The sequence below is a fragment of the Catharus ustulatus genome, chromosome 12 (genome assembly GCF_009819885.2).
Source record: "Catharus ustulatus isolate bCatUst1 chromosome 12, bCatUst1.pri.v2, whole genome shotgun sequence".
Classification (NCBI taxonomy): domain Eukaryota; kingdom Metazoa; phylum Chordata; class Aves; order Passeriformes; family Turdidae; genus Catharus; species Catharus ustulatus.
The window spans coordinates 20,786,126-20,928,614 of NC_046232.1; the positions used below are offsets into that span (position 1 = coordinate 20,786,126).

At 55.1% G+C, this 142,489-nt stretch overlaps 1 protein-coding gene and 2 long non-coding RNA genes across 9 annotated transcripts; 1 reads left to right on the top strand and 2 right to left on the bottom strand.

Moving 5' to 3' along the window:
* Window positions 1–13,949: 13,949 nt before the first annotated feature.
* On the bottom strand, window positions 13,950–14,492 carry LOC117002024. The gene is made up of 2 exons (XR_004419199.1): window positions 14,409–14,492; window positions 13,950–14,356 (listed from the first exon to the last, which is right to left on the bottom strand). It is a non-coding gene; the product is annotated as an uncharacterized LOC117002024 (long non-coding RNA).
* Window positions 14,493–15,693: 1,201 nt separating this feature from the next.
* On the bottom strand, window positions 15,694–52,767 carry TLE3 (TLE family member 3, transcriptional corepressor). 7 transcript variants are annotated; one of them, XM_033070826.1, is made up of 21 exons: window positions 52,567–52,767; window positions 51,956–52,098; window positions 51,761–51,861; window positions 51,604–51,667; window positions 50,693–50,737; window positions 41,609–41,671; window positions 40,268–40,342; window positions 31,266–31,467; window positions 29,970–29,986; window positions 27,595–27,714; window positions 27,169–27,219; window positions 26,902–27,057; window positions 26,683–26,815; window positions 25,101–25,282; window positions 23,965–24,041; window positions 22,360–22,609; window positions 21,315–21,562; window positions 20,332–20,479; window positions 19,222–19,372; window positions 18,118–18,194; window positions 15,694–16,953 (listed from the first exon to the last, which is right to left on the bottom strand). In XM_033070826.1, the coding sequence occupies exons 2-21, from the start codon at window positions 51,977–51,979 to the stop codon at window positions 16,846–16,848; spliced, it is 2,292 nt and encodes a 763-aa protein (XP_032926717.1). In that variant the 5' UTR covers window positions 51,980–52,098; window positions 52,567–52,767; the 3' UTR covers window positions 15,694–16,845. The 7 variants fall into 7 exon arrangements, with proteins under 7 accessions (XP_032926717.1, XP_032926715.1, XP_032926716.1 ...); XM_033070824.1 differs by having other exon boundaries at window positions 25,086–25,282; XM_033070825.1 differs by having other exon boundaries at window positions 31,266–31,470.
* Window positions 52,768–120,178: 67,411 nt separating this feature from the next.
* LOC117001977 lies at window positions 120,179–121,500 on the top strand. Its single transcript, XR_004419197.2, has 2 exons — window positions 120,179–120,334; window positions 120,693–121,500. It is a non-coding gene; the product is annotated as an uncharacterized LOC117001977 (long non-coding RNA).
* Window positions 121,501–142,489: the final 20,989 nt, after the last annotated feature.

Sequence of the window (142,489 nt, forward strand, 5' to 3'; positions counted from 1 at the left end):
GGAGCTGGATTTTCCTGCAGGGAGCTGGGAATGTTCTGGGCCATTTTGGGGTGGGAACCAGGTGATCACCACCGAGTTGGTCCCATTCTGGCCACCAGAGTTTCCCTGGGAGCTGCGCTGCCCTGGGAGCTCCTCTGGCTGCTGGCAGTGCTGCAGGTGGCCATGGAAAGTCCCAGTTCCCAGTGGAAGGTTCTGGTTCCAAATAAAAACTCCCAGTTCCTGATGGAAGGTCCCGGTTCCCAATGGAAACTTCCAATTCACAATGGATGCTCCCAGTTCCCAATGGAATCTCCCAGTTTACAATGGATGCTCCCAGTTCCCAATAAAAGCTCCCAGTTCACAATGGAAGCTCCCAGTTCCCAACGGAAGCTCCCAGTTTCCAATAAAAGCTCCCAATTCCCAATAAAAGCTTACAGTTCCCATTGGAAGCTCCCAGTTCCTGATGGAAGCTCCTGGCTCCCAATAGAAGGACCCAATTTCCAATAAAATCTTCCAGTTCCCAATAAAAAGTCCCATTTCCCAATAAAAACTCCCAATACCCAATGGAAGCTTCTAATTCCCAATAAAATCTCCCAGTCCCCAATGGAAGCTCCCAGTTCTCAATAGAAGGACCCAATTCCCAATAAAATCTCCCAGTTCCCGATGGAAGCTCCCAGTTCTCAATAGAAGGACCCAATTCCCAATAAAATCTTCCAGTTCCCAATGGAAGCTCCCAGTTCCCAATAAAATCTCCCAGTTCCCAATGGAAGCTCCCAGTTCCCAATAAAATCTCCCAGTTCCTGATAAAAGCTCCCAATTTCCAATAAAATCTCCCAGTTCCCAATAAAATCTCCCAGTCTCCAATGGAAGCTCCCAGTTCCCAATAAAATCTCCCAGTTCCCGATGGAAGCCCCCGGCTCCCGGCGCTGCTGTCACCAGGAATCACGGCCCAGCCCTAATCTGTCATTAACGCATTCAGCACTAATTGCTGGCAGGGTGCCACGCGCCTATTTTCCCGTTTTAACAAAACATTTATGCATGGAAGATTTAATGCCAGGTATCAAGCATATCATTGTAAATTTACCACTAATTAAGCCTAATTAAAATAATTAAATGGCTGCAGAGTCACAATGTGAATGAAAATCACATTTCCTCTCGTGCGCTCGCCCCTCTCCTCGCTGGCCTCACTCCGGCTTCCCAACACAAATATTTTCCCATTTGGATGCGGGAAGAGAAGAATTTCATCCCAAACATAATGCTGGGATTTAGGGGAAGTTCTGCAATTCCAGGACCTCTGGAAATTCTGCTTTCTGGGGATGAAGGATGGACAAGCTGACAAATCTGTTCCTCGGAGCTTTTGCATATTCATCACTGCTCGGATTTTTAATCAAAATCCGGGCCGTGAATAATGGATGGGATGGGATGGGATGGGATGGGATGGGATGGGATGGGATGGGATGGGATCCAGGAGCTCCAGGGAATGGTCTGGCTGGAGGCTTCATGAAATCCAGGGATTCCAGGAGCTCCAAGGGAGGGAGAGGGAGGGAGGGAAGGAGGAGCCCTCCGTCAGGCCAGTCCCCGTTCCCCGCTGTCGCAGTTCCCTGTGTGGTCCCAGCCCAGGCTCACAATGGGCTCAAAGCCCCTTTGTGCTCCGGTTGCGGCCGCGCCGCGTTTTAGGCTCGGCTCATTCAAGGCCAGCCTGGCAAAGCTCTGATTAACCTTTGCTTTCCCAGGCACGGCCTCATTCTCCCTCGCGGCAGGGTCCCGGCACTCTCAGCCTGCCGTGAAGGGCCAGGAAGGGGCTGGGATGGAGCTGGGATGGGGTTCAGCAGATTGGCCCTATTCCTGTGCCCTCTAATCCCAAATAAAGTTGTCACAGCTCTTGGGCAGGGCACTGGGATGAGCAGGACTGGGATGTCCCAGGATACAGCGCGGCAGGAAGAGCCACAGTTTGACCCTGGGACAGTGGGGACAGGTGGGACAGTGGGGACATGGGGTGACAGGGGGGACAGGTGACCTGCAGGGTTTGGGGAGAGGCACAAACCTGTGCTCTTGGGAATGAACATCATCCTCCTGCCATGGTGTCATCATCATCCTGCTGTGGTGTCATCATCATCATCACTGTCATCATCATCATCATCATAATCATCATCATGACTGTCATTTATCATCATCATCATCATCATCATCATTATCATCATTATCATCACAATCATCATCATTCTGCTGTGATGTCATCATCATTACTGTGATCATCATCATCATCATCTCATCATCATCATGACTGTCATTATCATCATCATCCTGCTGTGACATCATCATCATAATTGCCATCATCATCATCATCCTAATCATCATCCTCATCACCGTCATCATCATCCTGCTGTGATGTCATCGTCATCATCATCATCATCCTCATCATCATCATGATTCTGTTGTGATGTCATCATCACCATCATCATCATCTTCATCACTGTTCTCATAATCTTGCTGTGACATCATCATAACCCTGCCATGACATCATCATCCTGCTGTGACATCATCCTCCGGCCATTACATCATCCTCCCATGATGTCATCCTTGTGTGACATCATCCTCCTGCCATTACATCATCCTCCCATGACGTCATCCTCCTGCCATGACATCACTGATTTCCCACCCTCCATTTTCTGGGAATCACGTCCTTCCCTAAGGGACACCAGTACAGAGCCTCTGCCCAGATGTGCCCAGATGTGCCCAGGTGTGCCCAGATGTGCACAAATGTGTCCAGGCATGCCCAGCTGTGCCCTCTCCCCTTTTTGTCCTTGTGCCCCCCGTGCTGCTCCAGCTCCTCCCCCCGGATCAAACATTGTTTTTTCCCTGGATTCCCATTTTTTTTTTTTGCTGGGAATTGACCCCTTTGGCATTCCCAGCTCCGTGGGCAAACAGAGTCGTTTGTCTCCGTGTTTGCTCAGCTCATCCCAAATATTTGCCTGCCAAGCGAACGCCGTCTCCCGGGACGTGCTATTAATGGGATAATTAGGCAGCCGCTAATGAAAAGGATTCCTGGGAGTTATGGCAGGATTTGTTTTGGCATTTGGAGGCTGGAGTGCTCCAATCTACCTGAGAGTTAATTAGTTAATTAGCGCTGGTGGAACACACCTGGAAAAATAGGGCAGCCAAGGAACGCTGCGGTTGATTTTCCACGGGAACGCGTTTTTCCATGGGATTTTTGGGAAGAAAACAAAATCGTCTTTCTTGCAGCTCTCAGGGCTGGGATCTTGAGGACAGGCACAAACCCTGGTGATTTAGGGTGTCCTGATCCTTTTGGGGTTTCTCTGGTGTGGCTTTGGGAACGGCCGTGGGTTTTCCGGATCTTTCCCGGTTACGTAACCGCGGCCTGGCTCCCGCCGAGCTCCGGGTGCCGCCGCTGGTGACAAACCCCGCGTGGGGCTGGCCCCGCGCTGATTAATTAGGAAATTACATTTATATAACCCCTAATCCCCGGCTGGGCCTCGGGAATTACATCCAGATTAGCTCCGAGCCCGAGAAAACCCCGGGCTGGAATTATTGCCCGGGCACACGTCGGCAAATTGGACTGATCTGGAGGAAAACGGCCAAAATTCTGCTTTTTTGGGGTTTTATTTCCCTTAATTCCCTCCTCCCACGGGGCCTCCGAGGGGTGAGAGCTCCGTGCAGCCAGAGCTGATTCCGGCTGAGCCTGGCCTTCGGTTTTCCCAACAAAATTGCTTTTATCCTTCCCAACATGTGTTCCCAAAGATTACAGGGCTGTAATCCCACAGGGCTTAACCCGGGGAGGGGGCTTTGGGAACGGAGCCGGGTCGGGATTGGGAATCCTGGTTATTGAATTAGAAAGAACCTTAAGGGATAAAGGATGGGGAAGGGGGGATTGGAATACTTGGGGGGATTTGGGGGAGCCGGGCGGTCACAACAAATCATTTTTGAAGTGTTTTTGTGGATTTGGTTGTTTGGGTTGGTGGTTTTTATTTTTTTTTTGTTGTGAAGGGTTGATTGGGAAATAGGCCGTGGCTCTGGACTGATCCAGATCCGATGGTTTTAAAGGGCCTGGAATCATAGGGACACATCCAGGTTTGGGATTTGTTCCAGGTTTGGGATTTGCTGCAGTGGGGGGTTGGAGATCCTGAGGATCCTGTTGTCTGGGAGAGCTTCTGCTGGTCTGGGATAATTCCTGCTGTCCTGGGACAATTCTTGTTGTCCCAGGATAATTCCTGTTGTCCCAGGATAATTCCCGCTGTCCCATTCCCTAAGAGGACTGTGGGGATTCAATGAAATCACAAATTCCAGCCTAGATCTGATTTCCCCTGGGAATCAGGGTTAAAACTTTGGGAATTGGAAACTTTTCCCTTGGCCAATCCCAAGGGTGCGTTCCCATCAGCCAGGCCCATCCCGAGCAGTTTTGGGAAACCAAACACCAACGGGATCAACAAATCCCCTGGGATTCCCTGATCCCAGCAGAGCACTCACATGGAGATGGGGCTGGATTCAGGGCTGGTTTCACCCTGCCAGGACCCAAATCCTTTCAGATTTCTGATAAAATGAGGCAGGTTGGGATCTGCCCGTGGATGCAGGGAAGCTCCAGCCCGGACCCAGACGTTTCCAGGGAATCTCTGGGAATTCCATCCCAGTTATCCCTCCCCACCCTTCCCAAAATCCCGGCTGTCCCTGCCCTCTGGGAATTCAGAGCACCCACCATTCCCCTTTAACCTCCAGGATTTTCCCCTCCAGCCCTGGAAAATGTCATTTTTGGGGCCCATATTCCACAGCAGTGTCAAGCAGAGAAAGGAGATTATCCCGCTGCAAACCTGATGGAAAAGATTCCCTTTAAAGTCACCCACAGAGCTCAATTAATAACGGGGCTGCTTCCTGGAGATATCAGAACATCAAAAAAATATTCCAATGGTTGTTATTTAAAGGGGGAAATCACCCCAAACAACTCTGCTGAGAAAAACTTGAGGTTCTGGGGCAGAACCTGAATTGTGAGGGAAGGTTTGTCCTTCTCCTCCTGAGGGGGGAGAGAAAATAAACAGGTTTTAGGGAGACTAGGGGGGATTTGTTGGAAGAGGAGGAAGAGGAGGAGGACGAAGATTTGGAATAGGAAGAGGAAAAGGAAGAGGAGGAAAACAAGGAGGAAGAGGAGAAGAAGAAGAACAAAAGAAGAAGAAAAAGAAGAAGAACAGCAACAAGAACAACAACGAGGAGGAGAAGGAAGAAGAAGAAGAAGAAGAAGAAGAAGAAGAAGAAGAAGAAGAAGAAGAAGAAGAAGAAGAAGAAGGAGAAGAAGAAGAAGAAATAGAAGAAGAAGAACAACAACAAAAACAACAAGGAGGAGGAGGAGGGGGAGGAGGAAGAAGAAGAAGAAGAAGAAGAAGAAGAAGAAGAAGAAGAAGAAGAAGAAGAGGGACAAGAGGAACAAGAAGAAGAGGAAGAAGAAGAAGACAAAGAAGAGGAACAAGAACAAGAACAACGAGGAGGAGGAGAAGAAAATGAGAAAAGGAGAAAAAGAGAAAGAGGAGAAGAAGAAGAAGAAGAGACGAGAAGGAGAAGGAAAAGAAGAAGGAGAAGGAGAAGGAGAAGGAGAAGGAGAAGGAGAAGGAGAAGGAGAAGGAGAAGGAGAAGGAGAAGGAGAAGGAGAAGGAGAAGGAGAAGGAGAAGGAGAAGGAGAAGGAGAAGGAGAAGAAAAGGAAAAGGAAAAAAAAGGAAAAAAAGGGAAAAAAAACAAAGAGGAGGAGGAGCAGCCAGGCCGCAGGGGCTCAGCAGAATTTGGGATCCTGGCCCGAGCAGGAATCTCCGCTCGGACACCGCGGGTCCGGGGCCACCCAGCTCGGGGCTGTGGCGATCTCCGCTCTCCTCCCTCCCTCCCTCCGAGCACACGGGGCTTTGGGGACGCTTTTCCCTTTGTTTTTGCTTTTCCTTTCCCGGCGCTGCAGCTCCATTGGAAGCCCCAGGGATTTATGGCCTCTCCAGTTTATTGTTGATACAGATCTTTATCTGCCCCGGGCTTATAACTGACATTTAAATTACACTGCAAACAATGAATCAATATTTATGGATTAGCGCGCCAATACGAGTTGTCCCGGGATTCTGGCTCCCGGCGAACGGGACAATGAGGTCAAGGTCAAGGCTTTGTCTAATGAGGGATCGGCACAGACAGGAGCTGCCAGCCGGGTATTGACTTCCTAATAGGAATGCATTTATGGCCGGCATTTAGCCCCTGGACGGAGCTCCCGCCCCCATTTCCCATTCCTGCCATTTTCCCGCTGATCGTTGGGATCAGGTCAAGCCCCGAGCCCGGAGTGGTTCCCGTGCCTGGAAAAACCCGGGACAAACACCTGGATCCTCACAGCCCCGGATTTTCCATGGGGAAAGACCCCGAGTTCCCTGGAGGGAAATCAGAGGTTGGGAAATTCATCCCAGAGCAGTCGGGATCAGTCCTGCACTCCTTAAAAATTCCTAGGTTGGAGTCAGGATCATCCCTGCACCCCTTAAAAATTCCATGAGTTGAATTTGAGATCATCTCTGCACCCCTTAAACCCTTCCTGGGTTGGATTTGGGTTTGGGATCATTCCTGGACCCCTTAAACCCTTCCTGGACTGGATTTGGGATCATTGGGATCATTCCTGCACCCCTTAAAAATTTCGTAAGTTGGATTTGAGATCATCCCTGCACCCCTTAAACCCTTCCTGGGTTGGGTTTGGGATCATCCCTGCACCCCTTAAACGTTTCCTGGCTTGAGATCATTCCTGCATCCCTTAAAAACTTCCTGGACTGGATTTGGGATCATTCCCGCACCCCTTAAAAATTTCATGAGTTGGATTTGAGATCATCCCTGCACCCCTTAAAGCCTTCCTGGACTGGATTTGGGATCATTGGGATCATTCCTGCACCCCTTAAATATTTCATGAGTTGGATTTGAGATCATCCCAGTATCCCTTAAACCCTTCCTGGCTTGAGGTCATTCCTGTATCCCTTAAAAACTTCCTGGACTGGATTTGGGATCATTCCTGTACCCCTTAAAAATTCCATGAGTTGGATTTGGGATCATCCCTACACCCCTTTAACCCTTTCTGGGTTGAGTTTGGGATCATTGGGATCATCCCTGCACCCCTTAAACCTTTCCTGGGTTGGATTTGGGATCATCCCTGCACCCCTTAAAAATTCCATGAGTTGGATTTGGGATCATTCCTGCACCCCTCAAACCCTTCCTGACTTCCAGCTTCCATTGGGAACTCGTTCCCTTTTCCTACCTGAAACTGAAATCAAAGAAAAGAGATTTTAAAATAATTACTGTTTCTATTTTAGGGGTTTTCCCTGCCCTGTTCCCGTCCCATCCCAGTGTGGATGTGGCACTTGGGAACGCGCCCCTTGACCCTGCAGGGGGAACGTTGGGATCAGGGATCTCAGGGAGCTTTTCCTGGAGAAATAACTCCCGAATTCCAGGATTTTAATGATTCTTTATGGCCAGGTACCTGCTGCTGGCTGCCGGTCACAATTCCCAGGGATTTCACTCCTCTCCAATCCCTGAAGAGCTGCAGCCCGAGCGGGAATTGGGGTAAAAATGAGAGAATTGGGGTAAAAAGGAGGGATTTGGGGTGAAAAGGAGGGATTTGGGGTGAAAAGGAGGGATTTGGGGGATTTTTTTTGATCCCCCTCGTTAAAACCCCGCCGAAAACTCGCCGGGCTGAGCGAGCCCCGCGTTTATTTACATTACAATCATCCCGAGCCTGCGAATTGTGTCAATTATTCTTTCCTCGGGGCGAGCCGAGCGCTCTTTGTTCCTCGCTGGTTTACAAAAGTGAAATATAGGTGAGGTTTCGGACCTTTTAATCCCCCGATGTAATTACTGCTCCCCGCAGGCTCGGCCGCGTTTCGGCGGCGCTGCCGGGCTCAGATTAGACACACAAAGTCCCTGCTCTCCATCAAAGGCTTCCTTATCTGCCCGAGACAGCCAAACAACAAACCGGCCCCAAATCTCGCCGGCCCCGCTGTTTATTTGAGCAGGCCCGAAATAAATAAATTTTCTGCAGCCAAACAGGCGCTTTTCCCTGAGAACGGGCGCCGGGCTGGGAATTTCCAGGAGCGTGAAGAGGGCCCGGGACTACAGTGAGGCTTTTGAAGTGCTTTTCTCCACGTTTTAGGAGCCCAAAATGAGGATGAAACTAAAATGACACGAAGAAATAATCCCCCATTCAGCCCTGAAAGGATTATTCTAATTACTTTGATTATTAAAGATCAGACAGATTTTTTTTTTCTCTCTCTCTCTTTCTTTCTTTCCCCCTCCTCCTTTTATTTTTTTTTCTTTTTCTTTTTTTTTTTTTTTCCCTTTCCCTGCCAGCAGAAAGTAAACCAAGCCCCGAAATCCAAATCCTCGCTGGGAATTGAGGAACGTCTTAAGTAAACAGCGGGAACAAACGGGCAGTGTGAGGAGCCGCAGGGTCCGGCAGCCGGCCCGGGGGGGTCCCTTTGTGATTCCTCAATGGGGTTAAACGCCCCCCGACCCCCCCCGAGCCCCCCGAGCCCCCCGAGCCCCCCGAGCCGGGGCCGCGTCTCGCCCCTTTCAGATGCAAATGCGGGGGGTTCGCCTTTATCCCCGCTCCGAGATGCCGGAGTCAAGCTGCGCCCGCCTGAATAAACCCGGGAATCGCCGCTTTGCTGGGATCGCCCTGCGTTTTTTTGGGGTTTTTTTTTCAGCGCAGATGGTGCCGACCCCCCCTCGGCACCGCGATTCGTTTAAGGAGGCTGTTTGTTTCTGCTGATGAGGGCTGGTAATTTGCACAGCGGTCTCATTAGGCCTAAACCACCAATTAATTTCTTTTGTTCTCATTAAACGGCTGATTCCGAAACATTTTCGGCAGCCACAATGGATGGCTCGGAGCCGCAGCCCCGGCATCCTCCCCGCCAGGGCTGGCGGCGTTCCTGGAGCCCCGGCAGCCGGCCCGGCAGCAACGGCGTGCTGCCCGCAAGCTGGCACGGGCCCCGGGGCTGCCGGGGACCTCAGCATCCTCCCTGGTACCTCAGCATCCTCCCTGGTACCTCAGCATCCTCCCTGGTACCTCAGCATCCTCCTCGGGCCTGCCGGGGACCTCAGCATCCTCCCCAGATATGTCCTGGGTACCCCAAATGTGTCCTGGGAACCTCAGCATCCTCCCCCAGTACCTCAGCATCCTCCCCCAGTACCTCAGCATCCTCCCCCAGTACCTCAGCATCCTCCCTGGTACCTCAGCATCCTCCCCCGGGACCTCAGCATCCTTCCCTGGATCTGTCCTGGGAACCTCAGCATCCTTCCCCGGTACCTCAGCATCCTTCCCCGGTACCTCAGCATCCTCCCCAAATCTCCTCGGGTATCTCAGCATCCTCCCCAAATGTGTCCTGGGAACCTCAGCATCCTCCCTGGTACCTCAGCATCCTCCCTGGTACCTCAGCATCCTCCCCCGGTACCTCAGCATCCTCCCTAAATCTGTCCTGGGTACCTCAGCATCCTCCCCAGATCTGCCCAGATACCTCAGCATCCTCCCCAGATATGTCCTGGGTACCCCAAATGTGTCCTGAGTACCTCAGCATCCTCCTCTAGTACCTCAGCATCCTCCCTGGTACCTCAGCATCCTCCCTGGTACCTCAGCATCCTCCCCCGGTACCTCAGCATCCTCCCTAGATCTCCCTGGGTACCTCAGCATCCTCCCCAGATATATCCTAGGTACCCCAAATCTGTCCTGGGAACTTCAGCATCCTCTCCTGGTACCTCAGCATCCTCCCCAAATCTGCCCCAGTACCTCAGCATTCTCTCCAGATCTGTCCTGGGTACCCCAAATGTGCCCTGGGTATCTCAGCATCCTCCCCAGATCTGTCCTGGGTACCCCAAATGTGCCCTGGGTATCTCAGTATCCTCCCCAAATGTGTCCTGGGAACCTCAGCATCCTCTCTGGGTACCTCAACATCCTCCCCAGATCCACCCCAGATACCCCAAATCCTCCCTGGGTACCTCAGCATCCTCCCTAAATCTGTCCTGGGTACCCCAAATGTGTCCTGGGTACCTCAGCATCCTCTCCAGATCCTCCCCTGGGTACCCCAAATCTGCCCCGGGTACCTCAACCTCCACCCTGGCTGCTTCACATCATCATCATCAGCCTCAGGATCTTCTCCAGGCACCCCAGCACCCTCCTGGCATCTTCCCCTGACATCGTTTCCAGCCCTGGCACCCAGAGCCTGGCCCTGGTACCCGGGCATTGTCCCCTGGCACATCCCCGGGGTGCCCTGGCCTCTGTTCCGCCTATCCCAGCATCTCTTCCAGCCATCCCAGCATCTCCAGCATCCTCCCGACACCTCTGGCATCATCCCCGGCAGCGCTGGTACATCCCCAGCATCATCCCTGGCAATCCTGGCAAATCCCCGGCAATCCTGGCGTCCCCCCACGGCAATCCTGGCACATCCCTGGCAATCCTGGCACATCCCTGACAATCCTGCCATCCCCCCTGGCAATCCTGGCAATCCTGGCACATCCTCGGCAGTCCTGGCACATCCCCGGCAATTCTGGCACATCCCTGGCGATCCTGTCACATCCCTGGCAATCCTGGCATCTCCCCTGACAATCCTGGCACATCCCTGGCACATCCCTGACAATCCTGGCACATCCCTGACAATCCTGGCATTCCCCCCGGCATCGCCCCCGGTAATCCCGGTGCATCCCCGGCAATCCTGGCACAACTCTGACAATCCTGGCGCATCTCTGACAATCCTGGCGTCCCCCTGGTAATCCTGGCACATCCCCTGCAATTCTGGCACATTCCTGGCAGATCCCTGGCATCATCCCCGGCAATCCTGGTGTCCCCCCCCGGCCTCAGCGGTGCCTCTCCCGCATCCCGGGTGCTCTCCCTGCCCCTCCAGGCTCATCCCAGCCCCGCAATCCGGGCACGGTCCCGCCCCAGCAGCCACAGGAGCTGCAGAAGGAGATCCCTGCATCCGCACCAAACCCCCGAGCCCCCCAGTTCATTTCCCCACACCAAAAATAAGATTTGGGGTGGGTTTTTTGGTTATTTTTGCTCTCTGCTCCATCCTTTTCCTGCGCCTTGTGTTTCCCACCTCGGCCACACAATTCGGAGTCCTTGAGTGTCCCTGAGCGATTTAATGTTCCCAAGTGTCGCCTTTTGTCCGGCAGTGCCGCTGGGCGAGCCCTTAGCCCCGCTTGACATTCCTGCGGCTTTTGGGAATTAAATCAGGCCGGGGAAACTCCGGGTCGGGTCAGAAATTCCCAATCCAAACCCCACAGGGATAACCGGGATTGGGATTTTGGTTTTATAGTCAGGGCTGCGGTTTGGGATGTTCTGAAATGGGAAACCAGGGATGGGGAAACAATAAACGGGGATTTGGGGAGGGGACAGGCAGGGATTTGGGAAATAATGGGAATTTGGGGAAAACACGGATTTGGGAGAAATGGGGATTTGGGGAGGGGACAGGCAGGGATCTGGGAAATGGGAATTTAGGGAAAATCGGGATTTGGGGATATTTGGGAGCAGGCAGGGATTTGGGAAATGGGGATTTGGGGTGTTTGGGGTGGGGACAGGCAGGGACTGGCTCATCCCAGCCTGGAGCTGCTCTGTCCCCACGTGTCCCCAAACCTGGGCTGGCTCTGGGGGCTCCTGGACACTCCTGGATATTCCTCGTGCCCCTGCTGAGGAATGGGAACGCTGCTGCTGCGATTCCGAGCCTCAGGCAGGTTCTAAAAGCGTCCCTGGCGCCGTCAGCTTCTGCTGGTGTTTTGTAAATTCCATGAAAAATTTATGGTCAGGACAGAAAGGAAAAAGGGGGAAGGAAAAAAAAAAAAAACAACAACAAAAAACCCCACCAGGGCTGTTCTCAGCTGAGCCTCTCCATAAATTATCGGGATTTGCTTCCCAGGGTGGTCCGGGGAGTGCGTGCCAGGCTCGCCGCGTTCCAAGGGGGAGGATCCGGGGTTAAGTGCTGGGGAAAGGGAGGGGAGAGCCGATCGTGGAAGGAAGTGCTGGAGAAAGCAGGGCCAGGTCCCTGCGGCTGCCAGGCTGCTCCAGGATCGGGAATTCCGGGCTGGGATTGTGCTTAATCCCAGGGCCCCCATTGGCGTGCAAAGCTGGGAAAGGCTCTGAGGAAATTTTGGGGATTGTGGTGAGTCAGGTCAGGGGATGGAGCTGGAGAGGGATCCAGGAGCTGTGGGATGGGGCCGGTCCAAACACAGCTCTGAACATTCCAGGGATCCAGGGGCAGCCACAGCTGCTCTGGGAATTCCAGCCTAGTCAGGAATTCCTGCCCAATATCCCATTCATCCATGATCCATCCATCCATGATCCATCCATGATCCATCCATGATCCATCAATCCATCATCCATCCATCCATCCATGATCCATCCATCCATCCATGATCCATCCATGATCCATCCATGATCCATCATCCATCCATCCATCCATCCATCCATCATCCATCCATCCATCCATCCATCCATCCATCCATCATCCATCCATCCATCCATCCATCTGTCATCCATCCATCCTCATCCATCATCCATCCATCCATCCATCGTCCATCATCCATCCATCCATCCATCCATCATCCATCCATCATCCATCCATCCATCCATCCTCATCCATCCATCCATCATCCATCCATCCATCGTCCATCATCCATCCATCCATCATCCATCCATCCATCCTCCATCCATCATCCATCCATCCATCCATCCATCCATCATCCATCATCCATCCATCCATCCATCCATCCATCATCCATCATCCATCATCCATCCATCCATCCATCATCCATCAATCCATCCATCCCGGTTATCCCTCAGCCTTCTCCTCCTCCAGCATTCCATGGAGAGCTCCTGGCATGGCAGGAGGCCCTGCAGTGTCCCTGTCCCCATCCCAGCTCAGTCCTGCCCAGCTTTACCAAGGGATTTGTTTGGGATTCCCACACCAGGAGGGCCTGGAGTGATCCCAGAGGCTCTGGGAATGTTCACCTGGAGAAGGGAAGGATCCAGGGAGAGCTTCCAGGGCCTGGAGGGGCTCCAGGAGAGCTGGGCTGGGATTCTCTGTTCCCTCCTGGTCCTTCCCTCCATCCCTGCACCCCCAAACCCACGGATCCACTGCTGCCAGCCTGGAATGTTCCCTGCCCACCCAAGCAGAGGGGACACCTCTGCCACCAGCACCTCTGGGTGCTGTCCCAGCCAGGAAATGCACAAAAAGTTTGATTAAAACATTTAAAAATCTCCCAAATCTCACCGCGGCCCGCTTTATTTTTTTCTCTATTCTATTTATATTTTTTTCTCTCTTCTGCTCAGCCCTGGGACTCCCCACACCAGGGACACCCACGGGGTTGGGTTTTCCAGGCAGGCCCTGGTGCTGCTCGGTTTCCTGAGGATAACAAGGCTCCTGTGTGCTCCCAGTGTCTGTCTGGGGCTGGAGCTGGCTCCGGAGGGAAGTGTTGTGTGAGGGTGTTGTGGAAAAGCCCTGGCTCCATCTGGGAGCTGTCAGGAAAAGGCTGAGCTCAATCACACGTTGTTATGAATAGCAGCATTTGAGCCTTTCAAACCTTCGCTTTTTTTCCTGCTCTTTTTATATTTTTTCTCCCTTTTTTCTTCCTTTTTTTTTTTTAATATTTTTCCCCCCCACCCCGAGGTAAATTCCAGCTGGGATCAACACTCCCCAGGAATTCCCCTGGAGGAAGTTGGCTGTTCACCAACTCATCTTGTAAAAAACAAAAAATAAAAAAAAATAATAATAAAAACAAAAATAAAAAGATTCGTTATTCCTGTTGCGCCGAGATGAAACAATTCCCTGGAATTAACGAGGCTCCTGAGGGGAGCCCAGGGCTGGGACCTCTCCCTTCAATCCTGGCTCCATCCCAGCTCAGGGGGGTCCTGTGCCCCCAACCCGCCCTGCTCCCTGAATCCCACGGCTCACAGCCTGCAGAGACACTTTGCTTGCGGTTCAGCTTCAGTACATTGACTTTTTATTCTTTTTTTTTTTCTCTTTTTGGCCCTTTTTTACAAAAACCAGTGGTAGTTATTAACAGCTGTACAGATTCTGCTACATTGCTTTGGTGTGAAGTTGAGAGCCTGGCTCTGGGAGGCTCCTGAACACGCAATTCCTGCATCCCAGCCCTGGCATTTTGGGGGGAAAAGCTGAGCTGGGAGCTCGGGGGACACGAGCTGGGGGGACCCTGGGGACAGGGCAGGGCCCAGACCCATCCATGGTGCTCAAAGGTCACGGAGCTGGGAATGCTCAGGGGGGCACAAAGGGGCAGGGTTGACCCACAGATCCCAAACTTGATCCCAAAACAGCCCTGGGACAGCCCAGACCCCAAACCAGCCCTGGGACAGCCCAGACCCCAAACCTGACCCCAAATCAGCCCTGGGACAGCCCAGACCCCAAAACTGACCCCAAACCTGACCCCAAACCAGCCCTGGGACAGCCCCAAGGCTCTGCTGGGGGCAGAGCCACTGATGGAGTCAAACCAGCCTAAAACCTTTCCCTAAGAGCAGCTTTAGGGAACTTCCCTTCCCTGGATCATCCCAAACTGATCCCGTCCTCCCCCGGAGCCACCCCGTGCTGGGAACATCCCTCAGTGCAGCTCAGAACCCTGGAACAGCAGAATTCCCAAAGAATTCCCAAAGGTCTGCTCACCCTCCTAACCCTGGAACAGCAGAATTCCCAAAGTTCTGCTCACTCTCCTGTCCCTGGAACAGCAGAATTCCCAAAGAATTCCCAAAGCTCTGCTGACCCTCCTGTCCATGGAACAGCAGAATTCCCAAAGTTCTGCTCAGCCTCCTGTCCACAGAACAGCAGAATTCCCAAAGAATTCCCAAAGCTCTGCTCCTGCCCAGCCCCTGTGTGCTCCCTGGGATGGGACAAGGGGATAATGGGACAATGGGATGGGACAATCAATGGGATGAGACAAGGGGATAATGGGAGGGGATAATGGAACAATGAGTTGGGACAAGAGGAAAATGGGACAATCAATGGGATGAGACAATGGGACAATGGGATGGGACAATAGGATAATGGGATAGGACAATGGGACAATCAATGGGATGGGACAATGGGACAATGGGATGGGACAATGGGATTTCTGACAATGGGACAATGGGATGGGACTACAGGATAATGGGATAATGGACAATGGGACAATGCGATGGGACAACGGGAAAATGGGACAATCAATGGGATGGGACAATAGGATAATGGGATGGGACAATGGGATAATGGGATGGGACAATGGGACTACAGGATAATGGGATAATGGGATGAGACAATGGGATAATGGACAATGGGATAATGGGACAATGGGACAATGGAATGTGACAATGGGATAATGGACAATGGGATAATCAATGGGATGAGACAATGGGATAACAGGATGGGACAATGGAACGATGGGATAATGGAACAATGGGTTGGGACAATGGGACAATCAATGGGATAATGGACAATGGGATCATGGACAATGGGATCATGGACAATGGGATCATGGACAATGGGATGGAGGCTCCTGGCAGGGCTGCAGTTCCAGGTCTCACCTCTCCAAACTCCTCTCTCCATCCTCCTCTCCTCTCCAAACCGTTCTCCCCTCAACCATAAACATTTTATTATTTTTTTTTTTCCTTTTGGACCAGATCCAACTCGCCAAAAATAATCCATAAAAATGCTGTATAAAAATCCTCTGCCGTGTGCTACGATACAGGTGAGCACTTCTGCTACACAAATACTTTTATTTTCCCGTTAGGTCTTCGGGTTTGTCTTTTTTTTTTTTTTGTCTTTTTTTTTTTTAATGTCCTTTTTGGAACCCTTTAGTACAAAAGGCCTGTGGGGGGAGGGAGTTGCTCCATAAAACCAGAAGACACAAGACCATAAAGCCCACAAGGACCACAAGCAGCCCCCCCACCACACACAAACCCTACTTGTTAGTAAACTTTTTTTCGCTTTTTAAAAAAAAAAAAAAAAAAAATCCTGTATATTTTTTTTGTCTTTTTTTTTTTTTTTTCTCCAAGGTTATCAATTCTAATTCTTTACTTTCATTTGAATACAAAACACATAAGTTTGCTATTATCTTTCGTGGCTCCCTGAGCTGAATTTTCTAAGCTTTCTTTGAAATCACTCCTCATTTGCTTCTGTCCGAAGACCAAGAAGGGCTTGCGTGGGCTTCCCCTTTTCTTCAAACATCCAAGCACGGAAAAAAAAACCAAAAAAAAAAAAAAAAAAAAAAGGATAAATCCATAAATCCATCTATAAAAAACAACCCCAAGGTGGTTGGATTGTGTGGATGTCCCGTCAGTAGCTGAGGATTCCCCACCAGCACGAACACACCACGCACGACAGGAGGAACAAACTTTTCACCAGAGGACATCTCTGCTCAGCCTGCATGGCAAAGTCCCCACGGGGAGGGAAAAAGGGAAAAAAAAAAACAAACAAAAAAAATAAAAAATAAAAACCAACCAAAAAAAAAAATAACCCCAGAATAAAATTGCCACCACCAAAAACCATCAGTGGAATACAATTACAGCAGACAAAAATACACAGCTAAGTGTACTGGGAGGGTCCCCCCTTCCCACGCTATTTCCTAGTCCAGTATTTACATTTTTCACAAGTCTTATGCGGGATGCACAAAAAAAAGTCCCAATAAAAAAGGAGTCCTTTATAGTGCCACCAAAGCCAGACGGAAAGAACCGGAAAAACAAAAAAAAAATTCAAAAGAAACCCCAAAACCTCTTTGAAAAACCAAATAAAAATCCGTTTAGGGCTTCCACGTGTGCCAGAGCTGCAGATCTGCAGTAAATCCGGGCGGGGTCGGCGCTCCCGGGGTGGTCCAGGCTGGAAATGCCAACTTCAGTAGATGACCTCGTAGACTGTGGCCTTCTTGTCCCCAGAGCCCGTGACGATGTACTTGTCATCTGCAGAGATGTCACAGCTCAGCACCGACGAGGATTCCTTGGACTGGGGAGAGCAGGAGGGGAGAGGAGGCGTCAGCACGGGAGAGAATCCATTGGGATGGGAGAGAATCCATCAGCATGGGAGAGAATCAATCAGCATGGGAGAAAAATTCATCAGGATCGGAGGGAATCCATCAGGATGGGAGAAAAATCCATCAGGATGGGAGGAAATCCATCAAGATGGGAGAAAAATCCATCAGCATGGGAGAAAAATTCATCAGGTTGGAAAAAAAAAAAAATCAAGGTGGGAGGGAATCCATGAGGATGGGAAGAAAATCCATCAGGATGGGATTAAAACGATCAGGATGGGAGGGAATCCATCAGCATGGGAGAAAAATTCATCAGGATGAGAGAGAACTCATCAGGATGGGAGAGAACTCATCAGGATGGGATTAAAATCCATCAGGATGGGAGAGAATCCATCAGCATGGGAGAAAAATTCATCAGGATGGGAGAAAAATTCATCAGGATGGGATGGAATCCATCAGGATGGGAGAAAAATTCATCAGGTTGGAAAAAAAACCATCAAGGTGGGAGGGAATCCATCAGGATGGGAAAAAAAACCATCAGGATGGGATTAAAACCATCAGGATGGGAGGGAATCCATCAGTATGGGATTAAAATCCATCAGGATGGGAGAGAATCCATCAGGATGGGAGAAAAATCCATTGGGATGGGAGAAAAATTCATCAGGTTGGGAAAAAAACCATCAAGGTGGGAGGGAATCCATGAGGATGGGAAAAAAAATCCATTAGGATGGGAGAGAATGCATCAGGTTGGGAGAAAAATCCGTGACATTGGGATGGAATCCATGAGGATGGGAGGGAATCCATCATGATGAGAGAAGAGCCCATCAGGATGGGAGAAAATTCCATTGGGATGGAAGGGAACCCATCAGGTTGGGATAGAATCCATCAGGATGGGATTAAATCACATCAGGTTGGGATTCCAGAACTAAAACCCATCAGGTTGGGATAGAATCCATCAGGATGGGATTAAAACCCATCAGGTTGGGATTAAATCACATCAGGTTGGGATTCCAGGATCTCCCTCCATGCCAGGGCCACCCCCCCTTCCTGTCACCCCCCTGGCCACTCCAAGGGATGTCCCCTGACCCAGAGTGGGGCCCTGGGGCTGCCCCAGCCCTGTCCCCCCCAGCCCAGCCCACCTGGAAGATGCTGGCTCCGTAGGGCGTCCTCCAGGCGTTGAGCAGGTTGTCCTTGCCAGTGCTCACAAACCACTTCCCTGCAAGCCAGGATTTGGGGATTTGGGATCAGCAGCTGGGCTGTGGTGCCACCTCCCCAACCCTTCCTGTCCCCAGCTCTGCCTGAGCCCAGAGGTTTGGGAGAAATGGGAAACCTGCAGGTGTCCTGGGGAGTCAATGCAAGGGCTGCTCCCAACGCCCACGGTGCTCTGTGGCTGTTTGCAGCCAAAACCAGGATGGGGTTATGGGAATAAACCCTGCCAAAAGCAGGATGGGTTATGGGAATAAACCCTGCCAAAACCAGGATGGGTTACGGAAATAGACCCTGCCAAAACCAGGAACAAACCCTGCCAAAATCAGGATGGGTTATGGGAATAACCACAGCCAAAACCAGGATGGGTTATGGGAACAAACCCTGCCAAAACCAGGAACAAACCCTGCCAAAAGCAGCATGGGTTATGGGAACAAACCCTGCCAAAACCACGATGAGGTTATGGGGATAACCAAAGCCAAAATCAGGATGGTTTTATGGGAATAACCACAGCCAAAATCAGGATGGGTTATGGGATTAAACCCTGCCAAAACCAGGATGGGGTTATGAGAATAAACCCTGCCAAAACTAGGAACAAAGCCTGCCAAAACCAGGATGGTTTTCTGGGGATAAATATCACCACAGCCAGGATGGTTCTACGGGGATAAACACCACAGCCAGGATGGATTTATGGGAATAAACACCACAGCAGGATGGTTCCATGGGGATAAACCCCAAGTGCATGGAATGGATCCTGCTGGAAACATCCATGCTCAGCCCCCATTATTGTGCTGAGCACTGTCCCCCCCTGCAGCTCATGGACATCCATGGCCATGAGCTGCAGGGACAGGGCTGGAGCACCCTGGGATAGTGGGGGATGTCCCAGTTCAAGGTTCCTTCCAACCCCAAATATTCCATGAGTTCACATCCCCATCCATGAGCGAGGCGGAGGTGCCCCAGGGATGAGCTCTGGGGTGTCTCCCAAGCCAAGCCACCCCCAGCTGCAGGATCCCCTCCCTGCCCAGCACCCTGCTCACCACAGTAGGCGAATTTGAGGGACAGGACGCAGCTCTCGTGCAGGTGCAGTTGGTACTTGTCGGGTTTGGTGTGGTGCAGCACCTCCACGTTGCTGCTCTCCATGCCCACTGCCAGCCACTCCCCCGTGGGGCAATACCCCAGGGAGAAGATCTAGGGGGGAATATGGGATCAGGGCACAGCAGCAGCAATTCCCAGCCCCACACGGAAATTTGGGATGAGATGAGTCATTGTAACCCAACACAACCCAACTCAACACAACCCAACTCAACACAACCCAACTCAACACAACCCAACTCAACACAACCCAACTCAACACAACCCAACTCAACACAACCCAACTCAACACAACCCAACTCAACACAACCCAACTCAACACAACCCAACTCAACCCAACCGAGGGCATCCAAGCCAACTCATCATAACTCAAATCAACCCAACACAACCCAACCCAACTCAATGCAACTCATCACAACCCAACCCAACTGAGGGCGTCCAAGCCAACTCATCATAACCTAACACAACCCACCTCAATTCAACTCATCCCAACCCAACTCAGCTCATCCCAACCCAACCCAACTCATCACAACCCAACCAAATTCAACTCATCCCAACCCAACTCATCCCAACCCAACTCATCCCAACCCAACTCATCCCAACCCAACTCATCCCAACCCAACTCATCCCAACCCAACTCATCCCAACCCAACTCATCCCAACCCAACTCATCCCAACCCAACTCATCCCAACCCAACTCATCCCAACCCAACTCATCCCAACCCAACTCAACACAACCCAATCCAACTGAGGGTGTCCAAGTCAACTCATCACAACCCAACCCAACTCATCATAACCCACCCATCACAACCTAACACAACCCAACTCATCATAACCCAACTCAATTCAACTCAAACCAACTCATCACAATCCAAATTCCTTAAGGGATGCCAAAGAGGAGCTGGCACAAGACCCAGGGAGCCCCAGCGCTCCTGGGCCACCCCAAACCCAGCAGGAACAGCCGCGCTGGGAGCTCAGAGGGCCAGCAGGAAATGGCCCAGTAGCTGAGCAGACTGCCAGCCCCCCTGGGCATGGAGCCCTGCCCAGGGCTGTACCTGGGAGGTGAAGTCGTGCTGCTGCAGCTGCCGCCCTTCCCGCAGGTCCCAGGAGCGCACGGTGTTGTCCAGACCCCCCGTCCACAGCTTTGTACCATCGTGGGAGATGTCTATGCAGCTGGCCCCATCCGTGTGGCCTTGGAATTGCCTTGGGAGCAGGAAAAAAAGGGGTGGAATTCTGAGATTCTGCAGTGCTAGGAAAAGCACGGAGCTGAGCTCGAGGTGGCTCGTCCACGCCGAACGTTCCTGGAAATTCCATCCAGGAGTAGCCTGGCCAAGGGTTGGGCTGGTTTAGGGATGAGCACCAGGAGATGGTGCAGCACCACCACAGGGTGTCCTACCCAGAGGGGATGGGTGGTGGGACTCCCCATCCCTGGAATGTTAAAGGCCAGGTTGGACAGTGCTTGGAATAACCTGGGAGAGTGGAAGGTGGGGGAAGAGGAAAAGGGATCATGGTGGGGAGAAGAGGAAAAGGGATCATGGTGGGGAGAACAGGGAAGAGATGGCAATGGGGTGGGGAAAGAGGAAAAGAGACATTGATGGAAGGAAGAGGAAAAGGAACACTGACAAAAGGAAGAGGAGAAGGAACATTGACAAAAGGAAGAGGAAAAGGGGCATTGAGAAAAGAGGGACGTTGACAAAAGGAGAAAAAAGGGACATTGAGAAAAAGAAGAGGAAGATTGACAAAATGAAGAGGGAAAGGGACATTGACAAAACAAAAAGGAAAAGGAATGATGACAAAGGAAGAGGAGAAGGGAAAGAAGGACAGGGACAAAAGGAAGAGGAATGTTGACAAAAAGAAGAGGAAGAATGTTGACAAAAGAAGAGGAATGTTAACCAAAGAGGAGGAAAAGGAACGTTGTGAGGGACAAAGCAAAGCAGCAGTGCCAGGAGCACCCAAAAAGGAACATGACATAGTAAAAATGACCCTTAAGGCCCTTCCCACACCACAACCCCCAGCCCATCCCCTGTGAGGGTCTCACCTGACCAGGGTCTGGTTGTGCAGGTCCCAGACGGCGATGTTGCCGTCGCTGCAGCACGAGAAGCACACCTTGGCGTCGGGGCTGATGGCCAGCGCGTAGCAGGCGGGCGCCGACGACGTCAGCTCGGCCTTGATGCGCGGCGTGGGCGACGCCAGGTCCCAGATGGTCAGCGTGCTGGCCTCGCCCCCCACGATCAGCGTGCGCCCGTCCGGCAGCAGCTTGCACGAGCGGATGTAGTTATCCCTGTTCTGGGGGGGAAAGGACAGGGGAGTGGGCAGGGAGGGGTGGGCAAGGGGGAGAGGGAAGGGGGAAAGGGGGTGAGAAAAGAGGAAAAGGGATGTTGGTAGAAAAAGAGGAAAAGAGACATTGATGGGGAGAAGAGAAAAAGGATGTTGATGAGGAAAGAGGAAAAGACATGTTAATAGGGAGAAGAGAGTAGCAAGGTGAGAAAAGAGGAAAAGGGGACGCAAGAAGAGAAAAAGGAACATTGGCAGAAAAAGAGGAAAAGGGACCATGATGGGGAAAGAGGAAAAGAGATGTTGATAGGGAGAAGAGGGAAAAAGGGTGAGAAAAGAGGAAAAGAGGATGGGGAGAAGAGGAAAAGGGATGTTAGTGGGGGAAAAAAGGGACCATGATAAGAAAAGAGGAAATGGGATCATGATGGGGGGAAGAGAAAAGAGGGTGAGAAAAGAGGAAAAGGGATGTTGATGGGGAGAAGAGGAAAAGAGACCATGATGGGGGAAGAGGAAAAGGGAAATTTAAAGGGGGAAAAGAGTGGTAACAGGAAAAGGAAAAAGACAATAATGGAAGAACAAAGAGTTGATAATGGAGAACAAAAGGATGTTAAGGGAGGAAGAGGAAAGGGAGGAAAAAGAGGAAACATGGGGGAAGAGAGATTGATGTTAATGAGGAGATGATTAACAACATCAGAGGTTGTCAATGGGGACATTAACAGGGGCAGGGGACATGGCCCTGAGGACAGCAGGGACACAGCCCAGGGGACAGCAGGGACACAGCCCTGGGGACAGCAGCCCCAGCCCCTCACCAGGCAGTCCAGCTGGGAGATGGGGCTCTTGCTGCCGGGCTGGCTGATGTCCCAGATCTTGACGCAGCCCTTGCCGCCGGTGTAGACGTGGCGCGTGGGGTTGCTGATGGTGACGGCGCACACCACCTCGCCGTGGCTCAGCGTGTTGATCTGCCGCGCGTGCCGCGGGATGCCCGGCCCCGCCAGCGCGTCGTGCGGGAACGGCACCGGCTGCATCTGCCCGTCCGCGCTCACGTGGAACGAGTACGCCCTGCGGGAGGGAGGGGTCAGAGACACCAGGGAGAGTGACAGGAGGGGGTCAGAGACACCAGGGAGGGGGTCAGAGACACCAGGGAGGGGGTCAGAGACACCAGGGAGGGGGTCAGAGACACCAGGGAGGGGGAGAGGAGGGGATCAGAGATACCAGGGAAGGGGAGAGGGAGGGATCAGAGTCACCATGGAGGTGGAGGAAGGATCAGACACACAATGGAGGGGGAGAGGAGGGGATCACAACCACCATGGAGGGAGAGAGGGCTCAGAGCCACCATGGAGGGTGGGGAAGGGATCACACACACAATGGAGGGTGGGGAAGGGATCAGAGTCACCATGGAGAGGGAGGAAGGATCAGACACACAATGGAGGGTAAGGAAGGGCTCAGAGCCACCATGGAGGGTGAGATGAAGGGATCATAACCACCATGGAGGGGGAGAGGAAGGGATCAGACACCCCATGGAGGGTGAGAGGGATCACACACACCAGGGAGGGGGAGGAAGGGATCAGAGCCCCCATGGAGGGTGAGGAAGGGATCAGATACACAGCATGGAGGGGGAGGAAAGATCACACCCACCATGGAGGGGGAGGAAGGCTCAGACCCACCATGGAGAGGGAGGAAGGATCATACCCACCATGGAGGGTGAGGAAGGGCTCAGACCCACCATGGAAGGGGAGACGGAGGGATCAGAGCCACCATGGAGGGTGAGGAAAGGCTCACACCCACCCTGGAGGGTGAGGAAAGGCTCAGACCCACTATGGAGGGTGAGGAAGGCTCAGCCCCACCCTGAGATGGGGACTGAAGGGTAAGGAATAGCTCAGACAATGTTTGCAAAGATCAGATGGAGAGGTGGTTTGTGACAAACGGAGCCACAACTTGCAAACAGCATGAGGGTGCAAAGTGATAAATCCAAAACTTTAAAGAAGCAAGAGCTAATCTCAAGGTCTGGAATGTGCCCAAAGGGATAAGATGCACGCTCCAGAGACAACGTTCAAGTGTGATGAAGAGTCTGGAAGCCTTCATGAGAGACCCCAAATTGGGGAGAGGCAAGCTCAAAAGGACTTTTGGTTCATTTCAATATGAAGTGTGGGTAGGCAGGGCTAGGACATGAATGTGGATTGGGTGTTCTGTACAATCCCAGGCTTTTAGGGAATAAACAGAGTAGCAGTTTGAGGTTTTGCTGTGCATGCTTTGGGAGGAGCTATCCCTGTGCACCTCAGCTGAACAAATGCACTCTCAGGAGTTACAGAGTTTTTTCTGGGTATCAGGATGCTGGGGACAGCCCAGCTGTCACAGTGCCAGCCCTCCCTGGTGTCCCTCCCCTCCAATCCCCCAGAAATCCAAGCAACACTTACGGTTTCCCTCCGGGGATGGAGGCCAGGCTGGAGGGCAGCCCCGGGGCTCGCATGGGGGGGTGTGGGTCAAACCCCACCTGCCAAGAGATGCAGGGACAGGTGAGGCCAGGGACGTCACAGTTTCACATCCATGACCCCTTGGGACACTGGTGACACCAGGGATGTCACCCAGTTCCCATCCATGGCCCCTGGGGACACTGGGTAGCTCCTGCTCATCCCCTACTGCTCAGAGCTAATTAATAATTAATTAATTCCCCCAGCAGGAAGGGGAGGCAGCCAAAGGTTTGGGGTCTGCAAGAAGCAGCTGGGACATGCTCACTCCCCCTCCCCAGGCCATTCCCAAGCCCTCAGGAATGGGATCAGTCACCCAGCACTCCGAGGGTAAAAACCCTAATTTCTGCTTTAATGGGAACATCTGACTCCTTGTTCTGCCTTAAAACTGGAGCTCAGTGGGAGGAACGGGAAGGGGGCTGAGGAATGGGATGAGGGGCTGAGGAGTGGGAAGGAGAGTGAAGAATGGGATAAGGGGATTGAGGAATGGGATAAAGGGGCCAAAGAATGGGAAGGGGGCTGAGGAATGGGAAGGGAATGGAGGAATGGGAAGGAGGTTCAGGAATGGGATGGGGGTTGAGGAATGGGGTAAGAGGGTTCAGGAACAGGATAAGGGGGTTCAGGAATGGGAAGGGGGTTGAGAAATGGGGGTGATGGGATGGGATGGGGGTTGAGGAATGGGATCAAGATTAAGGAATGGGATGGAGGTTAATGAATGGAGATTAAGGAATGGGATGGGATGGAGGTTGAGGAATGGGATGGTGGTTAAGGAATGGGATGGGGATTAAGGAATGGGATAAGGGGTTGAGGAATGGAGGTTAAGAAATGGGATGGGGGTTAATGAATGGGGGTTGAGGAATGGGATGGAGATTAAGGAATGGGATGGGGGTTAATGAATGGGATGGGCATTAAGGAACAGGATAAGAGACCAAAGCACAGGAAGGACAAACCCCATCCCAGCAGCACACCCACATCACCCCACAACCATCCCCACCCCAGCCCTTCACCCCCTTTGAGGACCCCCCCATTCCCCCACCCCCCAGGAGAAAGGAGCCAAAAGTGCTACGTACAGCTCCAAAGCTCACCATGGGGGCCCGGCCGTAGGCGGCGGCGGCGGCGGCGGCCGCGCTCATCTGCGGGGGGAGGTTGTGCAGCCCCGCGTAGGCACCAGGGCTGGTCAGGGAGCCGTTCATCTCGTGGTGCCCCATCATGGCGAACGGCGCCGCGTACGAGCCCGCGATGGAGATGGGCGTGCGCAGGGCCGAGGCTGTGGGGGGGACAGCATGGTCAGGGGACAGGGACAGCATGGTCAGGGGACAGGGATGGGACAGGGACAGCATGGTCAGGGGACAGGAGGGACAGGGTCAGGTCAGGGGACAGGGACAGCTCAGGGGACAGGGAGGGGACAGGGACAGGTCAGGGGGACAGGGACAGGTCAGGGGACAGGGAGGGACAGGGACAGGTCAGGGGACAGGAGGGACAGTCGGGGACAGGAGGGACAGCCAGGGTCAGGGACAGGGATGGGAGGGAAGGGACAGTCAGGGGACAGGGACAGCATGGTCAGGGACAGGTCAGGGGACAGGGACAGGTCAGGGGACAGGGAGGGACAGGGACAGGTCAGGGGACAGGGAGGGACAGGGACAGGTTAGGGGGACAGGGAGGGGACAGGGACAGCCAGGGTCAGGGGACAGGGACGGGAGAGACAGGAAGGGACAGCCAGGGTCAGGGGGACACGGGCACAGGGGATGGGACAGGGAACAGGGAGGGACAGGGACAGCCAGGGTCAGGGGATAGGGATGGGACAGGGACAGGTCAGGGGGACAGGGAGGGACAGGGACAGGAGGGACAGCCATGGTCAGGGGACAGGGGATGGGAGGGACAGGGGGACAGGGGATGGGACAGGGGACAGAGAGGGACAGGGACAGTCACAGGTCAGAGGGGACAGGGGACAAGGGCAGGAAGGCGATAGGTAAGGAGGGAGAGGGGACAGGACACAGGGATGGGGACAGGGGACAGATCTGGGACAAGGAGGGGATGGGACAGGTCAGGGAGAAACAGAGGACAGGGATGGGACATGGGAGGACAGGGGACAGGGACAGGTCAGAGGGGAGAGGGGACAGGGAAGGGACAGGGAGGGGATGGGATATGGGACAGGGATGAGGCACGGTTAGGGGTAGGGACACAGGTGGGACACTGGAAGGGATGGGATATGGGGCAGGGATGGGGACATGGGACAGGAGCAGAGCACAGCCACAGAAAAACCCAACAGCCTGGAGTCCAAGCCCACCTTGCTCCCAGCCCCGAGTGTCACACCCAGGCCTTCCCTGGACACCTCCAGGCATGGGGACTCCACCAGCTCCCCCTGGGCATTCCCACCCTCTCCATGGGGAAATTCCCCCTGGTGCCCAACCTGACCTTCCTCTGGCACAGCTTGAGACTGTGTCCCCTCACCCCAACAGCTGTCCAGACATGGATCAGTTCCTCATAAACCTCATCCCCCAGAAATGCAATCCCCCAGAAATGCAATCCCCCAGAAACACAATCCCCCCACAAATGCAATCCCCAAATCTGCCATTCCCCGTGACAGGGACGATCTGATGCCGTGCAGGGGACAGCAGTGACCCCGTGGTGACCCCATGGTGACCCCATGGTGACCCCAGGACCCACCCAGGGGGTCCATGCCGCTGGGCTTGCCGGGCATGGGCCGCAGCCCCGGGGTGCTGCTGGTGCCCGGGGTGGGAGCGTCGTTCCTGGGCGTCGGAGTGTTGGACTTGAGGCCGGGCGTGGAGGATTTGTCGTTCTGGGGGGAGAAGGGAAGGGAAAGATGAGCTCCAGCTGGGATGCAGAGCCCCTCCCTGGAGCAGTGACCCTGCAGCAGGCACGTACGTGGCCCAGGTCCTTGGTCTTGGAGGAGGGAGTGCTGCTGGAGGAGGCCACCGAGGCCGGGCTGTTGGGAGCGTCGCCCTTCTTCAGCCCACGGCCCTTGTCCAGCCCGTTCTCCGGCGGGGAATGGGCCGGGCTCACCCGGGGGGTGGCGGGGTCCTGTGGGATGGGAGAGGTGCTGGGGGGGTTCCCACAGTGGTGCTGTGGGTTCTCCTCCAGGCCAGAGCTGGGAGGTGCCCAGGGAAGCGATTCCCACATCCCGGAGCTCACCTCGTTGGAGACATCGACCACCAGGTCATCGCTCTTGTCACCATCGCTGTCCTGCAACACACAGCGTGTCACACCCTGCAGGGAGCCCCAAAAACTGGGGGGGGATCAGCCCTGAGGAGCCCAACCACCCCCAACAGCAGCACACACTCAGGGGACGTTATTCCATGAAAACAGAAATTTTTTCATGCAATTTTTTCATGGTCAGGTGAGGGAAGGAGCTGGGGTGGAGTGAGTCAGGGCAGTGGATGTGGCACTTGGAGACAGGGATCACGGTGGCCTTGGCACTGCTGGACCCCTCCAGGTTTTCCAGCCTGAACGATTCCAGGGCTCTCTGCTCCAGCTCACCCACACCCCATGTGTAAAACACCACCCAAACCCCCATTTCTGTCCCTAAAACCTGTCCCTGTCCTTGTCCCTGTCACTCACATATCGGCTCATGCTGTCCTTCTCCTCTGCTTTCCTCTTCTTGGAGTCCATGCTGTAATCCGTGGAGCTCCGGTGCTTCTCGCTGGCCCGCAGGCTCTCCGAGGGGGACACGGAATTATTCTGTGGAGTTGGGAGAAGCTTGGGAGGGGGAACAGGAGGGAACAGAGCCCCAGGTCCTGAGGGGACACAGCCCTGGCCCCCAGGGTCCCCCCCATGTCCGAGTCTGGATGCTGGGAGGATCCCATGGACACCTGAGCTCCTTTTGCAGCAGGAAAATGCAGGAGGGGGTTGTTGGTTATGAAAACATCTGGGAAAATCCACATGGCTGGGAAAGTCCAGTGTCCATCTGGGACTCCCTGGGAATGCCAGCACGTCCTGGTCTTTGGTCCCTTCAAGTTGGCATTCCCAGGAAAGCTCAGAAATGGCTTTTTAAAATAAAGAGGACATCCACAAAAGTCCTGGGAAAGCCACATGAGTAGGAATGGCAGAGCCTGGCACAGGGGGAATCCTGCCCTTCCTCCAGGCAGCACAGCCCAGGAGATGCTGGCACTCCCAGGAAAGCTCCAGAGCCCAGTTCTCCCTCTGGCAGAGCTGGGACAAGAGCAGAGGAATGGTGCTGGAGCCAAAGGACATCCCCAGAATGTCCTGGGAAAGCCACATGAGCAGGAATGGCAGAGCCCAGCTCCCATGGCACAGCCCAGGAGATGCTGGCACTCCCAGGAAAGCTCCAGAGCTCAGGTCTGCCTCTGACAGAGTTGGACAAGAGCAGAGGAATGGTGCTGGAGCCAAAGGACACCCATAGAATGTCCTGGAAAAGCACCCCAGGGAACACTGCAGTCAAACCCAGCAGCACGAGGAGGATGCCTGGCCCTGATCCCACATCCCCCAGCACCCCAACACTCCCTGCCCTCAATCCTGGGAGCAGCAGGATCCCTCCCCGCTCCCTGAGCCCTTCCTGCCTTTCTTCCCCCGCTGAAAGGCAGAACCAAAGCAGTTCATGTTTCTGCTGGGTCCCCACTAAGCAGCTTTGGATAACACGGAGCTCTTTCTTCCCAGGCAGTCATGCTGAAAGCCCTCACAGCTCCCAGAGAATCATGTCAGGCATTTAGAGCCATCGATCCATTCAGCCCCGCTCCTGGCCCGCCGCCAAGCAACTAAATATTTTTTATTGCACAGGCAAAGGCTGGGGGAAAATATGAATGACTAAGGCTGATTATCACAGGCATTAAAGCTCCGCGGGGAGCAGCCCGTGGATGGCTTGGGAAGCTGCCCAGCCCCCTGCCCGCAGCAGCACAGGGTTAATGATGCCCAATTCCCCCCTGGCTCTGCCCCCTGGCTCAGCACTTCCCTGTCCCTGCTCTCCACAGGGCTGGGGGTGGGCTGGGGGCTGGCAACAGGAGCCAAGCCACGGTTCAGCCGGGTTGGTGTCCTTGGCAGCTTCTCACAGGGAATGTCAGGCTGGGGAAAAGGCTCTGGGAGGGTTGGGTGGGAGCTGGGGGACACAGCCCCAGGATGGGTGGGAGCTGGGGGACACAGCCCCAGGCTGGGTGGGAGCTGGGGGACACAGCCCCAGGCTGGGTGGGAGCAGGGACACAGCCCCAGGCTGGGTGGGAGCTGGGACACAGCCCCAGGCTGGATGAGAGCAGGGACACAGCCCCAGGCTGGATGAGAGCAGGGACACAGCCCCAGGCTGGGTGGGAGCTGGGGGACAGCCCCAGGCTGGGTGGGAGCACGGGGACACAGCCCCAGGCTCTCAGGACACAGCCAGGGCATCTCCTGTGCTGCCCCTCCTGCTGGGAAATTCCTCCTGCTGTGCCCTTTTTCCCTCAATAGGGAATGAGAGGGGCTGGCTCAGCCCCCTTCCATCCCCACCTGGCTCCTGCCACCCTCAATATCCAGGGAATCCATCCCTGTCCCCAAGGAACCCATCCCAAGGGCAGGCTCCTCCAAAATCCAGAGATTTCCCTGCTTAGGAGCTCCCAAATCCTTAACATGGAGCAATAACCAAACCCATCCCAGATAAACCACCCCAGATAATTGGGGGGTGATCAGGAATGATCCACCCAAAGCTCTGGGTCTGACCACGCTCATTCAGCCACAATTTCCTGCCTTGCCACAAGCAGAGGGATTTAAATCAAATTCCCCAATTTGCACCATGGAGAAGGCGGCTCTGCTCACCCCAGCACAGCTCTTCCAGGCTGTGGGATTTTTTTTTTTTTTCCCAGGATGAGGGATTTTATTGCCTGGGTTATTATTTAATAAGAGCTGTGCCACAGGCAGCCCTGCAGCCACCAGGGCGGGTTTTTAAGGGATGAAATAAAACTCAGCCGTGCAGCCACCAAAAAGGGGGAGCAAAAGGAAGGAGTGGGACTTACTGCACTTGAGTCTCGCTCTTCAGGAGATGCCAGGGCACAGGGGAGGGCACAGCCAAACAGAACAGCAAAAAAAGCGAGTTAGGACAAGTCTTACACCAGGAAATCAAACCCAGATCCTCCTCGTGCTCTCCACTCAACCCTTAAAGTCAAGGCCTGTCTGGGCTCCCTTCCAGATTTAAAATCTCCCTCCAATCCACCTCTCCCATCCAATTCCTGCCCCTCTGATTTATCTGGCTGGAAAAGCCCTGAATCCAAAGGGAATGGCAGCAGATCCAGGGGTCTGTCCCTGCAGTGACCCCACAGCCTTGGGGGGACAGCTCCAGAGTCAGGGTGTGGCTGAGACAATGATTTGTGCCCAAAAGTGGTAATTTGTACCCTAAAGTGCCCATTTGTACCCTAAAAGTGCCCATTTGGACCCTAAAAGTGCCCATTTGGACCCTAAAAGTGCCCATTTGTGCCCAAAAATGTTCATTTGTGCCCCAAAGCGCCCATCTAATCCCATTTCCCATTTCCCCTGGGATCTCTGGCAATCTGAATCCAGGGACAGCAATGGATCTGGATCCCTGCTGCCAACAGTTCTGTCTGGTTTCCCCACACGGGCTCATTTTGAACATTTCCCTCCCCTGGGAGGGTCCAAACCCAGCTGGGATCACCCTGGCACAGCACACGGGGTCATTTCCAGCATTTCCCTCCCTTTCCACCAAACCATCCCGGGACTGGGGCAGCTCCAGAGACAGCAGTGACCATGGGGGGGACAGCAGTGACAGCAGTGACCATGAGGGGTGGCAGCAGTGACCACGGGGGTGACAGCAGTGACCATGGTGGGGACAGCAGTGACAGCAGTGACCATGGGGGGTGACAGCAGTGACCATGGGGGTGACAGCAGTGACCATGGGGGTGACAGCAGTGGCCATAGGGGGGACAGCAGTGACCACAGGGGTGACAGCAGTGACCACAGGGGTGACAGCAGTGACCACAGGGGGTGACAGCAGTGACCATAGGGGTGGCAGCAGTGACCATGGGGGTGACAGCAGTGACAGCAGTGACCATGGGGGTGGCAGCAGTGACCATGGGGGTGGCAGCAGTGACAGCAGTGGCCATGGGGGTGGCAGCAGTGACCATGGGGGTGGCAGCAGTGACCATGGGGGTGGCAGCAGTGACCATGGGGGGGGACAGCAGTGACAGCAGTGACCATGGGGGTGACAGCAGTGCCCGTAGGGGTGACAGCAGTGCCCACAGGGGTGACAGCAGTGGCCATGGCAGTGACAGCAGTGCCAGCAGCCCCTCCCCTCTCACCTCTGTGGTCCAGGTCGTGGTGATTCTTCTCGTCCTTGACTGCCAGGTGGGCCTGGCTGCCCAGGGCCCCCAGGGCCAGCAGCCCCGAGCTGGTGCCGGTGACAGGGGGCAGTCCTGGGGGCTGCAGCCCCGAGGGGTGCGGGGGCAGCTGCACGGGGGGGCCGTGGGCAGCGTGGGACAGGTGCTGGGCCTGGAGCTGCTGCTGCTGCAAGGAGAGCAACGGTGAGGGAGGCAGGGCAGGGAGGGACAGTGTTGGGGACAGAAATGGGGAGGGACAGAACTGGGGAGGGACAGTCCCAAGAAGGGACAGTTCCAGTTAAGGACAATCTTGGGAAGGGAAAAGTCCTGGGAAGGGAAAAGTCCTGAGAAGGGAAAAGTCCTGGGAAGGGAAGGGAAGGGAAAAGTCCTGGGAAGGGAAGGGAAGGGAAAAGTCCTGGGAAGGGACAGTCCTGGGAAGGGACAGTCCTGGGAAGGGACAGTCCTGGGAAGGGACAGTCCTGGGAAGGGACAGTCCTGGGAAGGGAAAAGTCCTGGAAAGGGAAAAGTCCTGGGAAGGGAAAAGTCCTGGAAAGGGAAAAGTCCTGGAAAGGGAAAAGTCCTGGAAAGGGAAAAGTCCTGGGAAAGGAAAAGTCCTGGGAAAGGAAAAGTCCTGGGAAAGGAAAAGTCCTGGGAAGGGAAGGGAAAAGTCCTGGGAAGGGACAGTTCCAGTTAAGGACAATCCCGGGAAGGGACAGCCCTGGGAAGGGAAAAGTCCTGGAAAGGGAAGGGAAAAGTCCTGGGAAGGGACAGAACTGAGAAAGGGAAGGGACAGTCCCAAGAAGGGACAGAACTGGGAAGGGACAATCCCAGGAAAGGACAATCCAGGAAAGGGACAGCCCTGGGAAGGGAAGGGACAGTCCCAGCCCTGCTGGGTGCCTGGAAGGAGAAGCCCCCGTTAGCAGAAGCTCCCTCCCAGTGCCCAGGGATGATCCCAGGTGCCAGCATCCCTCTCCTGGGATAATCCTGCAGGGCTCACCCCCTGTGGGTATGGTTAGTTTGGTTTTTACAGCAGGAAAAAGGAAAACAAAACCAACTCAGGGATCACATCCATAGGCAGAGACTCCATGGCTGGAGGGTCAAACCAGAGAGGGAAATTCCAGCACTCAGGAGCTTCCCAGCCACACCAGGACAGGGAAATTCTGCTCAGGTGCTTCCATGGGGAGAAGAAAATTCCACCCCAGCCCTGGTCCCATCCAGGATCCTGCTGTTCCCAACCCCCTCTGACACCTCCAGGTGCTCCAGGTGTTGGATAAACCCCTCAGGGATCCTCCATTCCACATAAATTCTCCATTCCCACATAAATTCCACAGGGATCCTCCATTCCCACAAATCCCACATAAATCCCCCAATCCCACATAAATCCCACATGGATCCTCCATTCCCATATAAATCCTGTAGGGATCCTCCAATCCCACATAAACCCTGCAGGATCTTCCATTCCCACATAAATCCTCCATTCCCACATAAACCCCACAGGGATCCTCCATTCTCATAAATCCCACAGGGATCCTCCATTCCCACATAAACCCTGCAGGGATTCTCCAATCCCTAAATCCTGCAGGATCCTCCACTCCCACATAAACCCCACATTTATATTTTTTTTGGGACTCAATCCCAGCCATGGAGATTCACTGCAGAGCTGCACTGCAGCTCATGGGGAGAGAGGAAGGGAAAACCAAACACATTCCCTACTTCCAACTCAGAAATTCCACAAACACATTCCCTGCTTCCAACACAGGAATTCCACAGAACCATTCCCTGCTTCCAACACAGAAATTCCACAAAACCATTCCCTACTTCCAACACAGGAATTCCACAAAACCATTCCCTACTTTCAACACAGGAATTCCACAAAACCATTCCCTGCTTACAACACAGAAACCCTGGAGGAAAAGCAGCTGGAACCCAAGGAGCCACCTGTGAGAGTCCCCAAGGGCAGGCAGCAGGGTCCTGGAGCTGCTGCTGCTGCCTGAGACCCCCCTGCTGCCCCCTGGGACCCCCCAGCCCCTCCTGGGACCCCCAGGGGTCACACTGGGGAACCTGAGCACAACAGGACTCAGGGGCTGGGGACATCCCAAAAGAGGGGAAACCCCAAAAGAGGAGACATCCCAAAAAAGGGGACACCTGGGAATGAGGGGACACCCCAAATAAAGTGTCCCCAAAAACATCCCCAGGGATAAGAGAGCACCCTAAAACACCCCCAGGTATGGAGAGAACACTAAAAACACCCCCAGGTATGGAGAGCTCCCTAAGAATATCTCTAGAGATGGAGGGCACCCCAAAAACATCCCCAGGAATGGAGAGCTCCCTAAAACACTCTCAGGTATGGAGAACTCCCTAAAAATTTCCCTAGGGATGGGGGGCACCCCAAAACCACCCCCAGGGATAGAGAGCTCCCCCAAAAACACTCCCAGGGATGGAGAGTTCCCCCAAAAACACTCCCAGGGATTGGGGGCACCCCAAAAACATCCCCAGGGATGGAGAGCTCCCTAAAAAGATCCCTAGGGATGGGGGACACCCCAAAAACACCTCCAGGGATGGAGAGCTCCCCCAAAAAAATTCCCAGAGATGGAGAGCTCCCTAAAAACACCCCCAGGGATTGGGGGCACCTCAAAAACACTTCCAAGGATGCAGAGCTCCCCAAAAACACTCCCAGGGATGGAGGGCACCCCAAAAGCACCCCCAGAGATGGGGGCTCCATCCATGTTCCCGACATTTCCATCTCCAAGGCGATTTCCAGCCCCCAGGAGTCTCTCCCAGGTGTCCCCACACCCCTGGCAGTGCCCCAGGTCAGGTTGGATGGGTCTGGAGCAGCCTGGGACAAGGGGGTGTCCCTGCCAGGGCAGGGGTGGCTCTGGGGGGGTTTCAGCTCCTGCCACCCCAAACCATGACCCCACCATCGTTCTCCCCACAGGGAGCAGCAGGAGGTGACATCCTGTGCCACCCCATGGACACAGCAGGATGGGACAGCCCTGGCTGGGCCACCCAGCCCAAAATCCCCACCCACAGCAGGATTCCAGGCACAGCAGATCCACGGCTCCAGCTCCTCCCAGATCCCACCAGGAGATTCCTCGTGCTGCAGCAAATCCATAAATCCCTCCCAGGATGGGAAGAAGCTCAGGGTGGACATTCCAGAGTGTCCCAGAGCAGGGCTGGGGGTCAGGGCCACGAGGTCCTCAGTGCCAGGATCAATCCTCTGGCACCAAAAAACAAAAGGAACAGATCCTTGGTTCTTCCCAATCCCAACTCCACAGGAAATCCACCCATGGAGGGAGAGGCCATTGCAGCAGAGCATCATCCCAGAGGTGTCCCAGGTGATTTTCCAGCACCTCCAGCCATTCCACATCCCTGGGATACAGAAAGATCCAAAGTTTTATCCTCCAGCTTCCAGAACCATCTGCAGGCTGTAACTCATCCCAGCAGCACTCCATGGAATTCCAGCCCTGGAACAGCCCCAGCAGGAACAGGAGCAGCACCCAGAGGAGGAAAATCTGGGATTTCTCCCTGGTTTTTGCAGATAAATCCAGGCAGGGGAATCAGGGAGCTGCAGAAGCCCCTCCCAGGAGGTGTCAGGACACAAAATCCCAGCTGAGGTGGGTCTGGTTTGTGGCCCTGGCAGCAGAGCAGAATCCAGGTGGGATGTCCTGAAGCTTCATCCCTGGGGTGGGCAGGATCCCAGGCAGGGCTGCAGAGCTCCATCCACATCCCAGGAGGGCAGGGAGAGCAGCAGGAGCCAGGAAGGAGCCCAGGGCACATCCCAGGCTGGGCTGGAGCACTCCCAGCTCCCCATGAGCACGGAGCAGCGGCTGCAAATCCCTGGGAATCACATCCTGGAGAGGCACAAAGCCCAGCTGGAGCTCCAGAGAATTCCTGGAGGGGAGTTTCCATCATTCCCAGGGGTGAATTCCTGGAAGTGAATTCCCAAGGCAGGTTGGCAATTCCTGGAGATGAATTTCCATCTTTCCCATTGAGTGAATTCCTGGAGATGCATTTCCATCATTCCCAACAGGTGAATTCCTGGAGGTAGATTCCCCAGGCAGGTTGGGAATTCCTGAAGATGAATTCCTGGAAGTGGATTCCTGGAGGGGAATTTCCATCATTCCCTGGAGGTGAATTCCTGGAGGTGAATTCCTAAAGCAGGTTGGCAATTCCTGGAGGTGAATTCCTAGAGATGAATTCCCAAGGCAGGCTGGCAATTCCTAGGGGTGGATTTCCATCATTCCTGGAGGTGAATTCCCAAGGCAGGTTGGACATTCCTGGAGATGCATTTCCATCATTCCCACCAGGTGAATTCCTGGAGGTGAATTCCCAGATGGTGAATTCCCAAGGCAGGTTGGTAGTTCCTGGAGATTAATTCCTGGAGATGAATTTCCATCACTCCCATCAGGTGAACTCCTAGAGATTAATTCCCAAGACAAGTTGGGAATTCCTGGAGATGCATTTCCATCATTCCCAACAGGTGAATTCCTGGAGGTGAATTCCCCAGGCAGGTTGGCAGCTCCTGGAGCTGGATTTCCATCATTCCTGGGGTGAATTCCCAAGGCAGGCTGCAGTTCCTGCAGCTGGATTTCCATCATTCCTGGGGTGAATTCCCAAGGCAGGCTGCAGTTCCTGCAGTGCTGCTCACTCCTGGTGTCTGTGCTGGAACAGCCCCATCCCTGCCTTCCCCCAGGGCTGTGCTCAAACAGCAGGCCTGGGTCAGGAATGCTGCAGCATTCCAGGGATGGGGAGGCTCTCTGGGAATCCCAAATCCCCCTGCTCAGGGGCTGAGGTGACAAGTGACACAGGACAAGGGTTTGGAGCAGCATTCCAGGATCAGGGAGAGGCTGAGCCCAGCCACACCTCAGGATGCTCCAGCAGAATTCCAGCATCACCTGGGCTCCTCACATGCTCCCAGCAGGGAGGGATGGGCCCAAAATCCCAAAAAATCCCAGGGAACAGGAGGAACAACCCTGCAAACCCAGCCTGGGCGAGCCCTGGGGTCCCTCACTGAGATGGGGACACAGAAGAGGTTCCAGATTTGGGAGGGAGGCTGGCAAGGAGTGTCTGCTGGTGGAGTGGCTTTAATTGGATTATGTCCATCAGCTCCATGCCTTTGTTCCTGATTTAATGGTTCAGCACTTCAGTTCAGTTAAATTTAGTGACAGAGTTTAATCATTTCCAGGGAAATCATTTCCAGGGCTACAACCAAATCAAGGCTCCATTTCAGCCCAGCCTGGAGCGCAGGAGCAGCGAGACAAATGGCCCAGATGCATAAAATTAACAGTTCCTGACCTCAAAAGGGGCAAAGAAAGAGCTCTGCACCGTGCTGGGGAGGGTTTGGGTGTTGCAGCACCTGTACTGGGGTGTTGGGGCAGGTTGGGGATGGAGTTGGGACATCCCAGAGCTGAGCAAACCAAATTGTGATGGAGTTCTGGGACATCCCAGAGCTGAGCAAACCAAATCATGATGGAGTTCTGGGATACTGGGACACACCAGAGCCGAGCAAACCAAATTGTGATGGAGTTCTGGGATATTGGGACACCCCAGAGTGATAAAACCAAATCATGATGGAATTCTGGGACATTGGGACACCCCAGAGGTGAGCAAACCAAATCATGATGGAGTTCTGGGACATTGGGACACCCCAGAGCTGAGCAAACCCACCCAGGGGTGTGTCCATGTGGACAACCCTACAAAAACAACCTGCTGGGGACAGGAAAAGCACCAAACCCTCTGAGTTTGGGGGCTCAGGGGCTGGAGCTGCCACCCAAAGCAGCTCCACGCTCTGGGATGAGCCTGGAACCATCTCTGAAAGGTATGGGAGGATGGAATCTCCATCCCCTAAAAATTATGGAATCATCATCCCCTAAATCATGGGAGGATGGGATCATCATCCCTTAAAAACTAAGGAATCACCATCCCATAAATCATGGGAGGGTGGGATCAGCATCCCATAAAACCATGGAATCACCATCCCCTAAAAAATGGGATCTCCATCCCCTAAACTATGGAATCACCATCCCCTAAATCATGGGAGGGATTGAATCTCCATCCCTTAAAACCATGGAATCACCATTTCCTAAATCATGGGAGGATGGAATCACCTAAACCATAGGATCACCATCCCCTAAAAAATAGGAGGATGGGATCTCCATCCCCTGAAAAATGAGATCTCCATTCCCTAAACCATGGAATCACCATCCCCTAAAAAATGGCAGGATGGAAACTCCATTCCCTAAACCATGGGAGGATGGAATCATCATCCCCTAAACCATGGGATCTCCATCCCTATAACCATGGGATCTCCATCCCTATAACCATGGGATCTCCATCCCTATAACCATGGGATCTCCATCCCTATAACCATGGGATCTCCATCCCCATAACCATGGGATCTCCATCCCCCAAACCATGGGATCTCCATCCCCTATAACAATGGGATCTCCATCCCCTAAACCATGGGATCTCCATCCCCTATAACCATGGGATCTCCATCCCCTAAAACCATGGGATCTCCATCCCCTATAACAATGGGATCTCCATCCCCCATCAAGAACAAACCCCAGGGTGCACAGAGGGGAGGAATAAAACCCCAAATCCTTGGGATTTTCTGCTCTGGAGCTGTGCAGGGATCAGGGATCAGCCCCAAATTCCCGCTGGGAGTTGCTCAGGGAAGCAATTAATGCCTGTTAATGATCCAGGGAATGGATCCCTCACTGAACCCCAAATCTGCCACCTGCAGCCCTGCAAGGGGGTCCAGGGTCACCCCAAAACTCAGCTCCACCCACCCCTCCAGCCAGGATCCAGCTGCTTTTCCTCCTTCCCAAAAACTGCAGATTCCACACAAAAATCCAGGAAAATGCACAGAAGAGCAAGTTAGGCACAGGGAATTAGAAAATCCTTCAAGGTTAAGAAGTGGAAACAGCTATTAAAAAATAAAAATGATCATCAATGAGTTTTCTGGGAAACAAAGGCAGAGGAGCTCTGGAGCTGCCCAGGACGTGGAGTGGGAATTCCAGCGGCTGCTGCAGGACCAAGAGAGCGACAGCAATTAAATCAAACTGAATTCAAACTGTTAATTAGTCATCAACCCGTGCAGGGAAAGGGTCAGTGCATGGAACAACAACTGCTCAGGGCACAGCAGCCCTGCAGAGACAGGCCTGGCCTCAGGGGCTGGGGGCTCCCACCCCAAAATCCCAAATTTCAGACATGGAATGGCCAAATCAGGGGCTGGAGCTGCCACCCCAAAATCCCAAATGTGGAGCAGCCAAATCAGGGGTTGAGGGCTCTCACCCCAAAATCCCAAATTCCAAATGTGGAACAGCCAAACTGAGGGCTCCCACCCCAAAATCCCAAATGTGGAGCAGCCAAATCAGGGGCTGGAGATCCCACCCCAAAATTCCAAATTCCAAACATGGAACAGCCAAATCAGGAGCTGGGACTCCCACCCCAAACTCCTAAATCCCAAATGTGGAATGGTCAAATCAGGGGTTGGGGGTTCCCACCCCAAAATCCCAAATTCCAAACATGGAACAGCCAAATCAGGGGCTGGGGCTCCCACCCCAAAATCCCAAATTATAAACATGGAACAGCCAAACTGGGGGCTCCCACCCCAAAATCCCAAATTATAAACATGGAATGGCCAAATCAGGGGCTGGAGCTGCCACCCCAAAATCCCAAATGTGGAACAGCCAAATCAGGGGCTGGAGATCCCACCCCAAAATCCCAAATTTCAAACATGGAACAGCCAAATCAGGGGCTGGGGCTCCCACCCCAAAATCCCAAATTCCAAATGTGGATCAGCCAAACTGGGGGCTCTCACCCCAAAATCCCAAATTCCAAATGTGGATCAGCCAAATCGGGGGCTGGGGGCTCCCACCCCAAAATCCCAAATCCGGAACAGCCAAATCAGGGGCTGGGGCTCCCACCTCAAAATCCCAAATTTCAGACATGGAATGGCCAAATCAGGGGCTGGGGCTGCCAGGGGGGAGCAAATCCCAGTCCTGAGTTGCCCTGGGAGGGGGATTGGGGCAGTTTGGGCATGGAATTGGGGCACTTTTGGTATTTTAGGACAGTTTTGATGTTTGGGCACAGCCAGGTTGTGGGACTGGGGAGATTTTGCTTTTTTGGGGCAGTTTTGGTGTGGGATTGTGGCACTTTTTGTGCTTTGGGACAGTTTTGGGTACAGCCAGGTTGTGGGACTGGGGCAGTTTTGGTGTTTTAGGACAGTTTTGGTGTTTGGGCACAGCCAGGTTGTGGGACTGGGACAGTTTTGGGGCACTTTCGGTATTTTGGCACAGCCAGGCTCTGGGATTTGGGAGGTTTTGGTGTTTTGGGGCAGTCTGGGTGTTTTTGGGGCTGTTTTGGGGCAGTTTGTGTGTTTTTGGGGCTGTTTTGGGGCACTTTTGGTGTTTTAGGACAGCTTTGGTGCTTTCACACAGCCAGACTCTGGGATTTGGGGACATTTTTGGGACACTTTTTGGTGTTGTCACACAGCCAGACTCTGGGATTTGGGGACACTTTTGGGACAGCTTTGACGCTTTCACATAGCCAGACTCTGGGATTGGGGCAGTTATGATGTTTTGGGACAGTTTTGGTGTTTTAGGACAGTTTTAGTACAGTTTTGGGGCTGTCACACAGTCATGCTCTGAGATTTGGGGACATTTTTGGGACACTTTTGGTGTTTTGGGACAGTTTTGATGCTGTCACCCAGCCAGACCCCAGGGTTTGGGGACACTTTTGGGACAGTTTTGATGCTGTCACCCAGCCAGACCCCAGGATTTGGGGACAGTTTTGGTGTTTTGTGACAGTTTTGATGCTGTCACCCAGCCAGACCCCAGGGTTTGGGGACACTTTTGGCAGCCCTGGGCACTGGGAGCTCCCCTGGGCCCTGCTGAGGGCAGGGCTGTCTCTGGCCATGGTAAATGAAGGAATAAAAGGGGAATACACACGGTGAGAGGCAGATTGGGAAGTCCACGTACCCCGATGATGGCATTCAGCTCTGTCATTGTCACCTGCTTGGCACGCTCAACAGCCTGGGCCACCTGCTGTTGGTGCTGGGGACAGGGACAGAGGGGACAGGGGGGACAGGGGCTCAGCCAGGGCCAGCCCAGGACCCCCCAGCCATGCCCCCCCTTTTTTTACCTGTTTTTTCCTATTTTTTTGCCTGTTTTTCCCTATTTTTTTCCCATTTTTCCCTATTTTTTAACCTGTTTTTCCCCTATTTTTTGCCTGTTTCTCCCTGTTTTTTGATCCTATTTTGCCTGTTTTCCCCCATTTTTTGCCCAATTTTTCCATATTTTTTACCCTGTTTCCTTCTATTTTTTTGCCCCAATTTGCTCATTTTCTCCTAACTTTTTTGCCCCATTTTGGCCTTTTTTCCCTATATTTTCACCCCATTTTGCCTGTTTCCCTCTGGGGTTTTTTTGCCTGTTTCCCCCATTTTTTGCCCAATTTTTCCCATTTTTCCATATTTTTTACCCTGTTTCCTTCTAGTTTTTTACTCCATTTTCCCCTAATTTTTGCCCCATTTTGCCCATTTTCCCCTATATTTTCACCCCATTTTGCCTGTTTCCCTGGTTTTTTTGCCCTATTTTCCCCTATATTTTGCCTGTTTTCCCCTATTTTTTTACTCTATTTCCCAATTTTTTTTACTCTATTTTACCTCTTTCCCCCCTGTTTTTTCCCCATTTTCCCTGGTTTTTTCCCTATTTTCCCTGGTTTTTTTTCCTATTTTTCCCATTTTCCCCTATTTCTTTTGCCCTATTTTGCCAATTTTTCCATATTTTTTTACCCCATTTTGCCTGTTTCCCTTTGGTTTTTTGTCCCATTTCCTCCTATTTTTTGTCCTATTTTTCCCATTTTCCCCAATTTTTTTTGCCCTATTTTGGACATTTTCCCCTATTTTTTTTCCTATTTCCTTCTACTTCTTTGTCCTGTTTCCCCCTATTTTTCCCCCTATTTCTCCCTATTTTTTGACCCCATTTTGCCTGTTTTCCCTTATTTTTTGGCTCCTTTTTGTCTATTTTCCCTCTATTTATTTGCCCCATTTCCCCCCCATTTCCCCCCATGCCCCCTACTTTTTTCCCTGATCCCCCCCCATTTCCCCCTATTTTTATCCTTATTTCCCCTATTTTTCCCCCTAATTCCCCCCCATTCTCCCCTATTTTTCCCCTATTTCCCCTCTATTTATTCCTATTTTTTCCCTATTTTTCCCCCTATTTTTCCCTATTCCCCCCCCTATTTTTTCCCCATTTTTCCCCCCATATTTCCTGCCCAACCCCCCTCCCCACACCCCCCAGCAGGGTGGGCAGTGTCCTTACCTCTTGTGACAGAAAAGGCATGATCTGGGCTAAAATCGTGTTCAGCCTCTTAGCAATTTCTGTCTGCAAAAAAAAGGGAAGAGGGAAAAGCAGCGTCAGCAGCAGCACCTCCCACGGGGGCACGAGGCTTCCTGGGGCTGGGGCAGAGCTGCCTGTGCCTGCTGCCATCCCAGAATAATCCCCTGTGCATCCCCAATCCCAGAATATCCCTCTGTGCATCCCCCATCCCAGAATATCCCCCTGTGCATCCCCCCCATCCCAGAATAATCCCCTGTGCATCCCCCATCCCAAAATATCCCCTGTGCATCCCCTCTCTGTCCCCTCTCCCTGTCCCTTCCCAAAATCCTCTCTCTGTTCCACTCTCACTTCCCAAAATCTTCTCCCTGGCTCTTCCCAAAATCCCCTCTCTGTCCCTGTCCTGTTCCAAAATCCCCTCTTTGTTCCACTCTCCCTTCCCAAAATCCCCTCTCTGTCCCTTCCCAAAATTCACTGTCCCACTCTCCTTTCCCAAAATCCCTTTCCTGTCCCCTGTCCTTCCCCAAAATCCTCTCCCCATCCCCCCCTCTGTCCCCTTTTCCTGCCCCTTTCCAAAATCTTCTCCCTGTCCTTTCCCAAAATCCCCTCTCCCTGTCCCCTCCCTGTACCTCCCCAAAATTCACTGTCCCACTCTCCTTTCCCAAAAATCCCTTTCCTGTCCCCTGTCCTTTCCCAAAATCCTCTCCCTATCCCCTCCTGTGCATCCCCAACTCCATCCCCTTTTCCTGCCCCTTTCCCAAATCCCCTCTCTGTCCTTTCCCAAAATTCTCTCCCTGTCCCTTCCCAAAATGCTCCTTTTTCAGGATGTCCCTGTCCCACTCCACCCCAAATCCACCCCAATCATTCCAAATCCACCCTGCTGACCCCACAGCCCAGCTCCTGGGAAGTTCCTGCAGCACCTCTGGGTTTTAACCCAGCCAAAGCACCCCAAGGAGATCCCCAAATATCCTAAACCAGAGGAAAAACCCCAAAGGACACCCAGCCCTCGCTGGGGGTGGCTGGGACACGCTGCCCCTGCTGCAGGGACAACCCCAGCAGCACAACCAACACCAGAAACAAGGGAAAATCCTGATCTGCTCCAGCCTGGAGCCACCCCAGGGGCAGGGAACAGAGCCCAGAGCTCAGGGCTGGGGGTGCTGCTCCCCAAAATGAGCTCAGAGCTGGGGGTGCTGCTCCCCACAGAGCTCAGAGCTGGGGGTGCTGCTCCCTCCCCAAAGAGCTGGGGGTGCTGCTCCCCACAGAGCCCAGAGTTGGGGGTACTGCTCCCCAAAGAGCTCAGAGCTTTGGGTGTTGCTCCCCAAAGAGCTCAGAGCTGGGGGTGCTGCTCCCCAAAAAGAGCCCAGAGCCATGGGTGCTGCTTCCCAAAAAGCTGGGGGTGCTGCTCCCCACAGAGCCCAGAGCTGGGGGTGCTGCTCCCTCCCCAAAGAGCTGGGGGTGCTGCTCCCCACAGAGCTCAGAGCTGGGGGTGCTGCTCCCCAAGGAGCTCAGAGCTGGGGGTGCTGCTCCCCAAAGAGCTCAGAGCTGGGGGTGCTGCTCCCCAAAAAGAGCCCAGAGCTGGGGGTGCTGCTCCCCAAAAAGAGCCCAGAGCCATGGGTGCTGCTTCCCAAAAAGCTGGGGGTGCTGCTCCCCACAGAGCCCAGAGTTGGGGGTGCTGCTCCCCAAAAAGAGCTCAGAGCTGGGGGTGTTGCTCCCCAAAGAGAGCTCAGATCTGGGGGTGCTGCTCCCCAAAAAGAGCTCAGAGCTGGGGGTGCTGCTCCCCAAAAAGAGCTCAGAGCTGGGGGTGCTGCTCCCCAAAAAGAGCTCAGAGCTGGGGGTGCTGCTCCCCCAGATCCATGGTTGCTGTTCCCCCAGGGCCGTGGGTTCTGCTCCCCCCAGAGTTTTGGGTTCTGCTCCCCCCAGAGTTTTGGGTGCTGCTCCCCCAGGGCTGCACAGGCTCAGGACACTCCTGGCTGTCCCCTTCTCCAGGAGCACTGTTGGTGATTGGGTTACACCTGCTGCTTTTCTTAGCAATTCCAGAGGCTGGGAACGTGCTGGCACTCGGTGCCAAGGCAGGGACACAGGGAAGTGGCCAGGCCTGGCTCAGGTAGCCCTCAGTGGGATCAGGGTGGCCTGAGCGTGAGGATGCAGGGATCCAGCAGGCACAGGGGGAGCAGCAACAATCCTGGGATGGGGCACTTGGATGGGACTTCAAAGCTCAGCCAGTTCCAGTCCCTGCACCCAGAGGGGCTTTGGACACTTCCAGGAATGGGGCAGGGAAGGGAGGGACAGAGCAGTGTCCCAGGGACACTTCCCAGTATCCTGCAGTCACAGCCATCCCCGTGTCCTGTCACTACAGGGACACTTTGGCCTTGTCACCCCTGTCCCCAGCACCAGGCTCTGGCCAGCTCGAGGCTTTCAGCACCCAGCAGCCTCCTGAGAACCAGGCTGGAAGCTCCAAGTGCCAAATAAATCCAAGCCCAGCCAGCCCCCACGGTGCCACCAGAGCCACAGCAAAAGCTCCTTCCAGGCTTTTTGGCACTGCTGCTTCCATCAGATTATATTTAGCTGCAGCTCCATTAAAGATTTATTCCTCCAGCTCCAGTCATTGGGTTGGGGATGCTCCAGGAGCTCTGCACAGGTTCTAGAACAAATCTGACCCAGCTCTGAGGGGAGGACAGCGGTGCCAGCAGCAGCTTCCCTCGGCTGCATCCCAGGGAAAGCAGAGCTGACTGCAGGGAGCAGCAAGGGAAGGAGCTGGGCCTGCCCCACACAGCCCTGACCAGCAGCACACGTGGTGATTCCACCTCCAGAGGGACACTTCCCACAGGAATATCCACAGGGACACTGCCTGGCCGAAATGCTGTTTACAGCCGTGAGCTTTCCTGTGAACACCAGATCCAACACTCCTCAAATATTTGCTCACTCTCCCTTTTCCCACCCCCTGGCACATTCAGCTCCAGTTGTCCCCGTTAAAACTTGAACTGGGATGCTCTGGAAAGCTGGGAATTGGGGAGGGGGCTCCATGCCCCCCAGCCCCTGTTGATCCCCCTGCCCAGAGCCCCCAGCCCCACCCCGAGCTGCTCCAGCCGAGCAAAGGCTCCGTTCCCAGCGTGGGTTGCCATGGCAATCCCAGCTCTGCATCCCCTTCTGCATCTTCCCTGGACCAGGGCACAGCCTCCCAGCCAGCCCTGAGCCAGCCCTGGGATGCTGCTGGCTCCTGGAAAGGGCAAGGAGTCGGGAGAAGCTGCAATCCCAGCTAATGCCCCCTCACCGCGCGTCCCTGCCAAGAATCCGCCCCGAACCTCGCGGCGTGGGGTTTCAGAGAAACCAGAGAAAACATCTGCACTGGTGATAAATCAACACTGGGACCACTTGGCCCCAGCACAGGCTCCTGGCACCTGCTCTGAAAATGGCCAGAGCCACCAGCAGCATCCCAAGCACTTGGGGACACGGGAGCTGCTGCTGGCACCAGCCAGGAGCCGGGATGGGGTCGGTGTTAAAGAGCTGGGGCTGGTTCTGCTCTCCCATCTCTACACCTGGATGGGGCAGAGGGAATTCAAAATTAACCTCCCTCTCATGGGAGAGGCAGAGCAGCCTTAGAATGGACCCAAAATCTGGGAGTGCAGAGCTCCAGGTTGGTGCAGGGTCTGTGGCTCCCTGTACCAAACTGGGGTTTGGGTGTCCCCGAGGGACAGGGATGGCCCAGCCCCGGGTGACATCCCCAGGAGGGACAGGACAGGACACAGACCCCTCCTGGGCTCCCTGTTCCTGGGAGGATGGAGCTGCCTGCAGGAATTGGCCCCACATTGATCAGCATCCCAAAAAACTCTGCACAGGACATTCCAAAAGAAAACCCAAACAGCAACCCCAAACCTGCAGAGAACAGCTCAAAACACCCTGCATAGAACACTCAAAAAACCCCCAACCCTACAGAGAACATCCCAAAACATCCTGCAGAGAACACTCAAAAAAACCCCAAACCTGCAGAGAACACCCTGAAAATCCTGCACAGAACACTCCAAAAAAAACCCAAAAAAACCCCAAACCTACAGAGAACACTCTGAAGCATCCTGCAGAGAACACTCAAATAAAACCCCAAATCTGCAGAGAACATCCCAAAACATTCTGCACAAAACACTCAAATGAAACCCCAAACCTGCAGAGAACATCCCAAAACATCCTGCACAGAACACTCCAAAAAAAAACCCCAAACCTACAGAGAAGACCCTGCACACATCACACCCCCCTCCATCCATCCCCCGAACAGAAAACAAACAAACAGAAAACAAACATTCCCCATGGGAAGGGAATCCTCAGCACAGATTCTGGGCCCAAGCCCAGCCTGCCCCAGGTTTGTGGGGGGATGAAGGATGGGGAGAAGGTGCTGAACACAAACCCTGCCCCCCCTCCTCCTGCACAACACCCCAAACATCCCTGTCCATGTCCTCAAATCCAGAGAACTCCAGGATTAAACATCCCTGTCCACATCTTTAAATCCAGAGAACACTAGTATTACCCCAAACATCCCTGTCCACATCCTCAAATCCAGAGAATACCAGGATTAAACATCCCTGTCCATGTCCTCACACCCAGAGAACTCCAGGATTACCCCAGAACATCCCTGTCCATGTCCTCAAATCCAGAGAACTCCAGGATTAAACATCCCTGTCCATGTCCTCAAATCCAGAGGTGGAAGGGAATGCCAGGATTACCCCAAACATCCCTGTCCATACCCTCACACCCAGAGAACTCCAGGATTAAACAGCCCTGTCCATATCCTCACATCCAGAAAACACCAGGATTACCCCAAACATCCCCATCCATGTCCTCACACCAGGATTACCCTGCACAGACACCCCAAAATCCCCCCCTGTGCCTCAGAGTGCCCAAACACTCCTGGAGCTCTGGCAGCCTTGGGAATGTGACAATTCCCTGGGAAAGAACAAAACAAACCCCCCACACCCATGAAAATGGGGCTGCAGAGGCATCACCCCACAACCCCCACTCCCCAATCCCAGAATTTCCCCTCTTTCCCAAAGCCCAGGTGATTTTCTGCGCACTCCAGACCCCCCCCAAACCCTCCTTCCCCCGGAGTAAATCACACCGGGGCGTGAAGCACCAGCAGCATTTGTTGAAACCAGGATATTGTCTCTTTAAGCACATGAAAATCAGGCCCTTGAGCAGTGTGGTTCTCACTCGGGCGCACAATTATGGGTACTTTCAGCTGTCTACCACTATTTCAAGTGCTCTCTCCAAGCGGGCTGTCAATGGCATGTTGAAAGCTATTTGTGGCTGCTATCGTTATTAGCAAAGTGGAGAGCCTGGCTGATGAGAATTAAATTCAGGCCGGGGGGGTGGAGGGGCAGGACACAACCCCTCATTAGGGAATTACCACCAGCAAAGGGGTGAGGCTCGCTGGGAACCCCCAAAAATCAGCCAGGAGATCCCAAAGCTCAGCCCCAGGAGCCCCCCAAACGCAGCCAGGGAAAACAGAATTCCCTTCTGCCTTGGGAGTGCTGAGAGCACAGCTCACAAATTACTCGGCTTCTGAAGTATTTAGCAAATTATTACCTGGCACTCCTTGCTAACGAGCACGACAGAAAGGATATTGTGCTGCTGGAATATTCTAGAAACACACGCACACAAAAAGCTGCCTCTCTTCCCTGCGAGTGTTGGGGGGGTTTAGGTTTTTTTGTTGGGTTTTTCTTTTTTTTTTTTTTTTTTTCCAAGCATTAGGCAGGAAAACAAGAAGTGCTTCTGTGGAGCGTTCTGAGCCAGAACAAGAAATCAAAGGCAGCACAAAGGTTCTGTCCTGCGAGGTGTCCCGTTTCCCCACGCAAAATGAGTTTTCCTTTTGGAATGGTTATTGCCCTCGGCGATTATCCACGGAGATCTGCACAGAAACAATGCACGGCCCGACAGGGGAAGCCGAGTTTTCTTTTGGGAAAAATCAATTAACCCGAACAAAAAAAAAAAAAAAAAAAAAGTTTTGCCGGTGTTTCAAAAGAAAACTCCTGATTGGAGTCGGGCTTAGGAAAGCTGAGCCTGGGGAAGGAGTTCAGCAGGAAGACTGATGTAAGGAGCGATTCACTGCACCGACTGGGGAATCACTTCCTAAATATTTCCTTGCATTTGGAGTTGTTTATGAAACTCCATTTTTTTCCTAACGAGAAACAAAACGAGAAGAAAGGAGGGGGGGAAGGGAAAAAAAAAAACCTCAACCCCACACGCAGCCACATATGCACACACTTAATATTCAGCGTGGAAGAGATAATCTGTTATATAAGCCCACAGACAGACAATCCCCTTTTGCTTAAAGATGAAGTATCCATCAATGTTTGTCTGGAGCAGATGTAATCACAAGCAGTCAAGTCTGGAGGGCAGGACACTGCATGAATAATTCAAGCACTTCAGTCTACTTGATTGTGTGCAGATAAACACAAGTCAACCGCTAAACAGGTCAGCTGATAAACTTGTTTGTTCAGGACCAGCCACCCTCAGCCAGATGCCGGCAGGACCACGCCGCAATTAGCGGGATGCCTTGCGGGATGCCCGGGGGAGGGGGATGCTGTGCCAGGGATGCCTTTCAGGGGATGCTGCGGCCCCGGAGGAAGGGGGAGAAGCTCGGCCGGTGCCCGCTGCGCTCCGGCGCTCCCCGCTCTCAGCTCGGGTTGCTTTGTTTGCTCCGCTGCTGTCAATTAAAGGAGGAGACGGCTCCGGCTTTCCCCGAGCGGAGCAGATGTCACCGGGAAGGGCTCGGGATGCTGCTGGGATGGCTCAGCACAGGGTGAGCACGCTGGAGAACTCGGGGAGAACCGAGCTGGGGATGGGGAGGGTCCTGAGCCACCCCCAGGGCACGCACAGGATGGGGCTGCTCCAAAGGCACCATCCCAAAAACACGGGAATGGCATGGGGGGATCACCCCAGATCCCAGGTGTCATTACAGCAAGTGGATCACCCCGGCATCCAGGGTGTCACCAATATCCGGGGTGTCCCCAACATCCCAGAATGTCACCCCTGCAAGGGAATCACCCCAACATCCCGGGTGTCATCACAGCGAGGGGATCACCCAAACATCCTGGGTGCCCCCAGCACCCCAGGTGTCATTACAGCAAGTGGATCACCCCAACATCCTGGGTGTCACCAATATCCTGGGATGTCCCCAACATCCCAGAATGTCACCCCTGCAAGGGGATCACCCCAATATCCAGGGTGTCATCACAGCGAGGGGATCACCCCGACATCCCCGGGTGTCACCAGCATCCTGGGATGTCCCCAGATCCCAGGTGTCATTACAGCAAGTGGATTACCTCAACAAGGGGATCACCCCGATATCCAGGGTGTCATCCCAGCATGGAAATCAGCTCAAGGGGATCATCCCAGGTGTCATCCCACCATGGGACTAAGGGGATCACCCCAGCATGCTGGGGTGTCCCCCCAGCAAGGGAATGACCCCAAGGGGATCACCCCAACATCCAGGGTGTGATTCCAGCAAAGGACTCACCCCAACATCCTGGCTGTCATCTCAGCATGGGAATCACCCCAACATCCCAAGTGTAATCCCAGCATGGGAATCACCCCAGCATCCTGGGTGTAATTCCAGCAAAGGAATCATTCCAGCATCCTGGGGTGTGATTCCAGCATGGGAATCACCCCAATATCCCAGAGTGTCATCCCTGGAAGGAAATCACCCCAACCAGGGGATCACCCCAACACCCAGGGTGTCATCCCAGCATGGGAATCACCCCAAAGGGATCATCCCAACACCCAGGGTGTCATCCAAGATCTAGCAGAGCTGTCCAACACCCAGCAGCCAGGCAGGAGGAGGGTGACAGGATGGGGACAGGAGACCCTGTGCCCCAAGAGCCTGGCCTGGGGTCCCCTCCAGAGTCCCCCTGGGTGTTCTGGGGTGACCACGGGCTCCGTGTCCCTCTGGCCACCCCAAAGCCATCCCCTCCTCACTGCTCCTACCCCAAAATGTCCAATTCCAGACTGTTCCTGAGCACCCCAACACAAACCTGGCTGAGCTCCCCCAAGCTCGGGGGTCCCCTCACCAGGACACCTGCACAGAGCAGCAGCCCCCGAGCGGGAACTCGGGATTATCTGCGTGGAAGGAGATATTTATAAAAAAAAAAAAAGCCCAAAACTGAAGAGTAAGCAGGAATTATTTTGGCTGCCCCGTGACTCCAGCGCAGAAAGGGAAGGGAAGAAGAGAGAGGCGCATTCAGAGACGCTGCTTTGCATCTCATCAGCCTCTCAGAGCAGGGCGATGCCGCTATTAAACCAAAGCACTCCGCAGCTGAATGGGGCTGATTTGCGAGCGGCAAAGTTGATGTCAACTTCTATCTGCCTTAAGTTCTTAATTAGAACTCCTTCTAAAACCAGTAAGCAGCAGCAGCACAAATAATCAGGTCTAATCTCAATAATAACTTTATTCCTTTAAGTTTTACCATCATGTGCGCAGCCTTTAGGCTCTTTACCGATAATCTTATCAAGGTAGCACACCACATTCTGCTGGGGCCTTCTCTATTTTTTCCTTCGGGCAAGTTACACATTAGAGGCGACTGGAAGGGAGGGGAAATTATAAAAAAAAAAAAAAAAAGAACCAAACCCCAACCAGCCCCAAACATTGCTTCACTTCCCAGATGCAAAGACAACTCCGTGGCATTGAGCAACACACGGGAGATAATTCCCGGCTGGGTCTCACGCTCCAGGAGCAGGGGATGACCTTACAAACAGCCCTGTTGTACCCACAACACAGCGCTGCCCAGGCGCTGTTTTCCAAGCCTTGGGAACGCGCTATTCCCAGGTATTGACCTCCCAGCACGGCAGGCGAGGCTGTTCTCACCTCCCTGCATAAACACTCAGCCCAAAAGCCAAATTCCCCGGGAATATCGACAAAATAAAGCCCGATTGAGCAGCCAGGCCAAGGGATCCCACCTGGAGTCACGGCCCTGCCTCCAGCACTTATTCCCCATTTAGTGCAATCAGGGCCGATTTTACCTCAGGTGGAGGAAAAGGGCAACAGGAGATCAATCAATCACAACTTCCCCCCTCCAAATTACTCACCTGTTTGTGCATTTCAATATTCAAACCGTACGACATTTCGTAGTACTGGGGGAAGGAGGGAAAAAAAAAAAAAAAAACAGAAATAAATTCAATTAAACACGAGAGCCAAGGAGAATTTGAATTCAATTCACAGAAGGTATTTGCATAAGGTCATTACCAAAAAGCATCCTGGGCAAAACTGGGCTTAAAGCACGGGTAGCCAAGGAAATTACACCTTATAATAAGCAGATGTTTATGGGTTTAACTGGCAGGCACTTAACGAGGGGACACTCCTTTTGACTCCTGTTTTCTCCTCCTAAGCTACTTAGAAAAACAAAGAGGCGCAGAGCTGGGTGACAGGCGTCTGCTCAGCCCTGGCAGAACAGGTACAGCCCGGAGTCTGGCCAAAAACCCAGCTTCTCACCGGGGGGGGACTGCTCTGCCCCCGGGATCCGCCGGGAAAGGGGGGCTGGATCCTGCCAAACCCTGAAAACCCCAGCGAGCCCACCCGGGGGACCCGCCGTGCAAATCCAGCTTCAAAAAAAGAGCGTTTTGTGGCAACAAAAGTGCTCATTTCCCTCGGGGAGGAGAAGGGGGGGAGCTGGGATGGCTCCCGGGTGGCCTCGGGGCGGGCAAAGGGGGGGACCCGCATCGGTACCGGGGACCCCCGGTGAGCTCGGGGTCGCTGCTCCAGCCCCTCCCCGACCCCCCCGCGGCAGCAGGAGCGCTCCAAAGGGGTTAACAGGAAACTTGGGATGGCGCTGGCCGAGGCTGCGGCTCGGAGCGCCGGGCACCGCCGCCCCCCCTGCCCCGGGGGTCCCCGGGCAGGCGCTGCCGGTACCGAGGGGGGGTCCCCCGGTTCCCCCCGCGTTCGCAGGCTCGCAGCTAATGACATTTACAGGCTGATCCGAAATCTGATTAAAGTCTCTCACCATAACGTAATGGCGCTGCATTTCGGTCTTCTCGTTCGCCAGCTTGTCATACTCCACTTTGAGGCTGGGGGGGAGAGCGCACGGTGAGACCCCGCAGCGACCGGGGGGGGGCTCGGGGCGAACGGGGGGGGGCAGCCGGGGGTCCCCCCGGGCTCACCTGTGGTACTGGGCCTGCAGGAACTGGAACTCGTCCTTGATCCGGTCGCAGGACTCGGCTACGGTGAATTTGAAGCCCGGCTGGCCCGGCTGGTGCGGAGCCTGCGGGAAGCGGCCGCGGGGGTTACCGGGGGAGGGGGCACCGGGGTAACCGAGGGGTGCGAGCCGGGGGTGGCTCGGGGGTGCCGGGACTCACCGGGTGCCGGCCCTGGGGGTACATGGCCGGGCTGGGGCGCGGTCACTGGGAGCAGCCGCGCCGAGCCTCGCTACGGCGATCGCGACGTGCGGAGCTGCCGCTGCTGCCCGCCGGCCTCGGAGCGCTCCCGGAGAGGCCGAGAACTGAACAAAGGGACGAGAGGAAAGTCCGTGCGGGGGGCGGAGGAGGGAGGGCGGAGGGGGTGGAAGGGTGGTGGTGTAGGGGGGGGGGGGGGAGCGGGCCCGGCCGGTTCCCCCCGCACGTTCTGCCCCCCCCCTCCCGGTCCCCTCCCGGTCCCGCACCGCCGGGGAGGCGCCCGCGGAGCCGAGCCCAGCCCCGCAGCGCCGGGGCCAGGTGCCGAGCGACCCCCCCCGGGCCGCCGCGCTCCGCGGGCCTCTCCGCTTCCTCACCCCCCCTCTCTCCTTCCGGCACTCGCTGGCGGAAAAAAAAAAAATTAAAAAAAAAAAAATTACACCCCCCCCCGCCAAGGGAAAAAAAAAAAAAAAATAGATCAAAAAGCCACAGCGACAACAACAACAACGCGGCGGCGGGAGGAGGGTCCCGCGGTATTCCTGCGGCCGGGAGAAGGGGAAGCAAAGCCAGGAACTAACGCCGGAGCACGACGGCCATGGAGGAGAGGAGGAGGGGGAGGAAGGCCGTACACATCCGACTTCCCGGGCGCCGCGGACATGCGAGGTGCGAGCGGGTCCCCCGCCCGGGGGCGGCCGTTCAGCTGCGTCCAGCGGGGATCGCCGTAACTCCGGGAGCCATCGCGGAGCGGGCGCGGAGCGGGGCAGCGGCGCCCGAGCACGCGGTGCCGCCACAGCGCCCGGGCGGAGCGGGGCGGCGGGCGGGGGACAAAACCCGGGCGGCCTCTCCGCCGCCAGCCAATGGCAGCGCGCCGCGCCCACGTGGGGCCGCCGGCGCCGCGCGATGATTGGGCGGCGCTGCCGTGACGTCACAATGGCAGCTTGTGTCTGATGGAGGGGCGGCCGTCGGCCACGCCCACCGAGCGCCCCGCCCCGCGCAGGCCCCGCCCCGCGCCCCCCGGCCCGGCCCGGCCGTGACTCGGGCCCGGCGCTGCCGTAACCCCGCGGCACCGGCCCGGCCCGGCCGGTAACGCAAACCCGGCCGCTGTGTCACCGGTACCGCCTCCGCACCGACAAAGCGCTCGGTGCGAACCCCCCGCGCCGGCAAGGCCGCCCGGCCTCCCCCTGCGGCCGCGCGGCCCCTTTGATGTGTCGTGAGGGCCGCGCTGCTCCCCCTGCGCGCCTCCCCTCACGCCTGAGGGGGTTTAACGAGGAACACGGGTAATGGCGTTAACGTCAGACCGTCCCGCCGCGCCCGGGGGACACCGGGCTGCGCGCTCCGGGGACGCCCCACGCCCGCAGCAGCGCAGCGGGAGCAGCCCCGGTCCCGGCGGGCCGGGGGAGGGAGCGGGCCCGTAGCGGCCGCGGCCCCACGGGCGGGCCCGGCCCAATGCACAAAATGGCCGCTCGCCCGCGCGTCAGACGGAGCCTCCGCCCCACGTGGGGCCGCGCGCCGCTCAGCGCGGCTCCGCCAATCACAGCGCGGAGCGGGGCGCCGCCGCAACGCGATTGGCCGGGGGGAGCGGCGCTGTCAATCAAAGCCACGCGGGGCCGCCGGCGCGCATCCCCCCTCCCGCCGCCCGCCCGCCATGGCGGCGTAATTAGCCCGGGCCGGCGCTTCCTCCAGCTCAAACAATCTGTCACCGCCGAGCCGGGCGGGCCGCGGCACCGCCGCGATCGCTGCGGCACCAACGCGCCTCGCCGCTTTTCTCCACACCAACCCAGCGCCGCCGCTTAAATAACAAACAGCCGGGCAAAACGCCCCGAAATGCCGGCCCCGCTCCTCTCTGCCCCCCCCCCCGGCCGGGGATGGATGGGGGTGCCCCAGCCCCCCCCGCCCGCCGCTAATTGGGCGCGTTCCGGTTGTTGACGTGCCGAGCGCTGTCAGCGCCCGCCGCCGCTCATTGGCTGCGGCCGCCAGGCCACGCCCCTGCCCCACGTGGGGCGCGGCCGGAGCGCCGCAAAGCGCGGAGCGGATCGCGCCTGGAGCGGAGTCACGGCGGGACCGCGGCCCCCGCGCCCTGCCCGCCTCCTCCGCCATTCCCGGCGCTTCGTAATCCCCTCATTCTGCCGCTTCTCGGCTTTTTTGGGGGTGGTTTCGTCTGTAGAGGCGGCAGCTCTTTGTGGATCTCCTTCATGTCGGGGTGAAGTTGGGGGATCCATTGGGGTGTCCATAGGGGCACCCATCAGGATGGACATTGGGTGTCATCCCTTGGGGTATCCATTGGGGCACCCATCAGGATGGACATTGGGTGTCATCCCTTGGGGAATCCATTGGGGCACCCATCAGGATGGACATTGGGTGTCATCCCTTGGGGAATCCATTGGGGCACCCGTCAGGATGGACATTGGGTGTCATCTCTTGGGGTGTCCATTAGGATGGACATTGGGTGTCCATCTCCTAGGGTATCCATTGGAACACCCATCAGGATGGACATTGGGTGCCCACAGGGATGTCCATTGGGGAATCCATTGGGATATCCATAGGGGCTTCCATCAGGATGGGCATTGAGTGCCCATTGGGGTGTCCATCCCTTGGGGTGTCCATTGGGATGGACATTGGGGTGCCCACAGAGCTGTCCATCCCTTGGGGTGTCCATTGGGCTGGACACTGGGTGCCCATTGGGGTGTCCATGCGTAGGGGCACCCATCAGGATGGACATTGGGTGCCCACAGAGGTGTCCACAGGGTGTCCATCCCCTGGAGTGGTCACTGGAGTGACCCGGTGTCACACAGTGCCATCACTGCCAGTGTCACACAGTGCCATCACTGCTGGTGTCACACACTGCCATCACTCCCAGTGTCACACACTGCCATCACTGCCAGTGTCACACACTGCCATCACTCCCTGTGTCACACACTGCCATCACTCCAGTGTCACACAGTGCCATCACTCCAGTGTCACACACTGCCATCACTCCAGTGTCACACACTGCCATCACTGCCAGTGTTACACAGTGTCATCACTCCAGTGTCACATACTGCCATCACTGCCAGTGTCACACACTGCCATCACTCCCAGTGTCACACAGTGCCATCACTGCCAGTGTCACACACTGTCATCACTCCAGTGTCACACACTGCCATCACTGCCAGTGTCACACACTGCCATCACTCCAGTGTCACACACTGCCATGGCTCCCAGTGTCACACACTGCCATCACTCCAGTGTCACACACTGCCATGGCTCCCAGTGTCACACACTGCCATCACTGCCAGTGTCACACAGTGCCATCACTGCCAGTGTCACACACTGCCATCACTGTCTGTGTCACACACTGCCATCACTCCAGTGTCACACACTGCCATCACTCCCAGTGTCACACACTGCCATCACTGCCAGTGTCACACACTGCCATCACTCCAGTGTCACACACTGCCATGGCTCCCAGTGTCACACACTGCCATGGCTCCCAGTGTCACACACTGCCATCACTGCCAGTGTCACACAGTGCCATCACTGCCGGTGTCACACACTGCCATCACTGTCTGTGTCACACACTGCCATCACTCCAGTGTCACACACTGCCATCACTGCCAGTGTCACACACTGCCATCACTCCCAGTGTCACACACTGCCATCACTGCCAGTGTCACACAGTGCCATCACTCCAGTGTCACACACTGCCATGGCTCCCAGTGTCACACACTGCCATCACTGCCAGTGTCACACAGTGCCATCACTCCAGTGTCACACACTGCCATGGCTCCCAGTGTCACACACTGCCATGGCTCCCAGTGTCACATAAAGCCATCGCTCCCCTGGAGAAGGGAAGATCCAGGGAGAGCTCAGAGCCCCTGGCAGCAGCTCCAGGAGAGCTGAGGAGGGACTGGGGACAAGGGACAGGACACAGGGAATGGCTGCAGAGCGGAAAAGGGGAGGTTTAAATGGGATATTGGGCAGGGATTCCTGGCTGGGATGGAATCCCCAGAGCAGCTGTGGCTGCCCCTGGATCCCTGCAGTGCCCCAGGCCAGGCTGGGACTGTCCCTGGCACACTGGGAGGTGTCCCTGCCATGGCAGGGGTGGCACTGGAGGCGGTTTGGGGTCCCTTCCAAACAACTCCAGGACTCAGGGGCTGTGTGCAGTGTTCCCACTGAGCTGGCACATGAGGAAAAGGGGGTGAGCAGGGTGATTCCTGTGAGCCAGACTCCCTGGGCAGGGTGATTCCCGTGATCCACACTCCCTGGGCAGGGTGATTCCCGTGATCCACACTCCCTGGGCAGGGTGATTCCCATGATCCAGACTCCCTGGGCAGGGTGATTCCCTGGGCAGGGTGATTCCCGTGATCCACACTCCCTGGGCAGGGTGATTCCCTGGGCAGGGTGATTCCCTGGGCAGGGTGATTCCCGTGATCCACACTCCCTGGGCAGGGTGATTCCTGTGATCCAGACTCCCTGGGCAGGATGATTCCCGTGATCCAGACTCCCTGGGCAGGGTGATTCCTGTGATCCAGACTCCCTGGGCAGGGTGATTCCTGTGATCCACACTCCCTGGGCAGGGTGATTCCCATGATCCAGACTCCCTGGGCAGGGTGATTCCCTGGGCAGGGTGATTCCCGTGATCCACACTCCCTGGGCAGGGTGATTCCCTGGGCAGGGTGATTCCCTGGGCAGGGTGATTCCCGTGATCCACACTCCCTGGGCAGGGTGATTCCTGTGAGCCACACTCCCTGGGCAGGGTGATTCCCTGGGCAGGGTGATTCCTGTGATCCACACTCCCTGGGCAGGGTGATTCCTGTGATCCAGACTCCCTGGGCAGGGTGATTCCTGTGATCCAGACTCCCTAGGCAGGGTGATTCCTGTGATCCACACTCCCTGGGCAGGGTGATTCCTGTGATCCACACTCCCTGGGCAGGATGATTCCCGTGATCCAGACTCCCTGGGCAGGATGATTCCCTGGGCAGGGTGATTCCTGTGATCCAGACTCCCTAGGCAGGGTGATTCCTGTGATCCACACTCCCTGGGCAGGGTGATTCCCTGGGCAGGGTGATTCCCGTGATCCAGACTCCCTGGGCAGGGTGATTCCTGTGATCCAGACTCCCTGTCCCGGGGACTTTCCAGGGCCAGGCTCAGGGGACGTGAGGCCACTGCGAGAGGAACAGAAAGCGGCGATTTTTGCACTGAAAATTCACTTTATTGCTCAAAATAGAAGCCATTAGCAGGGCTGTGCCCCTCCCCCTGTGGTACTTATGGACAAATTCTGATTTTTACTTAATGGTTTCCCTGAAAAGGTTGTAATTTTCTTCCCATTCCCATCGAGCCGCAGCTCCAGCGCTGCTGTGGTGAACTCCGAGGGCCGAGGATGGCTCTTGTTAATTGATATTCCTCATGCTGGGAGTGCTCTGAAAGAGGAGATGTTTTATTTTAGCTTATTAAAACTCACCTGGTTGGGAGAGGGAAAAAAAATAAAAGAATCAAAAGAACGATTAGGGGTGAAAGGAAACGTTCTGGTTCATATTGATTTAAGGTCTGCTTAAATTGATATTTGCACATCCCAATTAGAAACCCGTGATCTTTTCCCAGAATTTATTTTTCTTTTTCTGAGTCGGGTTTTCTTTTTTTTTCTGAGGGTTCTTAGGAAAAACCTCGGTGGGAGAAGCCAATGTGTCCTCTCCCAGCTGGCCACGGGTGGGGACATCAGTGGGGACATCAGTGGGGACATCAGTGGGGACATCAGTGGGGACATCGTGTCCTTCCTCTCGGGATGAGGATGAGGATGAGGATGGGGATGAGGATGGGGATGAGGATGAGGATGAGATGAGGATGAGGATGAGGATGAGGATGAGGATGAGGATGAGGATGAGGATGAGGGCTTTGAGGATATTCACCATTACAGTGGCAGTTTCCCATGGGAAACCCATGGTTTTGGGATTTTTCAGGATATGGCAATCCCTCAGCTTCCCATGGGATTGTGTTTTTGGGATTTTTTGGGATGATTTCCCAATCCCTCAGTTTCCCATGGGATTGTGGTTTTGGGGATTTTGAGGTGATGTGGTGATCCCTCAGTTTCCCTGGGATTGTGTTTTTTGGGATTTTTTGGGATGATGTGACCACCCCTCAGTTTCCCATGGGATGGTGCTCTTGGGATTTTTTGGGATGATTTCACACTCCCTCAGTTTCCCTGGGATGGTGTTTTTGGGGTGTTTCAGGACGATTTCACAGTCCCTCAGTTTCCCATGGGATTGTGTTTTTGGGATTTTTTGGGATGGTGTGACCACCCCTCAGTTTCCCTGGGATGGTGCTTTTGGGGTGTTTCAGGACGATGTCACCACGCGGGGATGTCACAGCTTTGCCCCCTCCGTGCCCCGTTCCTGGTGCCCTGTGAGGTGGCACGGCCGGGAAGGGAAGCTGGGCATGTCCCCTCCCCTCGGGGACAAACCTCGGGCTCAGCTTCTGGGCAGGGGCTGTTGTGACACTCGGTGACACCGTCCTGTCCCCAGCAGCCTTTCGGGGAAACCGTCGGAGCTGCCCTTCCTTCCTTCCCCTTCTTCCCCTTCCCGGAGCTCTGTGGGATCAGCTGCTGTCCCCTCCCCGGCACTGGTGACACCTCGGGGGTGTCCAAACCCTACAAAGCAGCGGTGGGACACGAGGGGGGGAGGGAAAATCCCTCGGGATGAGGGCAGGGATTTCTGGAAGGATCTGAGCATCCTCAGAGCCACAGCCAGCCCTGGGATGGGACACCCCGAATGTCCCCAAGGACACCCCAAATGTCCCCCGGGATCTGAACATCCCCACAGCCACCCCCAGGACAGGACACCCCAAATGTCCCCCGGGATCTGGACAGCCTCATTGCCACCCCTGTGACAGGACACCCCAAATGTCCCCAAGGACACCCCAAATGTCCCCCAGGGGAACCCTAAATGTCCTCCAGGATCTGAACACCCCCACAGCCACCCCCAGGACAGGACACCCGAAATGTCCCCTGGGATCTGAACATCCTCATTGCCACCATCGGGACAGGACACCCCAAATGTCCCCAAAGGCACCCCAAATGTCCCCCGGGATCTGGACAGCCTCACTGCCATCCCCGGGGCGGGACACCCAAAATGTCCCCCAGGACATCCCAAATGTCCCCCGGGATCTGAACATCTTCACAGCCACCCCTGGGACAGGACATCCCAAATGTCCCCAAAGGCACCCCAAATGTTCCCCGGGATCCACACATCCTCATTGCCACCCCTGGGACAGGACACCCCAAATGTCCCCCAGGATCTGAACATCCCCCGGGACAGGACACCCCAAATGTCCTCAAGGGCACCCCAAATGTCCCCCAGGATCCGCACATCCCCACAGCCACCACGGAGACGGGACACTCCAAATGCCCCCTAGGATCTGAACATCCCCCGGGACAGGACACCACAAATGTCCCCAAGGGAACCCCAAATGTCCCCCGGGATCTGAACAGCCCCTGTGACAGGACACCCCAAATGTCCCCAAGGGCACCCCAAATGTCCCCCAGGATCTGAACATCCTCATTGCCACCATCGGGACAGGACACCCCAAATGTCCCCCAGGGGAACCCCAAATGTCCCCCAGAATCTGAACATCCCCGGGGACAGGACACCCCAAATGTCCCCAAGGGAACCCCAAATGTCCCCCGGGATCTGAACATCCTCACAGCCACCTCCGGGACAGGACACCCCAAATGTCCCCCAGAATCCGCACATCCTCACTGCCACCATGGGGACAGGACACCCCAAATGTTCCCCAGGATTTGAACATCCTAATTGTCATCCCTGTGACAGGACACCCCAAATGTCCCCCTGTCCTTCCCACCCCGGGCAGGGGCCGCAGCTCCCCGGATTCCGTGCGGGGCCAGAGGCGGTTCCCGGCCGCACACCCGAGTGTCGCACACACCCGAGTGTCGCACACACCCGAGTGTCGCACACACCCGAGTGTCGCACACACCCGAGTGTCGCACACACCCGCACCCACGTGTGTCCCTTGCGTGTCCCCTGCGTGTCCCCTCCTCCGTGCCCGGCTCGCCCCAGAGGTGACTTTATCGCTGACAAGGCGGTCCCGGCCGCGGTCAATGGTGTGTGTTTACATTCGCAGGTGACATTATCTGCCCTCCGCGCAGGGCAGGACCCCGCCTGCCAAATTCCCTTCGCCTTTCAACTTTATCTAAACAAGGATTTCAGAGCGGCGAGGCGCGGAGCGCTCGGCAGCCTGCGAGCCCGGATATTTGGTTTTGCGGGGAGCTGCGCTTGATCTGCTCCGGGCAGCGAGGTTTTACAGCCCCAGCTGGAGGGGGTTCAGCACCGCGTTCCTCTGGGCTTGGGGACCACAAAAATCCGCGGGGAGCGGCACCGGGATACGGGGGAGCAGAACCGGGATGGGGCAGGAGCAGAACCGGCATGGGGCAGGAGAAGGAACAGCACTGGGATACGGGGGAGCAGGACCGGGATGGGGCGGGAGCAGCACCGGGATGGGGCAGGATCGGGATGGAGCAGGAGCAGGAGCAGCACCGGGATGGGGCGGGAGCAGCACCGGGATGGGGCAGGAGCAGGATGGGGCAGGAGCAGGAGCAGGAGCAGGAGCAGCACCGGGATGGGACAGGACCGGAATGGGGCAGGAGATGGATCAGCCCCGGGATGGGGCAGGAACAGGAGCAGCCCCGGGATGGGGCAGGACCGGGATGAGGCGGGAACAGCACCGGGATGGGACAAGAGAAGGATCAGCCCCGGGATGGGACAGGACCGGGATGGGGCAGGAGCAGTCCAGAGATGGAACAGGAGCAGGAGCAGCCCCGGGATGGGGCAGGAGCAGCCCCGGGATGGAGCAGGAGCAGCACTGGGATACGGGGGAGCAGCCCCGGGATGCGGCAGGAGCAGCGCGGTCCCATGGGCGATGTCTGGGTGAAACCTTTGGAGTTCCTTCCCCCCCAAACCAGCCGTGCCCGCCGTGCCCGGGGGTGTCTCCGGGCGGCTCCAGGGCAGCGCTGCTCGCCGCTGTTCCCCACCAGCCCCGATTGCCGCCGCCTTTCACAAGCCCGGCTCCTCTGACCTCACCCTCGCTGTGGATTTGCTTGAGCACCGCCCGTGTCCGGCCCAGCCCGGTGCCTCCGCACGGCCGGGGGGACCCTGGGGGATCACCCCAGCTCGGGACACCCCAAAATCCTGCCGAGCCCCCGGCAGGCTCCCAGCATCAAAACCAGCCCTGCTCAGCCGTGTGTGCCCGGCTTTGGGACTGGGGGGTGAGGAGCACCCAGGGGAGGGAGAGCCCCAGACCCCTCCTGGCAGCTCCACAGAGCTGGAATTGCAAAGCTGGGGCACAGGAACAGGAATCGTGCCCAGCACTCGGCTGCAGCCCGGCTCCAATCCCAGCAGCTCCAGTTTGGGTTGGAAGGGATTTAAATCCCGTTCCCAGACACCTCCCACCGTCCCAGGCTGCTCCAGCCCCGGTGTCCGGCCTGGCTGGGACATTCCCGGCCTGGGGATGTCCGAGGATGTTAAATCCTCCTGAGGATGTGGGAGAGGAAAGCAGCTCCAGCTGGGCCCTGGGCATCCCCCTCATGCTCCATGGCTGGAGCCAGGCCGCTCTGGGATCCTTCTGGATGCTCCTGGATGCTCCTGGACACTCCTGGATGGTTCTGGATCCTCGTGGGTGGTCCTGGGTGCTCCAGGATGGTTCTGAGTGCTCCTGGATCCTCCTGGATGCTCCTGGACACTCCTGGACAGTCCTGGATGCTCCTGAGTGCTCCTGGATCCTCCTGGATGGTTCTGCGTGCTCCTGGACACTCTTGGATGGTCCTGGATCCTCCTGGACTCTCCTGGATGCTCCTGGATCCTCCTGTATCCTCCGGAACACTCCTGGATCCTCATGGGTGGTCCTGGGTGCTCCAGGATGGTTCTGAGTGCTCCTGGATCCTCCTGGATCCTCCTGGACGCTCCTGGATCCTCTTGGACACTCCTATATGGTCCTGGACATTCCTGGACCCTCCTGGACTCTCCTGGATGCTCCTGGGTGGTTCTGGATCCTCCTGTATCCTCCTGGACGCTCCTGGATACTCCTGGATGCTCTTGGATCCTCCTGGATCCTCCCGGGTGCTCCTGGATCCTCATGGGTGGTCCTGGAGCCTCCTGGGCGGTTCTGAGTGCTCCTGGACACTCTTGGATGGTCCTGGATCCTCCTGGACTCTTCTGGATGCTCCTGGACGGTCCTGGATGCTCCTGGGTGCTCCTGGATCCTCCCGGATCCTCCCCGGTGCTCCTGGATCCTCATGGATGTTCCTGAGTTCTCCTGGATCCTCCCGGGCGCTCCTGGATCCTCATGGATGTTCCTGAGTTCTCCTGGATCCTCCCGGGCGCTCCTGGATCCTCATGGATGTTCCTGAGTTCTCCTGGATCCTCCCGGGCGCTCCTGGATCCTCATGGATGTTCCTGAGTTCTCCTGGATCCTCCCGGGTGCTCCTGGATCCTCATGGATGCTCCTGAGTGCTCCTGGACTCTCCCGGATCCCCCCGGGCGCTCCCGGGCTCTGTCCCGTGCTCGCCGCCCCCGGCTCGCTGCCCGCGCTCCCTCGGGCTCCCTCCCCTGCCCTCCCCCGCCGGGGCAAACCCTGCTCGGCCCCGGCTTCTGCTGAGCGCTGCCTAATTATGGATATTATATTGCAAATGGCTTTTGGGCCTGCTAATGGTATTACTGGTGTTATTCTTCTACTTGTTAATTATAACCAATTTGTTTGGGATGCCTTCCCAGTTTTCGGCTGTAATTGCTCTCCCCGTTCCCCGGTGGCTGTGACTCAGCAGAAACTCCGCAGTTTCGCTCAGGGATGAGGTTTCTCTTTGTCTCTCCTGCCAAGCGTGGCTGCAGACGCTGCCGGAGCGGCGTGGCCACTGCTCCCAGCCCGCCGGTGGCCACGGGAGGGGCGGGCAGCGCTGGGACCGGCACCGGCACCGGCACCGAGCGCTCGGGCTCGGCTTTGGGATCAGCCGGATCAGCGCTGTGAGCCGTGAACCATCCCAGGATCCCTGCGAAATGCCGTGTTAGCCCGGGGAATTGGGGAATATTAAAGGGATTGTTTTCTTTTTCTTATTGCTAAATTCTTAAGGAGTTTGCTCTTCTCCTCTGGCCGGCATTAACTGCAGATAAGTTATTTGGAAAGCGAGTATTTCAGCAGAACAGCCGCTCAAGTAGCCTAATACACACATTAGAGTCTATTTGCACTTAAAAGAAGTGGGAGGTATTAAATCAGCCCCTGGCCAGATAGGCATTGTATAAACAAGAGCTGTTAACTCCTACTTGATAGCGATGATAGCGAGGGAAAGCAAAACAGCCCCGCAGTGTCACCAGAGCCTGACACAACTTCTGGTCTGGGCAGAGACAGAAAACAAAGCCTGGGAGCTGCGGGAGGGGGGATGATCCCAAAACCCAAAACCCAAAACCCAAAACCTCTCCCTGCCCGGCTCCCAAGGCCACGGGGAGCTGTCAGCGGGTGGGACACGCGATGGACACGCGATGATCACGCGATGGACACGCGGTGGACACGCGGTGGACACGCGGTGGAGACACTCGTGGACCTGCAAGGCCACCAGGAGATGGGGACAGCGGGGACATCGCTGCTGGCACAGGGGGTTCCATCCTGGGTCTCGCTGCGGGGACGCTGCTGCCGGGGTATAAATGAAATTTGTGACTCAGAGCGAGCAGAAGGAGCTGTTTTGGAGCTGCCTTCACTCAACACTTCCTCTCGTGGCCCCGGGCTCTGCCGGCAGCGCTCTTATCTGGGGCTGGAGCCGAGCCCAGCGCCCCGGCCGGGACCGCTCCGGAACGGCCCCGCTCCTCCCTCCTCCCTCCCAGCCACTCCAGCACTCTCGAACTGTTCTCTGCGGCTAATCAAATGTCAAAACAAGCTGCCCCTGAGATTTGGAGAGCTTTTGAGCAGGAAGAAGTGCACGGCCGAGACACGAGAGCGCCGGGCTGGGCCGGCAGCGGGAGCGGCCCGGGGAGCACTGCTCCCCGAGATGCTGGGACTGGGATCGCTCTGGGGGATTGGGATCACTTTGGGGGATTGGGAATCACTTTGGGGGGATTTGGGATCGCTTTGGGGGATTTGGGATCGCTTTGGGGGATTGAGGGATCACTTTGGGGGGATTGGGAATCACTTTGGGGGATTTGGGATCACTTTGGGGATTGGGGATCGCTTTGGGGGATTGGGGATCACTTTGGGGGGATTGAGGGATCACTTTTGGGGATTTGGGATCGCTTTGGGGGGATTGGGGACTCACTTTTAGGGGATTGGCACTGTGGAGCTGGTGGCACTGATGCCATGGCTCGCTAAAAGATGGCAGTGCTGGAATTGGGGCTTCTTCCATCCATTTATCCATCTATTTATCCATCCATTTATCCATCCATTTATCCCCTCATCCATTTATCCATCTATCTATCCATCCATTTATTCATCTATTTATCCCCTCATCCATCCATCCATCCATCCATCCATCCATCCATCCATCCATCCATCCATCATCCATCCATCCATCCATCCATCCATCGTCCCTCCGTTTATCCCTCCATCCCTCAATTTATCCCTCCATCCATCCATCCTGGGGGCAGCAGCACTGTCCCCATCCTTGTGTCCCATTCCTCGATTCTCAGCCCTGGTTTGTGGCCTGACCCTAAACTCGGTGCTCTGGGGCCAAAGCAGCGTCCTCAGCTCTGCCCTGGGGATGGAGGGGACCAAACCTGAGCCTCAATTCCCACCCCAAATCCTTCCCGAGCTCCAAACTCAGACCTCGGGGGCTGGGAGGGGCAGGGATGGAGCTGGGATGGAGATGGGTTGGGATGGGATGGGATGGGATGGGATGGGATGGGATGGGATGGGATGGGATGGGATGGGATGGGATGGGATGGGATGGGATGGGATGGGATCAATGGGATGGGATCAATGGGATGGGATGGGATGGGATGGGATGGGATGGGATGGGATGGGATGGGAGGGGATGGGATGGGTTGGGAGGGGTCTGTGCCCGCCGGGAGGGCACCAGGAGCAGACAGGCAGTGGCTTTGTCCCCGTGCAGACGAGGAGAGCGCCGCGGGTTTGTTTTCGGACAGATGAATGGATTTCAGTGTTTGGCCAACACTGCGGGAACGCCGGGCCCGGGATTTGGCAGCAGGGCTGGCACCCGTCAGCTCCGAAGCTCTCCCTGTCCCCTCTGTCCCTCTGTCCCCGCTGTCCCTCTCTCCGCAGGGCAGTGACATCCTCGGGGCCGTCCTGGGAACATCCAGCAAATCCTCGGGAGCGCCGCATCCCAGACAGCTCCGTCAGCCAGCCGGGAATTTGGGGAGGGGTTTCACACTCTGGGGACAGGCAAGGCTCTGCTGGGAGCAGCGGGGTTTGGGAGGAGCTGTGAGATCCCTGAGGAGCTGGGGTGGGAATTGCCAGGGAAATGCCAGGGAAATGCCAGGGAAGAGCTGAGGGAATTGCCAGGGAATTGCCAGGGAATTGCCAGGGAATTGCCAGGGGAGAGCTGAAGGAAGGAGGAGCTGGGGTGGGAATTGCCAGGGAAATGCTGAGGGAATGGGGAGCTGGGGTGGGAATTGCCAGGGAATTGCCAGGGAAGAGCTGAGGGAATTGCCGGGGAAATGCTGAAGGAATGAGGAGCCGGAGTGGGAATTGTCAGGGAAGAGCTGAGGGAATGAGGAGCTGGGGTAGGAATTACCAGGGAATGAGGAGCTGGAGTGGGAATTGCCAGGGAATTGCCAGGGAATGAGGAGCTGGGGTGGGAATTGCCAGGGCAGAGCTGAGGGAATGGGGAACTGGAGTGGGAATTGCCAGGGAAATGCTGAAGGAATGGGGAGCTGGGGTAGGAATTGCCAGGGAATTGCCAGGGAATGAGGAGCTGGAGTGGGAATTACCAGGGAATTGCCAGGGAAGCTGAGCCCCGCACCCCGAGCCGGGCCGGGCACTGCCGGGGATGCTGCAGCAGGAGCTGAGCCCAGCCCAGCCCAGCCCAGCCCAGCCCAGCCCAGCCCAGCCCAGCCCGCTGGGACATCCCCAGCTCTGCTCGTTGTGTAACGAGCCCGGGGCTGAGCCAGGAGCCGAACCCACCCTCCTGACCCGGGCACAGCTCGCCCAGGGCAGCTCAGGCTGGGACACGCTCCGTGCCAGCTCCGTGCCAGCCCTCCCCTGGGCTCCCTCTGCTCCTGCTCCCTGCCCTTGGAATGCAAGAAACCCCAAAGCTGATCCCACTGGACACCTTGCACTGTACCAGGGGGCTCCAAGCAATGGGACATTTCCAGGGATGGGGAATCACAGCCTGGCCTGGGACATTTCCAGGGATGGGAAATCACAGCCTGGCCTGGCTGCACTGGAAGGTCCCTTCCAGCCCAAACCATCCCAGATTTCTGGGATTCCAAAGGAAGCCTGGCTCCTCCCCGGTGCCAAGGTGGCCACTCCGAGGGCTCTGTGGGCCACCAGCCCCTCCACCAGCTCTGTGTCCTCAGTTCCAGCTCCTTGAGGGGCTCTGGAACCTTCACAGCCCCCAAACCCAAGGGAAAGGAAAAAGCATCAAATGTTGTAAATCAAAAATTCCCTCTTAGAAGGTGAATGTTCCTGTTCCTTGCTTTAAGGGAGAGCAGTGAAAGCTGCCTGAGGCAGCAGGGTGCCTGCAAAGGGGCACCAGGCACCCCAAACAAACCCCAAATAAATGGGATTGCAGCCCCAAATAAACCCCCAAATCAATGGGATTGCATCCCCAAACAAACCCCCAAATAAATGGGATTGCAGCCCCAAATAAACCCCCAAATCAATGGGATTGCAGCCCCAAACAAACCCCCAAATCAATGGGATTGCAGCCCCAAACAAATCCCCAAATAAATGGGATTGCAGCCCCAAACAAATCCCCAAATCAATGGGATTGCAGCCCCAAACAAATCCCCAAATAAATGGGATTGCAGCCCCAAATAAATCCCAAATAAATGGGATTGCAGCCCCGAATAAATCCCAAATAAATGGGATTGCAGCCCCAAATAAATCCCCAAATAAATGAAATTGCAGCCCAAAACAAACCCCCAAATCAATGGGATTGCAGCCCCAAATAAATCCCCAAATCAATGGGATTGCAGCCCTTGGGGTGCTCAAACACCTTGTCCCTCTGGGCGAGCTCCAGGTGACCCTCAGAGCCTTCCTGATGGAAAATCCAGGGTTTGGAAAATCCAGGTTTTGGAAAATCCAGGTTTTGGAAAATCCAGGTTTTGGGAAATCCAGGTTTTGGGAAATCCAGGTTTTGGGAAATCCAGCCTGGATGATGCTCTGGAGGAATCCAGCCTGGACATCACAGAGGCCTCGTTCCTGCGCTGTTATTTTATTAAACCATTAAAAGACACTTCTTTAACAGCCCCAGATTTTTTATTTTATTTTATTTTTTTCATGTGGCTGAGGCTGCTCCCCAGCCTGGAACCGGCACAGGTTCAAAGCAGTCTGGGATGTGGGATCTGCTGCTCCGCCGGGAATTGGGGATAATTGGGACGAGCGCGTTCAAAGGAGCCGGAGCTGGCAGCGGCCGCTCCCGAGCCCAGCCCTGCCGCAATCCCGGGGCACAAACCACGGTCCCCAACCCTGCAGAGGGACAGGACCGAGCCCAGCACGGCCCCGCAGCCTGTCCGGACACGCCGGAGATGAAAGGCTCCGGGGAAATGCAAATTGAAGGCTGTTAATTGTTAAACCGCAGCACTTCGGGGCAATCATCCCCCGAGCACCGGGAGCGGCTCCAGCAGCCCCGAGCTCCCGGGATGGGATCAGGGGTGGAGGATGTGCCGGGTTTGTGGCTGGGCAGCATGCAAAGGAGCGGGGAGGGATGTGGGAAAGGGAAATGGGGGAAGTGGGGAGGGAGAGGCTCAGGGGGACAGCCCTGGTGGGGCTGGGGACAGCTCTGGTGGGGCTGGGGGCAGCTCTGGTGGGTCTGGGGACAGCTCTGGTGGGTGTGGGGACAGCTGTGGTGGGTTTGGGGACAGCTCTGGTGGCTCTGAGACAGCCCTGGTGGGTTTGGGGACAGCTGTGGTGGGTGTGGGGACAGCTGTGGTGGGTTTGGGGACAGCTGTGGGGGGTTTGGGGACAGCTCTGGTGGGCTTGGGGACAGCTCTGGTGGGGCTGGGAACAGCTCTGGTGGGTTTGGGGACAGCTCTGGTGGGTTTGGGGACAGCTCTGGTGGGTCTGAGACAGCTCTGGTGGTTTGGGGACAGCTTTGGTGGGTTTGGGGACAGCTCTGGTGGGTTTGAGACAGCTCTGGTGGGCTTGGGGACAGCTCTGGTGGGTTTGGGGACAGTTCTGGGGGGTTTGGGGACAACTGTGGTGGGTCTGGGGACAGCTCTGGAGGGTCTGAGACAGCTCTGGTGGCTCTGGGGACAGCTCTGGTGGCGCTGGGGACAGCTCTGGTGGGTCAGGGGACAGCTCTGCTGGCTCTGGGGACAGCTCTGGTAGCTCTAGTCCCGTGGGATCCCCGGTGGAGCGGGGAATGGGGCTCAGAGAGGCTCAGCCTGGCCTGGGAAGGGCTGATCCCATCGGGGACAGCCCCGGGGATCCACAGAGGCTCCAGTGGCTCCTCCCGTGTCCAGGCCAGCTCCCAGGCCGGTGTCACCGTGTCCAGGCCAGCTCCCCGGTGTCCCCATGTCCAGCCCCAGCTGTGCCCGTCCCCAGGAGCTGCCCCCTCCCCACCCCGCCCTCCGGGGGCTCAGCCCCTCCGTTCCCACCGAGAAGGGGAGGGAGAGGGGGGCAAACCCAGCCAGAAGGGACCCAAATCCTGCTGGGATGTGGGACAGGAACCTGCCAATCCCCCACAGGAGCAGCCACAGCACCTGGAGCTCCCTGCGTGAGGAACGCGCTGCAGAGCACCGGGATTTTTTAAATTTAATTTTATTTTTTTTTTTTTTGGGAAGCCAGAGACCCCCCCGGGCGGAGAGCGGCTCCTTCAGAGCCGCGTTTCAACAACCAGGAACTCGTGTGTGTCTTGGACTGCTCCCCAGTGCGGCTGGGGCCATGTGCAAGATGTAATTTAAGCTCCAGCTCCGGGCCCGAATGTTCTCCAAGTGCGGAGGTTTTGGCACTGAGGGTTTGGTTTGGGCCCAGCTTTCATGGCAAATTGAATAATCACAGGAGGGGGAGGAACGGCGAGAGAGAAAAAAGAAAAAAAACCCAACCCAACAACTCTCGACAGCTCTTCCAAAAGTGGAAAGAACCAAAACACATTTTGGCTTCCTCAGCCCTGAGCCCGAGTTATTCCCCTCTAGATCTGGAGCAGCTTTTCCAACAACCCTTTTCAATTTAGATTTTATTAAAATCCAGCCGTACCCCGGCAGATCCTGGGAGCTGTGCCGGGCTCTGCTGGGTCCCAGCGAGCGCTGCCCGTGCCCGGAGCGGGCAGGGGGGGCCAGGAGGGCACGGAGGGCACGGAGCCCCGGGCACGGCTGCGAATCACCCGCTGCTGGACATCACCCTCTGGCCCGATGGAGCTTTTAATGATTCCCATGTTTGCAGCTCGCTGTGGCTTTACAGGGTTTTTCCCCTGTTTTCCCGACAATTAGCGCTGCTGGCTGGGAAAGCGCGGAGATGGGGTGGAGGTGGCATCAAAAATCCAAACCCAGACCCAGCACCGAGATCCAAACCTCCCTCCTGGCTGGAGATGACGCCAAAAAACCCAAACCCAAACCCAGCTCCAAGATCCAAACCTCCCTCCTGAATGGAGGTGGCACCAAAAACCCAAACCCAGCACCGAGATCCAAACCTCTGTCCTGGCTGGACATGGCACCAAAAACCCAAACCCAAATCCAAATCCAAAACTGAGATCCAAACCTCCCTTCTGGCTGGAGGTGGCACCAAAAAACCCAAACCCAAATCCAAAATCGAGATCCAAACCTCTCTCCTGGCTGGAGGTGGCACCAAAAACCCAAACCCAAAAATCCAAACCCAGCACCAAGATCCAAAGCTCCCTCCTGGCTGGAGATGGCACCAAAAATTCAAATCCAAAATCGAGATCCCAACCTCCCTCCTGGCTGGAGATGGCACCAAAAACCCAAACCCAAAACCAAACCCAAACCCAAAACCGAGATCCAAACCTCTGTCCTGGTTGGACATGGCACCAAAAAACCCAAACCCAAAACCCAAACCAAAAACCCAAACCCAAAACCAGCACCGAGATCCAAACCTCCCTCCTGGCTGGAGGTGACACCAAAAATCAAAATCCAAACCCAAACCCGAGATCCAAACCTCCCTCCTGGCTGCTGCCAGCCCCAGTTCAGCAGTTCTGGATTAGGAGCAGGGTCGGGATCAGCCTGGGCTCAGCTCGGAGCAGCCTGGGCTCAGCCTGGCACAGCGGGAGGTGGCAGGGGTGACACTGGGTGACCTCCAGGTCCCTTCCCACCCCAGGATTTTGCGATCCCAGCTCACCCCTGCAAACCAGAAACTCCCCAGCTCCTGTAAAGCCGCAGCTGAGCCCCCGCAGGGAGAATTTTGGGGTTCCAGGGGATCCCCCCCACCCTCATTAGACACCGAGGTCGCTGTTAATCAGCTACAAACGATGAAATCACCGCCCCGGCGCTTGGCTGCTGCTTTCCCCAGGAATTAAACCTCCATAAAATCAAGCAGCATGAATCTCCGAGATTTACACGCTGCTCTCTCCCCAGTTTTCAGTAGATTTCAGTAGTTAATAAAACTAAACGCTGCTTTGTGTAAAAGGTAATAGATTACAATCGGGGGGGCTTTACTGGCACTCAGAGTGCTCAGCCAACACCTCATACGTTCACCTCGCCAGCCACGGTGCAGATTAAAAGCAGATTTATCACAGATGTGCCTCAACATTATGCTTGGCTTGAACCATTAGACTCCTGGAGTTTAAAGGTTAGGCTTTAATGACTTCAAGGAAGTCGGGCGCTTTTTAAAGCTCTAAATAAGCAGCTGGGATGGTGGTGGCATTCCCGAACAGGGCAGACTGGTTACATGCAGGGATGCGCAGTTCTGCAGTCTGCTGGGCACAGCCCTTTGAACAGGCCCGGCTCGGGGTTTAACCCTCATGCAAATCCAGCAGGAATTATTCACGGGATGAAAGCGCTGCCCCGGAACCTTCGGTGGCGGAGCAGCCTCGAGTCCCCGGGGCTGGGATGGGGAGGATGGCTGCCCGAGTCAACAATGGGATGTGAAATGTTATCCTGCTCCTCGGCAAGGGACAATTCCACTGTCCCAGCTCCCAGCCTGGCCTTGGGCACCGCCAGGGATCCTCTGGGAATTCCAGCCCAGCCAGGAATTCCTGCCCAAGATCCCGCACATCCCTTCCCTCTGGCAGTGGGAGCCATTCCCTGCGTCCTGTTCCTTATCCCAAATCCCTCCCCAGCCCTCCCGGAGCCCCTTCAGGCCCTGGCAGAGGCTCGGAGCTCTCAGATGTGTGCCCAGCCTGTCCTGGTGCCCCCAGGGAAATGCTCTGACCACAAATACCCCCAAAGGAAGCAGGACAAAATTCCTGCAGGGTTTTTTTCCTTTCCCAGCCGCAAACAATGGGAAAATCCAAACAGAGCTCCCGCTCAGAGCTCCCACAGAGGAGCTGAAAATGCCTGGGCAGGGATGGGATGGGGCAGGGATGGGATGGGATGGGATGGGATGGGATAGGATGGGATGGGATGGGATGGATGGGATGGGATGGGATGGGGCAGGGATGGGATGGGATGGGATGGGATGGGATGGGATGGGATAGGATGGGATGGGATGGGATGGGATGGGATGGGATGGGATGGGATGGGATGGGATGGGATGGGATGGGATGGGATGGGATGGGATGGGATGGGATGGGATGGGATGGGATGGGATGGGATAGGATGGGATGGGATGGGATAGGATGGGATGGGATGGGATGGATGGGATGGGATGGGATGGGATGGGATGGATGGGATGGGATGGGATGGGATGGGATGGGATGGGATGGGATGGGATGGGATGGGGTGGGATGGGGCAGGGATGGGGCAGGGATGGGGCAGGGATGGGATGGGGCAGGGATGGGACCGGGAGATCCCGGCGGGGACGGGAGGTGCGGCTGGGGGTGACCCCATCCCTTGTTCTCCGAGGTGCTAAAGGAGATCAAGCTCTCACATTTGTGTTTAAACTTCCCGCAGGAGCGATCTGGGGTGGGGATGGATCCGAGAACCGCGGCTCGGGTGGGGAGTGACCCCAAACCCCAACCAGTGCCACCCCCTCACTGCAGGGACACCTCCCACCGTGCCGGGTCCTGCCCGAGCTGGCCTGGGGCGCTCCCGGGATGGAGCAGCGATCCCGGCTCCTTCCTGTGCGAGCGTCTCCTGGGGACAGTGACGGACCCCGGCACCGCCCCGACCTCTGCTCCGGGAGCTCAGAGTGACCGCAGTGCTCACAGTGTCCTGAGTGTCCTGAGTGTCCTGAGTGGATTGTCCGGTGTCCAGACTGTCCGGAGTGTCTGGATGGTTCAGTGTCTGGAGTGTCCAGTGTCTGGGATGTCCACAGTGACCACAGTGACCACAGTGACCAGAGTGTCTGAAGTGTCCAGAGGTGTTGTGGTGCTCAGAGGACACACCTGGACGAGGACACTGGATGAGGACACAGCTGGAAAAGGACACAGTTGGACGAGGACACACCTGGCAGAGGACACACTTGGAAAAGGACACAGCTGGAAAAGGACACACCTGGCAGAGGACACAGCTGGAAAAGGACACAGCTGGAAAAGGACAAACTGGACGAGGACACAGCTGGAAAAGAAAAGGACACAGCTGGCAGAGACCACAGCTGGAAAAGGACACAGCCGGAAAAGGACAGAGCTGGAAAAGGACAGAGCTGGAAAAGGACAGAGGACACATCTGGACGAGGTCACACCTGGACGGGTCACACCCTGCAGAGCTCCCCAGGAGCTGCATCCCGGGCTCTGTCTCTCTTGGTGCCGCTTCCCCCGATGCTCCAGGACCTCTCCATGCTCCTCTGTGCAGAATTTGGGTTCCCCCCGCCCTGTCCCGCTCCTGTCCCGTGCTGGGTGCAGCTCCCGAGCCCTGCCCGAGGCCGGAGCACCCCGGAGCATCCCCGAGCATCCCGCAGCATCCTGGAGGATCCTGGAGGATCCCAGAGCATCCCGGAACATCCCAGAGCATCCCGGAGCATCCCGGAGCATCCCAGATCATCCCGCAGCATCCCGGAGCATCCCGGAGGATCCCAGAGCATCCCGGAGCATCCCAGAGCATCCCGCAGCATCCCGGAGCATCCCGCAGCATCCCTGAGCATCCCGGAACATCCCGGAGCATCCCGGAGCATCCCAGAGCATCCCCGAGCGTCCCGGAGGATCCCCGAGCATCCCGGACCATCCCTCAGCATCCCGCAGCATCCCAGAGCATCCCAGAGCATCCCAGAGCATCCCAGAGCATCCCGCAGCATCCCGGAGCATCCCCGAGCATCCCAGAGCATCCCGCAGCATCCCGGAGCATCCCCGAGCATCCCAGAGCATCCCGGAGGATCCCCGAGCATCCCAGATCATCCTGGAGCATCCCGGAGCATCCCAGAGCATCCTGGAACATCCCGGATCATCCTGGAACATCCCGGAGCATCCCGGAGCATCCCGGAGCATCCCAGAGCATCCCGCAGCATCCCGGAACATCCCCGAACATCCCGCAGCATCCCATCGCATCCCGGAGCCGCCGGCGCTGGGGGGAGATTCCGGCGGAGCAGCCTCGCGGGTTTGATGTGGTTTAAATTAACCTCGATCGCTGTCTAATATTTTAAAAAGACACTTTTTCCAACATGCGGGAATAATGTAGGAGAACTAATGTTCCCTCCTGAAATGCCTTTCAGGGTGTGATAAAAGGGCACTTTAATCTGCTGTGAGAAGGCTCCGGGAGGGAGAGACGTCACCAGGACAGGTGGGATCGTGGAATAAATACAATCATTAATGAGGAGCAGGAATTTGCATCTCCCGACTTTTCCACAGCACCTGCTCAGTTGTTTTTTTAGTTTTATTTTTTTTCCCAAGCAGTTTTATTTCGTTTCCTGAGGGTCTGGACAGGCAGGGATTGGGGATTGTTATTAAAGGACACTTCCAAAGGCTGTGAAATGTCAGGGAAGCAGCGCCTGGGAACTGAGAGCTCCATTAAGTTTTTCCCTGTGAAATTAAGCACCTTTATTGCCTTAAATGAGAGTTACAGCCTAATGACGGCCCCATGCAAATTCCCGAGGCTGCTTCCCACCCAGGAAAAACAGGGAACGATCCCAGCCCGGGCCTGCCCTGCCCAGCACAGCATTCCAGAGGGAAGGAGCCTGGAAAGGGGGGGCAGAGGGATGAGGGGGTGGGAATGGGGCAGGGGGGATTGCAGGGGTAAATCCTGGTCCTGACTTCCCACGGAGGCTTCACCAGCTGGGAATTCCCAAATTCCCCCGGGGATGGTGGTGAGGGACACTGCCAGCAAGATGGGGACACCCCCAAATGTCAGTGTCACCCCCAAATATCAGTGTGACCCCCAAATATCAGTGTCATTCCCAAATGTCAGAGTCATTCCCAAATATCAGGATGGGGGGACAGGGGGGTCCCAGGAGGGGGACAGGGAGAGGTGTCAGGTCCTGATCAGGATCCCAGGTAGGGATTCCATGGCCTGGACAGGGTTCCCTCTCAGGGTCCCAGGTCCTTTCAGGGCTCCCAGGTCCTGTTAAGGGTTCCAGGTCCTGTCAGGACTCCCAGTCCCTGAATAGGGTTCCCTGTCAGGTTCCCAGGTCCTGTCAGGCTCCCAGGCTCTGTCAGGGCTCCCAGGTCCTTTCAGGTTCCCAGGTCCTGTGAGGCTCCCAGGTCCTGGACAGGGCTCCCAGGTCCTGTTGATGGCCCAGGTCCTATCAGGGCTCCCAGGTCCTGTCAGGCTCCCAGGTCCTGTAAGGGCTCCCAGGTCCCATCAGGGCTCCCAGGCCCTGTAAGGGCTCCCAGGTCCTGAATAAGGTTCCCTGTAAGGGCTCCCAGGTCCTGTCAGGTTCCCAGGTCCTGTTGGTGTCCCAGGTCCCATCAGGTCTCCCAGGCTCTGTCAGGTTCCCAGGTCCTGTCAGGTTCCCAGGTCCTGTCAGGTTCCCAGGTCCTGTCAGGCTCCCAGGTCCTGTTGGTGTCCCAGGTCCTGTCAGGGTCCCAGGTCCTCTCAGGGTTCCCAGGTCCTGTAAGGGCTCCCAGGTCCTGTTGGTGTCCCAGGTCCCATCAGGGCTCCCAGGTCCTGTCAGGCTCCCAGGTCCTGTCAGGGTCCCAGGTCCTGTCAGGTTCCCAGGCCCAGTCAGCAGCTCCAGGTCTCCCTTTGTGCTCCCAGCCTGGCTGTCCCAGCGCCCAGGAACCCCCAGACACCCCAAACCCCGCCTGGAGCTGCAGCAAAGCCCGGCCGGGGCTCCCCTCGATGCTTCCTGAACTCGCGGGGCCATAAAGAGGCAGGAGGAGAAGGAACAATAAAAAAGGGGAGTTTTCCTGGTTTTCCTGGCCGGGAAGTGCTGACAAAGGCGCTGCTGGCAGCGCTCAGCGGGAGGAGGAAGCGCTCTTTGCTCTGCCCGGCTCCCGCTGAACCAGGCTCGGCTTTAATGGGCTCGGTACCTACAAGGCGCAGCTGACAACAAAGATGTTCCACTAAACCTAACACGAGAGCGAAACAGCTCCGGCACACAGCGAGTAATTAGAATCTAATTAATTTGCATTTCACAAGAGAGGCAGAGATGTCAGAGGGAAAGGAGAAGGAAAAATCCCCTCCTCGCCGAGATTAAAGGAGGAGAGCGAGGGGGGCTCTGGGATGAGCAGGATTAAACGGGAGCAGGTGTTGGGATGACAGCTCCGGGAGCCGCGGCCAGCAGAGGTGTCTGGGTCAGCACAGCCGCCCTGGAAATCCCCGAACAGAGAATTAATTCCCTGCGAGCAGCAGCCCCAGCCCCAGCTCCTTCTTCCCGCTGAGGGACACAAGGGAGGTTCGGGGTCAGGAGGGTGGGCAGGGGCTCCTTCCCAAAATGAACCTTCAGAGAGTTCATCCCACCCCTGTTCCTCCCGAGAGGCAAAGATCCCCGAGCGCAGAACATCGAGGGGAGATTCACGGCTCCTCTGCAGAATGATGACACCAGGCAGGAGATGTCACTGGGGGAGGAAAAACATCCCTCAGGTCCTGGAGTGCTCCGTGATTGTCATCCCTGCTCCATTCCTGCATCTCTGTTCCATCCCTGCTCCATTCCTGCATCCCAGCTCCATCCCAGCTCCATCCCCGTCCTATCCCAGCTCCATCCCTGCTCCATCTCAGCTCCATCCCTGCTCCATCCCAGTTCCATCCCTGTCCTATCCCAGCTCCATCCCTGCTCCATCCCTGCTCCATCCCTGCTCCATCCCTCCATCCCAGCTCCATCCCAGCTCCATCCCTGCTCCATCCCAGTTCCATCCCAGCTCCATCCCTCCATCCCAACCTCCACATCCCAGCTCCCTGCCGAGATTTGGAATTTCATAGAACCATGGCTGGTTTGGTTGGACCTTAAATCCCATTTGGGGACCTTAAATCCCATCCCACTGCACTCTCTGCCACTGTCCCAGGTGCTCCAAGCCCTGTTCAGCCTGGCCTTGGGCACTTCCAGGGATCCAGGGGCAGCCACAGCAAATTTGGGAATTCTATTCCAGAGCCTGCCACCCTCCCAGGCAGGAATTCCTGCCCAACACTGCCTGTGTCGCTCTGAGGCCATTCCCTGTGTCCTGTCCTTATCCCAAATCCCTCTCCAGCTCTCCTGGAGCCCCTTCAGGCCCTGCCAGGGGCTCTGAGCTCTCCCTGGATCCTTCTCCTCTCCACTCCCAGCTCTCTGAAACTTTGGGGATTTTGGGGAGGAGCAGCAGGTGCTGTCCCTGGCATTCCCAGGTCTGGGCCTGGAGCATCCATCCCAGCCTCATTTTTCTTCCCCCTCCCCACTGGAGCTTCCTGAGCCTCCTCCCCGGGCTCTGCCCGTCCCAGCCCTTCGCTGTCACTGTCACAGCCCCGTGCCACGCTGGGGACCAACATCTGGCACATCTGGGGCTGATGCAAACAAACCCAAATGCAGCCGAAGCCGGATGCAAATGGATGCAAATGGGGAACCTCGTGCAGGAAAAGGGGTGGGGCTGGGGGACGGTGGGGACACAGGGGGACAGTGGGGGACACTGGGGACAGGGTTCCCTCAGCCCAGCCCCATCCCCAAGCAGCCAGAGAGGAGCTGGGGGCAGGATGGGAGTGAGGGAATCATTCCGGGGTCACGGTGCAGGGAAAGCCCGGGCAGGGCAGGGAGAGGGGCTGGGAGAAAATCCCCGAGTGCCGCTGGAGTCTCCTCGGCCGAGATCGCCCTCGGCAGCGCCATCCCCGCACCCAGAGCCCATCCCAAACCTCTCTTCCCTCTCCTCCCAACCTCTCTCCCCTCTCCTCCCAACCCTCTCTCCCCTCTCCTCCCAACCCTCTCCTCCCTCTCCTCCCAACCCTCTCTCCCCTCTCCTCCCAACCCTCTCTCCCCTCTCCTCCCAACCCTCTCTCCCCTCTCCTCCCTCTCCTCCCAAACCTCTCTTCCCTCTCTCCCCTCTCCAGCCTTGCCCTCCAACCGCGGCGCGTTTGCGGCTCTGTAAACACGCCGAGGGGGGATTTATTTTTTCTTGAAAGCAAAATAACTAAACAGCACATCAGAGGGAAGGCGTTTAACTCAGCCGGCTCCTTCCTTTTGTCGGGAATCAAAGGCTCGGCGGTTCCAGCAGGTTTCTCCGGGCGCTGGGGAATTTGCGGCTCCAGCTCGCTGGGCTGCGGCGCTTGGGGTGCTCGGGGACACTGATAAAGCTCCTGCTGCTCCCAGGGGATCACAGGCACATCCTGGCAGGGATGCAGGGAACCCGACGGGAGCATCCCCGGCTGCGTTCTGAAGGTTCCCTCCTTTCTTTTCCCTCAGCTCAGCCCAGCCCCCATCACGTTTCCAGCGCATTCCCTGTGCCCTATCCCAGCCCCCGGGCACGGAGCCGCCGGGATCCGGCTGGAATCGGGGATGGGATGAGCTGTGAGTCACAGAACCACTGAAACCCGGGTGGTTCCCAGGCTGCGACAGGAACAGCCAGGAATTCTTGTCCCCGCGGCTGCGGGGATCCAGCTCAGCAGAACCAGCGGGAGCCGCGTACCCCGAGGTGCCCTGGAGTGCCCTGGGGTGCCCTGGCGTGTCCCTTGCCCCGGGGTCACCGCGGGGACAATTCCGCCTTGGCAGCCACCACCCATCCCATCCCATCCCATCCCATCCCATCCCATCCCATCCCATCCCATCCCATCCCATCCCATCCCATCCCATCCCATCCCATCCCATCCCAGTGCGGTTCCTGGGGACGCGCTGTCACCGTGGCAGCGCTCCGTGACCTCCGGAGCGTTTTCCATCCCCGATTCCGTGATTTGGGAGGCAGAGCTGTGTGAAGGTGACACGGGGACAGGGTCAGCCCCGCCGCGGGGACAGGAGCGGCTCGGGCATCACCTCCGCTCTCCAAAGCAGAAAATTGTCAGCTGGAAAGGACGGAAAAGCTCTCAGTGCCGTCCTGGCGCTGCTCCAGCGCCCTGCACACACACACCGGGCCGGATGAAAGATTGATGCCCGGCTCTCACACCCAGCCCCTCCCCGGGGGTTTAACTCGGATAATTCATCCTTCCCACCTCGCTGTCGCTCCGGAGCGATGCGGGGCGGGGATTGCGGGAGGTTCCCGGCTCGCCCGCAGATTTGTCACCTCACTAAAGACCCAAATGGCTCCGCTCAGGAGGCGGCTCCGCTGCTCGAGCTCCTGGCGGGCCGGGATCCGCGGCGGTGATTATGGAAATGGGATGTGCAGACGCAGAGCTGGCAGCGGCAGCGGCGCTGAAATGTCTATTTATAGTGCAGGGGAAGGAAATAGAGCTCGCCTTCAAACAGGCTGGGCTCGGCTTCAGGGGACAGCGACGGGACATTGGGGGTTGGGGACACGCCATGGCCTCAGTGCCAGCCCTGAATCTTCATCCTGGAGGGTCTGGGACACCCCAAATCTGCACCCCTGGGGTCTGGGACACCCCAAATCCGCACCCCGGAGGTGTGGGACACCCCGAATCTTCATCCTGGAGAGTCTGGGACACCCCAAATCTTCATCCTGGAGGGTCTGGGGCACCCCGAATCCACATCCTAGAGGTCTGGATCACCCCAAATTCGCACCCCGGAGTTCTGGGATACCCCGAATCTTCATCCTAGAGGTTTGGGGCACCCAAATCTGCATCTCTGAGGTCTGGAGCATTCCAAATCTGCACCCCGGGGGTCTGGGACATCCCAAATCCACATCCCAGAGGTCTGGTACACCCTGAATCTTCATCCTGAAGATCTGGGGAACCCCAAATCCGCATCCTGGAGATCTGGGACACCCCAAATCTGCAGCAGCTCCATCGCCCCCTGCCCGAGGGGAGTTGCCAGCCCAAGGGAAGGGTCTCCAGCCCTCGGGCTGTCCCAGGGCCGCTGAGCATTCCCAGCTCCTCCTGGATTACCGGGGGTCAGCAGAGCCCCCCCAAACCTCTCATCCCCCCCATTCCGCTCCCAGCAGGATCCAGAGCGAGCCCTGGAGCCCCGTGCTGGATCCCAGGGCTCTCCGGCGGCTCGGGGCACGTTTGGAGCAGATTTATCCAAACCCGCCGGCCCCGCGCGGCGTCTGACACCCGGCAAGGACGGAATCAATCAGCGCTGCCTCCCTCCCCCTCCCCTGCACTCAGAGGTTCCTCCCAGCCGCCCTCCAGCAGGGATCACAGCGATTTTTTATTCGCCGTGGAGCGAAAACAAAAAAAACCCAGAGAGCCCGGGGGGCGTGAGTGACGGTGGGGAGTGGGGAAACACCGGGAGCATCAGCCCAGGGAATCAGGGAATGGCTGCGGTGGGGAGGAGCTCAAAGCTCATCCTATCCCATTATCCCATCCCATGGATCTCACCCCATTATCCCATCCCATTATCCCATGGATCCCATCCCATTATCCCATGGATCCCATCCCATTATCCCATAGATCCCATCCCATCCCATCCCATCCCATCCCATCCCATCCCATCCCATTATCCCATAGATCCCATCCCATCCCATCCCATCCCATCCCATCCCATCCCATCCCATCCCATCCCAATCCCATAGATCCCATCCCATCCCATCCCATCCCATCCCATCCCATCCCACCCCATCCCATCCCATCCCATCCCATCCCATCCCATCCCATCCCATCCCATCCCATGAATCCCATCCCATCCCATGGATCCCATCCCATCCCATGGATGCCATCCCATCCCATCCCATCCCATCCCATCCCATCCCATCCCATCCCATCCCATCCCATCCCATCCCATCCCATCCCATCCCATCCCATCCCATCCCATCCCATCCCATCCCAATCCCATCAATTCCATACAAAAGCAGTGCCAGGGTTCCCCCACCTCCCCAGGGAGGAAATTCCTTCCCCATTTCTCCCCCTATCGATCCCTCCTCTCTCCTGTTAGCTCCCAGCGCAGCTCCGCTGCCAACGAGGATTTGTGGCGTTCAATAAATATTATTAGAAAAGCACAAGATAATAATTATGTCAATTAGAGGATGGGTAATTGGGCCTGCAGAAGAAAAGTGCTTTTCTCCCTAATTGCTGAGGCCATGTGCCTGTGATTGCATGTGTGGCTTCCAAAAATAAAAGGGCAGCCAGCAAGTGGGAAAAGCACTTTTGTTTTCCCAATGAGCTCCGGGGTGGGAATTGCAGGGATGGGCTGGGGGAAGGGAAGAGAATCCAGCGCTGAATCCATGGCCAGGAGGGAGGGGAGAAGGACCCTGGGACTGGGGGAGAGGAGACCCAGAACTGGGGGAAAGGAGACCCAAAAGTGGGGGGAGAGGGGACCCAAAACTGGGGGATAAAGGGATCCAGAACTGGGGGATAAAGGGATCTAGATTTGGGGGACAAAGGGATCCAGAACTGGGGAGAAGGACCTTGGGACTGGGAGGAGAGGGGTCCCAGAACTGGAGGGAAAAGGGATCCAGAACTGGGGGAGAGAGGATCCAAAACTGGGGGAGAGGGGATCCAGAACTGGAGGTAGAAGGGATCCCAAACTGGGGAGAGAAGGATCCAAAACTGGGGGAGAAGGGCCCCAAAACTGGGGAGAAAGGATCCAGAACTCGGGGGTGAGGGGCTTCAGAACTGGGGGAGAACTGATTCAGAACTGGGGGAGAAAGGATCCAAAACTGGGAGAGATTTGACCCAAAAGTGGGGGAGGAGGGACCCAAAACTGGGGGGAGAAGAGACCCAGAACTGGGGGAGAAGGGATCTAAAACCGAGGTAGATTTGACCCAAAACCGGGGGAGATTTGACCCAAAACTGGGGCAGAAGGGACCCAGAACTGGGGGGAAAGGGCTCCCAGCACAATTTAGGGACTCCTGGGGCACAGAGCTTTGATCCTGAGCAGCCCCTCGCAGAGCAAGCATTGCCCTGGGGAAGGGGAGCCAGAATTCCCTGAACTGAATTAAACCCTCCCGGGGCTCCAACTGCAGCTCCAGCAGAGCCTTCCCCACCCAGGCACCCAACCCGTTTTCCTCCCTTTCCCAGGAGCCAAATCCTCCCCCAAACATGCATTTGGCTTCAGCATATTCCCATCTTCTGGGGAGCCTGGTGAGCACCGGGCCGGCTCCAAGCCCTGGAGCTCTGCAGGGCAGGAGGGGGAAGGGCTGTAAGCAAAGCAGGCACACTCATTTCAAACGGGAGCTAAAAAAAAAACCGACTAAAATATTAATTTTAATTTTCTTTTGGCTGCCTGGGGGCCGCTGGAACATATGCACAGACAAGTTATGCAGAATTCCTGCATGGAAATGGGCTGGCTGGCTCCTCTGGGTTTATCATCTCATGCAGGGAAATCTGCCGGGCTCTTCCCTCCCTGCAGGGCTGTGCTGCAGTGCCACCGCTCCCAGGAGGTGACACGGTGACAGCAGCACTGCCCTGCTGGCTCTGGTCAGGGCAGGGTGAACCCCAGAGCCTCCTCCTGATCTCCAAACTGGGAATTCCAGGCGCTCCTGCACATCCCTGGGGATGTTCCAGGCCAGGGCTGGTGAAGATGTCCCTGCCCTGTGACCTCTGAGTGTCCCTTCCAACCCAAACCATTCCAGGGGGCTGGGATTGCCCAGGGCTCCTCTGGGATGGAATTCTGGAGAGGTTTTGGGGATGCATCCAGGGGGACACCTGGGAATGGTCCCAGATCCAGGGGGACACCTGGGAATGATCCCAGAACCAGGGTGGGTCTGGGAATGGTTCCAGAACGAGGGGGACACTTGGGAATGGTCCCAGAACCAGGGGGGTGTCTGGGAATGGTCCCACATCAATGTTGATGTCTGGGAATGGTCCCACATCCGGGGGATTCCTGGGAATGATTCCACATCAATGTTGATGCCTGGGAATGGTCCCACATCCAGGGGATCCCTGGGAATGGTCCTGGGAATGATCCCACATCAATGTTGATGTCTGGGAATGGTCCCACATCCGGGGGATTCCTGGGAATGATCCCACATCAATGTTGATGCCTGGGAATGGTCCCACATCCAGGGGATCCCTGGGAATGGTCCTGGGAATGATCCCACATCAATGTTGATGTCTGAGAATGGTCCCACATCCAGGGAATCCCCAGGAATGATCCCACAGCCAGGGGACATCTGGGAATGGTCCCAGAACCAGGGGGACAGCTGGGAATGGTCCTGGGAATGGTCCCACATCCAGGGGGACACCTAGGAATGGTCCCACATCCAGAGGATCCCTGGGAACGGTCCCAGAACCAGGGGATCCCTGGGAACGTCCCAGAGGATCCCTGGGAATGGTCCCACATCAATGTTGATGCCTGGGAACGGTCCCACATCAATGCTGATATCTGGTAATGTCCCAGAGGGGATCCCTGGGAATGGTCCCACATCCAGAGGATCCCTGAGAATCGTCCCACATCAGTGTTGATGCCTGGGAATGGTCCCACATCCAGAGGATCCCTGGGAACGATCCCACATCAATGTTGATCCCTGGGAACGGTCCCACATCCAGAGGGACACCTGGGAATAGTCCCAGATCCAGGGGGACACCTGGGAATGGTCCCACATCAATGTTGATGCCTGGGAATGGTCCCACATCCAGAGCATCCCTGGGAATGGTCTCACATCGGTGTTGATGCCTGGGAACGGTCCCACATTGGGCCTGCCACAGATGGAAACCCCACACCCAGAAATCCCCGTGGTTTTTCCACCACTTCTGATAAATATCCACAAAAATCCAGCCCTGGAGAGATCCAAGCCCAGCCAGGGCAGCCCCAGCTGCTACTCCAGCCTCCGAGCCCACGGCTTTGAGCCACTTCCAGCAGCCCAAGGTCTCTCCCAGCCCCGGATCCTGCACAGCAGGATGTGTTATCCCAACCACCGCTTTTCCCTGCATAATCCCCATTATTTATGGTCATGAGCTCCTAATTGTGCCGCTTATCTGATGGGTGAGGGGGGAAAGGGCGGGGCAGGGAATTCTTGGCAGGGCTCAGCCGTGCCCAGCATCAGCTGCTGCTTTTGGGAAGTTCCCAGTGGGAGAGGAGAGCTGGGAACACCCTGGGATTCTCCATAATGAGAATTTCTGAGATTGCAAAGATGAGCCAGATCCACAACTCAGGTTCTTCCATTATCCCCTCTCAGGATTATTTCCATGTGGAATTGAGCAAGCACGGAAAAAACGCAGCTTTTAAATCATCTCCTGAGCTTCCTTTCCATCCTGGCATTGCTGCTCCTCCCAGAGCCATCCCGGGAGCTCCTGGTGCCAACCTGGCCTGGTGGAACCACGAGGAGGAGGATTTGGGTGGATTTGGGTGGATTTACAGTAATTTCATTATTACAATACAGGATGTGATCAAAGGAATCTGTTCTGTCACCATCTGTTGAGGGTGGGGCAGTGATCCTGATCTCTGTGGGAGATATTCTGCTAATGGGCATCCATTGAAACCAGGTAGGGCAGTGTTCTTTATCTCATGGGATATCTCCTGTTCATGGCCATGGTTTATAAACCAGGCAGGGCATTGTTCTTTATCTTTTCACAACCCATCCTTCCTCCAGCCAGTCATTTTCTGCTCATGGCCATTGAGTCCCACTGTGGCACTGATAAAATTACTGCATCCCATTGGGAGTTGCTCCAGCCAGGGGGAAGAGCCCAACATTTCTTACCAAGATAAAAACAGAGGGTTTGGGACACTAAGGGAGCCCCTTTCTCCACTGGACTCCAGAGGAAAACCGGATTTCTCCACATCCCCACTGGAGCTTTAGAGGGAAACTGCACCTTGTACAGGAGCACTGCTCCAACTGAGCCACATCTGTCACTGCAGGAGGATGCAGCCACCATGGGATGGGACTGCTGCCAACACCCTGCCTGACGGGTGTCAGGCTGTACTCTGACTGTGTCAGGGTTTGGGGTTTGTTCTTTGTAGTGCTGTATTTCTATTTTAATTTCCCTAGTACAGAACTGTTATTCCTATTCCCATCTCTTTGCCTGAGAGCCGCTTGATTTCAAAATTATAATAATTTGGAGGGAGGGGGTTTACATTCTCCATTTCAGAGAGAAGCTCCTGCCTTTCTCAGCACACACCTGTCCTCCAAACTAAAACAAAACTTTCCATTTTTTGTCCATATATCAGCCTCACCTCATTATAAGCCGCACTTGGGGTTCAGACCAAAATTTCAGTCAAAATGGTGCGGCTTATAATCGTGAAATTCCTGTAGGTGAATTTAGGTGGGGTTTTGGGAATAAATTCCTTCCTGTGAGGGCACCCTGAGGTTTCCCAGAGCAGCTGTGGCTCCTGGGCAGTGTCCCAGGGGTTTGGAGCAGCCTGGGGCAGTGGGAGCTGTCCCTGCCGTGGATGAACCATTCCAGCACTCTTTATTCTATTCTGAGCCCAAGCTCCCATTTCCTGCTCTGATTGGGCAGGAAAGTGTCTCAGGTCGGTGCCAGCAGCTCAGGGGACCTTGGGGACACCCACTGGGGTGACCCCAAGGTGGGCAGGGACCCCTCAGACCCCTCAGGGTGGTCACAGGCACCCCCAGGCCGGGTCAGCGCTGCCCCCACACACAACGCCCTCATTGTGTGCAAATCTGATTCATCTCGGCCAGGGATAAAATTAGCAAAGCAGAGAAGTCCCAGGAGCCTTGTTAAATCAATCCAACACACATCAGGCAGGGCCTGCACAATGCGGGGCTCAGATAAAATCAGCTCCAGTCCCCCTGGGGGGGTCGGTATCAGCTCGGCACTTTGGGATTGGCAGCAGCTCCTGCATAATTTATCAATTACAAACAATTTAATTCAGCCACAGTAAGAGCAGGGGTGAGTTCGGTGACACAGGGGGTGAGGGCTGGGGTGGACTCCGGGAATTATCCCAAAATCCCATTATTCCAGAGGCTGGGAAGGGCAGGGCACCGTGCGGGGGCCAAGCAGCTCCTCAGGATGTTTGGGTGTTGCTGCTGCAGGTGCAGACACAGATTGGCCACAAGGAAAAAATGTCAAAAAAATGTCCAAAAAAAGTCCAAAAATTGTCCAAAAATTGTCCAAAAAATATCCAGAAGAATTCCAAGGCTTTTCCAGCAGCCCCTGGAGCACTCCCAGCCCTCGCTGTCCCAGCAGGCGAAACCCGAGCAGGTTGAGGGGAGGTTGTTGCAGAGAACAGAAGCGATAAAAACCCAAAGCCTTGCTGTTGAGAGGAGCCTGCAGGAGGTTGGGAAGCGTTTCCTTCCTGCTGCCCCCTTTTGTTCCTCTGCCCATCGCCCCGGGGCTCGCTCCTTCCCTCCGGGAACAATGGGAACGGCTCCGGGAGAGGCGGAGGAGCCGCGAGCCAGGATGGCACCGCTTGGAAGGGTCTTCCTCCCTCTCCTTCCTCCCTTTTCATCCTCCTTTCCTCCATCTTCATCCTCCCTCTTCATCCTCCCTCTGCATCTTCCCTTCCTCCCTCTTCATCTTCTCCATCCCCCCTCTTCATCCTCCCCCTTCATCCTCCCTTCCTCCGTCTCCTTCCTCCCTCTTCATCTTCCTTTCCTCCATCTTCATCCTCCCTCTCCATTCCTCTTCCTCCCTCTTCATCCTCCCTTCCTCCTTCTCCATCCTCCCTTCCTCCCTCTTCATCCCCACTCTCCATCTTCCCTTCCTCCCTCTTCATCCTCTTCATCTTCCCTCTTCATCCTCCCTCTTCATCCTCCCTTCCTCCCTCTTTATCCTCTCTTCCTCCCTCTTCATCCTCCCTTCTTCCCTCTCCTTCCTCCTTCTCCATCCTTCCCCTTCATCCTCCCTCCCTCCATCTTCATTCTCCCTCTTCATCCTCCCTTTCCATTCCCCTTCCTCCCTCTGCATCTTCCCTTCCTCCTTCTTCACCCTCTCCATCCCACCTCTTCATCCTCCCTCTCCATTCCCTTTCTTCCCTCTCCATCCCCCCTCTTAATCCTCTCCATCCTTCCTCTCCATCCTCCATCCCCTCTTCTTCCCTCTCATCCCCCCTCTCCCTCCTCATCCTCCCTCCCCATCCCCTTTGCCCCTCCCCATCCCTTTCCCCCTCTCCATCCCCTTTCCCCCTCCCCATCCCCTCTCCCCAGCTCTCCCCGGTTTTCCCGCTGCCTCCCGCAGATATTAAAGCCAACAGTTGAAGTGGTTGATAATTGCGGCATTGCAGCCGCTAATTACGATCCCACAATGAGCTCAGGGCCGTGCTGGGCCGGCTGCGGCTTTGGAGCAGCTCAGCCCCGAGCCCTCGGAATTCCTGCCCGGGGCCAGGGGAGGGGAGAGGGGGAAAACCCCAAACCACCAAATCCTCCCGACCCCGGTGCCCGGGGGGGTTCTGGAGCTCTGGGGGGTGTGGAGGTGGGGCAGAACCCGGGGGTGTCCGGGCACAATCCAAGGAACATCCAGGCACAGCCCACGGATTATCCCGGCCCAAATTCAAGAACTGTCCCAGACCCAATCCAGAGATTATCCTGTGGACTATCCCAGCCCAAATCCATGGATTATCCCAGCCCCAATCCATGGATTATCCCACAGATTATCCCAGCCCAAATCCATGGATTATCCCAGCCCAAATCCATGGATTATCCCAGCCCAAATCCATGGATTATCCCAGCCGCAATATGTAGATTATCCCACAGACTATCCCAGCCCAATCCATGCATTATCCCATGGACTATCTCAGCCCAAATCCATGGATTATCCCGTGGGTGATTCCAGCCCAGACCATGGATTATCCCGTGGGTTATTCCAGCCCAGACCATGGATTATCCCGTGGGTTATTCCAGCCCAGACCATACATTATCCCGTGGGTTATTCCAGCCCAAATCCATGGATTATCTCAGCCCAAATCCATGGATTATCCCAGCCCCAATCCATGGATTATCCCAGCCCAATCCATACATTATCCCAGCCTTAATCCATGTCCAATCCATGGATTATCCCATGGATGATCCCGGCCCAATCCATGGGTGATCCCATGGACTATCCTGGCCCAGCCCAGCCCAGCCCGGTGCAGCTCTGGGTGCAGCTCAGCCCTCTCCCCCTCCCATCCCTCCCTCATCCCCTGTGCCTCCCTCTCCCTCTCCCTCTCCACCAGCTCTGTCCCCTGCCCTCAGGGCAGTTGATTCACGGGGTGATTTGTTCCTCCCCGCGGTGGCAGCCGTGCGATGGGAGGATGGATGGAGGGATGATGGGACCTGTCCCAACTGCAGGGCCTCGAATCCATCCCTGGAGATCTCGGGGATTTGGGCTCTGCTGGAAGGAAAAAAATGAGAAATGTAAAAACTGCAGGGATTCTCCAGGGCCTGGCTGCTGCAGGAAATGGGGATGGCACCGGGCCTGTGCCCAAATCCTGAGGGATTTTAGGGCTCTACCCAGACCTGTTCAGCCACTCCCTGATTGAGAGAATCCCGGGAACAGCGTGGGCACGTGAGCCGGGACTCAGCCACCCTAATCCCGAATTAATTCCCAGTGGATTCTGCGAGGATGCTCCGTGCCCTGTAGTGGGATTTTGGTGCTGCCAAAATCCTGGTGTGGCTGGGGGAGGGATGGGAGGGGTGGGAAAGGATGGGAAAGGATGGGAAAGGATTGGAAAGGATGGGAGAGGATGGGAAGGGATGGGAAAGGATGGGAAAGGATGGGAAAGATGGGAAAGGATGGGAAAGGATGGGAAAGGATGGGAAATGATGGGAAAGGATGGGAAAAGATGGGAGAGGATGGGAAAGGATGGGAGGGATGGGAAAGGATTGGAAAGGATGGGAAAGGATGGGAAAAGGATGGGAAAGGATGGGAAATGATGGGAAAGGATGGGAAAAGATGGGAGAGGATGGGAAAGGATGGGAAAGCATGGGAAAAGGATGGGGTCAGGGCACAGGGGATCTCTGGCAGCTTCCCCAGGCTCCATCCCCATCAATGCCAGCAGCGGTTACTGGGAGTTACTGGGGCCCAGACTGGAAAGTGGTGTGCGCTCTCCATTCCCACTGGAATTCCTGTTTTCCCAGGGAACGGCCCCGCCCCGGGAGCTGTGTGTGAATCACCGACCGGGGAGCAGAGCAGGAGCCCGTGAGGGAGCGGGATCAGCCCCGCACCCCCAGATCTCCACCCCAGTGTCCCTGCTGGGGGGACTGGGACACCGGGGCGGGACGTGGGGCTGCTCCCGGCTCTCCCGGGCTGATCCCGCTCTGGTAACATCGCAGTGCCCCGCTCCGCAGCCCCGATCCGGCGGGGATTGGCAGGGATGGGCTGCTGGGGCAGGGATGAGCCCTTGGGGTCGGGATGTGTCCCTAGAGCCGGGATGAGCTCTTGGAGCTGGGATGAATCCCTGGGGCCGAGATGAGTCTCTGGGGCCGGGATGTGTCCCTGGGGCCGGGATGTGTCCCTGGGGCCGGGATGAGACTCTGGGGTCGGGATGAATCCCTGGGGCCGGGATGTGTCCCTGGAGCTGGGATGCTCCCCTGGAGCCGGGATGAATCCCTGGGGTCGGGATGTGTCCCTGGGGCCGGGATGAATCCCTGGAGTCGGGATGAGCCCTTGGAGCCGGGATGAATCCCTGGGGCCGGGCCCGCCGCGTTTTGGGAAATCGGGATGCTCGATGGGATGCTCGATGGGATGTGAGATGGGATGTGGGATGGGATGTGAGATGGGATGTGAGATGGGATGTGAGATGGGATGTGAGATGGGATGTGAGATGGGATGTCAGATGGGATGTCAGATGGGATGTCAGATGGGCTCGGCCACTGTGAGACACCGGGCACACCCAGCCCGGCACCGGCCCCGCTCCCACAGGAGAGGCCCGGACGTGTCCCTGTCCCCAGAGCCACCCGAGATCACCCGGGATAAGCCCGGGAAGGTGATTCCACAACCTCAGAGACCTCCCACTGTCCCAGGCTGCTCCAACCTTGGCCGCTGCCAGGGATCCAGGAGCAGCCCGGAATTCCATCCCAGCCCTCAATCCCTCCCCAGCACTCCCAGTGTCACTCTGAGGCCATTCCCACGTCCTGTCCCGTGTCCCCAGTCCCCTCCAGCCCTTCGGGCGCTGCTCGGGGCCTCAGCTCTCCAAGCAGCGCTCGGGATGAGCTGGCACGCCTGGAAAAAAACCCCAAACGAAGGCAAGGAGCGTTAATGAGAGCTGCAAACCATCAACCCAAACCTGTTTTGGCTGCGGGTGCCGCCCCGACGTGCCAGACGAGCCGGGAGCTCCGGGGGAGGAGGAGGAGGAGGCGGCGGGGAAGGCTGGGGCTGCCCTCGGGGCCGTGCGGAGATGAAACGGGCTTTGGAAATCCGCGTCTGCAGCCAGGGCTGGGGAAGGAAGGGCTGGGGAAGGAAGAATAACCGGGATGGGGAGGGAGCAGCAGTGCCCTGAGTCACCCCCGCCCTCCCAAAGCGCTCCCGAGCCCTCCCCGCCCTTCCCCGGCACAGCTTCACCCACCCCAAACGCAGCGAAAGGGAAAGTTCAATCTGATTTCAGCGCTTTCTGCCTTTTTTTTTCCCCCTTCTCTCTCTCTCCCGTTTAATTCCTTGTTATTACTTTTATTAGCCTCGCTTCTTTGGCTGCGGGGCCTCGCTCAGAGAAGGGAGCAGGCGTGGGTGTTCCCGGCTGCTGGCGCTCTCCCCGGCCTCAGAAAGAAATGCCAATTACTAATTTCATGGAGATAAGCCATCCTGAAGGAGGGAAAAAATAAAGAAGAAAAAGAAAACAAGGGGGAAAAAATTCCTCGCGGCTTTGAAATGCGAAAGGAGCCTGCATTTATTAATTTTTTTTAAAATTTCTTTCTCTGAGGCTCGTGGGGCCACCAGAACTGCTCAGCTCTGCCAGTGGAGGGATGGGAGATGGAACTGGGATATCCAGGGATCCAAATCCACACAAACACACGATCCTGCATCCTGCTGGGTGCTATTCCCAGCCCTGCGAGTCCCAGGGCTCCCAAACGTGTTCCACCAGTATGCACCAGTACCCACCAGTACCCACCAGTACCCACCAGTGCCCTGCTGTCTCCACACCAGGTGACGCCTGCACCGAGGGCAGGGCTGGGGAGGGAAAATGCCCGGAATGAATCTGGGTGTAGTTTGCATTTTTATTGCTCCAGCCTCAGATTCCAGCCTACAGAAAGGTTTCAGAAAGGATTAGATGCCATAAAACCTTTAATAATCCTCCCACATCTGACGTTTAATTATTGTTTTTACACATGCGGAGCCAACACGCCTGGAGCGAGCAATCAGGGCTCGCACGCCACTCCTCCTCCTCCTCCTCCTCCTCCTCCGGCACCCCGAGCTCTCCTCCTTCCCAAAACCTCCCCCACAATCCAGGCCTGGAAAAGCTCGTCCCGGAGTCCTGGGGTCACCCCCACCTCATCCCCGGCTGGAATTGGAAATTTCGGCGCTAATTTGGCACCGTTGTTGTTTCTTTGGGGGGAAAAATAAAATAAAAATCAGAATGGTTTGGTTGTTCTCAGCTTCTCCCTGAGTCACCAGGCACAGAGAGGCTTCGTGCAGGGAGAGGAAAACCCCAGGGAGTGGAAAATGCGTCTGGGTTGGGATTTGGGGGAGTATTCAAAGAGATGAGTTATTAATGGTAAATTATTTCTGCATCCTCAGCATCGGGCACAGGGGTGGCACTGGGGTCACAAACATGGGGGTGGCACTGGGGTCACATCTATGGGGTGGCACTGGGGTCACAAACATGAGGTGGCACTGGGGTCACATCTATGGGGTGGCACTGGGGTCACAAACATGAGGTGGCACTGGGGTCACATTTATGGGGTGGCACTGGGGTCACAAACATGGGGTGGCACTGGGGTCACATCTAAGGGGTGGCACTGGTGTCACAAACATGGGGGTGGCACTGGGGTCAGGTTCAAGGGGATGGCATTGGTGTCACAAACATGGGTGGCATTGGTGTCACATCTGTGGGGATGGCACTGGGGTCACATCCATGGAGGTGTCATTGGTGTCACAAACATAAGGATGGCATTGGTGTCACATCTATGGGGTGGCACTGGTGTCACATCTAAGGGGTGGCACTGGTGTCAGATCCAAGAGGGTGGCATTGGTGTCACACACATGGGGATGGCATTGGTGTCACATCCACAGTGGTGTCACTGGTGTCACATCCACAGTGGCGGCACTGGTGTCACATCTATGGGGTGGCACTAGTGTCACATCCACAGTGGTATCACTGGTGTCACATCCACAGTGGTATCACCGGTGTCACATCCACAGTGGTGGCACTGGTGTCACATCCACAGTGGTGTCACCAGTGTCACATCCACAGTGGTGTCACTGGTGTCACATCCACAGTGGTGTCACTGGTGTCACATCTATGGGGTGGCACTGGTGTCACATCCACAGTGGTATCACCGGTGTCACATCCACAGAGATGTCACTAGTGTCACATCCACAGTGGTGTCACCGGTGTCACATCCACAGTGGTGTCACTGGTGTCACATCCACAGGGACACAACGGAAGCACTTGGTGCCACAGGGCCACGCTCCTGTGGGGACAGGCTGAGGATAAATAATTCTCTCAGGGTGGGGACAAACAGCTCCACTGGGCATTGCCCACGAGGATAAATAACTCCATTAGGGGAACTGGTTGATTGTTATTCATTGCAATTATTAATTGTTATTATTGTCATTATGATGATTGCTGTTGTCAGCACTGCTGCCCGCGCTGCCTGCAGCGTGGCTCCGTGGGGAAGGAGATTTCCTGGTTCCTGGGCTGGGGAACCACCCTGTCCTTCCTCTGCTGAGCCTGCTGGGACCCTCCAGCAAATCCCAAATCCAGGAATGTCCCCTTGGATCAGGGTGGGCTGGGATGGGCTCGGGGTGGGCAGGAGATGTCCCAGCCTGGGAATGTCCCAGTCCTGGGAATGTCCCAGCTCTGGGAATGTCCTTTTCTGGGAATGTCCCACCCTGGGAATGTCCCACCCTGGGAATGTCCCAGCCCTGGGATTGTCCTTTTCTGGGAATGTCCCACCCTGGGAATGTCATTTTCTGGGAATGTCCCAGCTCTGGGAATGTCCTTTTCTGGGAATGTCCCACCCTGGGAATGTCCCAGCTCTGGGAATGTCCCACCCTGGGAATGTCCCACCCTGGGAATGTCCCAGCTCTGGGAATGTCCCACCCTGGGAATGTCCCATCCCTGGGAATGTCCATCCCTGGGAATGTCCTTTCCTGGGAATGTCCCACCCAGGGAATGTCCATCCCTGGGAATGTCCCACCCTTGGAATGTCCCACCCCGGGAATGTCCTTTTCTGGGAATGTCCCACCCTGGGAATGTCCCACCCTGGGACTGTCCTTTCCTGGGAATGTCCTTTTCTGGCAATGTCCATCCCTGGGAATGTCCCAGCCCTGGGAATGTCCATCCCTGGGAATGTCCCACCCTGGGAATGTCCCACCCTTGGGAATGTCCCACCCTGGGGATATCCTTTGACCTTCCATCCTCTGGAACATCCCAAATTCCAGCGGTTCTGACTCATGGGTGGGGGAGAGAGCTCAGAAATTCTCAGAGAGCTCAGAGGGGACACACACACCCAGCTCAGTGCCACCAGGGCCACCAGGGCCACCAGGGCCACCAGGGCCACCAAGGCCACCTCCCCGCGGGGATTTGCGTCCTTGGAGTCTGTGGCCGGGCAGGAACAATCGCTCGTTTCTTCGGGGCCCATTAAAGGCCGGCCGGGCGGACAAAGGCGGCCTGTGCTGCCCAGATGTTTTATTCATGGCAGCACAAACAAGCCCGGCTTATTCTGCTGCCCTTTGTGCTCTGTGCGGGCCGGGCCGGGCTCGGCACAGCGGGGCCGGGGGGTCCTGGTGGCACCGAGCTCAGCCCGGGCTGGCCCAGCCCCGGGATCCTTGTCCTGCTCCATCAGGGGACACGGGGACAGCAGGAAAAGGCAGAGTCGCTAATGGATATATTCTTATTCTTAATATATTCTTTTATTCATTAATATCCTAATGAATATTGAACCCGCCCTGCTGTTCCCCCAAGTTCAGGGTGGGCAGTGGGGATCCCCTGTGATAAAACAGAGCCCCCAAATCTCCATTTCCATCTCCAAATTCCATCCAGGGTGGGCAGTGGGGATCCCCCCCCGATGGGACAGAGCCCCCAGATCTCCATTTCCATCTCCAAGCTCCATTCAGGGTGGGCAGTGGGGATCCCCTGTGATACAACAGAGCCCCCAAATCTTCATTTCCATCTCCAAATTCCATTCAGGGTGGGCAGTGGGGATCCTCTCTGATAGAACAGAGCCCCCAGATCTCCATTTCCATCCCTTAGCCCTGCTCAGGGTGGGCAGTGGGGTTCCCCTCTGATGGGACAGAGCCCCCAAATCTCCATTTCCATCTCCAAGCTCCATTCAGGGTGGGCAGTGGGGATCCTCTCCGATGGAACTGAGCCCCAAAATCTCCATTTCCATCCCTGACCCCCACTCAGGCTCAGGAAGGCCCCGCAATTCCAGAGCTCCTGTCTAGGCTCGGCTTTGTTTTCCTGCTGGAACCCGAGCTCTGCAGAGTCCTCAACGCGTCCTGGGACACGACACGAGCAGGTGAGGCTAAAACGGGGGAAAAAAAATCTAAAAATCCCTGGGATGTGATGGAACGGCTCAGCGCCACCCCTCAGTGTCACCCTCACCTGTCCCGGTGTCCCCATCCCCGGTTTAACCCTTCCCAAACCGGGACAACCCCGCGGGATGCGGCGGGAGGGGTGCGGGGAGCCTGGAATTCCAGAGGGATGAGCAATTCCAAGGGATGAGCAATTCCAGAGGGATGAGCAATTCCAAGGGATGAGCAATTCCAGAGGGATGAGCAATTGCAGCGAGCTCTGGGGCTGGGCTCTGGGCTGAAACCCTCGGCGGGGGCTGGAGCCGGCCCGGAATCCTCGCCGTGACCCCCGCGAGCCCCGGGGCTGCTGCAGGGACTGGGATCGCTCCTTGCCCAACGCGATTTGCAATTCAGGCGCGATTCTGTCCTGGCTTTGTCCTCGCTGAGCACCGGGAATGGCTCGGGATTTATCTGCTCCATCTCCTCTCGGCTTTGGGAATGGCTCGGGATTTATCTGCTCCATTTGTGGCCGGGTTTAGGAATAGCTCGGGTTTTATCTGCTCCATCTCTGCCCAGGTTTGGGAATGGCTCGGGTTTAGGAATGGCTCGGGATTAATCTGCTCCATCCGCTCCCGTCTTTGGGAATAGCTCAGGATTTATCTGCTCCATCCCTTTCCCAGGTTTAGGAATGGCTCAGGATTTATCTGCTCCATCCCCTCCCGGCTTTGGGAATAACTCGGGGTTTATCTGCTCCATCCCTTTCCCAGGTTTGGGAATAGCTCAGGATTTATCTGCTCCATCCCTTTCCCAGTTTTAGGAATGGTTCGGGATTTATCTGCTCCATCTCCACCCGACTTTGGGAATAGCTCAGGATTTATCTGCTCCATCTCCTCCCGGCTTTGTCCATCCTGGAGCAGCTCTGGGTGATGCAGCGCTCTCGGTCTCCAGATTATCACGTTTTCTTCTTTTTTTCTTTTCTGTCAGAGTCGGAATTAAAAACTCCAGAGATATTTTGTGTTTGCACTCAGATGTTTATTAATTCTTATCTATGTGGCAGTGAATTGTACAGAACTTTCAGCTAAAGCTAAAAATGGGGATGTGCCTCTCTCTGCAAGGCCTTTTAAATCTAAACTGTCTAATTAAGAAAGGAATCTAAATTTTTTTTTTTGACTCAATGACCCTCAACGCAGATTTTTTATCCAATTAAACAAGATCCCACCCAGGCCCACGAAGAAGAAGGTGAAGAAGAAAGAAACTTCTGCCCTAAAACCTCCATCTTGCTTTTTATGTATTGCCACATGCAAAAACTCCAAATTCCAAATTTTCCACCGTGTGGTGTTGTACACTTCCAGCCAAACTACACACCAAGGATTTGAGTTCTGTATTTGGATTTTGGGAGCTTCCTCCATGCCCTCAGGTCCAAAGCTGTTTTCTTTTGCCTGTCAGCAGAGAAAATCCCAAATCCTCGGTTTCAAGGGTCCCAGAAAGCTCCAAAGGGCCCAGAGGGAACAGCCTGACCAAGGAACCAGAGAATCCTGGAATTATGGAATAGCTGGGCTGGGAGGGCTCTGGAAAATCCCCTCAAGTCCCCCAGGATGGGATTGGGCCAGCCTGGACACCCCAGGCAGAACTGGCACTGGGGAGTTGAACATTGCCTGTATTTATTTGAGGGACGTTGTCACGGATTGTCCTGGTAAAATAGAAAAAGAGAATTTTATAAAAATATATTTATAAATATTTATTAAAGAAAATATATAAACATATTAAAAAATAAAAGATAAAACAACTGGTGACTCCAAAGCAGAGAGAGTGCTGAGGGTGACGGGGAAGGGACAAAAGAGCTGGACCTGGGGAGCTCCCTGGTTTTTATTTGGAAAAAACAAAAAAAAGGGAAAAAAACCAACAAAAACAAAACAAAATAAAATAAGATAAAAAGAAAAACAAAAACAAAAAAAAAACCAGGGGGAAAGAAAATTAAAAAAGAGGGAAGGCAGTGGGAGCTCGGGGCTGTGCCCTGCTGACACCGGCGCTGCTCCCCGCTCTGCAGGAGCCAAACCCCGGCTCTGCTGTGGCTCACCCCGGCTCCTCCCCAGCCCGGGAAGTTCAGCTCTGTGGAAATTGGGAAATTGTCCCTCTCGGGGCTGGGATGGAGCCGGGAGGAGGTGAGCGCCGAGCGTTGCTTCACCGCTGTTTGTGCAACGCGGCTGCTGCAAATCCCTCATTATTCACGATGCTATCTCGCCACTTGATATGCAGAATAGCTCCGAGGTACCGTTGACTACATTTTTCCAGCTCTTTGATGTGCCACAGATAAGTCGTTTCTGTTTCGCAGCCATTAAGTTCGGTGGAAATCATTACAGCGCGTTAAACGCCGCGCTTGTTCTTTCATCAGCCCCTTGCGCTTCCAGGCTCGGTGTCGCAACCTGGCAGGGTGGAAAAGATCCCTGAACCCAGGGGAGGAGCGAGAGCGGCTCCGAGGAGTTAGTGCGGGGTCAGGGCTGGATCCTGCGGGGGATTTCGGCATCCCTGATGGGGGGTTCAGCATCCCTGAGGGAATTCAGCATCCCTGAGGAGATTCCAGCATCCCTGAGAGGATTCCAGCATCCCTGAGAGGAATTCCAGCATCCCTGAGGGGATTCCAGCATCCCTGAGGAGATTCCAGCATCCCTGAGAGGATTCCAGCATCCCTGAGAGGAATTCCAGCATCCCTGAGGGGATTCCAGCATCCCTGAGGAAGGTTCAGTATCCCTGCAGGAAATTCCATCATCCCTGAGGGGATTCCAGCATTCCTGAGGGAGGTTCCAGCATCCCTGAAGAGATTCCAGCATCCCTGAGGGGGTTCCAGCATCCCTGAGGAAGGTTCCAGAATCCCTGAGAGGAATTCCAGCATTCCCGCAAGAAATTCCAGCATCCCTGAGTGGATTCCAGCATCCCTGACGGGATTCCAGCATCCCTGAGGTGATTCCAGCATCCCTGAGGGGGTTCAGCATCCCTGGGGGGATTCCAGCATCCCTGAGGGAGGTTCAGCATCCCTGAGAGGGATTCCAGCATTCCTGAGGGGATTCCAGCATTCCCTGTAGGAAATTCCAGCATCCCTGAGGGGATTCCAGCATTCCCTGTAGGAAATTCCAGCATCCCTGAGGGGATTCCAGCATTCCTGAGGGGGATTCAGCATCCCTGGGGGAGATTCCAGCATCCCTGAGGGAGGTTCCAGCATCCCCGCAGGAAATTCCAGCATCCCTGGGGGTATTCCAGCATCCCTGAAGGGATTCCAGCATTTCTGAGGGGATTCCAGAATCCCTGATGGAGATTCAGCATTTCCTGCCTCTCTGCGGCCTCAGCGGGTCTGGGGAGGCCTCCCGTGCCCGTGGCACGAAATCTGAATCTGAACACACCAGCCCCGGCCTCCAAACCTCCCTGGCCTGTTCCTGCCCGTGCTCTCCATCCCTTTGGGACGAGCGCGGGTGGCTGCGGCGGTGACAGAGCCGTTCCGTGCCGGGACAGCCCTGCTGGGCTGGCAGATGTTTGTCGGGGTTTGCAGATGTTTGTCGGGGTTTGCAGATGTTTATCGGGGTTTGTAGATGTTTATCGCGGCTGGCAGATGTTTATCGCGGCTGGCAGATGTTTATCGCGGCCGGGACAGCTGCGCTGGCTCTTCACACGAGAGCAAGGCGAGGTTGTGCAGGCTGAGCTCATCCCAAGCCCCGCCGGAGCGGGACCTCAAAGCGCTTTGGTGCCGCTCGTTCCTGGAGCTCCCGAGCACCTCCCGAGCTCCTGGGCACTCTGCTGGCTGCAGAGGAGCCACCGAGACACTCCCCGGGGCTACCAAGGCTGTCCCCGTGGCCACCGAGGCGCTCCCCGTGGCCACCGTGCCCGGTTTGCCCCGCGGGGTTTGTCCCATGATAAACACGGGAGCAGCCCGGTAATTCCGGCCCTAACTCAGCCAAGCATCCCCGCTCAGAAGGCACCTAAACATGTGCTTAAAGACCATGACACGCTCAAAGCTCTTTCCTGAATGAGCCCGGATTTGAGGCTGTGGTTGGTGTCTGCGATTCAGCCGAACACCCCCCGCTCAGCCCCAACCCATCGGGAGGCGATTCCGGCTCAAACCAAACCTCTGGAGAGAGGAAAACAAATTTCCTGCTCATTGCTGCGCCTTTGTTTTGCTGCCGGTGGCTTCCAGGGATGTGAATTCCCGTGCCAGGCTGGGGGAGGCGAGGCAGGAGCGCCCCGGTGGGAAGCGAGAGAGGCAGCGCTGCCCCCGCTCCGCTGCTCCGGCACTTTTCCCACCGCATTTGCATCTCTCTGCTCTTTTCTCTTTTCTCGCCTTCCTCTCGGCAGTTTCTGCCCAGCCCCCGAGTGCGAAGCCGCGGCTGTGGCTGCTGCTGGCTCTGTCCCTGTGAGCCCCAGCAGGATCCTCCTCCCTGCAGCTCCCCTGGGCTGGGCTGGTTCCAGGGATGGTTCCAGGAGTGGTTCCAGAGCTGTTCCAGAGCTGTTCCAGAGCTGTTCCAGGGCTGTTCCAGAGCTGTTCCAGGGCTGTTCCAGAGCTGTTCCTGGGCTGTTCCAGAGCTGTTCCTGGGCTGTTCCAGGGCTGTTCCAGAGCTGTTCCAGAGCTGTTTCAGGGCTGTTCCAGGGCTGTTCCAGAGCTGTTCCTGGGCTGTTCCAGGGCTGTTCCAGAGCTGTTCCAGAGCTGTTTCAGGGCTGTTCCAGGGCTGTCCCAGGGCTGTTCCAGAGCTGTTCCAGGGCTGTTCCAGGGCTGATTCCAGAGCTGTTCCAGGGCTGTTCCAGAGCTGTTCCAGGGCTGTTCCAGAGCTGTTCCAGGGCTGTTCCAGGGCTGATTCCAGAGCTGTTCCAGGGCTGTTCCAGAGCTGTCCCAGGGCTGTTCCAGAGCTGTTCCAGGGCTGTTCCAGAGCTCTTCCAGAGCTGTTCCAGGGCTGTTCCAGAGCTGTTCCAGGGCTGTTCCAGGGTTGGTTCCAGGGTTGGTTCCAGGGCTGTTCCAGAGCTGTTCCAGGGCTGTTCCAGGGCTGTTCCAGGGCTGTTCCATGGCTGTTCCAGGGCTGTTCCAGGGCTGTTCCAGAGCTGTTCCAGAGCTGTTCCAGAGCTGTTCCAGGGCTGTTCCAGAGCTCTTCCAGAGCTGTTCCAGGGCTGTTCTAGGTCAGGTTCCAGAGCTGTTCCAGAGCTGTTCCAGGGTTGGTTCCAGGTCTGTTCCAGGGCTGTTCAGGGCTGGGTGCTGATTCCAGGGCTGTTCAGGACTCGGTGCCACCACAGTGACCCCGTGTCCCCTGGGGATGTGTCCCTGGAGCAGCCCTGGGTGTGCATGAGGAGCTGGGCTGGGCTTTCCCAAGCGGGGAATTTGGTGTTTGTGCTCACATGTCCTTAACCCCGCGGAGCCGCGATCGCTCCTGTGCGATTCCATCTGTTCCTCGTCAGCCTCGGCACTTCCCTGGGTATTTATAACCCAGCACAGAGCCCACACAGATCCCTGCCAGCCCGGAGAAAGCACAGCTGGAGCAGGGCTGGGGTCTGTGGGCACCGACCTGCCCAGCCCTGGCACCGCAGCACAGCCAGCAAACAACCCAAAATCTCCAATTTTAAGGATTCCCACAATTTTCCTGAGCTTCCCTGTACACCCTCCCACCCACCACCCCTGCCCTTCATGTTTTTATTTTTGTTTCAAGAAGGAGGGGTGAGAAAGGGAATCATAAAAGCAGACCTGGGTGGCACAGGGAGGTGCTGCTGTGGGGTTCCAGGGTGATCCAAACCCTCTGTGCCCGGTGGGAAGGACACAAAGGGTCCCAATCTTCGGCATCCACGGGAAAATCCATAACAAATCATCCCTGGGCTGTGCCCAGAGCTCCATGGCCAGCGTGGATCCATCCCTGGGCTGCATCCCTGTGGTGTTGGGATGGGATCCAGATCCAGGCATGCCCAGGGGTGTTTTTCTGAAGGGCAGGGGACAGCAAGGATTTTTTTTTCCATATAAAAATTTAATAGTTTCAGTTGGAAGGGACTCTAAAATTAATCTCATTCCAACCCCTGCCATGAACACGGACACCTCCCACTGTCCCAGGGGCTCCAAGCCCTGTCCAGCCTGGCCTTGGACACTCCAGGGATCCAGGGACAGCCACAGCCTGGAGGAGGGATGGTCTAACTGAAATGCTGGGATGTGGGAGCAGGGAATGGCAGGGAATGGCAGGAGTTTCAGGGAATGGCAGGAGTGGGAATGGCAGGAGTTTCAGGGAATGGCAGGAGTGGGAATGGCAGGAGTTTCAGGGAATGGCAGGAATTTCAGGGAATGGCAGGAGTGGGAATGGCAGGAATTTCAGGAAACGGCAGGAATGGCAGGGAAGGGAATGGCAGGGATGGGAATAGCAAGAATTTCAGGGAATTTCAGGGAAGGGAATGGCAGGAGTTTCAGGGAAGGGAATGGCAGGAGTTTCAGGGAAGGGAATGGCAGGAGTTTCAGGGAATGGCAGGAGTGGGAATGGCAGGGATGGCAGGAATTTCAGGGAATGACAGGGAAGGAAATGGCAGGAATTTCAGGGAATGGCAGGAATGGCAGGGAAGGGAATGGAAGGAATTTCAGGGAATAGCAGGAATTTCAGGGTATGACAGGAATTTCAGGGAATGGCAGGAATTTCAGGGTATGACAGGAATTTCAGGGAATGGCAGGAATTTCAGGGAATGTCAGGGAAGCAGATGGAAGGAATTTCAGGGAATAGCAGGAATATCAGGGAATAGCAGGAATTTCAGGGAATGGCAGGAATTTCAGGGAATGGTAGGAATTTCAGGGAATGGCAGGAATTTCAGGGAATGGCAGGAACAACAAGAGAATGTCATGGCATGACCCCACATGGCACAATGCATGGCACAAGCTCGGCAGCTCTGCAGCCCCAGGAAATCTTTCCCAAACCACCACAACCCCCAATCCCCACTCAGAGCAGGCAAACCCGGGATGAAATCTCCTCCTGCTGAGCCGCAGAGCCCCGGGGCTGCCGGGCCGGCTCCTGCTCGCCTGGGCTGGGAGGAAATGAAGGATGGAGCTGATAAAGGCTCCGCTCCAGCAGCAGCAGCAGCGCGCAGAGCCCGGCTCAGGCGGCCCCATCGCCATTCCCGGCACGTCCCCCCAAAATTGCGGCTGGAGATTTGTTACGTTCCATTTGCTGCCATCCCCGGGAAGCCGTTTGTGAGGAGCTCAGGGCTCCCGGGAGAGTCCGCTCCAATCAACGGGAAAGGAGCGGAGGGGAGGGGAGGGGAGGGGAGGGGAGGGGAGGGGAGGGAAGGGAAGGGAAGGGAAGGGAAGGGAAGGGAAGGGAAGGGAAGGGAAGGGAAGGGAAGGGAAGGGAAGGGAAGGGAAGGGAAGGGAAGGGAAGGGAAGGGAAGGGAAGGGAAGGGAAGGGAAGGGAAGGGAAGGGAAGGGAAGGGAAGGGAAGGGAAGGGAAGGGAAGGGAAGGGAAGGGAAGGGAAGGGAAGGGAAGGGAAGGGAAGGGAAGGGAAGGGAAGGGAAGGGAAGGGAAGGGAAGGGAAGGGAAGGGAAGGGAAGGGAAGGGAAGGGAAGGGAAGGGAAGGGAAGGGAAGGGAAGGGAAGGGAAGGGAAGGGAAGGGAAGTCCTGGGAGCTGTGGGGCTGGGCACAGGGAGCACAGGCACGGGGACACTGCTCTGGGGACACTGCTCCAGGTCACTGATCCAGGCTGGGGGTGCTGATCACCCAACTGCTGCCAGTCCCCAAGGATGGGGAGTGCTGGGGGATGTTGGGGTATCACTCCCAGCCCCAGGGATGCTCCCCAGCCCCAGGGATTACAGCAATACCTTCCCCAGCCCCAGGAATTACAGCAATACCTTCCCCAGCCCCAGGGATTACAGCAACACCTTCCCCAGCCCCAGGGATGCTCCTCAGTCCCAGGAATTACAGCAATACCTTCCCCAGCCCCAGGAATACCAGCAATACCTTCCCCAGCCCCAGGGATGGTCCCCAGCCCCAGGGATTTGATCACTGCTGTCTCTCCAGCTCAGGCTGCCCCCAGATGGATTCCCCCCCCAATTCCCATTTTTCCTCCTCCTCCATGAGCAGCTCCTGGAGCTGTCTGAACACAGCAGGATTTTGGTGAGCTCAGGGGGCACTGGCTGAGCATCTGCTTCAAGCTAAACAATTTTCAGCTCACACGGCAGAAACGGAAAGCAGAGGGGGCTGGGGCTGGGTTGTTTTGCTTTTCCTCGGTTCCCCGTTTTTTCAGAGGCTGAATCTCGTTTTCAGCCGGGAGCACTGCGGTGGCTGAGGGCTGTTATTGATGAGGGCACGCTGTGGAGGAGCGGGGAGCCGCCTGCCACCCTGCCTGCCTGCTGCTAAATTGAAATCTCCTAATCTTCCCAATCCTTTTAAGCAGCGGCAAATGAAAAGGCAGCGCCGTGAGGAAAATCCCAGCTCCGGGGGAGGCAGGGCAGGGGCTGCCAGAGCTGGGGGAGCTCCTGGATCTGGGGGATCCAGGGCAGGGAGCAGGATGGGTGCTGGGGCAGGGACAGCTCCCTCTGTCCCAGGCTGCTCCAGGTCCTGTCCAGCCTGGCCTTGGACCCTGCCAGGGATCCAGGGACAGCCACAGCTGCTCAATTCCCCAAATTCCCCACCCTCCCAGGCAGGAATTCCCAATTCCAACATCCCATCCATCCCTCTGGCACTGGAGCCATTCCCTGTGTCCTGTCCCTTGTCCCCTTGTCCCTATCCCATCCCTGTCCCTGTCCCTGTTCCCCTGTTCCATCCCTGTCCCCTCCCTGTCCCATCCCTGTGCCTGTCCCATCCCTGTCCCTGTGCCATCCCTGTCCCATCCCTGTCCCTGTCCCTGTCCCATCCCTGTACCATCCCTGTCCCTGTCCCTGTCCCTGTCCCTGTCCCTGTCCCTGTCCCATCCCTGTCCCATCCCTGTCCCATCCCTGACCCTATCCCTGTCCCTGTCCCTGTCTCTGTCCCATCCCTGTCTCCCTGTCCCTGTCCCATCCCTGTCCCATCCCTGTCCCTGTCCCCAGGAATATCCGATTTCCTCACTGCTCTCTTTCCGGGGTGTTGTTTGCAGCTTTGGTGACCGAAGGGCTCGGGAGATGCCGCCGGGGTCGTTCCTGCCCGGCCCCGATGAATATGAATGGGCTCTCCACGAACGCGGCTTTGTGTCATTAAATTCCTTCACAGCTCGGTGCCCGCGGAAAGGTTACTGAGAATTAAATGTAAATCACAGATTTACCGGCACGGAACGCGCGGCCTGGCGGGGCTGTTCAAAACCATCGCAATTAATAACGGGGGGATCTTCCCGCACCGATCCGGGGGGAATCGCATCACCCGGGGTGAGGAGAGGCAGATCTCACCCCACGGGGGATTTTCGCCCTTTTCTTCCCCAAAACGCAGCCTGTGTTTGCTGGGGGTGCCGGCAGGAGAGGAGGCACTGCCCCGCCGGAATTAAAGGGTTAAGGAGCGGCTTCTGTCGGGTTCCGAACTGGCGGGGGAGCAGAGGGGTGGGAGCTCCAGTCTGATCCATAATGGGATCACACAGTCCCAGTCTGGGCTGCGAGCTTAGAGCTCATCCCATTCCACCCCCTGCTGTCCCGGGATATCCCAAACCTGTTCCGAGCCGAGCCCGGACACTCCCGGCGGGCACCGATGGCTCAGGGGGGTCGGGAACACAAAAATATCGGGGATTTTTCCAGGAACCCCCTTGCACACTGCTCAGAGCAGCCCGGGCACGTCTCAGCCTGCGAGGGAGAGCTGATTAGTAATTAAATGGCTTTTAAAAATAAAACCATTAAGACAAATCCCATCAAAATTGGAGCTTCATCCCGGCAACTCTGATTAATTATCGGCTCTGTAAATAAACACGTGCAATTTTGGGGGGTCCTGGAATGAGTTACCTGGGGTTTGTTAAATTCTGCCTGGGAGGGGGAATCCTTGATCCGAATTCTGTCTGGGAGGGGAAATCCTTGATCCGAATTCTGTCTGGGACGGGGCAATTGTCTCTCCAAGCTGCGGAACATCCCGGATGCTGCTCCAGGTGCCCGGCCCCTCCTGGAATGGGAATTCCCAGTGCTGGGGATGCTTTGGGGGATCTCAGAATGTGAATTCTCAGTGCTGGGAATGTTCCAGGTGCCCTGAGCAGGCTCTGGGGATCTCAGAATGTGAATTCTCAGTGTCGGGGATGTTCCAGGTGCACCCAGCAGGTTCTGGGGAATCTCAGAATGTGAATTCCCAGTGTTGGGATGTTCTAGGTGTGCTCAGCAGGCTCTGGAAGAGCCTGGAATGTGAATTCCCAGTGTTGGGAATGCTCCAGGTGTCCTCACAGGCTCTGGGGATCTCAGAACGTGAATTCCCGGTATTGGGATGTTCCAGGTGCCTGGGCCCTCCTGGAATGTTAATTCCCAGTGCTGGGGATGCTCCAGGTGCACCCAGCAGGTTCTGGGGAATCTCAGAATGTGAATTCCCAGTGTTGGGATGTTCTAGGTGTGCTCAGCAGGCTCTGGAAGAGCCTGGAATGTGAATTCCCAGTGTTGGGAATGCTCCAGGTGTCCTCACAGGCTCTGGGGATCTCAGAACGTGAATTCCCGGTATTGGGATGTTCCAGGTGTCTGGCCCCTCCTGGAATGTGAATTCCCAATGTTGAGGATGCTCCAGGTGCCCTCAGCAGGCTCTGGGGATCTCAGAACATGAATTCCCAGTGCTGGAGATGCTCTGGGGGATCTCAGAATGTGAGTTCCTGGTGCTGGGGATGTTCCAGGTGCCCTCAGAGCCCCTGGGGATCTCAGAATGTTCATTCCCAGTGTCAGGAATGTTCCAGGTGCCCTCAGAGGGCTCTGGGAGATCTCAAAATGTTCATTCCCAGTGTCAGGGGTTTTTCAGGTACCCTCACAGCCCCTGGGGATCTCAGGTCCCCTCCCCAGGGATCAGTCCAGCCTGAGCCCCGCTGTCCCTCCCTGTCCCTCCCTGTCCCTCCCTGTCCCTGTCCCTGTCCCTGTCCCTCCCTGTCCCTCCACTCCTCCTGCTGCTTCTCCCCCGGCAGTGTCCGGAATTCCGGGGTTAAGGAAACACAAGCTGCTCTCTGCTTGTTTGGATTTTCCCCCTCATCAGCAGCAGGGCCCTGCAGCCGCTCCCCGGGGCCAGCTCAGCGATTAAAGCCAGCAATGACATCTTAATGACATCTCCATCAGCCACCGCCGCTCGCGTATTTACGGCTCGCTCCATTGCCAGAATATTTATTCTAGACAGGGAGCCTGATAATTTTCATCCAATCTACTCCTCATAGCTCAGGGCAAAAGAATGGAACAGCTCAATTGAAGGAGCACTTTCCCATTATTGCCAGGTAAGGGCAGAGCTCATTGCTGCCCTCGCTGCTGCGCCGGGCTCGGGGGATTTTTTATCCTGCTTTTTCTCTTCTCTGCGGTTTTTTTTAAATTTCTTTTCTTTTTTTCTTTTCTTTTTTTTTTTTTTTTTAATTCATCGAGGAATGGCAGCCCACACAACCACTTAGAGGAAGCACTGCATAAATCCCAGCGCAGTAATTACCCGTTTGGAACAGGACGCTTTATGGGAGCGGAGGCAGCGTGCCAGGAGCTGCTCCTGCTCCAGCTGAACCTCCCCGGGCTCCAGGAACGGCGCTCCCAGCCTGGAAACACAGCCCGGGCAGCGGGGACAGCCGGGGGGGACACGAGTGACCGGGGAAACGGGGGGGACACGAGTGACCGGGGAAACGGGGGGGACAGGAGTGACCGGGGAAACGGGGGGGACAGGAGTGACCGGGGAAACGGGGGGAGGCAGGGGAGGGGGAGTGGGGCAGGGAGGGGGAGTGGGGAGGGGACCGGGGAGGGGACAGGGACAGGGAGGGGACAGTTCTGGGACAGGGAGGGGACAGGGACAGCCCAGGGACAGCTCTGGGACAGGGACAGCCCAGGGACAGCTCTGGGACAGGGGAGGGGACAGGGACAGCCCGGGGACAGCTCTGGGACAGGGAGGGGACAGGGACAGCCCAGGGACAGCCCAGGGACAGGGAGGGGACCGGGGAGGGGACCGGGGAGGGGACAGCCCAGGGACAGGGACAGCTCTGGGGTCAGGGAGGGGACCGGGGAGGGGACCAAGGACAGGGAGGGGACAGCTCTGGGGCAGGGAGGGGACCAGGGAGGGGACAAGGGACAGCCCAGGGACAGGGAGGGGACCAGGGACAGCCCAGGGACATCTCTGAGACAGCCCAGGGACAGGGAGGGGACCGGGGAGGGGACCAGGGAGAGCCTGGGTACAGCCCGGGACAGCTCTGGGACAGGGAAGGGACCAGGGACAGCTCTGGGACAGCCCAGGGACAGGGAAGGGACCAGGGACAGCCCGGGGACATCTCTAGGACAGCCCAGAGACAGGGAGGGGACCGGGGAGGGGACAGGGACAGCTCTGGGACAGCTCTGGGACAGCTCTGGGACAGCTCTGGGGCAGGGAGGGGACCAGGGACAGTCCAGGGACAGCTCGGGGGCAGGGAGGGGAGCGGGGACAGGGAGGGGACAGCTCTGGGACAGCCCAGGGACAGGGATGGCCATGGCTTGGAGCGATGGCCTGAAAATGGATGGGTGGTGCTCCGTGATTTGGGGTGATTCCCTAAAAATGGATGGGTGGAGTGATGGCCATAAGGTGCAGGAAGGGATGGATGGATGGATGGATGGATGGATGGACAGACAGGTGGACGATGGGTGGATGATGCTCCACTATTTGGGGTGATTCCCTAAAAACGGATGGCCAGAGTGATGCCCCACAAGTTGCAGCGATAACCCTAAAAAAAGGCAGAGAACGAGCTTTAAGGTGATGCCCCATGAGGTGGAATTGTATCCCACCTGGAATGCTGCCCCATGGACCAGACAGAGGCCCCACAAACCCGAGTGATGCCCCACAAACACAAGGAGTGCCCCCCAAGCCCCAGGGGTGCCCCCCAAGCCCCAGGGGTGCCCAGCAGTGGTAGTTCCCCCCTCCCAGCCCCCAGCCCCGGCCAGCAGCCCCTCCTGCCGAGGCTCTGCTGCCGCCTGCCTCAAATGTCAGAGGCAATGAAGTGTTGCAAAGGCTTTATTGCTTTCCGTGGAGCCGATTAGGAATCTCTTCTGCTGGGTAAAGAGCAATATTGCGGTGTGAGGGGTGGGGAGGCAGCCCTGCGTGCGTTCCCCACAGGAAGCTCTGCTCTCGCAGCCAGAACAGTTATCAAAAAGACAATTTAGGCAGGATTGTGCTCTAACTGGCTGGAGGACAGGGGAGCAGCCCTGGACAGGAATCCTTCAGCTCCCAGTAAATGAAACTGCAGAAGAAATCAGCTTTGCTGCCTGCTCTGCAGGGGAGGAAGGTGCCAGAAGGAATTGGGTTTTTTATAACCATTAGCTCACTGCACTCCCTGCCAAGGCCAGGAGCTGCAATTCCAGCCCCAAAAACCCGGGGGCACGGGGGGAGCTCCCACCCCAAACACCCAGCAGGGAATGGGGACAGCTCTGACCCCAAACAGCCAGCAGGGAATGGGGAAATGGGAACAGCCCTGACCCCAAACACCCAGCAGGGAATGGGGGAATGGGGGAGCTCTGACCCCAAACACCCAGCAGGGAATGGGGGAATGGGGGAATGGGGGAATGGGGACAGCTCTGACCCCAAACAGCCAGCAGGGAATGGGGAAATGGGAACAGCTCTGATCCCAAACAGCCAGCAGGGAATGGGAGAAACTCTGACCCCAAACACCCAGCAGGGAATGGGGGAATGGGGACAGCTCTGACCCCAAACACCCAGCAGGGAATGGGGGCAGCTCTGACCCCAAACAGCCAGCAGGGAATGGGGAAATGGGAACAGCTCTGACCCCAAACATCCAGCAGGGAATGGGGGAATGGGGGAGCCCTGACCCCAAACACCCAGCAGGGAATGGGGGAATGGGGGAATGGGGGAAGCTCCCACCCCTCCGTGTTTCACCCCTGCAGACACCAAACACTCTGCTGGGGGCCAAGCAAGGCCTTTGTCACCCTTAGGGACACATTTATGTCCCCATGAGACACCAGGAGTGTCCAGGGAGGTGCTTGGGGTTGGGATCCTTTTGGGAAGGGAGGTTTTGGAGAAGCCACCAGGCCCTGAGGGGTGAGAATCTCATTTGTGGGGGCACATCCCCACCTGGCCAGTGCCAGCTCCGTGTGGCCACCACTGGGACACCCTGGGTGCCTCCTGTGCCACCCTGGGGCGATGCTGGAGAGCCAGGGCAGGCTGGGGGCTCTGGCAGGCTGGTAATGACAATTATCGATGGAGCTGTTAATGACAATTATCGATAGAGCTGTTAATGACAATTATCGATGGAGCTGGTAATGGCAATAATCGATGGAGCTGGTAATGGCAATAATCGATGGAACTGTAAATGACAATCATCGATGGAGCTGTTAATGATAATTATTGATGGAGCTGTTAATGACAATCATCGATGGAGCTGTTAATAATCATCGATTGAGCTGTAAATGACAACTATCGATGGAGCTGTTAATGATAATCATCGATGGAGTTGTTAATGACAATTATCGATGGAGCTGTTAATGACAATTATTGATGGAGATGGTAATGGCAATAATCGATAGAGCTGGTAATGACAATCATCGATGGATGGAGCAGCAGCACAGCAGCCCAGCCCAGCCCTGCCGAGGGCTGTGGGAAGCACAAATCCATTTCCAGGGCTCTGCTGGGAGCTGGCCCAGCCCTGCAGCTCTGCTGACATCCCTGGGAAGCCACAGCCAGCGGGGAAATGACAACTTCGCAACCTGCAATCACATCCAGACACGGGGGGAGATTCCCTCCTTCGCTCCTGGGGTAGGCACAGGGAGAGCAGATTCCTCCGGCCGGGATCCCCGCCCTGCCCGCGGGGCTCCGAGATCTCCCGGCGGGAGGAACCACCGGGATGGGAACGGGGAGGGGACGGGGAGGGAACGGGGAGGGAACGGGGACAGATATCCCTGGGGCTGATGGACAGACAGACAGACAGACAGACATCCCTGGGGGCTGATGGACAGACAGACAGACATCCACTGGGAGCTGATGGACAGACAGACAGACAGACAGACATCCCTGGGGCTGATGGACAGACAGACAGACATCCCTGGGGCTGATGGACAGACAGACAGACATCCCTGGGGAGCTGATGGACAGACAGACATCCCTGGGCTGATGGACAGACAGACAGACATCCCTGGGGCTGATGGACAGACAGACATCCCCAGGAGCTGACGGACAGACAGACAGACAGACAGACATCCCTGGGGCTGACGGACAGAGAGACAGACACCTCCAGCCCAGGGAATTCCCGGCTCATCCCTGGGATGCCCCCAGCGATCCCCTCTGGCTGCAGCCCCGGGAAGCTCCAGGCCATGGGAAGGGGCTCAGCCTCCATCCCGGGGCTCAGCCTCCATCCCGGGGCTCAGCCTCCATCCCGGGGCTCAGCCTCCATCCCGGGGCTCGGCCTCCATCCCGGGGCTCAGCCTCCATCCCGGGGCTCAGCCTCCATCCCGGGGCTCAGCCTCCATCCCGGGGCTCGGCCTCCATCCCGGGGCTCAGCCTCCATCCCGGGGCTCGGCCTCCATCCCGGGGCTCAGCCTCCATCCCGGGGCTCAGCCTCCATCCCGGGGCTCGGCCTCCATCCCGGGGCTCGGCCTCCATCCCGGGGCTCAGCCTCCATCCCGGGGCTCGGCCTCCATCCCGGGGCTCAGCCTCCATCCCGGGGCTCGGCCTCCATCCCGGGGCTCAGCCTCCATCCCGGGGCTCAGCCTCCATCCCGGGGCTCGGCCTCCATCCCGGGGCTCGGATGGTTCTCCCCTCCAAGGTTTGTCCTTTTGGCGCTCCCAGAGTTTTTCCTGCAGCCCCTGCAAGCTCCGGGAGCTCGGCTGAGGGCGGTGGGAGCTGCTCTGCGTTTCCCAGGAAGGTTTTGGGGTTCTTTTTCCTGGGATTATCGGGGCTATTTGTTTTCCCAGCTTTGTCCCTGCTCCCGCAGCTTTCCCAGGCCGGGAAGTTCGAGCCGGGCCAGTCACACCTCCTCCTAAAGGGAAAGCTCATTAAATTGATGATCCAGGCCTCCTTTATCCAGAATCTCCCGTTCTTATTAGAGGCATTAATTAAAACAATAGCAGATCAAAGCGCAGCGGAGCATCTCACTGGGGCCGGAGCCTCCTCCCCTCGCACCCCGCCTTTGTTCCCGTCCCTTTGAGGTCAGCGCTGCTTTGTGCAGCAGGGCACGGGCGCGGCCCGGGTGTGTGTGCGGCTCCAGAGCGCTCCCAAGGCACGGGGTGGTGATTCCAGCCCATCCCGGCACGGGGGTGATGATTCCATCCCATCCCGGCACAGGGTGATCACTGATTCTATCCCGGCACAGGGTGATCATTGATCCCATCCCGGCACGGGGGTGATGATTGATCCCATCCCGACACAGGGTGATGATTCCATCCCGGCACAGGGTGATGATTGATCCCATCCCGACACAGGGTGATGATTCCATCCCGGCACAGGGTGATGATTCCATCCCGGCACAGGGTGATCACTGATCCCATCCCGGCACAGGGATGATGATTGATCCCATCCCGGCACAGGGTGATCACTGATCCCATCCCGGCACAGGGTGATGATTGATCCCATCCCGACACAGGGTGATGATTCCATCCCGGCACAGGGTGATGATTCCATCCCGGCACAGGGTGATCACTGATCCCATCCCGGTACAGGGGTGATGATTGATCCCATCCCGGCACGGGGGTGATCACTGATCCCATCCCGGCACGGGGGTGATGATTGATCCCAGCCCAGCACAGGGGTGATCACTGATCCCATCCCAGCACAGGGGTGATCATTGATCCCATCCCGGCACGGGGGTGATGATTCCATCCCATCCCGGCACGGGGATGATCACTGATCCCATCCCGGCACAGGGTGATCATTGTTCCCATCCCGGCACGGGGGTGATGATTGATCCCATCCCGGCACAAGGTGATGATTGTTCCCATCCCAGCCCAGCACAGGGGTGATGATTCCATCCCGGCACAGGGTGATGATTCCATCCCATCCCGGCACGGGGGTGATCACTGATCCCATCCCGGCACAGGGTGATCACTGATCCCATCCCGGCACAGGGTGATGATTCCATCCCGGCACAGGGTGATGATCGATCCCATCCCGGCACGGGGGTGATGATTGATCCCATCCCGGCACAGGGTGATGATCGATCCCATCCCGGCACGGGGGTGATGATTGATCCCATCCCCGCTCCTTCCCCCATCCCTGCGGGGCTCGGAGGGGCCGGGACCTGCTCGGTGACCCCGAGCTCGTCCTTGAGCAGCAATTAGCGAGCGCTGGCTGTGCTGGGCATCTCCTCCGAGCTGCTCCGCAGCTCCCGCGGCTGCTGCCGGCGTTTGGGAGCAGCCTGACCCGGGGAGATGCGCAGCCTTTTATTAGCGCTGCAGATAATTACATTTAATAAGGACAGCAGCTTTTCCCACAGCAGAGAGCTGAACCATCAATCTTGCCTTTAATAATCAACCCTCTCCAACTCATTTGCATTCATCGCTCCTTTTGCAACACCGCATTACCCACGCTCGATGGGATCTGCGTGGGGCAGGGTGCCCGTGCCGTGTCCCCTGGGGTCTCTGTCCCCAATTCTGTGCCCACGGGACTGGCAGCTCTTTGTGCAGGGAGCCACAGCCCCGGAGCACCGGAGCCGAGATTTCCCAATAACGCCGCGGCTTTGTGGACTCCGGAGCAATTACCGAGCTGGCAGGAACCTGCAGGGCCGGGACTGCGTCTGCAGGGATCCCGGGCTGAGTCACGGCATTGTTGGGGCTGGGATGAGCTGAAATCCCATCCAGCTCCACCCCTGCCCTGCCAGGGACCGCTCCCACTGTCCCCGGTGCTCCAAACCCTGTCCAGCCTGGCCTGGGGCACTGCCAGGGATCCAGGGGCAGCCACAGCAAATCTGGGAATTCTGTTCCATGGCCTGCCACCCTCCCAGGCAGGAATTCCTTCCCAATATTCCCTGAGGCAGCCTGAAGCCATTCCCTGTGTCCTGTCCCTCCATCCCTTATCCTGGAGCCCCTTCAGGGGGCTCTGGGCTCTCTCTGGATCCTCCTCCTCTCCATTCCCAGCTGTCCTAGCCTGGCTGCAGCCCTTGGAACATCTCTGTGGCCTCCTTGGGATCTCTCCAGGTCCCTCTGAATGGGCCAGGGCTGGAGCCCTCTGCAGCTGGGGTCTCCTGTCCCCTCCCTGTCCCCTCCCTGTCCCCTCCCTGTCCCCTCCCTGTCCCCTCCCTGCTGCCCAGGGACGGATGGATCACGGTAGGAGGACACAGGAATGTTCCAGAGCAGGTTCTTTCAGGGCAGAGCTGGTGGGATTTTAGGGAGAGAAGCAAACACAGCCTGTGTGTGTTGGGAAGCTCTGTGTCCCTCAGGAGATAGGAAAAATAATGGATAAATGAATAAGAGCGCAGCAAACATTCATCTTCAGAGCTGAAATTGGAGAGGAGAGCTGAGGGTGTTATAAATCCTATTTTGCTGCTGCTGCTGCTTCGCTGTGATTTGGTTTTGCTGGCTCAGAGCAGGACAGATATTCCAGCCCAGATTTCCCTCCCTGGTGCTCTGTGCTGCTCGGGGGTGGGAGCAGAATCTGGGAATGTCCCCTCCTGGCCTGGAGCTCTGCAGGACACTGGGGCCAGGGGGCAGAAATGGGGCTGGGGGCTTCTCCCACCTTTGCCATGGGGTGATGAAGAGGAGCCAGGCTGGGCTGGGTGGAGTTTGGAGCAGCCTGGGGTACTCGAGGTGTCCCTTCCAAGCCCAGCCAGTCCTTAATTCCATGAGTCTGTGATGATTTACAGCTTGCCAAGGCCTCACACGGCTGGGACTCTTCTCCTGCCATCCCTGCGCCGTTCCAGCACCGGGGGAGCTGGCAGGGTGAGGATTTGTGTCAGAAAAGGGCAACCAAGAGGGCTCAAATCCTGCCCCTTCCCTGAGATCCCATCTGGCCATCCCTGTGTGCCCAGAGTATCCTTCCCCTGTCCCTGGGCCAGCAGCCAAAGGCAGCGTGGGAATGACATCATTCCCTCAGGATGGCACCACAGACCTGGGGCATCACCCCCCAGGGGAATTTGGGGTGCTGGGCTGCCCCAGGACTCAGCTTGGGCTGCTCTGCACCAGCCAGGCCCCTTCCCCCAGCCCCAGAATCCTGGGGTGTGCTCCAGGCACAGCCCCAATCCCTGTGGGGCAGAGCCAGGACTCCCTGCAGGATCTGCCCGGGTTCAGTCTGGGCTCAGGGCTCAGCATCAGCTCAGCTCCAGCCTGAGCATTCCCAGCCAGCTCCAGGGGAGCCTCTGGAATTGCTGCAGCAGCTCCACCGTGCTCCACTGCTCCTGCTGAGCTCCTGTCCTGCTCTGATCCCCACACATCTTCCCTGTCCTGATCCCCACATCCCTTCCCTGATCCCACATCCCTGCCCTGATCCCACATCTCTGCCCTGTTCCCCACACCCCTGCTCTGATCCCCACATCCCTTCCCTGATCCCACACCCCTGCTCTGATCCCCACACCTCTGCCCTGATCCCACACCCCTTCCCTGATCCCCACACCCCTGCCCTGCTCTGACCCCACACCCCTGCTCTGATCCCCACAGCCCTGCCCTGAGCTTTAACACCTCCGAGCTGCCGGTGTGACCGGAGGTGCTGACAAGGTGACAATGCAAAGTGACAGGGAGGTGACAGACGGGGAGGAGGCAGAGCAGGTCGGTGCTGGCCTGGCACGAGCTGAGACAGGTGCAGGAGCCAAATGCTGGGTGAGGGTGGATGCAGGATCCAGGCTCTGGGTGTGGATGGATGCAGGATCCAAGCTCTGGGTGTGGATGGATGCAGGATCCAGGCTCTGGGTGCAGGATCCAGGCTCTGGGTGCAGGATCCAGGCTCTGGATAGGCATGAATGCAGGATCCAAACTCTGGATGCAGATGGGTACAGGATCTAAGCTCTGGGTGCAGGATCCCAGCTCTGGGTGCAGGATCCCAGCTCTGGGTGCAGATGGATCCCAGCTCTGGGTGCAGATGGATCCCAGCTCTGGGTGCAGATGGATCCCAGCTCTGGGTGCAGATGGATCCCAGCTCTGGGTGCAGATGGATCCCAGCTCTGGGTGCAGATGGATCCCAGCTCTGGATGCAGATGGATCCCAGCTCTGGGTGCAGATGGATCCCAGCTCTGGATGCAGATGGATCCCAGCTCTGGGTGCAGATGGATCCCAGCTCTGGGTGCAGATGGATCCAAGCTCTGGATGCAGGATCCAAGCTCTGGATGCAGATGGATCCCAGCTCTGGATGCAGGTGGATTCACTTTTCTCCTTTGCATCCCTGTGCCCCCAGGCCTGGCAGTCCCTGGGGTCTCCCCACGAGGCTCAGGTGACATCCCTGGAGATGTGAGCCCATCCCAGCTGGCAGCTGGAGCTCCTGGCTGTGTTTGCAGCCGGATTTTACCCAGGGGTGTCCGTGGCTCCTTTCTCCTCCCCAACCCAGCGATCCGTGCTCCCCTCAAACCCCATCCCTGACTGCAAACAACAGGAGCTGCTGCTCGTGGGTGGGAAAAAACCCGGGGATCATCATGTGGGAAGAAGTCGGTGAAAACCCCCCGCCAGTGCTCGTCCTGGAACTCATTTATTCCCTTTGATCTCCCGAGAGGAGCTGGGCTGGGCTCGGCAGGAGCCGCCTGCTGTGCGTTATCTCTGATATCCCAGCTGATAATCCCGGCTCAGCTTTGTGCCCGACACCCCCGGGGACCCCTCGGGGTTTTTTCCCGGCTCCCATCGCCCTTCCAGCCCGGGATATTTGTGTGAGAGCCTCTCTCCCCCAGCCCCGCCGCCCTCCCCGCTTCTCCAGAGTCACGGGCGACTTTTTTTTTTTCAAACTTTTTAATTCCGTTCATTAATCATTTAGAGAAATGTGCAATTACTCGAGTCCAATTACAGAAAATGTGCAACTACTTGAGTCCCATTATGAGCCCCTAGAAAATGCCAAGAAGTTGATTAGAGCAAAACCACCGCCAGCCCCACAGAGTTTCAAAGCAAACACTGCGACTTCTCCTGGCAGGGGAGGAGAAATCCCGATTTATGGAGGCACAGACGTGTCCAAGGCTCGCTGACAGGATGGGAAATCTCTGCTATCGGCTCCCCAAAGGAAGAGATGTCTCTCCCTTAATTAAAGCAAGGCCTGAACTCGCCGTGACCTCCCGATTTCATGGATCTGCTCGGATTTTTCCGGAGGGTTTGGAATGGGGGCTGCGTCTGTGGGATGGGATTTCTGCTGTTCCCAGAGGCAGAGCTGTGCAATCTCTGCGGGATTGCCTCGATTCCCCAATCCACAATCGCTGCCGGATCCCGCAGCTCCCGATTGAGGTCAGCCCGTGCCTGGGGGAGCCGCAGGAATTAGGTTTTATTAGGGATTAAACCGGGATTTAAGGGCCTGTTTTAGCGGGGCTGTGGCGAGCCCGACTCCCAAAGTCTGAGATTTTCAGGGGAATCTCAAGATAAGGGGCTTAGAGAGGGGAATTAATTTCCTGGGACGCCGCAGCTCGTCCGGAATAAAATAAAATTTAAAAAAAAAAAATCTCTTCTAAAAGTATAATTTTCTCCTTGTTATTCGTGATTACAAAATAATAAGATTGTTTAAAAATCCAATAGAGTGGATGTCAATATTGGCAGGAGATGTAATTGCGGAGCACGTGCCAGCCGTCCGTGGCTTTTCTTAATTTTAATTAGGATAAAATTTACTAATCTTGCCGGGTTTGCAGGAGGAGCTTTGCCAAGAAGCCATCAATTGATCTGGATGATATTGGCTCCCTTTTAAGAGCCCCTCGCTAACTGCTCTGCAAAGCCTGGGCTTTCAGCTCCCTCCTCAGCTCCTCTCCGCAGCGTTTTTGGCATGTCAAAAGGCCAGATGTTTTTTATTTGAGAGCAAATTGACACGTTAAATTACATTGTGCAAACAGCAGAGCCAGCCATGAGTAAACAGGCGACGAGGATTCATTGAATTTTATGGGTCGCAATAATGTTTATGTAATTTAACAAATTTATGCTTCGTGTCAGCCTCGCCGCAAGAGTTATTCATTCCAAAAGGAAAAACAACTTCCCTGACAGCCCCCGTGGGCTGTGCCTGGAGCGAACCCAGCCCGAGGGTGGCAGGGACAGAGCAGCACAGCCCCGGCGCTTTTGGGGCATTTCTCTGCAGTTTGAGGGATTGTGAGCACAGGGAGGGGCTGGTGCTGCTCCGGGCTGTGCAGAAGGGGTGCTGAGCTCCGGGATGGGTTTTTCAGGGAGCTCGGGCAGATTTAGCAGGAATTCTCCATGGATCAGCCTGTCCTCGCTGCCCAGCCAGAGCACACCTAGCTGGGATTCACTGGCAAGGAATCCTGTGCTGAATATCCCAAAATCTACTGAATCCTGTGTTAAACATCCCAAACTGCTGAGTCCTGTGTTAAATATCCCAAAATGGGCTGAACTCTGTGTGAAATATCCCAAACTCTGCTGAACCTGTGTTAAACATCCCAAACTCTCCTGAACCGTGTGTTAAACATCCCAAAATCTGCTGAGTCCTGTGTTAAACATCCCAAACTCTTCTGAACCTGTGTGAAAGATCCCAAACTGTGCTGAACCCTGTGTTAAACATCTCAAACTCTGCTGAGCCCTGTGCTAAATATCCCAAACTCTTCTAAGTCCTGTGTTAAATATCCCAAACTCTTCTGAACCTGTGTTGAATATCCCAATCTCTGTTGAACCCTGTCTTAAACATCTCAAAATCTACTCAACCCTGTGTTAAACATCCCAAACTCTGCTGAACCCTGTGTTAAACATCCCAAACTCTGCTGAACCCTGTGTTAATATCCCAAACTCTCCTGAACCTTGTGTTAAACATCCCAAACTGCTGAACCCTGTGTTAACACCCCAAACTCTGCTGACCATACAAGGTGGTGCCTTCAGGAAGCCCCAAAAACCCGGCAGGGGATGGCAGGGGCAGCTCAGATGTTGGCAGCTGAAGGGAAGGTGCTGCTCACACCCCAAATTTCCCATCTGGCTGCTGTCCCTGCCAGCTCTGCCCTCGTCACAGGGAGTTGATTCCGTGGCTAAATGGGATTTAATGCAGGCCTGGAGGAGATCTGTGCACAGGACACGGAGAGGGAACGAGGGGTTAGTGCTGTCAATATAATTAATTTCAAGCTAATTTGAGCATCTGATTAAGTTTAGCATTACCATAAAAACGAAGCTGCTATTTAAGCCAGACTGAGGTTTATTAAATAAGTGCTGGAATGCAACAGAAAGCAAAATGAAGGCAATAAAGGCACTGGAAGTAATAAAATTAAGTGAATGCCGGAGATAATCCTTTGATGGATCTTTCCTTTACCCTCTCCCGGGCTGCAGATCTTCCTTCCTCTGCTGCTCTTCTCCATCCAGACCTCTGGAATTCTTCTGGGTCTGTCCAAATCTTCCTGGGATCAAAACACGGGAGAAGAAATGGTCAGGGCAGTGATTTTCCTTTGGAGAAGAGGAGGGATGAGAGGGAGGAGAGGGGATGGGATGGGATGGGATGGGATGGGATGGGATGGGATGGGATGGGATGGGATGGGATGGGATGGGATGGGATCCATGGGATGGGATGGGATGGGATGGGATGGGATGGGATGGGATGGGATGGGATGGGATGGGATGGGATCCATGGGATGGGATCCATAAGATGGGATAATGGGATGGGATCCATGGGATGGGATCCATGGGATGGGATGGGATCCATGGGATGGGATATTGGGATGGGATCCATGGGATGGGATGGGATGGGATGGGATCCATGGGATGGGATCCATGGGATGGGATTCATGGGATGGGATCCATGGGATTGGATCATGAGATGGGATTCATGGGATGGGATCCATGGGATGGGATCCATGGGATGGGATAATGGGATGAGATCCATGGGATGGGATCCATGGGATGGGATGGGATATTGGGATGGGATCCATGGGATGGGTTCCATGGGATGGGATCCATGGGATGGGATAATGGGATGGGATCACTCCTGGTTCCCGTGCCAGGCACAGTCCCTGTGCTCAGTCCTTGGCGTCCTTCAGGGCTCTGAGGTCTCTGCTGCTCCAGCTCAGCCCCAGCTCAGAGCTGCCACCTCAGCTGGTGCCACCCCTGCCATGGGGACACCTCCCCCTGTCCCAGCTGCTCCAATCCCAATTTCCAGCCTGGCCTGGGGCACTGCCAGGGATCCAGGGACAGCTCTGGGCACTGTGCCAACCCTGCCCACCCTCAGGGGAACAATTCCTGCCCAAATCCCACCCAGCCCTGCCCACCCTCAGGGGAACAATTCCTGCCCAAGTCCCACCCCCCCTGCCCTCTGGCCCTGGGAAGCTTTTCCCCTTTGTAGCAGATTTCAGAGACTTTTCCTGGTGCTCTCCAGGGCCCCTCGGGACATTGCCCAGACCTGCAGGAGCCCCACACCGACGTTTCTCAATTTTAGGCACTTCCTGCCAATATTTCCTGGCATCCTGAGCCCAAACTTCCCCTCCCAAGTTTTCCATCCGGCACCAGGGTTTGCAGGTAACTTGCACTGCGGTGCTGAGCACAATTTAGATTATAAAATATGTCCGCGGGCTGTTTCCTTAATTGATTTCTTTTGTTTCATTCTATTCCTCGAAGATTTGTCAACATTAATTTTTATATGCTTAACACTTTGCAAATACTGGCCAACTTTTTAAAATTAATGTGTTGAGATGGAGATTGAATGCCTTCCCTCCCCTACACGTGAAGCAGGGATGAGAGTAAAACACCTTATCAGCATTTCATCGTGGAAATTTGGGTTATTGAAAAGGAAATCCGCCAGCACCCACTGGCAGCCGGATTTAACACCGCCGATTCCCGCACGACAAAAAAAACCAAAAAACCTCACATTTCCCACAATAAGGAGATTTCAGGAAATTCGTGGGGTTTCCCAGGGTTCAAATCAACAAATCAGCGATTTGTTGTGCCTGATAAAGCCCCGGCCACCAAAACCAGCGGGGCCGGTGCCAAACCCCGGCGGGAGCCGCTCCCGAGGAATCCCGGGCTCGGATGTCGGAGCCTCGGGCGTGTTTATCAGCCTCGCTCCCAAAACACATTTGGGAGATGGCTCCTATTAAAGCGCAATTACAGGTTAAGTAACGAATTGGCTCCGTGCCTAATCGAGAGAATCGCGCTGTGACAGTCAGATAAGGGGTGGGACAGCACGGCGAGAGGGAAGGAGGGACCGGGGAGGGATGGAGAGGGATGGAGGGAATGGGGAGGGATGGACGGAATGGGGAGGGATGGAGGGGATGGGGAGGGATGGAGGGAATGGGGAGGGATGGAGGGAACGGGGAGGGATGGAGAGGGATGGAGGGGATAGAGAGGGATGGAGGGAATGGGGAGGGATGGAGAGAAAGGAGAGGGAAGGAGGGACCGGGGAGGGAATGGAGAGGGAAGGAGGGACCGGGGAGGGATGGAGAGGGATGGAGGGGATAGAGAGGGATGGAGGGAATGGGGAGGGATGGAGGGAATGGAGAGGGATGGAGGGAACGGGGAGGGATGGAGGGAATGGAGAGGGATGGAGGGAACGGAGAGGGATGGAGGGAGCAGGGAGGGATGGAGGGAGCAGGGAGGGATGGAGACACCAGGAGCCACCAGGGAATGAAGGAGGGACCGGGAGCCGCGCCCGGGGGACTCCGCTGTCACCGCTCAGCCCCCGGCAATGCGGAGCTTTGAAAGCCGAGCCCGGAGCTGCGGGGTGACACATCCAGCCCCAGCCCCAGCCCCAGCCCCAGCCCCAACCCCAGCCCCCGTGGCCGCTCCCGAGCAGCCGGGCGAGCGCGGCTGTCGCCAAGGAAACCTCGGATTGCCGCAGCATCGCTGCCAGCGCTGCGGGGATGGGGCCGGGCTGTGAGTGCCACTCCAGCGCCATGGGCTGGGCTCTGAGAGCCTCTCCTGGAGACGGGGACATGCTCCAGCCCCCGGGGACAGCTCTTTTCCGTCTGTCGCCGGGAAGTGGCCTCAGCGCTTCGCACACGCAGCAAGGGCACCGGGGGAGCTCCAGGGGCTCCAGGGGCTCCGGGGCCGGCTGGGCAGGGCTCTGTGCCCCGGCAGTCACTGCACAGGGGCAGGGGACACCTCGGTGAGGTCACCTGGGTCACACCTGGAGCTCTGTGCCTGCTGCGGCCCCTCCCGTGTCCCTGGAGCTGGCGGAGTGTGGGGACAGTGACAGCGGTGGGTGGCAGAGACCGCCCGGGGTGGCTGAGACAATCAGTGGGATGGGATGGGATGGGATGGGATGGGATACAGGGATGGGATGGGATGGGATGGGATGGGATACAGGGATGGGATGGGATGGGATGGGATGGGATGGGATGGGATGGGATGGGATGGGATACAGGGATGGGATACAGGGATGGGATACAGGGATGGGATGGGATGGGTCGGGAGGGAATTCCCGGCCTGGGAAGGAGGTGAGGGGGTTGTGGAGGAGCCTCAGAAGCTCTGGCTGCACGGAGGTGGCACAGGCGGCTGGCAGGGACGTGTCCCCATCTCGTCCTGGGAGGTTTCACCCTGGCTCCTTGTCCTGCAGCTGGAATCGCTGCTCTGCTCCACTGAGCCCTGCCATGGAGCCAGGGGAAGGCTGGGGCTGGAAAGGACCTTGGAGCTGACACAGAGCATCCAGCACAGCCCAACCTCAGCCCCTCCCAGCCCCTCAGGCAGCTTTGGCGTCCCTGAGGGACAGCAGGGCCACCCGGGCCAGCTCCTGAGCCCTTCCCCAGGGGATGGGAGCCTCCCGTTCCTCTCTGCCTGGAGAAGTTCCAGCACAGAACCCTCAGCCTCAGCCCAGGAGATCCCACAGGGTCCCGGGAGGCTGCAAAACCCCTCTGAGATGATGGAGCCCAACCATCCTACCAGCCCTGCCAGGGCCACCAGTGCCCCGTGTCCCCAAGGGCCACCCCCGCAGGTTTCCATCCCGCAGTGCCCGGGGAGCTGCTCCCAGGGGGGAGGGAGCCCTGCTGGGCTCTGCTGCTCCTTCCCCACCCAAAACTCCACCCTGGTGTTTGTCCCCGCGCCGGCTCCGAGCGGCAGCAGCAGAATCCTGGAGCACAGCGAGTTCTCTGCGATATAATTCTCTTTAATCTTTTAAGCATTTGACAGTATTTGCTTGAAAGAAGAAGCAACAAGTACATAATTATTGCACTAATTAAGCTGCCAAAACACAAGCATGCTGCAAGAGCACCTTTGAAACAGTGAGCTCTCGATTCATTAGCATCTGCTGTAAGCTTATTAATCACCTAACAGGCAATTAGCAAGCTGTTACTGTTTGAGACTAGTATGTAAATAAATTCTTGGGTTAATTTCTTCCTCTGATAATAAAGAAAACATTATGAAAATTAGCTAAGCGACAATGTAAATGATCTTGACTGTTAATTATGTGCTGGTGCTACACGCGGCCGCCGCACGGCAGAGAGAGGATGCACCTCTCGTTTGGCGCAGTTTGAAAAATAAAATTGTTGACAGAGGGAGCGGGGAGGTTTTCCTGCAGTGCAGCCACAGCTGTGCCTGCAGCTCCCCGGAGCTGGCACCGAGGGGTTGGCACCGCTGGGGTTGGGGACAGCGGGGACAGCGCGGGGCGTGCCCGGCAGGGTGTGCTGGGGTGGGTTCTGCTCCGGGCAGAGCCGTGAGCGTGGAGCCATAAAAATTCACAGAGTCATGGAATCGATCACAGAATCGATCACAGAATCGATCACAGAATCACAGAATCGATCACAGAATCGATCACAGAATCACAGAATTATTCAAAGAATCAATCAAAGAATCAATCAGAGAATCAATCACAGAATCACGGAATCATGGAATAAATCAGAGAATCAGTCACGGAATCATATAATTCACGGAATCACTGAATCACAGAATCATGGAATTCATGGAATCAGAGAATTAGAGAGTCACAGAATCAATCACAGAATCAGTCACAGAATCAATCACAGAATCAGTTACAGAATCACAGAATCAGTCAGAGAATCAATCACAGAATCAGTCACAGAATCACGGAATCAGTCAGAGAATCAATCATAGAATCACAGAATTCACGGAATCACTGAATCACAGACTCACGGAATTCATGGAATCAGAGAATTAGAGAGTCACAGAATCAATCACAGAATCACAGAATCACAGAATCACAGAATCTCAGAATCACAGAATCACCGAATCACCAAATCATGGAATCACAGAATCACAAAATCAGAAATCACAGAATCATGGGATTTACAGAATCACAGAATCACAGAATAGTGGGATCATAGAAGCAGAAATCACAGGATCACAGGATCACAGAATCACGGAATCATGGAATCGTGGAATCGTGGAATCACAGAATCAATCATAGAATGAATCACAGAATCAATCATAGAATCAATCACAGAATCAGAAATCACAGAATCACAGAATTTACAGAATCACAGAATCACAGAATAGTGGGATCATAGAAGCAGAAATAACAGAATCACAGAATAATGGGATAATGGAATCAGAAATCACAGGGTCACAGGATCACAGAATCATGGAATCATGGAATCATGGAATCACAGAATCAATCATAGAATCAGTCACAGAATCAGAAATTACAGGATCACAGAATCACAGAATCAATCGCAGAATCACAGAATCACAGGATCACAGGATCACAGAATCAGAAATCACAGAGTCACAGACTCAATCACAGAATCATGGAATCACACAATCACAGAATCTCAGAATCACCGAATCACCAAATCACCAAATCATGGAATCACACAATCACAAAATCAGAAATCACAGAATCACGGAATTTACAGAATCACAGAACCACAGAATAGTGGGATCATAGAAGCAGAAATAACAGAATAATGGGATCATGGAATCAGAAATCACAGGATCACAGGATCACAGAATCATGGAATCATGGAATCATGGAATCATTCACAGAATCAGTCACAGAATCAGTCACAGAATCAGAAATCACAGAATCGAGGAATCACAGAATCCTGAATTGTGGAATAATGGAATCACTGAATCACGGAATCACAGAATCATGGAATCAGAAATCACAGAGTCAAGGAATCATGGAATAATGAAATCACACAGAATCACAGAATCAGAAATCATAGAATCACAGAATCTCAGGATCACAGAATCACAGAATCACAGAATCACAGAATCACAGAATCAGAAATCACAGAATCAATCACAGAATCAGAAATCACAGAACCAGAGTCCCCTGGAGGAGCCCTGCCCTGCTCTGAGCTCAGCTCAGCTCCTCTCCCCAGATCCCTCCCAGCTCCAGCGGAGCAGAAAACTCATTATGGAGCTGTGCCCAGAGCCTGCTGCGGTGAGGAATCACCAACAGCACAGGCTCTTCATGGTCTCATTCATTTCAAATATTTTATCACAGCTCCTGCCCCGTAATTCCGTGTGCAGAACGCACAGGGAATATTTCACTGTGGGAAAACTGAAAGGTGAGGATTGAGGGTGAGGTAATTCCAGGGGGCTGCAGGGGCTGGGATCAAGTCCTCCTTCTCTCTCTCTGAAGAAATTTCCCAAAGGAAAAATTTTTGGACCACAGTTTATGATTTTAAATTTAATATTTGATACATTTTATATATCAAAAATCCCATTTTTCCAGGGTCTGGTGTGGGAGTTTTGCTGTTGGTGGCAGCAACTCTTGGTGGTGTGGATCAGAACAAAACTCCAGCCCTGGGTGGAAAAAGCAGCCCCAGGTTGTGGCTGAGCCCTTCCCACAGCTGAGCTCTCCCCTGCCAGCCATCCCTGCAGCTCTCCACATGAAAAATTTACATTTAATGGGCCAGCCCGAGCTGGATCCAGGATCCAGAAGAAGCTCTCAGCTCAGGGCCCGGGGGATCTGCAGCCAGCCCAGAGAGCTGCAGCGCTCTCAGACTGAAAACTCTTCCCAGCCCAGCCCTGCTCGGGCCTTGGAAAGCTCCAGGAAATGGAAAATGATCTTTGGGAACCACGCTGCCCGTGCCTTTTGTTTTCCAGTTAAAGCGAGCTCACACATCAATACATTTGGATTTTTATTTGATTTTTTTCTCCTCCAGGGCGCAGCAGCCTCAGCAGGGAGAGGGGAGCAGATGCAGGAGAAACTCTGGGATGTGTTCAGGGGGTGGGAAAGGTGGGACAGAAATACTGGGGCATTTCTGGGATTTCTGAGGGGATTTGGGGCAGAGCTGCAGCTCTGGTTTGGGCTGGGAGGAACCTCAATCTCCTCTCATTCCAGGTTGCTTTTCCTTTTCTCTCCTGGAGCTGCTTTATCTGGGAAATCTCCTTGAGAAAAGTGGATTTTCCACAAGCAGGGATCCCACCAGGGCACGGGGCTGGGCAGGATCAGGATTTCACAGCAAGGTCTCAGAGATTTGGGTACAGCAGAAAGATCTTGGAATGCAGAATCTGAAGGAGGAATAGAAATTATACAAAGTTTTGATGTAGAGGAGAAGAATTGCTGAGCCAGGCTTGGTGGGTGGGTAAGAAGGCAAAGAGCAAGTGAGTTAAAAAAAACTTTTATGACTCTGAGCAAAGGATAAATTCACCTTAAACAAAAGATGTTTGAACCAAGCAAAACGATTTTCACAGACAAACAAAAATGTCAATGTTGCAAGCAGAGAGAAGATCTCACAATTTTCCACTGCAAGAAAATGGAAAAACTTCTAGATTAAACTGAAAATCAACTTCTAGCTTAAACTGAAAATCAACTTCTAGCTTAAACTGAAAATCAACTTCTAGATTAAATTAAAAATCAACTTCTAGATTAAATTAAAAATCAACTTTTAGCTTAAACTGTAACACACTGATTTCTAGTGACTGGAAAATACTGACATGACATGACAGAACCGTCCCCTTTTGGGTTAAAAGTAAAAATAATTCAGGCGTCGTTTGTTAATTGGACAGTTTATCCCTCAAAGGCCCCGGAGATAAATCTCCAGTTTTGGTTTGTTAGCTCAAGGTGCTCAGAACTCTGTTTGTGGGACTGTGACAGAGACAAGAACTAATAAACATCTGAGCCCAAATAGAAATTCCATCTTGAGCTTTTAATCCTGACCCTATAAAAGGAAATAAAATGTGACAGGTGAGGAAAATTCCTCTGGTGGCAGCTGAGGAGCTCCCCTGGTGGCACAGGGACCACAATGTGCCAGGAGTGACACAGGGACCATGGTGTGTCAGGAGCTGGTGGTACAGGGACCATGGTGTGTCAGAGGTGACACAGGGACCATCATGTGCCAAGGGTTGATGACACAGGGACCATGGGGTGTCAGAGGTGACACAGGGACCATGTGCCAAGGGCTGGTGACACGGGGACCATGGGGTGTCAGAGGTGACACAGGGACCATGGTGTGTCAGAGGTGACACAGGGACCATGGTGTGTCAGAGGTGACACAAGGGCCACCATGTGCCAGGACTGGTGGCACAGGAGCCACGATGTGTCAGAGGTGACACAGACACCATGTGGCAGGGCTGGTGACACAGGGACCACGACATGCCAAGGGTGACACAGGGACCATGGTGTGTCAGAGGTGACACAGGGACCATGACGTGCCAGGGCTGGTGACACAGGGACCATGGTGTGTCAGGGGTGACACAGAGACCATGATGTGCCAGGATTGGTGACACAGGGACCACCATGTGTCAGAGGTGACACAGGGACCATGTGCCAGGAGCTGGTGACACAGGGACCGTGGTGTATCAGAGGTGACACAGGGACCATGGCGTGTCAGAGGTGACACAGGGACCATGTGCCAGGGCTGGTGACACAGGGACCATGACGTGCCAGAGGTGACACAGGGACCACCATGTGCCAGGGCTGGTGACACAAGGACCATGGTGTGTCAGAGGTGACACAGGGACAATGGTGTATCAGAGGTGACACAGGGACAATGGTGTATCAGGGGTGACACAAGGACCACCATGTGCCACCATGTGCGGCCGTGTGGCAGCGCTGGCGCCGTGCCCCGATCGATGAGGGCACAGCTGCCGCTCTCAGAGCTGTCCTTGTCCCCAGCCCCTCGCACAGCTCCAAAGGTCACGGCAGAACAAACATTTCTGAGGGACTGGAGGCAGCCCAGGACAGCACAGGATGCCAATGTCCCCGAGAACAAACAAACACTCCTGGGCTGCGGGCAATCCTGGAATCCACACCCGGGACACGGAGGGGATCGGCCCTGGAATCCACACCCGGGACACGGAGGGGATCGGCCCTGGAATCCACACCCGGGACACGGAGGGGATCGGCCCTGGAATCCACACCCGGGACACGGAGGGGATCGGCCCTGGAATCCACACCCGGGACACGGAGGGGATCGGCCCTCGGATCGCGGCAGGAATCGCTGCTGGGGCAGCCCTGGGCAGTGTCTGCAAAGGGAGCTGAGACTGCACTTGGATAATCAACACCAATATGAACTCAAATTTATCAAAGTGTAAAACTTGTGACCAGGATCCACCTTGGATTTGATCTGATATCAGTTATTGATATATCAGATATTGATGTGTTGGGAGAGATATCAGATATTTATATATCAGATATTGATATATTGGGAGGGATATCAGTTATTGATGTATCAGATATTGATATATTGGGAGGGATATCAGATATTGCTATATCAGATATTGATGTATTGGAGAGATATCAGATATTTATATATCAGATATTGATATATGGGGAGAGCTATCAGATATTGATATATCAGATATTGATATATTGGGAGGGATATCAGTTATTGATATATCAGATATTGATGTATTGGAGAGATATCAGATATCCATATATCAGATATTGATATATTGGGAGGGATATCAGATATTGCTATATCAGGTATTGATATATTGGGAGAGATATCAGATATTGCTATATCAGGTATTGATATATGGGGAGAGATATCAGATATTGATATATCAGATATTGATATATTGGGAGGGATATCAGATATTTATATATCAGATATTGATATATTGGGAGGGATATCAGATATTGCTGTATCAGATATTGATATATGGGGAGAGATTTTAAATATCCATATATTGGGACAGATACCAAATATCCATATATTGGGGACGAATATCAGATATTGATATATCAGACATTGATATATTGGGAGAGGTATCAGGTATCAATATATGGGGAGAGATATCAGATACTGATTATTGGGAAAGATATCAGATATTGCTATATCAGATATTGATATATGGGGAGAGATATCAGATATTGATGTGTTGGGAGATATATCAGATATCCCAACCCAAACCATGCCAGGATTCCATGGAACACTACTGGGGTTTATTTTCTTTTTGCCGAGGTCAGGATTAATTGCTGGATGGGATATTTCTTGTTTGCTTTAGATGTTTGTTAATTTTTATTCACATTACAGTTCCACAAACTGCGAGTTCTGCAGCACTTCAAGCTGGAAATGGAGATTTATTTTCTCTTTGCAAGGCCTTTTAAGGGCCAATTGTCCAATTAAGAAATGACACTTACATTGCTTTTACTTTTAACTCAATAATTAATTAGCCATGGCCTGCAATGTGGACTTTTTTATTTAATCAAATTAAATCACCTAGAATCATAAAGAAGGTGAAGAAAAAAGACAAACCTCCACCCTAAACCCTCCATTTTGCTCCATAATTATCACTACATTCCAAAACTGTCAAATCTGAGTCTCCCACTCTGTGATATCACACAGTGCAATATAAATACATATTAATAAGATATTACATACATGTAATTGTTAAGATATTACACACTTTTATTCAAGCTACACCCCCGTGGTTCCAGCTCTACCACTCACTTTTGGAACTGAATTTCAGCCTCAGGTTAAAAGCTGTGTTTGCTTGGGGGCCAGCACAGAAAGTTTAAAATTCTCAATTTCCAGGGTTCTGACAGAACAGCAAATGAGAACTCGAGCTCTGCAAGCTCCAGCGAATTCCCATCCCCAGCTCCATCCTCCTGCCCCTTTCCAGGATGGATTTCTGGGCTTTCCTTGGATGCAGGAGATGCCTGGGGGGAAGCTGAGAGCTGGGATCGCAGCAGGAGATGCACAGAGACATTTCCCTGCATGGAGAAAATAAATAAATCTCAAAGTAGGAGAGGAAAAATCCCCCTGCCCTGCCCTGGGGCTCGGCATCCCAAGCCCAGGACGGAACATTCCCGATGGGATTGGCCCGGGCTAACACGCTGTGATCAGAGCTAATCTCTGCTCAGCCACCCTGAGGGGATTTAATTCCGTTTAAAGCCTTACCTGAGCCACAGAACTGGGTATTGCTGCACATCTGAGCAGGGCTGCTGTGCTAAAGCTGCAATATTTGTGGGAGAATCAAACTCTGCCTGCCAGGGGAGGCAGCAGGGCTGAGCAGGGCTCCAAGCACCCCAAAGTCACCCCTGCCCCTCGGAAATGCCACAAGATTTTCAATTGTCAGCTGTTTGTTCTCGTTTCTATTTAGCTCGAGCCAGCTGAGTTCACATCTTCAAGCCGGGGTGGGCTGAAATCCAAAATCTGAAATCTGAAATCCAAAATCCAAAATCCAAGATCCAAAATCCAAAATCAGAAATCAGAAACCCGAAATCTGAAATCAGACATCAGAAATCCGTAATCGGAAATCACAAATCACAAATCTGGAATCATTAATCTGAAATCCGAAATCTGAAATCAGAAAGTCGAAATCCGAAATCAGACATCAGAATTCCGAAATCAGAAATCCGTAATCCGAAATTACAAATCACAAATCTGGAATCACAAATCTGAAATCCGAAATCAGAAATCCAAAATCAGAACCCCAAAATCAGAAATCCGAAATCAGAAATCCAAAATCAGAACTCAGAAATCCAAAATCAGACACCAGACATCAGAATTCCGAAATATAAAAAATCAGAAATCAGAAATCAGAAATCAGAAATCAAAAAATCAGAAATCAGAAATCTGAATTCTGAATTCTGAAATCTGAAATCTGAGCTCTGAAATCAGAAATCCCAAATCCGAAATCTGAAATCTGAAATCTGAAATCCGAAATCCGAAATCTGAAATCAGAAATCCCAAATCCGAAATCTGAAATCCGAAATCTGAAATCCGAAATCTGAAATCCGAAATCCGCCTCTCTCCTGAAGAAGAGGAGTTTTTTACCCAGTGCCAGGGATGGGCACCCCAAACCTTTCTCCAAAATTCCCCTGGGAATGGGGCAGTTCCAGGCCTGGCCACCCTTGCAGGTGACAATTCCGTGTCCCCATCCTGTCCCCGTTCCCCGGAGCTCATCCCGACCCCTCCCGTCCGTTCCTGCTCCCCGGGTTGGGAATTTCGTGTCCCGGGGATTTTGTGCCAGCCCATCCCGGTTCCGGGGAATCAGCGAGGGGGAAGCGCGGCCCTCCCCAACCTCATTCCCTCGGGAAATCAGAGCGAGGGGGGGAAAAAATAACCCTGAGCGAAGTAATTCCTATCGGAACGAGCTCCTGCATCTCCTGCGAGCGCTCCTGATTAGCTGATAAATGATTAATGGTGCCGAGCAGAGCCGGCTCCTTCATCTCCTGCTTTCATCCCCCAGCCGCCTCCGGGGGACTCCAAATGTCACGGGCAGATGAAAGGGACCCCCCGAGACCCCAAAATATCCCGGGAGGAGAGGCCGGACCCTTCTCTGTGAGCCTTCATCCCCTCCTCATCCTCGGAGCTCTCCCTGCTCCGCTTTCCCTGGCAGCAGCAGCACGTCCCTGGAATCCATCGCTGCTGACAAGGGCTCGATTTTAATGCTCCCAACAGCAATTTTTATCCCAGCGCTATGTGAAGGCACTTAGATTTCCGTGCGGTTTTTACTTTTTAATCTGCCATACTTCTTGCCGGTGTCAAAGTGTCAGCGGTTAATAGTCTGACTGGAAAAAGGAGTGTTTCAGATCTTGTTCCGTCCTCCACGCTGTGAATACATTAGAGAGGCACTGAATGATTTAAGAGGGATTTTTTCTCCCCCTGAGCAGGCAGGAAAGGCGAACGTGGGAGTGCGGGGGGGCCAAGCCTCGCTGCTCCGAGATAAAAAGATGGGCAGAGCTCTGTGCCCCCGGCTCCCCCGAGGCTGCTTTGGGTGGGGAAGGCGCTGCTGGCACCTCCTCATCCCTCAGAATTCCCGTTCTGCTCTCCCAGCAGCTTTTCCCAAGGATTTTGTCATTGCTGAGCCCCAGCAGAGCGCACAGGCGGTGCCGGGGGTGCTGCACCCCAGGAAAACCTGGCAGGGAGATTCCCGGAGTTATCCCAGCAGGGATGTGGAGAACATCCCTCAATGCCCAGCCTCACCAACCGAGGCTCCGAGGATGCTGCTGGAGGAACCAAAACATCCCCTCAGCTCCCAGGGGTGCCCTGGGTGATCAGAGCTGTTCCAGCCCCGAGCATCCAGCCCTGCAGGTAATTAATTCATCAATGTGTCCCACCCAGGGGGACACAGAGCAGAGCTGGGACAGGGATGGGGCAGCACGGCAGCCAGCCATCATTATTACTGTTATTATTATTATTATTATTACTATTATTATTATTATTATTATTATTATTATTATCATCATCATCATCATCATCATCATCATCATCATTATTATCATTATTATTATTATTATTATTATTATTACCTCCTGCAGCCCATCAATCCCATCAAACCTGCTGAGGCCTGCTATGTGCAGCGGGACTCTGGCAATTTTGGGGTTAAATCAGGCCTTTACCCCGGGTCTGGAATATTCTGTGTCCCAATATATCAATAACTGATACCTGTCCCAATATATGGATATCTGATATATCTCCCAACACATCAATATCTGATATCTCTCCCCATGTATCAATATGTGATATATCAATATCTGGTATATCAATATCTGATACCTCTCCCCATGTATCAATATCTGATATAGCAATATCTGATATAGCAATATCTAATATATTACCCAATACATCAGTATCTGATATCTCTCCCCATATATTGATATCTTATATCTCTCCCAATATATCAATGTCTGATATATCAATATCTGATATCCGTCCCCAACATATGGATATCTGATATCTGTCCCTATATATGGATATTTAATATCTCTCCCCATGTATCAATATCTGATATATCAATATCTGATATCCCTCCCAATATATCAATATCTGATATAGCAATATCTGCTATCTCTCCAATACATCAATAACTGATATCTGTCCCCATGTACGGGTATCTGATATCTCTCCCAACACATCAATATCTGATGTATCAATAACTGATATCTCTCCCCATATGTGGGTATCTGATATCTCTCCCAACACATCAATATCTGATATATCAATAACTGATATCAGATCAAATCCAAGGTGGATCCTGGTCACGAGTTTTACACTTTAATAAATTTGAGTTCATGTTGGGGTTAATTATCCAAGCACAGTCCTGGGCTGTGAAGTCTCAGCTCCCTTTCCCTCGCTGTTTTCTCTGATTTTTGGGGAGCAGTTGTCCTTGATTCTCCAGCCAGAACGGAATTGTTTTGTCCAACCCCTCTGTGAAAGGAGTTTACACCTAACATGAACTCTCAGAGTTACACACCAAGCAGCAGAAATTCTGAGAAATGTAAAAACGAAACCCCAGGAGCACACCTGGAGCCCCCACGAGCTGGGATTTACATCCTGGATCACACCTCGGAGCTCTGGGATCCCCTCCTCGCATTTCCATGGATATTTTGGTGATGGAGGGGAGCCCACTGCCGGGGCTGGGCATTAATTATTAACTGCGAGCAGGAGATTTGCCTCTCTCCCAGCAGCTCCCCACATAAAAGAGCATTAAGTGAAAGCCGGGATAAAGCCGATCGCTCGTCCCCGCTTTCAGGGCCCATTGCTCGGCAGGAAAATTTACAATCCTTTAATTCCATTTACAAGGCGGCGACACAAAAGGGAGCCGGAGCCGGAGGCTGGAAGCCGGGAGGCTGAAGGGGAGGAATAAAATAAAATAAAAATAAAATAAAAATAAAATAAAATAAAATAAAATAAAGTAAAATAAAAATAAAAATAAAATAAAATAAAATAAAATAAAATAACATAAAATAAAATAAAATAAAATAAAATAAAATAAAATAAAATAAAATAAAAATAAAAATAAAATAAAATAAAATAAGATAAAATAAAATAAAATAAAATAAAATAAAATAAAATAAAAATAAAATAATAAAATAAAATAAAAATAAAATAAAATAAAATAAAATAACAAAAAAATAAAATAAAATAAAATAAAATAAAATAAAATAAAATAAAATAAAATAAAATAAAATAAAAAGGAATCCAAGGGAGCCGGGCTCAGCCCCCCTCGGAAACGCAGCCCTCATTAAATTCCAGCCGGGATTAGAGCTCTCCTGCTCCTCAATGGGACTGGATTAAGTTATATGGGTTCCATCTTGTCCCTATTCACGGGTTGCTATACCCGAGCAGCTCGGCGTAATTTGCTTATAAATAATTGACTTCTTGGCGATTAAAATCTCTGGAGGGGCTCCGGGTTTATTCACAACAAGCCGCCTCGGCCTGCCGTGCAAATTAGGCCTTTCAAACCTGTCTCATCTCCAACAGAAATGTTATGAAGAGTGATTTTTTTATCCCCTGTAATAACCTTCAACTAACCTTTAAACTGAAGTGAATAATTTAAATCTTATTTTCATATCAATGGGGGAGTCAAGCCAAGCAATTATCTTTTATCTGTATACTCTGTCGTCAGAGCGAGGCATAATAAAGTTTTCCCAAGTGGGCAGAGCGAGGCAGGAGAGGAGGGGAGAGCGCTGGGATCTGAACCATTAATGCAGAGATGAATTATTCAGTAATGAGGACAAGATCCGCCGCCGAGGATCCGCAGCCCGACACAAACCGCCGGATTTTCGGGGCTGGCTGGGTGGGCGAGGAGGCTGCGCCATCCCCCGAGGGTGAGCGACCAAAAAAAAAGGGAAAAAACAAAAAAAATCCACCCAAAAAATCCCCCCTCAATGGGGGAGAGCGGGGCTGGAATTCCCAAATTCCCCTGTGCTCGTTGATCTGCCGCGATCTCCTGGATCTGGATCTGGATTCGCTTTCTCGTGAATCCATAAAATAAAATAAAATAAAATAAAATCCATAAAAATAAAAGGGCTGCTGGAATAACCCAGTCTGGTCTGGGGAAAACACGGCCTGGCATCAAATCCTCACCCCTTGGTGAGGGATGGGATGGGATGGGTTGGGATGGGATGGGATGGGATGGGATGGGATGGGATGGGATGGGATGAGATGGGATGGGATGGGATCCATGGGATGGGATGGGATGGGATGGGATGGGATGGGATGGGATGGGATGGGATGGGATGGGATGGGATGGGATGGGATGGGATGGGATGGGATGGGATGAGATGGGATGGGATGGGATCCATGGGATGGGATGGGATCCATGGGATGGGATCAATGGGATGGGATGAGATGGGATGGGATGGGATGGGATGGGATGGGATCCATGGGATGGGATGGGATGGGATCCATGGGATGGGATGGGATGGGATCCATGGGATGGGATGGGATGGGATCCACGGGATGGGATGGGATGGGATGGGATGGGATGGGATGGGATGGGATGGGATGGGATCAATGGGATGGGATCCATGGGATGGGATGGGATGGGATGGGATGGGATGGGATGGGATGGGATGGGATGGGATGGGAAAAACCGGGGAAAAAAGGAAAAAATTCCTGCAAGCGCTGCTCAGAGCCAGACACAAACCCCCATTGGAGCGAGGACTGAACCTGCAGCTCCCAGTGCAGCCACAAGCACCCGGCACCTCGGAACTGCTCCGGCAATGAATTGGTGTCACCGAGTGATGAATTGGTGTCACCGACTGCGGTGGGAGGGACAGGACGGGACTGGAGCCGCTCCCATCGCAGCATCCCTGAAACGTTCGCGCTGCAGCGGGGGCAGCCCCGGGCTTTCCTCGCTGGTTTTTTTATTTTTTTGTTTTTTTTCTCAGTGCCTGGAAGTGATGGACAGCTCGGGAAAATCCCAGCGGGTGCGGAAAAGCGGGAGCCAGGGCAATCCCAGCGCTGGATGGGATGTCAGGGCAGCTCTGGCACCGAGCATTAAATATCTTCATGTAATCTTTCCACTTAAACCAATGATTAAACAGATTTAGCAGATGATTAAACAAATAAAGATTAATGAAACAAGCAAAGCAATCAAATCTTTATGGGGGAATAAATGCGTGATCCAAAACAATATTAGGACAAATTGTCTAAAACTAATCGAGGCTGCGCCGCTTTTGTCTGAGCAGCGTTTGTTGTGTTCGCACTCGGGTGCAATCAAAATATTTGCTCAGCCCGGGATGGGGCTGAAAATCCCAAACAGCGCCGAGGATTAAAGGGAAATAAGGAATGTTGTGCAGGATCCCTGTGCCAGGCTGAGGTGAGGGTGAGGATGAGGATGGCTCAGGGTGGGACAGCAGGAGCACAGAGGGACCTGGGGAGGCTCCACCCCACACCCCTCCCTTTTCCATTCATTTTTTGGGATCTCCAGCATCTCCCTGGTCCCTCCAAGCCAGCCCAGGCCGGAATTGCACAACCGAGGCTTTGGCTGCAGCAGCAGCAGCAGTGTGGGGGTTTGGAGCTGTAAGTCTTTTTCTTTCATCAATTTTGCATAGGGCAAGATCGTGTTTGCTCTAAATACTTTTGTTTTTAAAGCCTCCTAAATTTTTGAAATGAAAATAACGAGGGGGAGAAAAGAGAAAAAGACTTTTCCAGACAAACTGTCAGGAGGCTGCAGCCGGCAGCGAGCACAGACAGAGCTGAGCTGCCCTGGGGGAGGGAGGGAGGGAGGGAGGTGACAAATCCAGGGAGAGCTGTGGGAGCAGGGCTGGGCCACAGGGGTGTCCCTGGGGTGTTCTGGAGTGTCCCTGGGGTGTCCCTGGGGTGTCCCTGAGTGTGCCTGGGGTGTCCTGGGGTGTCCCTGGGGTGTCCCTGGGGTGTCCTGGGGTGTCCTGAAGTGTCCCTGAGGTGTCCTGGGGTGTCCCTGGAGTGTCCTGGGATATCCCTGGGGTGTCCTAGAGTGTCCCTGGGGTGTCCCTGCTGGGGATGGGATGTCCCTGGGGTGTCCCAGAGTGTCCCTGGGATGTCCTGGGGTGTCCCAGAGTGTGCCTGGGGTCTCCAGGGGTGTCCCTGGGGTGTCCCTGGGGTGTCCCTGGGGTGTCCTGGGGTGTCCTGGAGTGTCTGTGCTGGGGATGGGATGTCCCTGGGGTGTCCCAGTGTGGATTTTGGGGTTTCCCTGGATGTTGGGATCCTTCTCTCGGACAAACCCACCCCGAGTGGTTTGAGTGCTGCTCCCAAACTTCTCTGGGGAAATGGGGTGACCACTGAACACGAATAAACAAAAATAGTGGGGCTGGGAATGGCTCATTTTGCAAGGGAGATCAGAAATCACCTGGGGCAACTGAGAGCAGCAGCAGCCTCAGCTCCCGTCCTGTGGGGCCCTGAGGGGGAGCTGGAGATCCCTGGACACCCCTGGACATCCCTGGACATCATCCCTGGACACCCCTGGACACCCCTGGGCATCCCTGGACATCATCCCTGGAGATCCCTGGACATCCCTGGACACCCCTGGACATCCCTGGACACCCCTGGACATCCCTGGACACTCCTGGACACCCCTGGACATCCCTGGACACCCCTGGACATCCCTGGACATCCCTGGACACCCCTGGACATCCCTGGATATCTCTGGACATCCCTGGACATCCCTGGACATCCCTGGAGACCCCTGGACACCCCTGGACACCAATGGACACCCCTGTCCCTGTCCCATCCTGTCCCATCCGTGTCCCTGTCCCTGTCCCATCCCTGTCCCTGTCCCCCTGTCCCCCAGCCACAATCCCAGCTGGAATTCCTGCCCCACCCCCGTGGCAGTGCCAGGACAGCAGCAGGGCACAGGGTCACCCCTTTTGTCCCCTGGGCCACCCCTGCCAGCCCCTTTTGTCCCCAGAGCCCCGGTGCTGCCCCTTCCATTGGGAATTCTGGCGAGGTTTGCAGGAGCAGCTGCAGCAGGAGAATCCAGCGAATCCATGACACGAATTCCAAGTCTCCTTCCCTGAAGGAAAGGCTGGAGCCAGCTCAGCACCCTCCTCTCCCCCTCCTTCTTTTTATTCCCTTTTTTTTTTTTTTTTTTTTTGGAGACTCATTACTATATTGTGGATATTCTCCACTAAAGGGCATCTCTTTGAATGCATTTGCTTTTTTATTAATGTGTGCTAAGACAAGTCAAGCCTGATTATCATGAAGACAATTGCTGAATTCCCTCCTGGAGAAATCTCATCTAGACTGTGTAGGCGTTTTAATTTCAGAGACCCATTAATTGGCACAATTGCTTAAGCAGCTGCTTTCCGTGTCATTTTAGGACCACTTTATGAAAAACATAGCTTAAAAAAAAAAAAAAAAAAAAGAGAAAAAGAAAAAAGAGGAAAAAAAAATATATGACAGGCCAGAGCTTTCTACATGGCAACATAATTAATGCAAGGAGCTTCCTGGGAGCAGCAGAGCAACAAAAAGGCACCAAAATGGGGCTGGCTGCACGTGGGGAGCAGAGCCCAGCACCCAAGGGTGGCACAGACCCCTCCTGACCCCCAGAGATGGGCAAAGAAAGACCTGGGAACAGCTGGGAAAGGTGCCCAGAACCCAAGGGTGGCACAAACTCCCTGACCCCCAGAGATGGGCAAAGAAACCCAGGAGCAGAGACCCCAAAGGTCCTGGGCTGAGCCCAAAAATGGGGGGCAAATCAAGAATGGGGGGGGTTCAAACCAAACTTGGTATCAAACCAAACTTGGGGGGTCAAAAAAAACTTGGGGGTCAAACCAAACTTGGGATCAAACCAAACTTGGGTGCTCCCAGTGCTGCTGCCGTGCCAGTGCACCCTGGCATGTCCTAGCACGTCCTGGAAAATCCTGGTGAATCCTGGAAAATCCTGGCACATCCCAGCACATCCCAGTACACCCCAGTACACCCCAGTAAATCCCAGCACACCCCAGCACATCCCAGCACACCCCAGCACACCCCAGTACATCCCAGCACACCCCAGCACATCCCAGCACATCCCAGTACGTCCCAGTACACCCCAGTACATCCCAGCACATCCCAGCACACTCCAGCACATCCCAGTACATCCCAGTACATCCCAGCACACACAGGCCGTGCAGGCTCCCAGAACTGGGTTAATTAAGGAATTAATGAAGAGCCTTCAGCAGAGTGCCCAGCCCAGTCCTGCCCTGCTGCCTGCCCCAAACCCCAAACCCCAAATACCCCAAACCCCAAACCCCAAACCCCAAACCAAACCCCAAACAAAGCCCCAAACCCAAAACCACACTGATGGACAAACCCCAAACCCCAAACCAAACCTCAAACCCCAAACCAAGCCCCAAACCCCACTGATGGACGAACCAAACCCCAAACCCAACACCAAACCCCCATCCCCACTGATGGAAAATCCCAAACCCCCTTCCCCACTGATGGATGGACAAACCAAACCCCAAATCCCACTGACGGGTGAATCAAACCCCAAACCCCCATCCCCACTGATGGATGGACAAACCAAACCCCAAACCAAATCCCAAATCCCAAACCCCACTGATGGACAAATCAAACACCAAATCCCCATCCCCACTGATGGATGGACAAACCAACCCCAAACCCAACCCCAAACACCACTGATGGACAAACCAAACCCCAAACCCCACTGATGGACAAACCAAACCAAACCAAACCAAACCAAACCAAACCCCAAACCTCACTGATGGATGAACCAAACCCCAAAACAAACCCCACACCCCTCTGATGGATGAACCAAACCCCAAACCCCCATCCCTATTGATGGACAAACCAAACCCTGCCCCCAAACCCCCATCCTCGTGATGGACAAATCCCAAACCCCTTCCCCACTGATGGACAAACCAAAACCCAAACCCCACTGATGGATGAACCAAACCCCAAATCAAACCCCAAACCCCACTGATGGAAAAACCAACCCCAAACCCCACTGATGGATGAACCAAACCCCAAATCCCAAACCCCTCTGATGGATGAAGCAAACCCCAAACCCCAAAACCCATCCTTATGGATGGACAAACCAAACCCCAAACCAAATCCCAAACCCCAAACCCCACTGATGGACAAATCAAACACCAAATCCCCATCCCCACTGATGGACAAACCCCAAACCCCAAACCCCAAATCCCAAATCTCCATCCCTATTGATGAACAAACCAAACCCCAAACCAACCCCAAACCCCCATCCCCACTGATGATCAAACCAACCCCAAACCCAACCCCAAACCCCACTGATGGATGAAGCAAACCCCAAACCCCACTGATGGGTGAATCAAATCCCAAACCCCAAACCCCACTGATGGACAAACCAACCCCAAACCCCAACCCTCAGCCCAGCTCTGCTAACCCCAAGCAGCAGCAGCAGCAGCAATCACTTATTAATAAAGCAATAGCTCAATCTAATTACATCCCCATCAGATCCTGCGAGGGATAAAGGCTGAGCTGACCCCAAAAGGGCCCTGCTGGCCCCACAAAGGGCCCTGCTGACCCCAGTGCAGCCTGCAGCATCCATCAGCCCCACATGCAGCAATTACCGGGGCTGGCCAGGGGTCAGCGCGGCTGCGGGGCCGCAGAGCCTCCCCGATCTCATTATCCTCTTAACCATACATTTATCTGACAAGATAAAAGAGACTGGGTGACCAAGGCGGCATTAAAGATTAATAGGAAGTATAAAAAATTCAGCTGCAAGCAGCATTGCTGTTTAGTGCCTGTGATAGGCCTGACAGGATTATTAATCAGGCAGCCACAAAGATTTAGGGCTTGGCTCTCCGTGGGGTTGTTCCAGTGTGGGGGGTCGGGCCCTCTCGTGGGGCAGGGGGGTCAGGGGGGCTGGGGTTGGGTTTGGGATTTGGGATTTGGGGTTTGGGGTTTGGGGTTTGGGGTGTCAGGGGGGGCTGGGGTTTGGGGTTTGGGGTGCCAGGGGTGTCAGGGGGGCTGGGGGTGGGTTTGGGGTTTGGGATTTGGGATTTGGGGTGTCAGGGGGGTCAGGGGGGCTGGGGTTGGGTTTGGGATTTGGGATTTGGGGTGTCAGGGGGGGCTGGGGTTTGGGGTTTGGGGTTTGAGGAGCCAGAGGTTTGGGGTTTGGGGTGCCAGGGGGGGTTGGGTTTGGGGTTTGGGATTTGGGGGCTGGGTTGGGTTTGGGGTTTGGGGTTCCAGGGGTGCCAGGGATCAGGGCTGGATCCCAGGCTGAGCTCAGGAATTGAACCCAGGCTGAGCTCAAGGACGGAACTCAGGCTGAGCTCAGGGATTGAACCAAGGCTGAGCTCAGGAATTGATCCCAGGCTGAGCTCAGGGACAGAACCCAGGCTGAGCTCAGGGACAGAACCCAGGCTGAGCTCAGGGATGGATCCCAGGCTGAGCTCAGGGATGGATCCCAGGCTGAGCTCAGGGATTGAACCCAGGCTGAGCTCAGGGATTGAACCCAGGCTGAGCTCAGGGACAGAACCCAGGTTGAGCTCAGGGACAGAACCCAGGCTGAGCTCAGGAATTGATCCCAGGCTGAGCTCAGGGATGGATCCCAGGCTGAGCTCAGGGATGGATCCCAGGCTGAGCTCAGGGATTGAACCCAGGCTGAGCTCAGGGATTGATCCCAGGCTGAGTTCAGGGACAGAACTCAGGCTGAGCTCAGGGATGGATCCCAGGCTGAGCTCAGGGATTGATCCCAGGCTGAGCTCAAGGACAGAACCCAGGCTGAGCTCAGTCTGGGCTGCCCAGGGAGGGTCAGGATGTTTTTTCTGCAGCTCCTCCCCATCCCAGGCCGTTCACAAACCACACAGATCAATGCCAGCATTAATTTTAGTCCAGGCCCAGAAGGATCTCACAGCTCCCACAGTGATTTCCCCCTCATTCTTAATTCCATTTAAGTTTAACATGAAAGATTCCCAGGTAGCACCTACACGGGCAGAAACGAGATTTCCCTGTTTTCAAGCCTTAAGGATTCTTTTTATTCTGCTTTGCTTTTCCCTTTTGATCATAAATCAATGTCCGTGGCTGCTGTGCAGGGCTGCCCTGCATTCCCCACCTGCCACAGAGAAAAACCAATAAAAATTTTGTTAAAAATCTCCTTGGAGGGTTTTTCATCACCCTAGCTCCCCTCATCCCTCCCTTCCAGGGATCCCTGTCTGGATTTCCCCCCAAAGTCACATTTCAAATTGGAAATATCACAGAGCAGCTTTGTGGGTCCATCCCAGGGGGTTGGAACAGGATAATCCCTCCCAACCCAAAATTTCCTGGGGTTCTCTGATCCCACAAAACCAAGTTTTTATTTTCTCATATCCCAGGGAGGCTCAGACCAGCACAGCCCTTCCCAAAAAACCTGAGTAATCCCTGTGAGCACCCCAGGAGAATCATTTACCTCAGAACAACCCCAAAAATATTTACAAATCAACCTGTGGAAGCCAGGAGAGGATCCCAGGAGGTGCCTGAGCCTGGGAACAGCATCTCCACAGGACGTGGTTCCCACCCAGATCTCATGGAACCCTCACAGGGAGCTTTCCCTGCTGCAAAAACCACATTTTATAGCATTTCCCCCCTGAATTTCCGTGTTTTCCATCAATTCCCTCCTGCAGTTGGGAATGGATGATCAAACACAGCTGGAATTATGCACAGTTCCACCCCAAAATCCTCAGGATTCCACAATTCCTTCCCAAAATCCTCAGGATTTCACAATTCCATCCCAAAAATCCTCGGGATTCCACAATTCCTTCCCAAAATTTTTGGGATTTTGCAATTCCTTCCATCCATCCCCCATCGCTCCATCCCTGTGTCCACTCAGGAGCTTTCCTGTGAAATTCCTGTGAATTCCTTTCCCATTTTCCTGTGAATTCCTTTCCCATTTTCCTGTGAAATTCCTGTGAATTCCTTTCCCATTTTCCTATGGAATTCCTGTGAATTCCTTTCCCATTTCCCCGTTAAATTCCTGTGAGTTCCTTTCCCATTTTCCCAGCCGGCACGATCCTCAGCCGAGGGACCAGCTCTGGATTTTGCATTTCCCGCATTCCAGGGAGCCGGAAAAGCTCGGGAGCTGCTGTGGGACCCCAAATAACCCGAGTGCAGCTGGGCAGGGGCGGGATCATCGCTGCGGGATCATCCTCGGCTTCCAGGGCTCTTCCGAGCTCACAGGGGAGAGATAAAAAAGGAGAAAATAATTAAAAAAAAAAATTAAAAATAAAAAAAATTAAAATAGTAAAAAAATTAAAATAGTAAAAAAAATTTAAAATTTAAAATTTAAAAATATTTAAAAATAAAAAAATAAAAACTAAAAAATTAATTTTTTAAAAAAATAAAATTTTAAAAAGTGGGCGAGGAAGCCACCGCAGCTCGGATATTCCTGGCTCTGACAAAGCTGAGATGAAAAAGAAAGAGGAAAAACCCACCAGTTCTTCACCTGCCCCAACTTTCCTGCATTTCTGGTGTCCCTGCCCCAACATTCCCGGATTTTTTTACTTCCAGGAGCTCATGGGAACCTTCCCCAGAGCTTTTTTCAGGATGAGGTGGGAGAAGGGAATGGGGGTGAGCAGAACTCAACAGCAGCCTCTGTGGATGATGGAAAAGGAATTGCTTCCCTGAACCTGACAAATATCAAAGTGCATAAATAAACCCATTTCAATTATTAATAAAGGAATTTACATTGGGAGCCGGAGAGGGAGAATTAATTTCATTTCTTATGCTAAAGTGGCCAGCAGGGCTGGGGAGGGAATCAGGAGATGCAGAAATGAGGGAAATGAGGGGGTTTGGAGGGGAAAGAAGCAAAGAGGAAATTCCTGGTTCTGAATAAAATCATCTCCCAGCAGCTGTGGAGGAAAGGAAATGGGAATTAAAAGGGAATTTGGGTGGGAATAATGAGGGAATTTTGGTGGGAATAAAGAGGGAATTTGGGTGGGAATAAAAAGAGAGTTTGGGTGGGAATAAAAAGGGAGTTTGGATGGGAATAAAAAGGGAATTTGGGTGGGAATAAAAAGGGAATTTGGGTGGGAATAAGAAGGGATTTGGGTGGGAATAAAGAGGGGTTTGGGTGGGAATTAGAAGGGGTTTGGGTGGGAATAAAAAGGGAATTTGGGTAGGAATAAAAAGGGAATTTGGGTAGGAATAAAAAGGGAATTTGGGTGGGAATAAAAAGGGAGTTTGGGTGGGAATAAAAAGGGAGTTTGGGTGGGAATAAAGAGGGGCTTGGTTGGGAATAAGAAGGGAATTTGGGTGGGAATAAATAGGGAGTTTGGGTGGGAATAAATAGGGAATTTGGGTGGGAATAAATAGGGAATTTGGG

Bases quoted from the DNA above. Each gene is read 5' to 3' on its own strand.
- TLE3 (XM_033070820.1), bottom strand. From the start codon at position 51,979: ATGTACCCCCAGGGCCGGCACCCG. The intron at 26,816-26,901 runs GTACGTGCCTGC...TTCTCCCCCCAG, and splicing joins AGACCAAGGACCTGGGCCAC to AACGACAAATCCTCCACGCC. The intron at 22,610-23,964 runs GTAAGTGTTGCT...TCCCTCCCGCAG, and splicing joins TCCATCCCCGGAGGGAAACC to GGCGTACTCGTTCCACGTGA.